Source organism: Eubalaena glacialis, chromosome 5 (genome assembly GCF_028564815.1).
Source record: "Eubalaena glacialis isolate mEubGla1 chromosome 5, mEubGla1.1.hap2.+ XY, whole genome shotgun sequence".
Lineage (NCBI taxonomy): Eukaryota > Metazoa > Chordata > Mammalia > Artiodactyla > Balaenidae > Eubalaena > Eubalaena glacialis.
Genome location: NC_083720.1, coordinates 126,903,090 through 127,047,268, shown reverse-complemented (window position 1 = coordinate 127,047,268; position 144,179 = coordinate 126,903,090). Strand labels below are relative to the sequence as shown.

The following is a 144,179-nucleotide window of genomic DNA, read 5'->3' as shown; positions in this document are numbered from 1 at the left end:
CCTTGGAAAACCTCCACCCTTTGGTTTCTGGAATAACATACTCTTATGATTTTCCTCCAGCTTCACTGGCCATTTATCTTTTCTGTTTCATGCATACTCTCCAGATCTAAACTTTGGAGTCCCTTAGATCTCAATCTTTAACCGTGCTCACTTCCTAGATTTTTGTATATATGTATATGTGTGTGTGTGTGTGTGTGTGTGTATACATATACATATTGTATATATACACACATACTGTTTATATATATACATATACATACATATATGTATATATATAGTTCTACTCCCCAAATTTATGTAAATAACCAAGATCTCTCTCCCGAACTCCGTATTCATATATCAACTGCCTACTAGACAGATCCACGTGAATGTCTAATGTATAATACATGTCCAAAGCAGAACTTCCTTTTAAGCTGCCCTTCCCACTGCTTGCCCCATTTCAGTAAAGAGCACTTCATGTTTCCAGTTCCTCAGACCAAAAACCTTGGAGTCATCCTTAAGTCCTCTCGTGTTTCTGATTTCTCAGCCAATGCATGAGCAAATCTTACCGGATCTATCTTCAAAATATAGCCACTTCTCCCTACCTCAACTGCGACCACCCTGCTCTGAGCCCTCATGGTGTTTTATCTGGATAATTGCCATCGCATCTTAACTGGTCTTCTTTCACCCCACAGACAGTCTATTCTCAACCCAGAAACCAGAGTGATCCTTTCAAAACTGTAGACAAGTTCATGCAGCTACTCAAAACCTTCCAATGCCTTTCATGCCACTCAGAGTAAAAGCCTCATTCCTTACAATGTCCTATGAGGTCCTGTCTACATCCTGCAACCTCTCCGTCCTCATCTATAACCACTCTCCTTCTTTCTCTCCTCCAGCCATACTGGCTTCTTTAATATCTACCAAACAGAACATGCACTTGCTTCTCCCTCTGCCTAGAAACCTCTTCCACTAGTTATTGCCATGTTTCACTTCCTTCAGCTGTTTGCTCATTTACCTAACTGATAAGGAATTTCGGAACTACCCTTTTAAAATAGCTCTTTTTTCCTTCCTTTCACTTCCTTCATTATATGTACTCCATAGAATGTATCACTATATGTGCATGTGTGTGTGTGTACTTGTAAATATACAATACATATACATAAAATTTACTATATATATTATCTATCTCTGCACTCTGGAATGTAAACCATGTGAATAGTTTGTACATCTTGTTCATATTCCCATAATCTACAACAGTGCCTAGCAGTAGCTGAGTCCCCCAAATCATTAGTTGAACAATATAATGTACACATTCATATTTTTAACAGACACATATCCTTCACCATTTAAAAGACTGTCTCTGTCACAGATGTAGAAAACAAACTTATGGTTACCAGGGGATGGGGGGGAGGGATAAACTGGGAGATTGGGATTGACATATACACACTACTATATATAAAATAGATAACTAATGAGAACCTGCTGTATAGCACAGGGAACTCTACTCAGTACTCTGTAATGGCCTGTATGGGAAAAGAATCTAAAAAAAAGAAGAGTGGATGTATATGTATAACTGATTCACTTTGCTGTATACCTGAAATTAACACAACATTGTAAATCACCTATACTCCAATAAAAAATTTTTTTAAAAAGACCGATTCTGCTTTACTTTGGCATTTCAATACAGCCTCCTCCTGCATTTTGATTCTTTACACTTAGATTTAAGAAGGAAAAACTCTTTTATTATTTTCTAGAGTTGGCGGTTTAATGAATGTCCTCTGTGTAGTTGATTCATTTTAAAGCCATGTATTTCCTTGCCTAATTATTGACAGGGACAGGAAGTGGAATTAATGGCCAATCTTTCAGGATTCCCCTGAGGCATGATTGCATGAGGCAATAGAGGTTTTTCCTTACTAGGACACATTTTCATGTTCTAGTGTATATTTAGACACTGAACCCCTTTTAAACTAATGGGAGGTCTGTGGGCCAAACATTTATAGGAAACGAAAGGAAATGGCATGGTAAAAGCAAGCTGTGAAAAAAGGTCTTCTAGCTTGCTGTTACCTAATCTGTCACATGAAAGGCTTATTTTAACATTTCTATTAGATAAGATGAACAGAAAAATACCACGCACAGTATTCTTTCCATATTTTTGCTCTTCTTTCTACGAATGCTGCCTCTTCATTTGAGTCATGTATTGGGGTAAGAAAAAAAGTGTGGAATATGATTTTCTCAACTAAATCAGAAATGCCATCCTACACTTAATGACTAATTGCAAAAGAACCAAAAAAAATTTTTTTTAATTGTTAACACAATTTTGGTAAAGCTTAGAGGTGTAAATTTGTCAGTAAATAACTAAGCATGTTCTTCAAATTTTCGATGAAAAATAGCATTTGGTCACATTGGTTGTAATTTGATTTGGTTTATTGTTTCGCTTTGCTTTTTTAGGAGACCTAGAGATTTATTCTAATATTGAGCATTCTCTTAACTTCCAAATATACTTAGTGGATCTAATCCATATCCCTGCCATAGCCACAATGTTTTTCTTCTCTGTTCTTCTCTGCCACCTTCTTACCTGCATAGCAGATTATCAAAGGGAGTAAAACTTCTTTACTTCTTTCTCCAGCCATTGCTAACCAGTACTCTGCTGCAAGCTCCCGTCACTGCTCCAAGATAATAATCCCAAGCATATCCCGTACCTTTCCAATCTATTTCAGCCTCAAAAACAATTTCACTTAAGTAACTGTGATTCACTTTCAGAGGATAAAAAAATCCCATCCAGTCTAAGTTAGGACGTCAATCTGACTTTCATTCCAAAGCTTCACCCCTTCCCACGGTTCAGACTTGACCATTGGATGAGGTAACTGTAATCACAAAATGATCTTTCTCTGTTTCCTCCTTCCTTCCTGCATCTGCACTATCTTCCACTGCAGGTTCTCCCTGGGTGAAGGTAGTAGATAGGGAAGATTATGAAAATAAGAATGTCTTATATAACAGGTGTAATATAATTAGCCATAGTAATGCCCTCATGGGGCACATTTGTGCTCTCTTTGGGGACCCCACTAAAGGACCTCCAGCACGTAAATTTTCACCATATGAGTGACACATGTCCAGCTGACTTGTTGTAACTGCCCTCAGTTCCTGCCCTCTTTGCTGTACCTCTTGGCCTCTTTCCCTGGGATTCCATCTCCCCAGAACACTTCTTTCTTGGATAAGGGCTCAGTGAGACAGCAGGAATCCTTCCATGGCAGGCACATGGACCATGGGAGATTAGTTCATCTTTAACCCATCAAATCGTAGGATACCATTTATTAGGCCTTTCTCTCCTTTTTTTTTTTTTTCTTTTCTTTTCTCTGTTTGTTCTATTATTGCAAGTTGTTCCAGCCAGCTTCATGGCTTAAGAATTCTCCAGGCTGGAAGCAGGCAGAAAGCAAACACCATTTTCTTAGTTTATGTATGTCTCTGCTCTAGGGAACCTGTCAAGGTCTCTAAAGAATTTTCCTGCCAGATTCCAGTCTGGTGGGAACATTAGGAAAGCTTAAAATTTTCTACAGCTACATAAGCATTCAGCCAGGAAGTAAGATTCTAGTCTCTTCTACTTCCTGGCATCTCCAGTCTCTAAGACTTATTCAATTGGCTTGAGATAAGTGCCAGAGTCCCATTCCCCACTTCCTTGGGAGGGGAGAGAAAATGCCATAGTACTCAACTCCGTGACACACCTATTTTTACTACTTTCTCTCCAATCACTCTTCAAAGTTCCTATTCTTTTATGCAAGATAGAAATTAATCGTGTATTAATAGTCTCTAGAGAGGTTCTGCTATCTTTCAGTAATTTAGTTATGGATGTTGTAAAGCATCTCTCTTTAACCTGTGAATATACTTACCTTTCTCAGGTTTATGTCCTCAGTTGAAATTCTAAGACACCAGAAAAAAATCCTAGTTAACATCCTGTGTCACCTATCTCGCTGTTGCAGAATCTGTCATTCTGTCTTAAAGTCAAAATCATTGTGTAGTAGGCTGAATAATGGCTCCCAAAGGTGTCCAAATCCTAACCCTAGAACCTGTGAATATGTTGCCTTAAAAGGCAAAGAGAACTTTGCAGGTGTGATTAAATTGAGGATCTTGACTGGAAAAATTATCCTGCATTATCCGAGTAAGCCCTAAACATAATCACAAATGTCTTTATAACAGGGAAGCAGAGGGAGATTTGACTTCAGAAGTAGGAGATGTTATGGTAGATGCCAGAGTTGGAGTGATGCAAGAAAGGGTCAGGAACCAAGAAATACAGGCGACCTCCAGAACCTAAAATATGCAAGGAAACAGATTTTCCCCTAGAGCCGCCAGAAGGAATCAGTCTTGCCTACACCTTGACTTTAGGCCAGTGAAACTGGTTTCAGACTTCTGGCTTCTGGAACTATAAGAGAATACGATGTTGCTGTTTTAAGCCACCAAGTTGTGTTAAGTTGTCACAGCAACCGTAGTATATGAGTACACGTTATCTCTCTTAGGATGTACTTCACTATAAGTTATTAAAATCTCAGACTCAAATGGACTGAAACAATAAGAAAATATCATTTCACATATCAAATCTAGAGTTAGGGCAGATTTGAGGCTTCGGCTTCTTCCCATTTCTCTGTGTTATGCCCACTCTGTGTGAAGTTTTATTCCTGAGCCTGCTTGTGTAAGGCTCCCAAGACAGCTGCCAGTAACAATGAGACAATATACTATCTCATTCGTTGAGAAAAAAAAAAAACAACTATCACTCAGTCATAGTCTGTAAATCCTTCCTTTTAACATGAATTGGCCAGATTAGAGCATGTACTCACTCCTGGGCTCATAACTACTCAGGAAAGCTATTCTCTAATTAACTTGAGCAAGTGTTCTTGAACCAATCACAAGCAAGGGGTGAGATTAGCATAATTGGCATTAACTAATCAGAATCTACCCCTGAAGCTGGGGGGTAGGATGAATACCTGGGCAAAACTGGCATTAAGAAGAGGGCAAAAGGTAAGGATATAATTTATCATACAACTGGAACACTGTGGGGAAGGAAAGGGTGTGACATCAGAATTCGACTAAGACAACAGATGCATACTAGTACTGTCCCACTCACCCTGGGACTTAGGGTTACCCTATGGGCAGCGGGCCAATAGTGTCATCTATAAGCATTTTGATTAGGGCTGATTAGGGCACTCTTTTGGCTTAAGATCAAATCCCGAGAATAGATTACAAAAATGAGGAAACACTTGGTCTGGCAAGGTTAGATGACTTACTAAAGTCTTATAACTGGAAAGTGACAAAACCAAGTACATAAGTAAATTTTCTTAATACAATTCAGTGTTCTTTCCACACACCACTTCACGTAATGTAGGGTCAAATACAGAAGCCACCCTTACCTGTAATAGTCATCTATAGCCGCCATAACAAATTTATGGCTTAAACAACAGAAATGTATTGTCTCACAGTTCTGGAGGCTGGAAGTCTGAAATCAAGGTGTTGGTAGAGTTGATTCCTTCTGAGGCCTGTGAGGGAAGGTCCTATTCCATGCTTTGCTCCTTTGTTTGTGGATGACCATCTTTTCCCTATGTCTCTTCACATCATCTTCCCTCTCTGTGTGTCTCTGTGTCCAAATTTCTTCTTTTATAAGGACATCAGTCATGTTGGATTAGGGCCCACCCTAATGACGTCCATTTGCCTTTATTACCTCTGTAAAAATCCCACCTCCAAATAAAGTCATATTCTGATGTACTAGGGGTTAGGACTACAACATATAAATTTGGGAAGGGAACACAATTCAATTTAAAACACGCCCCTAAGGGAAGTTCACAGGGGAAGGGGCTTTTTATCAAGGTAAGTATTATGTGTACATAAAGACATACATATATAGAGACAGAGACAGAGACAGAGAGAGCATGTATAAGCACACGTGGGTATGTGTAAAATCAGCCCCTTATTTTTATCTTGAAATATCATATTCATATTTTTATAATAAAACGTTTCCTTTGAAGAAATGAATAAGCATATACCAGAATCTTGAATAAGCATAAAAATAATAAGTGGTGGTTCCACTACAGTAATGTAGACATTAGGATGCATTTCTGCCAGTGTGAATCAATCAATTAAGTTAGAACTGAGATCAAAAGATACCGTATTATATTACTTTATTTTTCTCTCTTTTTCCTCACTATAGTTTAATTATATAAAGTAGAATTCCAAGAAGATGACTGCCAGGAAAGTTTTATTATCAACCTTTCTTGATGTCCTTTTGTTAAATAGCTTCTAACATGAAATCCTTATTCATTATCTAGATTCTATTTTAAAGATTGATTTTGAAAAAGGTTTCACATTCTTATAACTTTCCGTCTTTGGTAATTTCATGTGCATTTGACATTTTATTAAAAAGAAATCATTCCGTTTCTTGATGATTCACTGAGTTCCTCAGATCAAACATTCCTTTGTAAGGATCTGTTTATTATATGAACACATGGCCCCATATAACCATACACACCCAAATACATGCAAAAAATTAATAAATAAAAATAGTCTCCCTGGCCATCCTCTCTCAGTATACTCCCTCTGGGCCTATGGGCAAGTCTGGCAAAAGACAAAACACTAATGTAGAGCTCACACCACTCCTCTTCTGTGCTCCTACTTGCTTTTCTCCCATTTTCTCCACCCACTTCACCCACCCATTCTGACTTCCCACCAGAAAGATGCTATATCTTCTTTTTGCACCTCTCTATGCTCAGCTAAATGCAGTACTCAGCACTCCAAAATCATATGATATAGATTCCTAGCATTACCAACATTTGAATTGCGAGCTCTTAAAGAATAATAAAATCTGAACCCAAAGTTATTAGACCTCCAAAAGTAGCACTCAGGCAATGTGACAAAAACATTGCAGGGCCCGTAAATTACTGGCATAGAGCTCTCTGCCTTCTCATCTACCCATAAAGCTGACTCTTCCTATTGTACCTAGAGGAATAGTAGAACAAAACACCATATCCAATACCCAATTTCCCCAGAGAATGAAGGGAAAATAGGACTATTACCTTCTTCTCCATTCTCTCAAATGCAATAATCCCTGCCACCCACAGTCTTACCTGTACATATCAAAAAGTCTACTTCCATGACCCTTTTTAAGGATGCAGGATTTAGATCAACATCCTTAAAAATGTACATACAATGCACAACCATCAAAAGAGCAGAGATACATTTATGCTTTTCAACATAGAATGGAAAACCAAGCCTGGAAAAAGTACCCATGATGACAATTTGTGAAAAATTCTGGCAGCTCCATTAGCTTTTGCTGAGAATTGCAAAACTGAATCAAGATAGATTGCAAGGGCAAAAGAAAATTTAAATGTCAAGCCAGGAAGGGTTGGTCTGACAACTTTTAACATAAAATTTGTGGGAGAATTTGCCTCAGCAGACCATAACAACCAGCAAAGCTTCCTGAATAATTAAAGCAGGATATTAAAGTGAGCATTGCCTACTTGACTTGCTTTTTAACGTGAATGAATCTAGTTTGTTTTGGAAGCAGGAGCCTCCCAGAATGTTTATATCCTGCATTAGAAGTATATACTGAATTCATTTTTCACTGCTCTTTCCTTCATTCTGTATTTTACAGAAAATTTTGAGGTTAAAAACCAGTTTCATCATTCTCAATGGTGAAAAACTGAAAGCATTTCCTCTAAGATCAGGAAAAAGACAAGGATGTCCACTCTTGCCACTATTATTCAACACAGTTTTGGAAGTCCTAGCCACGGCAATCAGAGAAGAAAAAGAAATAAAAGGAATCCAAATTGGAAAAGAAGGAGTAAAACTGTCACTGTTTGCAGATGACATGATACTATACATAGAGAATCCTAAAGATGCCACCAGAAAACTACTAGAGCTAATGAGTGACTCTGGTAAAGTTGCAGGACACAAAATTAATGCACAAAAATCTCTTGCATTCCTATACACTAACAATGAAAGATCAGAAAGAGAAATTAAGGAAACAATCCCATTCACCATTGCAACAAAAAGAATAAAATACCTAGGAATAAACCTACCTAAGGAGGTAAATGACCTGTACTCGGAAAACAATAAGACACTGATGAAAGAAATCAAAGATGACACAAACAGATGGAGAGATATACCATGTTCTTGGATTGGAAGAATCAATATTGTGAAAATGACTATACTACCCAAAGCAACCTACAGATTCAGTGCAATCCCTATCAAATTACCAGTGGCATTTTTTACAGAACTAGAACAAAAAATCTTAAAATTGTATGGAGACACAAAAGACCCCGAATAGCCAAAGCAGTCTTGAGGGAAAAAAACCGAGCTGGAGGAATCAGACTTCCTGACTTCAGACTATACTACAAAGCTACAGTAATCAAGACAATATGGTCCTGACACAAAAACAGAAACATAGATCAATGGAACAAGATAGAAAGCCCAGAGATAAACCCACGCACCTATGGTCAACTCATCTATGACAAAGGAGGTAAAGATATACAATGGAGAAAAGTCAGTCTCTTCAAAAAGTGGTGCTGGGAAAACTGGACAGCTACATGTAAAAGAATGAAATTAAAACACTCCCTAACACCATACACAAAAATAAACTCAAAATGGATTAGAAACCTAAATGTAAGACTGGATACTGTAAAACTCTGAGAGGAAAACATAGGAAGAACACTCTTTGACATAAATCACAGCAAGATCTTTTTTGACCCACCTCCTAGAGTAATGGAAATAAAAACAAAAATAAACAAATGGGACCTAATGGAACAAAACCTTTTGCAAAACAAAGGAAACTACAAACAAATGAAAAGACAACCGTCAGAATGGGAGAAAATATTTGCAAATGAATCAATGGACAAAGGATTAATCTCCCAAATATATAAACAACTCATGCAGCTCAATATTAAAAAAAGAAAATAATCCAATCATAAAATGGGCAAAAGACCTAAATAGACATCTCTCCAAAGAAGACATACAGATGGCCAAGAGGCACATGAAAAGCTGCTCAACATCACTAATTATTAGAGAAATGCAAATCAAAGCTACAATGAGGTATCACCTCACACCAGTTAGAATGGGCATCATCAGAAAATCTACAAACAACAAATGCTGGAGAGGGTGTGGAGAAAAGGGAACCCTCTTGCACTGTTGGTGGGAATGTAAATTGATACAGCCACCATGGAGAACAGTATGGAGGTTCCTTAAAAAACTAAAAATAGAATTACCATATGACCCAGCAATCCCACTACTGGGCATATACCCAGAGAAAACCATAATTCAAAAAGACACATGCACCCCAATGTTCGCTGCAGCACTATTTACAATAGCCAGGTCATGGAAGCAACCTAAATGCCCATTGACAGACAAATGGATAAGGAAGATGTGGTACATATATACAATGGAATATTACTCAGCTATAAAAAGGAACGAAATTGGGTCATTTGTAGAGACGTGGATGGACCTAGAGACTGTCCTACAGAGTGAAGTAAGTCAGAAAGAGAAAAACAAATATTGTATATTATCGCATATATGTGGAACCTAGAAAAATGGTACAGATGAACTGGTTTGCAAGGCAGAAATAGAGACATAGATGTAGACAACAAACATATGGACACCAAGGGGGAAAAGTGGTGGCGGCGGTGGTGGTGGGATGAATTGGGAGATTGGGATTGACATATATGCACTAATATGTATAAAACAGATAGTTAATAAGAACCTGCTGTACAAAAAATTAATTTAATAAAAATCAGAAATTCAGAAAAAAAAAACAAATAGAAGCCACAAGGGAAGCCTTCAGAACATTAAAAAAAAAAAAAAAAGCCAGTTTCATTCTACTTACCACTGTTGCGGAATTAAATACAACTATAGTTGCTAAAGAACTACCAAAGTACCAGAAAGATGTTCTAAGACAGAACCAAGGAAATGGGCTCTTTCTTCATTTCAAAAACCGGGCTTTTTCAAGGGGTCTGGGAATCCAAACTCCTCAAGAATTCCTGTAGAGTGAATATAGATGTTTCCCATCTACATACTACTACTATTTTACAAATATTTGTAGCAGTTTTGTTAACACACATCCTGGTCACCACCTCCCATACCCCAGTTTTGAAAGTTTTTACCTCTTGGCTCATTTTCTCTTATCATTATTTTCTACCCACATCTATCAGTGGTTCTCAACTTTAACTCAAACCAAATCTCATGAGAAACATTTAGAAAGCACAAATATATAAGTCCCACTTCCAGAAATTCTGGTTTAATTGGTCTGAGATGGAACCTAGACTTTATATTTTTTAAAGCTCTCCAGGTGATTTTAATGTGCACTCAGACTTGAGAATTGCTGAGGTAGACAGTTCTGTCCACACTGGACTCCCCATTCCTAATCTGCCCTCCTCCTGATATGATATCCTCCACCTCACTTCAACCACCAACACTAATGGTTACACAAAAGATCTTACCAATATATTCAATCCTCCATAATGCCAATTTTAAGCATGCCACTTCTTCTTCTATTTCTTTTTTCAAATGTTCTCTGAGCCCACTTTGACCTTCACTCCACTGACCACCTTTAAACTAAAATTCACCTACTCATATCCTCACTTCCCTTCATTCCCACCTTGAATTTCATGGTCCGTCATTATAATCACTCTTCTGCATAAGCCATAACTCTTTTGTCCCTTTCTTGTTTATGCCTGAGAATACCCTAGTACTGGATAAATGCAATCTCCCACATTACCCTGTACCTGGTGTGTTAGACAAAAACACAACCATAATGACTGGTCTCACTTCAAATTCTTGACTACTAACCACAATTGAGTCCCTAGACCTTTGTAGCAATCTAACCATATTTCCCTTCCTAACACACTCTTCTATTCTCCAAGATGACTGTTTTATACTTTCTACTCTCTGCAAACTTGCAACACCATTTTCATTTTCTTCACTCTCAGGTAATGACCTTGCTTCTTATTTTATTAAAAAGTTAGAAACCAACAGAAAAAGAACTTCCACAAGCTTCTATCACAAAATCCTCATACACCCGTACCTTACCTACATATATTACAATGATAATACAGCATCAAAACCATAATAATGCTCAAGATAAGTCTACACAGATTTTTGAGGAAAGTTTAGGAAGAAAACAGGGCAATCAAGTAAAGGAAAAGACAGTCTCTATAATAGAAATAAACAAGGATGTATATACCACATTCATTGACTTAACAAATATTTACTGATCAGCTCTCATGTGCCAATCAATAGTCGATGTTCTGCTACAACAATAAACACAACAAAGCCTTTTAACACCCCAGATGTTCTCTTATCTTAGAGCTTTTGCACTTTCTTTATGGAAAAGTCTCCCCAGGTATACGAATGGCTAATTCCTCACCTCCTTCAAACCTTGGCTCAAATGTCACTTTCTCAATAAAGCCTACCCTTTCCACACTATTGCAAATTTCAACCTTATTTCCCACACACTCATATTCACACTCCCATATCCCTTATCCTACTTTATTTTTTTCTGTAACACATTTGCTATTTAATATATTCTATAATTTATGTATTTATTATGTATGTATATATATTTTTCAATACTCTGTGCCAGAACGTGAGCAATATGAGTGTAAGTACTCTTATTTGCTTTGTTTACTGGTATATCCTAAGCGCCTACAATAATCCTTGAACAGAGAAAGGAGGATCTCAATATTTGTTGAATCCTTTTCTCTCATTCTCTCAATTTCCTGTCTAGAGATCCTATTAGATATATGTTTGGTCTTCTTGAAATAGCTGCCACATTGCTCAACCTCTGCTTCATATTTCCTGTCTCTTTAACCCTTTGTTTTGCCTCTCACTAATTTCCTCATATCTATTTTCCAATTTACTAATTCACTCTTCAGCTGTGTCTGTTTAACCTCTCCATTGTATTTTTAATAGCTCTTTTTCCTTTTCATTTTTGGAAGTTCAATTTTGTTCCTTATAAACATACTTTTTATTCACAATGCTCTCCTTTGTTACAATTTTGATTCATTTTTACATCTCCTTAAACATACATATTTCATCATAAACAAACTTATTTCATAGTGTCTACTAATAATTCTTGTATCTATAATAAGTCCTTAGGCATCTAATCCTACTGTTTGTGTGTCTATTAACACTAACCATAAGTAGATTTCCCCTGTGTCTTTTGGATTTTGGACTGTGAGGGGTTCTATCTGTGACAATCTTGTGCAGCCTGAATTTAGGGTGGACCCATCCAAAAGAGTTTGTATTTCCTTCTGCCAGCCACTCTTGGACTAGCTGAGCATCTTTTTAATGTTACACTTTTCAGCTTGGTGACTTCAATACCATGCAGTTAGTGTAAATTCAAACTTCACACACATGGCCAAAACATGATTACAAATTTTTTTCCACAAAAGAACTAAGAAACATATAAGCTTCCTCATTGTCTCCTATCTTTACAAGTAGATTTTTTTCTTGTTCATACTTTTACCAGGGATTCAGCCTTGGAGAGGTCTCAGGTCCTACTCTGTGTTGTTAAAGTCAAAGCTCCAGTTACCTACCTCATACAACCATTAAATCCAAGCCTTCTAATCACTTTGGCACCACAATATTAACTCTATGTTAGTTCATTCTTTGTTTTGGCCATACAGTTGTCACTAAATTTCCTATAAATTCAGCTATGAAACATTCAAAAGGATGTTTGTTACATCTTAATCATAATTTCTAATTGTTTGTTGTATGCAGGTTTTCAAGTTATACATAAAAATAAAATTGAAAATAAAATTAATGATGATATATGTATGATTGCACATTATAAGTATCTTCCTTGCAATCTTCTCCAATATTCTTTCATTTCCATTTTCTAAATATAATATTGTTTGTGCTGTTTGTGTGGTTTATGTAAGTTCATGTTAGTTAAATGTGTGATCATTTTTAGTTTTCACTGTAATTCAAGAAAAGAAAATAACCCACTTTTCAATTCTAATTCAACCTAGTGAAATGAATGATGTGCATAAAGGCACTTTCCTAAGAATATTTACATATTATTAACACAAATTCTCATAACTCTGTGAGATGAGTACTGTTACTAACCTCCATTGTATATTTTTTTAATTTTTGAGTTTTATTTTATTTATTTTTTTATATAGCAGGTTCTTATTAGTTATCTGTTTTATACATATTAGTGTATATATGTTAATCCCAATCTCCCAATTCATCCCACCACCACCGCCGCCGCCACCATTTTCCCCCCTTGGTGTCCATACATTTGTTCTCTACATCTGTGTCTCTATTTCTGCCCTGCAAACCGGTTCATCTGTACCATTTTTCTAGGTTCCACATATATGCGTTAATATACGATATCTGTTTTTCTCTTTCTGACTTACTTCACTCTGTAGGGCAGTCTCTAGGTCCATCCACGTCTCTACAAATGACCCAATTTCGTTCCTTTTTATAGCTGAGTAATATTCCATTGTATATATGTACCACATCTTCCTTATCCATTTGTCTGTCAATGGGCATTTAGGTTGCTTCCATGACCTGGCTATTGTAAATAGTGCTGCAGCGAACATTGGGGTGCATGTGTCTTTTTGAATTATGGTTTTCTCTGGGTATATGCCCAGTAGTGGGATTGCTGGGTCATATGGTAATTCTATTTTTAGTTTTTTAAGGAACCTCCATACTGTTCTCCATGGTGGCTGTATCAATTTACATTCCCACCAACAGTGCAAGAGGGTTCCCTTTTCTCCACACCCTCTCCAGCATTTGTTGTTTGTAGATTTTCTGATGATGCCCATTCTAACTGGTGTGAGGTGATACCTCATTGTAGCTTTGATTTGCATTTCTCTAATAATTAGTGATGTTGAGCAGAGTTTCATGTGCTTCTTGGCCGTCTATATGTCTTCTTGGGATAAACGTCTATTTAGGTCTTTTGCTCATTTTTTGATTGGGTTTTTTTTTTTTTTTTAATATTGAGCTGCATGAGTTGTTTATATATTTGGGAGATTAATCCTTTGTCCATTGATTCATTTGCAAATATTTTCTCCCATTCTGACGGTTGTCTTTTCGTTTGTTTATAGTTTCCCTTGTTTTGCAAAAGCTTTTAAGTTTCATTGGGTCCCGTTTGTTTATTTTTGTTTTTATTTCCATTACTCTAGGAGGTGGGTCAAAAAAGATCTTGCTGTGATTTATGTCAAAGAGTGTTCGTCCTATGTTTTCCTCTCAGAGTTTTATAGTGTCCAGTCTTACATTTAGGTTTCTAATCCATTTTGAGTTTATTTTTGTGTATGGTGTTAGGGAGTGTTCTAATTTCATTCTTTTACATGTAGCTGTCCAGTTTTCCCAGCACCACTTTTTGAAGAGACTGACTTTTCTCCATTGTATATCTTTACCTCCTTTGTCATAGATGAGTTGACCATAGGTGCGTGGGTTTATCTCTGGGCTTTCTATCTTGTTCCATTGATCTATGTTTCTGTTTTTGTGTCAGGACCATATTGTCTTGATTACTGTAGCTTTGTAGTATAGTCTGAAGTCAGGAAGTCTGATTCCTCCAGCTCGGTTTTTTTCCCTCAAGACTGCTTTGGCTATTCGGGGTCTTTTGTGTCTCCATACAATTTTAAGATTTTTTGTTCTAGTTCTGTAAAAAATGCCACTGGTAATTTGATAGGGATTGCACTGAATCTGTAGGTTGCTTTGGGTAGTATAGTCATTTTCACAATATTGATTCTTCCAATCCAAGAACATGGTATATCTCTCCATCTGTTTGTGTCATCTTTGATTTCTTTCATCAGTGTCTTATTGTTTTCCGAGTACAGGTCATTTACCTCCTTAGGTAGGTTTATTCCTAGGTATTTTATTCTTTTTGTTGCAATGGTGAATGGGATTGTTTCCTTAATTTCTCTTTCTGATCTTTCATTGTTAGTGTATAGGAATGCAAGAGATTTTTGTGCATTAATTTTGTGTCCTGCAACTTTACCAGAGTCACTCATTAGCTCTAGTAGTTTTCTGGTGGCATCTTTAGGATTCTCTATGTATAGTATCATGTCATCTGCAAACAGTGACAGTTTTACTCCTTCTTTTCCAATTTGGATTCCTTTTATTTCTTTTTCTTCTCTGATTGCCGTGGCTAGGACTTCCAAAACTGTGTTGAATAATAGTGGCAAGAGTGGACATCCTTGTCTTTTTCCTGATCTTAGAGGAAATGCTTTCAGTTTTTCACCATTGAGAATGATGTTTGCTGTGAGTTTGTCATATATGACCTTTATTATGTTGAGGTAGGTTCCCTCTATGCCCACTTTCTGGAGAGTTTTTTTATCATTAATGGGTGTTGAATTTTGTCAGATGCTTTTTCTTCATCTATTGAGATGATCATATGGTTTTTATTCTTCAATTTATTAATATGGTGTATCACATTGATTGATTTCTGTATATTGAAAAATCCTTGCATCCCTGGGATAAATCCCACTTGATCATGGTGTATCATCCTTTTAATGTGTTGTTGGATTCTGTTTGCTAGTATTTTGTTGAGGATTTTTGCATCTATATTAATCAGTGATATTGCTCTGTAATTTTCTTTTTTTATAGTATCTTTGTCTGTTTTTGGTATTAGGGTGATGGTGGCCTCAGAGAATGAGTTTGGGAGTATTCCTTCCTCTGCAATTTTTTGGAACAGTATGAGAAGGATGGGTATTAGCTCTTCTCTAAATGTTTGACAGAATTCACCTGTGAAGCCATCTAGTCCTGGACTTTTGTTTGTTGGAAGATTTTTAATTACATTTTCAGTTTCATTACTTGTAATTGGTCTGTTCATATTTTCTATTTCTTCCTTGTTCAATCTTGGAAGGTTATACCTTTCTAAGAATGTGTCCATTTCTTCCAGGTTGTCCATTTTATTGGCATAGAGTTGCTTGTAGTAGTCTCTTAGGATGCTTTGTATTTCTGTGGTGTCTGTTGTAACTTCTCCTTTTTCATTTCTAATTTTATTGATATGAGTTCTCTCCCTCTTTTTTCTTGATGAGTCTGGCAAAAAGTTTATCAATTTTGTTTATCTTCTCAAAGAACCAGCTTTTAGTTTTATTGATCTTTGTAATTGTTTTCTTTGTTTCTATTTCATTTATTTCTGCTCTGATCTTTATGATTTCTTTCCTTCTATTAACATTGGGTATTATTTGTTCTTCTTTCTCTAGTTCCTTTAGGTGAAAGCTTAGATTGTTTATTTGAGATTTTTCCTTTTTCTTGACATAGGCTTGTATTGCTGTAAAATTCCCTCTTAGAAGTGTTTTTGCTGCATCCCACAGGTTTTGGATCATCGTGTTTTTGTTGTAATTTGTCTCTAGATATTTTTTGATTTCCTCTTTGATTTCTTCAGTGATCTCGTGGTTATTTAGTAACGTATTGTTTAGCCTCCATGTGTTTGTGTTTTTTATGTTTTTTTCCCTGTAATTCATTTCTAATCTCATAGCGTTGTGGTCAGAAAAGATGCTTGATATGATTTCAATTTTCTTAAATTTACCGCGGCTTGATTCGTGACCCAAAATGTGATCAATCCTGGAGAATGTTCTGTGTGTACTTGAGAAGAAAGTGTAGTCTGTTGTTTTTGAATGGAATGTCCTATAAATATCAATTAAATCTATCTGGTCTATTGTGTCATGTAAAGCTTGTGTTTCCTTATTTATTTTCATTTTGGATGATCTGTTCATTGGTGTAAGTGAGGTATTAAAATCCCCCACTATTATTGTTTTACTGTCGATTTCCTCTTTTATAGCTGTTAGCAGTTGCCTTATGTATTGAGGTGCTCCTATGTTGGGTGCATATATATTTATAATTGTTATATCTTTTTCTCAGATTGATCCCTTGATCAGTATGTAGTGTCCTTCCTTGTCTCTTGTAACATTCTTTATTTTAAAATCTATTTTATCTGATAAGAGTGTTGCTACTCCAGCTTTCTTTTGTCTGTAAAGCTTTTGATTTCTCCATCGAATCTGAATGCGATCCTTGCCAGGTACAGTAATCTTGGTTGTAGGTTCTTCCCTTTCATCACTTTAAATATATCATGCCACTCCCTTCTGGCTTGTAGAGTTTCTGCTGAGAAATCAGCTGTTAACTTTATGGGAGTTCCCTTGTATGTTATTTGTCGTTTTTCCCTTGCTGCTTTCAATAATTTTTCTTTGTCTTTAATTTTTGTCAATTTTATTACTATGTGTCTTGGCATGTTTCTCCTTGGATTTATCCTACCTGGGACTCTCTGTGCTTCCTGGACTTGGCTGGGTCTTTCCTTTCCCATGTTAGGGAAGTTTTTGACTATAATCTCTGCAAATATTTTCTCAGGTCCTTTCTCTCTTCTCCTTCTGGGACCCCTATAGTGCGAATGTTGTTTCATTTAATGTTGTCCCAGAGGTCTCTTGGGCTGTCTTCATTTCTTTTCATTCTTTTTTCTTTATTCTGTTTCACAGCAGTGAATTCTACCATTCTGTCTTCCAGGTCACTTATCCGTTCTTCTGCCTCAGTTATTCTGCTACTTATTCCTTCTAGTGTATTTTCATTTCAGTTATTGTATTGTTCATCTATGTTTGTTTGTTCTTTAATTCTTCTAGGTGTTTGTTCTTTAATTCTTCTTGGTCTTTGTTAAACATTTCTTACATCTTCTCAATCTTTGCCTCCATGTTTTTCCATAGTCCTGAATCATCTTCACTATCATTATTCTGAATTCTTTTTCTGGAAGGTTGCCTATCTCCGCTTCATTTAGTTGTTTTTCTGGGCTTTTATCTTGTTCCTTCATCTAGGACAAAGTCCTCTGCCTTTTCATTTTGTCTATCTTTCTGTGAATGTCGTTTTCCTTCCACAAGCTGCAGAATTGTAGTTCTTCTTGCTTCTGCTGTCTGCCCTCTGCTGGATGAGGCTATCTAAGAGGCTTGTGCAAGCTTCCTGATTGGAGAGACTGGTGGTGGGTAGAGCTGAGTGTTGCTCTGCTGGGCAGAGCTCAGTAAAACTTTAATCCACTTGTCTGCTGATGGGTGGGGCTGTGTTCCCTCCCTGTTGGTTGTTTGGCCTGAGGCGACCCAGCACTGGATCCTACCCGGCTTTTTGGTGGGGCTAATGGTGGACTCTGGGAGGGCTCACACCATGGAGTACTTCCCAGAACTTCTGCTGCCAGTGTCCTTGTCCCCATGGTGAGCCACAGCCACCCCTCACCTCTGCAGCAGACCCTCCAACACTAGCAGGTAGCTCTGGTTCAGTTTCCTACGGGGTCATTGCTCCTTCCCCTGGGTCCCGATGCACACAGTACTTTGTGTGTGCCCTCCAAGAGTGGAGTCTCTGTTTCCCCCAGTCCTGTCGAAGTCCTGCAATCAAATCCCACTAGCCTTCAAAGTCTGCTTCTCTAGGATTTCCTCTTCCCATTGCCGGACCCCCAGGTTGGGAAGCCTGACGTGGGGTTCAGAACCTTCACTCCAGTGGGTGGACTTCTGTGGTATAAGTGTTCTCCAGTTTGTGAGTCACCCACCGAGCAGTTATGGGATTTGATTTTATAGTGATTGCGCCCCTCCTACCATCTCATTGTAGCTTCTCCTTTGTCTTTGGATGTGGGGTATCTTTTTTGGTGAGTTCCAGTGTCTTCCTGTAGATGATTGTTCAGCAGTTAGTTGTGATTCCGGTGCTCTTGAAAGAGGGAGTGAGCACATGTCCTTCTACTCTGCCATCTTGAACCTAACCTCCATTTTAAACACAAGGAAACTGGCACACAAAAATGATTAGATGATCTGCTCAAGGTTACACAGTAAGGGTTTTAGCTGAGAATTTTACCTAATAATTCTGATTTCAGATACTGACTTAAGAACAACGATTCAATTTTGCAAATTAAGTAACTAAAAAAAATCATAGGTCTTGATGAGTTAAGTAAGAAAAAAGTTCATTGGGATTTCAGAGGAGGAAGCGATCACTTTAAGTTAGAGGAGAGAACCAGGGACAGAAAATCTTAATATGATAGCACTTATAAAACAACTTAACAGAATATCTCAGATTCATTGAATCATTGACATCAGATACAGGAAATTGTTATAATGTCAAGCATGTCATATTATGCACTATATAGACTAAGTTTCCTGTGTAGTGTCAGCTCTAAACAAATATTTGTTAATGAATGTATTTGTCTCTCTATTTGTCTCTTCTTGGTATTTCTTCTTAGTCATTGGCACTAACTTTGCACATGGTAGGTGTTTAATAATCTTTTGAAATCAATTCAATCGAAACAAACTGAACAACAGTTTCTTTTCCTTGAGAACATACTGCTTGGGCACTAAGGTGAGAGCAATCCATTGAATAGAAACTGAGTTTCTAGGGACACTCATGGGAATGCAACCAAGGGCTTAAAGTTCTTAATTGCCATGAACAATCGAAAACATGGATAATTGTGTTCTGTGTTTGTTGATTTTGTGGCTGTCAACATTATATTTTGGAACAAACACACAATGCTATTCTAGTTGCCTATTAGTAATAGGAGCTCAAATTCAAAATAACATGTGCTTTTTTTTATTGTTCCTGGCAATTAAAAATTTCAAGCTCTTAAACATCAGTATTACATGATAGACTTATACAAAACTTATTTCGATGTTAGTTTTGGGCTTCAGAACTTTCTCCAGGGAAAATACTGTGATTACCCTATGAAAGTCTCAGCATCTATTTCTGAACGTCAGGATCCCTTCTCACAACATGGTTTATTTCAATATTGGTAAAAATTTTCAATTTAGTATTCTTCAGAACTCTGGAGGTTAAAATAGGCTACGTCCCTCAAAATGTCTCCTTCTTATTTTAGAGAAGATAATCGGGCTTTAACCTTTATTTAAAATTTTCATTGCTAAAATTTAAACTACTCATCCCAATGATATTAGCCAACATTTATTGCGGGTGCTGTTTTAATCCTTTCAACAACCTTATGACGCAGATATCAACACTATTACTATCATTATTCCCATATTATAGGTAAGGAAATTGAGAAACAGGGAAGTTATCTAATGTGTCCAAGTTTATACAACCAGTAATTGGTGAGCCTGCAGATAAACCCAGCTGGTTTAGCTCCAGAGATACCACACTTAATGTCTATGTGCAGCCCAGCATCAACTGTTGGAGTATGATTGTGCCCTCCCTTATCCATTTTTTACCTTCTGCAGTTTCAGTTACCTGCTATCAACTTTGGTCCGAAAATATTAAATGGAAAATTCCAGAAATAAACAATTCATAAGTATTAGATTGCACGCCATTCTGAGTAGTGTAATGAAATCTTGCACCATCTAGCTCCTTCCTGCTCAGATCATGAATCATCCCTCTGTCCAGCATATCCCATAGGTTAGTCATTTAGCAGCCATCTCAGTTATCAGATCATCTGTTGTGGTACCACAGTGCTTTTGATCAAGTCACCCTTATTTTATTTGATAGTGGCACCAAAGACCCAGAGTAGTGATGTGGGCAATTCGGATATGCCAAAGAGAAACCACAAAGTGCTTTTTTTAACTGAAAATGTGAAAGTTCTCAACCTAATAAGGAAAGGAAAAAACATTGTATGCTGAGGTTGCTAAGCTCTATGGTAAGAACAAATCTTTAGTCCATGAAATTGTGAAGAAGAAAAAAGAAATTCATGCTAATCTTGCTGTCGTACCTCAAACTGCAAAAGTTAAAGCCACGGTGCGATGAGTGCTTGGTTAAAATGGAAAAGGCATTACATTTGTGCAATAAGATATTTGAGAGAGAGAGAGACCCCACTCATATAACTTTTATTAGAGTATATTGTTATCATTGTTCTATTTTGTTACTGATTTTGTTGTTAATTTCTTATATCATAAGTATGTATGTATAGGAAAAAACATAATTTATATAGGATTCAGTACTATCCGTGGTGTCAGGCATCCCCTGCGGATCTTGGAATATATCCCCCATAGATAAGGGGGGCACTACTGTAACGTGTGCCAGAGGCCAATTGGTACCTGCACCTTTGGTATTTTAAAAGATGAGATGAAAGTAGCTGTGGAACGCCTCTTTTAGAAATGCCACCTGCCACTTTACTCAAGCATCTAGAAAAACATTGTCATCTATTTTATGGAGATGCTAAATCTGGCTGAGCAGTTGCTGTCTTCAATTCCAAGTAAGCCTCCGAAGATGACTTTGAGTTGGAGAGTCGGATCCCAAATGAAAAGGGGATATTGCAGCCTGTGCTGAGTGAGCAGGACGGCCACTGGGATACATAAACTGAAGAGCTGAGATCATAATGTCTGCCTTTGCTGTGGGTTCATCAGACCTACCTTGCTTACAAATGCATAGAAAATCCTAAACTGAAGGAGTAGCAATGCACGTGCCTAAGAAGAGTCGTTTTTCTCTCCCCCTTCTAATTGCTCTTGCAAACCTATCATCCTAAATATTAAGACCTTCTGTACTTCACTTTTATTTGTTTATTTATGTATGTATTTATTTCTTGCTGCCTCTATTCCTAAAAATCTTCTTAGTGGTGTTCTCTTTCAGAGAGCTCAAGGGATCTTCTTTCCCTCCTTCGATGGATATTTTTGGAGAATAGTCAAAAAATAGTTTAGTACCATCACTGAGGACAAGCTGTGCATTCTCATCCATATTCTGAGAAACATTAGGGTTGGTATGGGAAATTCCAGTGTGCAAGCCATAGCAATTAATTTTAAATATTTCTGTTAAAGAAAAAAACCATGAAGGAAGCTTTTTGAAAGATAGTTAAAGAATAGCAAAGAAAATTTTTTCCAGAATATTTACCTCAAACAGACATCTTCAGGAGGATGCAGTAGGAAGGAAAAAATCAGAACCAGCAACTAGAAATACAAAACTTTGTAGTACTAAAGAAAACCTCAAGACACAGTTCATATCAACTGAAGCAGGAACTTTGACACAATCACTACCTGGGCTGCAAATTTCACTTTTCTCCATCTTCATGGGAGATCAGGTTGATAATGAAGTCAAAAGCAGTCTTCTCTGTAATTAAAAGTGATTTCAATGTATCAAATTTAACCTAATGCTATTACTCTGGTCAGGAATTATCTAGCTATTTGGGAGGAATATGAAGGAGTACATAAAATATTGTGGGTTGGTGTTTGCCTGCCTACATAATCAGGATCTAGTACTTTAAGTTTCTTATTCAAATCACTAGAGATGTGTTGATATAGTCTGATAAATGTTGAAGTAAATACAATCTAAATCCACGCATATCAGCATCTACCTTGGCCAGAAACACATCCAGGGCTTTTCTGGATTTGGCCAGCCATGGAAAGCAATGAAATGCTGCCATAATTTTCAAAGGCAGGTGACTTTCCTTTCTTCTTAAAAAATGAAACATCTTAGAAAATGGAATTGAAGAAAGTTTTTTACTTTAAAGTGCATTTATCCAAGAGTCTGTAAGGTATATAAAGGATATGATAAAAGTATTAAGATTTTGCCTGCGTGAAGATCAGCAAGTTCTTCAGATTTGTGGTTACCAAGGGGAGGAGAGGTGGGGGAGGGATGGAGTAGGAGTTTGGAGTTAGAAGATGCAAACTATTATATATAGGATGTATAAACAACAAGGTCCTACTGTATAGGACAGGGAACTATATTCAATACCCTGTGATAAACCATAACGGAAAAGAATATTTTTTAAAAGTATATATATATATATATATATATATATATATATATATATACTTATATAAAGTTATATATATATATATATATATATAACTTTACTGTACAGCAGAAATTAACACAACACTGTAAATCAACTATACTTCAATAAAAAATAAAATAAAAGATAAAAACAAAGAATAGCAAGTTCCTCAATTTTTATACATCATGCTTCTGAGTATGGTGTTTCTTACTGCAAAACAACTTTCATCAGTATTGTCTGGATCATGAGGTCCTGAAAATAGTTTATAGACCAAGGTGATAGCAGTTAAGGTGTTGAGAAACAATGAATTTTGAATTTATTTTAAAGGCAGAGCCACAGGAGTTCCTGACAGAGCAGATATGAGATATAAAGATAAGAAAGAATTCAAGGGCAACTACAAGATTTTTGTCCTAAGGACCTGGAATTATGGAGTTGACATCAACTGAGATAGGAAAAACCAGAAATGGGACAGGTTTGGATGGGAAGAGCAGGACTTCAGTTTTTAATATGTTGACTTTGAAATACTTATTAGATTTTGAAGTGAAGATGTAGTGGAGGCAGCTGAATATACAAGTCTGGAATTTGAGAAGTCTAGGCGTGGAGATAAAAGTATGAAAATTGTCAGCAAACAAGTGATATTTAAAGCCTTAAGAGTCAATGAGGTTGTCAAGGAAGTGAGTACAGATGCTGAAAAGAAAAGGACAAAGAACTCTCAGGGACATTCTAATATTACATGCTCAGGGAAAACAGGAACACCCAGCAAGGGAGACTGAGAAGAGGTAGTCCATGAGACAGAGGGAAATCATGAGGGTGTAATGTCTTGAAAAACAGGTGGAAAATGGGCATTAAGGAGAAGTAAATCATTCATGAGTCAAAGCTGCTCTTAGGTCACGTTAAGAACTGAGAACTCGTGGGAGGGAGACTCAAGAGGGAGGGGATATGGGGATATATGTATACGTATAACTGATTCACTTTGTTATTCAGCAGCAACTAACACAACAATGTAAAGCAATTATACTCCAAAAAAGATGTTAAAAAATAACAACTGAGAACTCTCTATTGCACTTTGCAGTGTGAAGTTATTGATGACCTTGATGATACTAAATTCAAAAAACAGGAGAAAAACCTTAACAATTAAAACACTGTATAATTGGATTTGGTAAGTGTGGTAGGCAGAATAATGATTTCCCCCTCACTACCCTTCCCCCAAAGATCTCCTGTCCTAATCCCTGGAATCTGTGAATATGTTCTGTAACATGGCAAATGGGAATTAAAGTGGCAGATGGGAATTAAATTTGCAAATGGAATTAAGGTTACAAATCAGCTGACCTTAAAATAGGGAGGTTATCATGGACTATTCAGTGGGCCCAGTGTAACCACAAGGGTCCTCAAAAGTGGGAAGAGAGGCAGAAGAGGAGATCAGAGTGATGCAATGGGCTCGACCCACCCTTGATAGCTTTGAAGACGGAGGAAGAAGGCCATGAGTCAAAAAATGCCGGTGGCTTCCAGCAGCTGGAAAAGGCAAAAACAAATGGATTCCCTCTTAGAGCCCTTGAAAAAAGAATACAGCCCTGCCAACACCTTGATTTTAGCCCAGTCAAGGCTCTTGTCAGACTTCTGACCTATAGAATGGTAAAATAATAAACTTGTGTTGTGTTAAGCCACTAAGTTTGTGGTAATTTTTTGTAGTAGCTCTAGAAAACTAATACAATAAGAAAGCTGTTCATTGTACCTTCTCTTAGCTTTCAGGCTTTAAGGCCTCATGGCTGTCACAGTTAAACTATAAAGGTGTTTGTGGTTTAGTGTGGATGATGCTAATTTTTCACAATCAACCTAAAAATAAGTTACAAATTTCCAAGCAACTGATGCATAATGACGATAAAAAGCCCCGTGTGAAGACAATTACTGCCAGGCCTCTCAAAGTCCTAACCGAATTAGAAATGTTAATTCAAAGTAGAGATTTGAGAGACAGAGAGAGCAGTTAATAATAGTTTTCTCATGTTCTTGGGGCATCTGAAATCTTACAGAATTGTGTCTAACAACAAAAGAAGTTTGGACCAGCGACATACTTCATTGGAATAAAAGCAAAACACATCACAATGCGAGAAAGGGAAAATGAGCAAATAATGGCAGAAGTCTTGAAATAACCAAACTGTATAATGTGAAGGAGGAACAGAGAATCCTTGAAACAGAAGGCAATTCAGGCACAAGGCAAGCATAAAATTCTATGTAAGTACTTGCATGAGATTATAGTCTCCTTTGGATTTTCCCTGTATCAGAGAATCATATCATCATCCACCAGTGGCCCAAATCATCAACTCTGGCATCAGCTTTATCTTCTCCCTCTTCTCTTATAGTATCGGATCCATCATCAACTCCGGTCACCCTAACTCCCTCATCTCTCTCTATTCTCTCAGGTGTTCATCTGGATTGGACCACCTCCATCTCTTACCTAGTTTACTCCAAAGCTTCCTGACTTCTTTCCTGGCCCCTAGGCTTTCCCTTCCCAGGTCATTCTTCAGACTTCTTCTGAAGTGATCTTCTTAAAGCACAAATAGAACCACATATTCCCTAGTTAAATCCTCCAGGGGCTTCTGGAGACTTTGTCATGAAGTTCAAACTCCTTAGCATAGATTATAGAGGAATTCTAATAATGTCCTCTTTTTTTTTCTCCTTCCTCCAACCTGCTACCTTTTTCCTGAATTATAACAAATTCCATATCGTTGCTGGGATCCACCACAATTTTTCTAGCCACCGATCCTTGCACAGACAGTTTTCTCTGCTCGGACTACACTTCTACACCCTCTAACTTCCCCTAATGGCCTTCACCTGGCTAATCTTATGCATGCTTCAGATCTCAGCGAACAATAGCAGTTTTTCCAGACAGCCTTCCTAGATCTTAGAAATCAAGTTGAATGACACTCCTATGGGCTCCCCAAACATCCTATAACCATACATCATATTGTAATTGCATTTTTGTTCTCCTGTCTCCACACTAAAATGTTAACTCCTTGAATGAAAGGACTTTATTCTAATCAAAGTTAACTATTGCACCAAGCAAAATGCCTGACATACAGTTGGTTTTTGACAAATGTTTTTCAAATGAGAAGTAAAAAATATATAACATATATTTGGAAAGAAAAAAGTACAGAATTCACTCTAATTGTTTCCATCTCTGACTAAATGCTGATATTGTTTGCTAGAATGAGGTAACCAAAATTTAGCCTAAGAAGCCAGCACTGTTAGAAATTTTGTAGTTATTTATCCTCAGCCAAATGTCAAATAAGTGTACAGCACTTAACGCTACCTTATTCAAATGGGCCTCAGCAATATTAACCAATAATCATAAGATTTCCTGCTGTTTCCTCAGTAAACAATGCTAAATGCTAGTCATATCACTAAGAGGACTTCACAATTTCTTCCCTCTTCCCAGTTCTGCTGAGGGTTTAACTCACCAGATGCTCTGCCCTCACCAGCCGGGCTTTCTACAATAAATTTCCTCTCTCCGGTCCTACCATTCCCCTAGGCTTAATCGAACTCATGATCAGACACAAGATGTTGACTATATATCTAACAGGTTTGGCTTCTAAATTCTTCTGTAGTCACAGATAATATGTCTTGTCTTTTACCATCTTGACTGTATTAACCAATAGGAATAACTTGATCTGGCTTCTAGTTAAATGTCCTTTGTAAAGTCACAAAACTAGTTTTTTTCATTTCTGTAGCTACAAGTTTTCATGACATTGGGATATTTGGAAGTTTAATAATTTGACTGTAGAAAACATTTGCAGATGAACAGGATACTGAAAAAATGTGACTATTCCCTGAATGCAATCTTTCCCTCCCATTACCAGTACAGGTAAAGCAAAGCAGTGGAAATTTTGCAGTTCTGCAGTGTAAACATTCTTAGATATTAGACAACATTGTGAAGGACCAAAGTGGTGATCAATCTCAGTAAGTACTGTTTAGAATGGCTTTTGTTTCACCAGCTCCGAAAAACAGAATGTGCCCTCTGTATGACTTTACATTTTAGCATCAAGAAACTAAGTGCTTATTGCTACTGGAAGTTAATAATTATTCTCCAATCATATATTGCGCATTGTGTGTTCTCATTCTTTTTTATGTGGTTTTTAATCATAGAAACAGGGGAAGTTTGCAGTTCCTGCTGTCTGGAGCAAAACTACATCATATTCAGTAGTTTGCAACCTAATAACAAAAAATTAAGCAGAACAAAATCAAGTTTATAAAAGAAATCTACCAATATTTTAAACAAGCAGTCATGTAATAAAGGACTCATTGAATTATAGTTTCTCTGTTCTTTGTAAGGAACTAGTCAACTTTTCTGCAAAATAGGTGAGAATGAATTTCTCTGTGACTCAACACACATTTTAATCATCCTTGTATCACAGCTGACAGCTCTTTTCTGAAAAATTTCGTTCTGAGCAAGTTAATCAAAATTCCACTTCCAGATTTATGATATTTGGTATTGTGTCATTAAGTTTTATTTTTAGTAAGGCAGAAATTTTCACATGTAGAAGACGCTTGAAAATTACCCTTTGAGTTCTCTTTTCTACCACTAAGTCATATTAAGGCTTTGCTAAGCAGAGTCACTGCTGGAGCAAATCATTAATTGAAAGGTAAAACCTTAGGATGCCTACCTCTGACTCCAGGATATTTGATATTGCTTTGATTCTAAATAATTATCTCAACACAGAAAAAAAAAGCACAGTAATAACTATCACTTGACAACTACCGTGTCGTGTCTATGTTTCCATGGAGATAGAGTTATTTGATTCTCTCGCCTAATAATCATCATTTTAAAATCTAACCTGAGCATCTATGTCTTTGGATCAATCAGTTTTATGCATTTATATTTATTGTAATTACTGTTACGTTTGGATTTATTCCTGACAGACTATTTTACACCCATATTTACCATATTTTCTTTTTTCCACCTTCTCCTTTCCTATATCCCATTGAATGAATGAACTATCCTTTTTCTGGTTTATTTCTATACTTCCGGTGGTTACCACTAATTTTTTTGATAGCACATATGTTTACTTTCTCTTATCACTTTTAAACCTATCCATCCATAGCTAAATTTTTCCCTTTTAAAATGTCAAGAGCTAGCTCACAGGGCAGATTTGTGTGAATTAGAGAAAGGCAACCCTCCCTGAGGAAAAAAATCATTTTAAGTTAGCCTGGGGATTTTTCCAGAGCCCTGGAGGGCAAGCAGCCCTGCCTCCTTATATGCACACATGTACTTCTCTTGGCAGCTCAAGTGACCCATTCAACTCAGATCTCACCTCCATCCCACCTATTAGCTAGTAAGACAATGATGTGAGGGCCAGAACTCTGGCCCTAATTATCTCTCTGAGATGTCTCTGTAATGTAAATGACGCCTCTGGTGTGATGCCATTAAAGCAGCACAGACCTGAAGCTCCCTATGCTGTAGGGTTGCCTGAACAAGGCAAAAGCTTCAGCATACACTTACCACCTCTGGCCTCTCCACAACAGTGCGGTCATCATATAAAATGCTTTAGGTCTGGATTGCTTGGCATATATTTTAGCTTGTTTTCATCCTTCATTGTTTAAACAGTGAACCTTACCAAGTAAGTTACTCATGCTAACTTCCCTTATCTCAGAGTATCTTAGATTTATTTCTCTTCTTGCTTGAGTACTTTGTCCTAGAGCAGGAGTTGGCAAACTTTTCTGTAAAGGACCAGATAGCAAATATCTTAAGTTTGTAGACCATACGTTCTGTCGTAACTACTCAGCTCTGCCATCATGGCAGGAAAGAAGCCATAGATTATACACAAACGAATGAGTGGCACTGTGCTCTAATAAAACGTATTTACGAAAACATGTGATGGGCCAGTTTTGACCCATAGCCCATAGTTTTCTGACTCTTGTCCTAGAGTATGTTCAGAAAGGCTCATTGTGTGGTAAATATTCTGAAGCACTGTGTATGTCATGATTCTTTCTGTGCATTTAAATAATCCAGCTGGGAAAAATTCTAGATTCAAATGTCTTTTTATTCAACACTCTAAAAATAGTATTCCATTATCCAACATTGCTGTTGCACAATCTGATAACAATGAAATCCTTGTTAGATGGAGAGGATCTGCTTTTAATCTCTGGAAGCTATTAGAATTTTTCTCTTAGACTTAGATTTTCTTACATTTCACCATCATATGCATGGGTATAAGTTATCATTTTTCTATTCTGTTTCTCACTGCATAAAATCTGTCAAATCATTGCATGAATATCTTTCCTTCGTTTAAGGAAAACTTATTCATTGTTTTTAAATTATTTCCTTCTATTCACTGTTTGTCTTGCCATCTGAAACACCTCTCAGCAAATATCGATGCTACTTCTATTTTCCTTAATTCTTAATTTTTCGTCATGTGGTCCTTCTCTTTATCCCTTTCTGATGCCTTTGGAGTAAGGTCTTGGACCTCATCTTCCAGCTCTCTCATTTATCTCCCATTGTATCCATTTAGCTTCTCAATCCCTCTATTGAGTCCTTGATTTAAGCTATCATATTTTTCATACTAAGCCTTTCCAGTTGAATTTTATACATGACTGTTTTCTCCTTCATATGTCCAATTTCCTATCTGCATTTTAGGGGAATTACTCTACCTATGTGTAACATAAAATCTGATTAAGCAGGGCTTAAACAAATTAAGCTGTTTACTTTTCACAAATAGCAAGAGGTTTGGAAGTAAATGGTTGCTAGAAGTTCAAAGTGTTAGGGTCAAGATCTCTTCTTCCCACTGGCTTTCCCTCATGGTGGCTAGATGGTGAATGCCTCCAGACATCTTCCAGCTGCAGGTAGCTGGAAGAAGGGAGGGCAGGGAGAAGGAAGAAGAAGCAATACCTTTATCAGGCAAAGACTTTCCCAGAATTCCTCAGCGGACTTCTTCTATCTGATTAGCTACCACTCTGTTGCATATCCAACTCAAGCTGAAAGGCCATCTTGATGTTAGGTTTTTGGCTTCCCAGACTCTAATAGTAGAGGAAGGTAAGACAAAAGCTAGTCAGAAAGGATACTGAGTGAGCCTACAATGTACAGTATCTGCCACAATCCTTATTTCTCTGAGATTTTGTTTGCTTATTTTAAATTCTTTGTTTGGTCCGTGTATCTGTTCATCTGGTGTAGTTTTTGAATTTGTGGTATTTTTTAATGATGTTTTCAAACTTAAAATGTCTTAGAAAGACATCCCTTAGAAGAAAGAGGTGTTAGAGACCTCATCTAGCAATGGATGCCTCAGAGGAAAGGTGTGAGTCCAGGGCCTTTATTTAATGGGAAGGAAGAAGATACCCTCACGGTGTTGTTCTGGACTGTACTTCTGTCCTGACACCATTCCTTTGTATTTGCAGTCCCCCACAGTTAAAGGGATCTGCACCTACTGTTCATCTCTCTCTACCCCAGCTAGGCGTGGTGTTACCCAACTACCTATTGCTAATGCTGGCCTGGCAGCTGGAAAGCAAGCTAAAGACAGGTCACATAGTGACAATTCTCTGGAATTGTTGAAAACCAGCAACCTTGCAACCAGGGAGAGGGCTAGAGAGAGGGGGGATAGGATAGGGCAAATTAGAAATCCACAAAGCTCACTGTTCTTACCAAGTTTCATTATTCAAGTTTCAAGAATAAATGCCCTTCAAATTGTGCCAAGCCTTTAGTTAATTTTCAGAGTTCTGAAACAGTTGACTTTGATCATTCTTTTCCAGTGTTCTTGTCACTTTTTATAAGGAACGGGGTTTTGGCAATTCTTATTCCATATTTCTGGGAGTGCTTCTCACCCAGTACATCATTTTCAGAATTTCCTTATATAAAAATACATGTAGATGTTACAGGTGTAGAAATAATATATGATAAACCTGTTTTTCTTCATGTCAAATATTATTAGCTTCATGAATTGAAAATAGTAAGACAAAATATAGTAACATCTATATTCAACAGTAGGCATAAAAGGAAAGAAAACAAGAAAAACTACATGAATAAATACATCAGTCTAGAGTGCAATTGCCACCTTTGACTTTTGTTTTCTTAAAACCTTTCACTTTGGTTTTACTGGTGTAAAAAATTAATAATAAGAAACCTCAATTAAACAGAGTCAGGAGACTAGAAGTGTAGCTCTCACGCCCTACAATGATAGCAGAGCCCAAGAGGAAGAAGAAAGACTCCTTCCTGGCAAGGACTCAGCCACTGAGAAGCCATAGATGCTGTTTTCTATAGCCCTCCCAACTTCCCTTTCCTCTCTATAAAAGAGCTCTCCTTCCCTTGCCCTGCAGGGAATTGCATGTGGCTCACCATGGTTACAGACCCCAAATGCAATTCTCTGCTGATACCAAGTAAACCCATTTTTGCTAGAGAAATAAATGGCAGTCTATTTGGTTTAGGTCAACACTAGTATACAAGTGATTTTAGAATTATTCGGGTTTCATTCAAGATGATTACAGCTTTGAGGCAAAAACAAATTTCATATTAGATTCTGAATACTTAATATGATAAATATGAAATGTATTTTCTAAAATCTCTACTTTCATCCTAAAAAGTATGGAGTTTTTTAAAATATTAGTATTACTCTGAAGCCCAAAAAAGCAGGTACTTTATTAATATTTCTTATACTTTTCTGAGTCAGAGTTTTATTAAATTGGTAAAATATTTTATACACTTAAAAGTGAGCAGTCTAAAATACAGAAAAATCAGATAAATTTGCATTTTTAATACATGAAACAGAAAAACTAAGAACAAAGCAAGAACTAACAGGCAATAATATTTTTAAAAAATAAGATTGACCGGTAAGTTAATCAGAAAGAGAAATTTCATTATAGGGAAAGAGGAAAGGCATCAACTTTAACTAGAAAGAACAGAAAAAGTTAAATTATTAAATTCAGGTAACTATACTGGCCAGCCATAATTTGGAGTGGGAGAGAAACACTGTGAGGAGAAAACCTGTAGAACTGTGAAATTGTTTCTGTTCTTGTCTTCTTTTAACACTGAGAGTGAGAAAAAAAAGGAACACAAAGGGAATCTGACCAAGTACAGCTAAGACTGCATTGTACAGACTCCATTGCTTAACAATAGGAAATCCCCAACCTTACAGCATTATAATGAGAAAATCCACAAGAAAATGTAGTTAGCAATAAATAGGTGCTAAGTATTATTATACGGTCTAGTGAGCTCTCCCTTAGTGAAAAATCTGGGGAGGCAGTGGAGAGATTTGTGCCCCAGGCATAGAATGACAAAACAAAAGAATGTGATTCGTCTGTAAGGTGATCACGTATCCTGGTTTACTAGAAAGGGTTTAAAACTGTTGTCTTGACTTAATTATTAATAGTTCCTCTTTTCACTTTCAGATATGTCCCAGTTTGGACAATAAATCATACGGACCATATATGCAGTCACTCTACTTACATGTGACAACTTGAGCCTGTCACCTAGAGAGGGAGCTTTTTGACCCCCTTGGCTTCTCTCGCTGATTGCCCTCAGAATCAGTGTGGCTGATAAGTCATATCAATTCCCATCCTCAGCGTCACAACTGGTCTGATCAAGTTTGCTTGGAAGGAATTCCCAGATGCTCAGGGAGCCCAGCCTTGCTTTGAACAGGGGTTCAGAACAATCGGGAAGCTCACAGCTGGACTTTGCTCTCTCTTCCCAGCCTCTCCCATCACCCTGAGGAAAGGGAACAGGAGGGAGGGGAGTTGACTGGAAGTCAATCAACGAATTCTCTACAAACGCAATGCTTCACGTTTTTAACCTTCTGGAAGGTATTATAAATGTGGACACATTTTGTTCTAAACAGAATAGTTTTTTTTTAAACATCTTTATTGGAGTATAATTGCTTTACAATGGTGTGTTAGTTTCTGCTTTATAACAAAGTGAATCAGCTATACATATACATATATCCCCATATCTCCTCCCTCTTGCGTCTCCCTCTCACCCTCTCTATCCCACCCCTCTAGGTGGTCACAAAGCGCCCAGCTGATCTCTCTGTGCTATGCAGCTGCTTCCCACTAGCTATCTATTTTACATTTGGTAGTGTATATATGTCCATGCCACTCTGTCACTTCGTCCCAGCTTACCCTTCCCCCTCCCCGTGTCCTCAAGTCCATTCTCTACAACTGCGTCTTTATTCCTGTCCTGCCCCTAGGTTCTTCAGAACCTTTTTTTTTGTTTGTTTTTAGATTCCATATATATGTGTTAGCATACTGTTCTCAGGTTTCAGTATACATGTGGATTAAATGCTAATTAAATGATTTCTTCTTTCTGTCTATTTAGCTCTCCCAGGAACCCATAAAATCCTTTCTTTCTCTCCTTGACCTACTGTTAAAAACCTGTCCACACACTCTCTCATAAGAACTTAGATATAAGTATTTAATTTTCAATAAGTCACTTGAAGTCGTACATAATTACCCCAAAATTGTTTTACTATCTCATCCCCATTGGCCCTCCTAGAGGCTTCTGTCAAAGTTACTTCGATCTACTTTATCTTCCTCCTTCGGTGCTTGTTAAAGGGCAGCAAACAACACATGGCTCATCGCAGTACAGAATAACTCTGCCGCACACCCAGTAATGAGGACCATCAATTGATGGGTCAACAAAATAGAGCCTGGTATTTGAAATGTAACAAGCACCTAGAAAGATGGAAACCTGGAGGACTCAGGAATCCTATGGGCACAAGCACGTTTTCTTAGAACACATACCACAATATTATCAATTTTAACTACCAAATAATAAATATTATTATATATTATAATAATAATTGTCCAAATTTACAGTCATTCTACTTACAACATGTGATAACTTGAGCGAGACATGTAGTTATAGTTTTATAGATAAGTCATTGCAGTTACTCAGCAGTGTAACTGCACACCAGTAGGTACGATTTTTTGAGTAGAAGGAATGTCACTCTAACTCCTCCTTCAAAAGAAAGACTTCAGGGAAATGATCAACCAAAAGATCTGAGACCAACTGGTTTTTAAACCTTTGAATGCATTCTAACCAATATGGAAGAGAAGCTACCAAAGAAATTCAAAGCTCCCTTGAAGAGAAAAGGCAGGGAATAAATAAAGACAAAAATTTAATGAATGAATGAACAAAGAAATGTTCATTCTAATTTTAGTGAAAGGGAAAGAAGTTTTTTTCTTAATTTTTAGCACACTAGTATTACGAAGATCAATATTTTTGTCATTATTTACAACATGTAAAATCTGTCATCTTCAAGTTCTTTGGATTAGATTATCTTCTTTCCAAAATGGTTTTAAAGGAGCAAATAAATGAATGCAGTGAATTGACACAATCTATTCTGGGCCTGGGATTCTATCTGTTTTTCATAAAAAGCAATTTAATTTTCACAAGGTGAGTATGCACAGCTCTTAGTAACACTGGATGCAGTGCCTGCCCAGCAGGGTGCATCTCCTACAGGAGTAAAACCTAAGCATCAGAAGTTAAGATTTTAATAAATATCTGGTCCAATCTACTATTAAAGCCAAAAAAAAAAAAAAAAAAGATAACACAAATTTTGGAAAAGTCTAGGAGGCTTAAATTATCTAATCAATCAAGGTTTTTTCCTACATATCTCTTTTATTTTTTTTTTTAAATAAATTTATTTATTTATTTTTGGCTGTGTTGGGTCTTCATTGCTGCACACGGGCTTTCTCTAGTTACAGCGAGCGGGGGCTACTCTTCGTTGCGGTGCGCGGGCTTCTCATTGTGGTGGCTTCTCCTGTTGCGGAGCACGGGCTTTAGGCGCACGGGCTTAGTAGTTGTAGCTCACAGGTTCTAGAGTGCAGGCTCAGTAGTTGTGGCGCAGGGGCTTAGTTGCTCCACGGCATGTGGGATCTTCCCAGACCAGGGCTCAAACCCGTGTCCCTTGCATTGGCAGGCAGATTCTTAACCACTGCGCCACCAGGGAAGTCCCTTACATATCTCTTTCATTTTCAAGTGTTTCTTTTCTAGAATTCCTTAGCGAAAGATAGGTCAAAACCTAAATTCAGAATAGAATTTTCTCCACTGAAAGGCAAAGCTAAAAAAGGGTTTTAAATGGGAATTCCCTGGCGGTCCAGTGGTTAGGACTGTAAGCTTCTAATGCTGGGGGCTCAGGTTCGATCCTTGGCCAGGGGACTAAGATCCTGCAAACCGCGCGGCAAGGCCAAGAAAATAAAATAATTAATTAATTAAATTTAATTTAGATTGTGGTAATGGTTGCAAAACTTTTTTTAAAAAAGGGGGGTGTGATTTTAAACTAAGGGAAGGTATTTGACCTCATTTCAACGAATGTCTATAGTACACTTATCATGCCTAAGACTCCAGGCAAGCCATCATGAAAGGTAAAAATAAGTACAATATATGCACCTGTCTTCTAGAAACCCTTGTCTGAGAGGAACAGAGTCATGTATAAAAACTCCATTGCATACATAAAATATTGACAAAATATTATGAGTATAATAAAGAAAGAAATAAAAGATTGTTGGAAGTGGTAGTAGTCAAAGTGAAGTTTAAAGGATAAGCCAGATTTCATCAATCAAATGTGCCCCTGACAATTCAATTAAAACACAGGTCTGGCACACACGGGTCACCAAAAATAAGACTAAGACATGTTGGTATTTTCCAGCATAAGATTCTATAGGCAGGATTTTTTTCCTAACACCTAGGCCAATACTATCCATAGATATGAACTTAAGAAGTTACTTAGATAATAATCATTTTATTCATTTTGATCAAATAACCCCACTTCCTATTTTATACTTTCAATCGGTAGGTAAGAGCAAATGGAAAGTATTTTAAAGTGTGAGTCCTAAGGATGAAGTAATCTGGTACAATGTTTAAACCAATAGGATTTGGACTTAAAACAGAGTTCAAATCCTTTCTATAACACCAGCTATTTGATCTTGGAAAGATGACTTAGTACATTTTATGTCCCAATTTCCCCGCCTACTAAAAAAGTAAGATGATATCTGTGTCATAGCCTTGTTGTAAATAAAAAAGTAATAATAATCCAATATTCTCATCCCTACTTTACAATTAAGGAATTGTTACATTTCTCCAAACAACATGTTTTATTACAATTTTTACCGAGCTACCTGTTTGTGTTCATATACTGATTGTATCTGCTATTTACTTTCCAGTTTGTTGTTTCCTAATGCCATGGACAAAGGCCAAATATATATGAGAAATATATGTTGGTCAGCTCAATGCCCAAATATGTATTTCTTGGAGATCACAACACAGTACCTTATCCGTTAACTCTGAGAATAAGTAATGTGGGAATTGAAGAGAGTTATATATGTGGGTATAAGTTAACTTCAGAAAGGTTTAATGGAGAAGAAACTGTGCTGCAGAAAAAGAATTTGGTCTTGATTAGGGCAGAAATGGAAGTCAGGATGGAGAAGAGGTGGACCCACGAACAGCACTTCAATCTTACCTCCCAAAGTACCAGCAGGACTTTTCCAAGTTCCAGAGAAACTTACAGCAAGGTCTTTTATCCTCTTCCAGTCTATCTCTGGGCTATGCCTTAGCAGAAAGGAAAAAGTTACACAGAGGCTTCAGGAATCTAGTCCTGTTTTAACTACTTATCATTTGTATGACCTTGAACAAATCCCCCTGTGCCTCAGTGTTCTCCTCTGTGATACTGGGATAGCAAGACCAAGGCTGCCTGTCATACAGGATCAAATGAGTCAATGAACATAAAACCCCTTGGAAGTGTGGGAAGAGCAACACACGTCAGTTATTATTGCCATCCCCACTGTCTCTCTTGTTATTTGCAAAAGCAGAGGGAACTGAAGCCTAGATATCTTCTATTATCTTCGAAGCCGTAGAGCTATGTGTGCAAGATAAGCTTTCTTTTACTGACGACATAGATTTGGGCTTGCATGGTGGACACAGAGCACCAGCTTACCAGCTGTGGTTATGCAGTTCACTTATACAGTCAGATAGCCTTTAGGGGCAATTTGAAAAGCTTCCTGGATGAACACGTATCTCTTCACTGATTGGCTGTACCACCTGTTTCCATGGCAATTCTGGAGCCATTCCACACTCACCCACCTTCCATTCCCATTCACTGTAACACCCCTTTAACAGCAAGGGACAGAAAGTTTAATAAAGTAGAAGCATTTTAATAAATGGAGGTATAATTTAAATGGAAACTTTTGGCATTTTTTGAGTCTCCAGAATTTTCTATATGTTGCAGTAAACTCATAGTTCTTCCCTCTAAGGGTAATGGAGGAAGGCAGACACTTTTTATAAAATTCCTTATGAGAATATTGAGAAAACATTGCCCCATACATCCTCTGCCATATTTTATGAATAGAGATCACTAGCCAACATTCAGTTCACCTTGTTCTCCCAAAAGAGAAATGGATGTTCTGAGTTCTCGTTTGCCACACACACATCTTCATGTCCATTTCACACTCTTCCTTCTACACATCTTAGCGTCAACCAAGATGTGTCTTGAAGGGAGGGGAGTCTAGAAGTCGGGCAAGGATCACAGCCACACCAAGACTGGTATGTCAGGGTTCTGGGCAAGCTCATAGCAATCCTATGAGGTAGTAGTATTTTTCCCATTTTTCCATTTGACATTACTGAGGCTCAGAATATTTGGTTAACTGACAGTGTTGTACGGTATGAGCTAGGATCCAAACACACACAAGTGTGTCTTGACCACACAGACTTGACCACATCCTTGGTGGCTGTACTCTCAGTACTGTGTGATCATCACAATTTTGAAGGCTGCTAAATGACCCTGGTTCTTAGTTTGGGATCCCCCAGAAATCAGAACCTGAGACAAAGGCTTGGGAGCAGGTAGTTTATTTAGGAACTGATCCCAGGAAGCAGGAGCGGAAGTGGAGAGAGTAAGACGGGTGAGAGGAAAAACCACTCTAAGTTGTTTTTCGAGGTCACAGATGGATTCGTCCAGAAAGGAGTCTCGATTCTACCTGGGCCTCTGAGAAGCATATGGAATGCCTTCTAGAATTATCCAGCTGACAATGGGAGACTGGAGCGTTTATGCACTACTCTCCCTCCCCCACCCTCATTGGCCGAGAGTTGCCCCTGGGCAGCTAACTCTCTCACAATTCCTGGCTGCTCGTGTGCACAACATAAGAAGCTCCTAGAGTGTCAGAGAAGACCCTGCGGTAACGCACAGAAAGACCCATAACCGGCCTCCAGGTGGAGGTTGGCGGTGTTGAGTTGAGACTGAACTTCTGGAGATCTGCCACCACAGCTGCTGCTAAAATCAGAGCTGCACCTAGAGACTGTGGGGCAGACACCAGGGGTGTCAGCTGCACCCGAATTATAGGATATTTTACAACTTGCTGAAATAACTACTGGTTTAGCCTTGTGACTCGCACACTCACATCTGACATGAACATGACCTTAATTATAGTTATAGAGCTGCACTGTCACAGTACACACAGCTGAGTCAGCAGTAGCTTCTCTGGAGCGGTGATCATGTGTCAAGTGTGGGCTCTGTGTTCCAGGATCCACGCCTAGTTTTATCACTAGAAAGTCTGCATGCACAAGTCACTTAAACTCAATGTGTTTCAGTTTTCTCATCCATAAAATGGACATAACAAAATCCACCTCATAGTTTGATGTAACGTTACATGAAATAATACATGTAAAGCACTTTGAAGAGTGCCTGGATAAAGCAGGTGCTCAAAGGGGTGGATAGAATTTTATGAATAATTTGCAATTACCAACATTTCCATCTCCTCTCATAGCAGGAGGTTAGTGCATTAAAAGCACTCATGGTTATAATATGCTAACCAAAAGCTTAAAACAAAATAACTACAAGTCCAAAAACCAAACACCATGGTGACAGGAAATTTCACGACTCCAAACCCAACATTTTCTTAGCACTTTGTCTCAGACTAATGAAAAGTGTTTGGTGACATTCCTTTCGCACACAAACTAGAGCTAAAAGGAAAGATTTTGGGCTTCCCTGGTGGCCCAGTGGTTGAGAATCTGCCTGCCAATGCAGGGGACACGGGTTCAAGCCCTGGTCTGGGAGGATCCCACATGCCGCGGAGCAACTAGGCCCGTGAGCCACAATTACTGAGTCTGCGCGCCTGGAACCTGTGCTCCGCAACAAGAGAGGCCGCGATAGTGAGAGGCCCGTGCACCGCGAAGAGTGGCCCCCACTCGCCGCAACTGGAGAAAGCCCTCGCACAGAAACGAAGACCCAACACAGCCAAAAATAAAAAATAAATTTAAAAAATTTAAAAAAAAAACTAAGGTCAGAGTAAGATCTGTGAATCTCACTGAATATAAATCAAAAAAAAAAGGAAAGATTTCAAAGGCTCATATTTCCACATGGTAAAAATCCTTTACTCTGGTGGAATAACAGCTGGTTAGAGAGGGGGAAAAAAACAGCCCGTACAGGAGCTGAGTAGCTTCTGGTCTCCACGGTAGCAGTGTATCATACTCTGATCCTTTTAATCACCTAATTCCCTTAGGATGAAGAAAGGAGCAAGGAGACAAAAGCGTTAAGACAAAAAAAAAAAGTCGCAATTTGTGGAATGGATGATGATAAGTCAGCAAACATGGCCAGGAGGTGATTCTAACCACCTACAGTTATGTGACATTGCCTTAGAATTATTTTTTCACTGAGGGTGATAGGTTACTATTGATCAAGCAGAGGTTAGTTGAAATTACTCATTCCCCCCCACTTTGTATGCCACAGCACGTATGAAAGATGGTACCCTGGGGATGGGGGGCAGTTTGCAGACAAGCCACAATTCATAGCAGGATGACTGGTCTCCACAGGAGTGAAACTCACGATACTTTTCTTCTTACTGTAAGCCTTCGTTTGATTTCTAGGAAAGATGCTGAACAACTTTTGAATGATCAGAACAGCATCTCAAAGCCACACTCATGGAGGTCTGCCTCAGGACCCCTGCGGGCATTGTTACAGCACAGATTCCCAGGGCCGATCATCAGAGATTCTACCAGAGTGAGCCTGGAGTAGAGTCAAGGAAGCTGAATTGAACAAGCAGCCTCAGGGGGTCCTTATGCACCCTACACTTGGAAACCACTCATGTAGATCTTGGGAGTTACTCAAAAATCTAACTTTAGCTAACTTTCCTTCCCTCTGCTGTTTGTGTTGGCATTCAAAAGATCATTTATAAATGTGACAGATTCTACTTTTCTATAGATGACCTACAGAGATAATCCATTTTTGAGACAAAAAAACCCCCAACAACATAGGGAAGCATTCAAAACCACTGAAGTGAAAGAGAACAAAAATCTACTTTGGAAAAAATAGCCATAAATTCACAATGAAAAGCGTAAACTTTGGCTTCACTAATTTTATTTAATTCTTTATATCACCACACCAATTATAGTAATGCCCATCTAATTAGCATACAAAATATCTTTTTCTTTTTATAAGACAGAATTCTTATGTTAAAATACAGAAACCTAGTGCTGTAAATCACTAACTTATTTCAGACCTTCTGAAAAATTATACAAGTTACATTCAGATGCCCATCCAATTGTATTCATATATTCAGAAAATCAAACGTTTACCAAGTACCTTTTAAATGCAAGGCAGTGTTCAATGTGCTGGAGTTAAAGGAAGTCAAAAACCCCTGCCATCATAGAGCTTACATTCTAGGAAGAAAGACAATAAAAGTTAAGTAAAATAGCTGCCATGTCAGATGGTGAAAAGTGCTACCAAAAAATATAAAGCCAGGAATGAGATGGTTGCAGGTTTTAATAACTGGGATGAAAAACCTTAAAAAAGAAGATAACAATTGAGTAAAAATCGGAACATGATGAGGGAGCAAGTCTTACAAATACTGGGGGGAAACGTTCAAGGCAGAAGAAATAGCAAGGGCAAAAGCCCTGAGGCAGAAGCATACTTGGCCTCTCAGTAACATCCCCAAGGCCAGCGTGGCTGGAAGGGAGTGAATGAGGGAAGAGTAGTAGAAGATGAGGTGAAACATAATATCATTCAAGCAGAAGAGGCATATATCATGACCTTTGACTTTTATTCCAAATGAGATGGGAAGAAGCTACAGGAAGATTTTGCACAGAGAAATTACATGAGCTGACTTAGGTTTAAAAGGATCATTCTGGCATCTGATTTGAGGATAGACTGTAGGAGAGACAATGACAGAAAAAAGGAAACCAGGTAGAAGGTATTCCGGGGGTGAAATGATGCTGGATAAGACTAGAATGGCAGTTGTGGTGGTAAAAGAAATGGTAAGATTCTGGAAAAATTTCAAGGCAGAGCCAAAAGGATTTATGGAAGAATCAGATGTGGGCTTAAGAAAGAGAAGGGTCATGGTTTTTCATCTGAGAAACTGAAAAAATGGAGCTGCCTTTTACTGGATGTGGAAGACTGGGAGAAGCAGGTGTTGGGACATGGTAATATTAAATCATCTGTTAGACATCCAGGTGGCAATGTCAAGTAGACAGTTGGATCAATGAATCTGAAGTTCAGAAGAGATACATGGGCTGGAGGTATAAATGTGTGAATCTCCAATCTGGATGATATACCCTACGTAGTAAGTGTAAATAGAAAAGGGAAGTTCAGTGTCAAAATACTGCTGCACTTCAACATCTAAAGATCAGAACTGAATAGGAACCACCAAAGGGACAGAGAAGGAGTGACCAGTGAGGTAGTAGGAGTGTCCTTGAAGCCAAGTGATGAACACATTTCAAAAAGGTAGGAATGACCAGCAATGTCAAATGCTTAAGGGTCAGTAACATGAGGACGGAATTGACCATCAGTATTCACAACAGGGACATGAATGCTAACCTTCACTAGAGCAGTTATATGTACTTGTGGGGTTAAAATCCTGATTTTATTGAATTTGGGAGAGAATAGGAGAAGAGGAGTTGGAGAGAACCAATACAAAAAATTCATTTCAAGGTCTTACCTCATGTGAGGTCATGAAAAGTGACCTTTTCCTTTTCTTTCTTCCTTTCTCTTTTAGAATATGAGACTTTAAAGAATATTTGCAGTCTGAGAGAAGATTCAAGTAGAAAGGGTCAACTTGATTACAAAGGAGAGGAGGGAAGAATTGCTGAGCAATGTCCTTGAATAGAGGAGAAGGGATGAGATCTAGCAGGCGAGTAAGTGGAGGCATTGGAATCTTTTTCTTTGGTAACAAATTGTTCATCAATAACATTAGGAGAGAAAGCAGACGTATATAGCTGTGTAGAAGTGGTTGCAGCAGCTTATGGGAGTCCTCGCTGTTTGATTTTTTTCTCAATGAAACGGGAAATAAGCTCATCCGTAAGAAGGGGGATGGTGAACGGGTTTTGGAGGTTTGAGCAGACAGAGAAGGCTGAGAACCTGGCTGTGGTCCTGGAGCCTGGGAAGGGAATGGACTTGGGAAATATGATATGGCTGCCAGCAACATAAGGGGTCATTTTGATTAAAGTAAAGGGAGACTAGTCAGCCACTGTGGCCTGAATATCTAAAGAATATGTAAGTTTAAGTGTCCAATCAAAACAAAAAAAATCCAATCTGAACTAGCCATCATAAAAAGCTTTCCAATTCACTTAAGAAATTTCTCCTTTTAATCTTGACCAAAATCAGTTTTAGTGTTTCTCACTCTTCCTCAGCAGTGCTGAGTCATGACTATTACCCCTGCCTGCTAGATGTGAATTTCGGAGGGTTTGTTGCTGAATCTATCAGTCTTTCACTTTATAAGACAGTGAGGAATATTTTTTAAATACCTCACTCGATCCAACCTCCATCCTTTATTCTATGGTATAAAAATCTCTATGATGTGATTTAGACTAACATACTTTCTAAGTTTATTCCTACCAATACTATGCTAAATGCAAATCAAAAGAAATCACTCTCAATCTTGAGCTTTTGAAGTCTTAGATAGTTATACCAAAGGATGATGTAAAATTTCCCAAAGCTGAATTAATTTTAGTTCAAAACCATATGGCATATTACATATAATTTACTAATGGCAAAAGAAATCAAACTCAGATTAACCAAGAAAGGATTTTACAGCTCAAAAAGTCAGGATATTCTATATGAATCACAGGAATTCCTATAGTCAGCCCTGCTTCTGAATTCTTCACAAATCATGAGTTTCCATTCATTGCTTCTAATTAACACTCTGCTTCACATCTTGCTGAGTTTCCCATTCATCCATTGGTTGCTGGGCAGTGACTCTTGAAACATAAAATTGGCAAGAGAGGGAATAATATCAATGCCCACCTTACAGGACTTCAATATATATTTTTTTCATTTTAAGATATCTTACAAGTTTATATTCAAGTGAATATGCTTGTTTGTGGCATATTTTGATCACATGTGTAGTCATTTGATAATGGGTATTTATTGTCCGAGCCCTAATTATAGCGCATCCTTATGGAAAAAGGGAATTCGCCTTGCCACTCTGTTAATATGATGCCGTTTCAGGGACTGCCTGTGCCTCTTTTGTTGATCCTTTAGTTGACTGGCTAATTGATTAAAAGACTGGCCTATGTCTATGGTGATGTGCTATAACAAGAAATAAATATTTCCAAGCATATACTAGTTCTTAATAAATATTACTTCATATTTGCATTTTTTAAATCTCTTCAAGATCCATTCACCAATTAACATATCATCGAGTTTATATTTCTCCTCTATTGTGGGTGCTCTGTGTCGCTTTGACTTTAACTTTCCACTCATAAACCTTTCTTTCTGATGATCCATTCAAACAGAAAGTAGCTTAGATGCTGGATAGAGTATGCTCTAGAGTCGGATTATCCAAGCTTCAGTCCTGACTCCAGCACTTGGTACCTGTGTGATCCTAGGAAATTGACTCAAAGTCTATGAGCCTTATTTGTTACATGGAATAATAATAATGCACACATCATAATGTCATGGTGTGGATTAAACACACTAATTCATGTAACATGCTTAGCACTGTATGCCTAACAAATAGGAAGAATTCAATAAGTTTTATATGTTTTTATATATTTATAAATGTACTTTATACATGCACATATAATATATAATACAATTATATATATGTGTATATATATATATTATATATATATATATATATATAGAAGTTACTTTATCCAGACTGCATAGGTATATGGGAAGTATTTAGAATGGGTTGATTCCAATTCTTCCATTTACAAGTTGTTTAAGCTCTTTGAGACTCAGTTTTTCAGTTGTTAAAATGGGATAATTCTTACCTCAGGTAATTCATAAAGGCCTCCTAATATAGTCCCTCACACTTCATAGGTATTCATGGTAAAAGGTGGTACTAATTACTATCTATATTCGTTGGCTAGATCTGCCATAACAAAATACCACAGACTAGTTTGGTTTCTTCTGAGGTCTCTGTGCTTGGCTTGCTGATGGACATCTTCTCACTGTGTCCTCACATAGTCTTTCTTCTGTGCACACACCATCCTGGGGACTCTCTGTGTGTCCTAATCTCTTTTTATAAGAACACCAGTGAGATTGGACTAGGGTCCACCTTAATGGCCTCATTTTAACTTAATTACTTCTTTTAAGGCTCTATCTCCAAATACAGTCTCATTCATACACATACGTGTATGTGTGTGTGTGTGTGTGTGTATATATATATATTTGAATCTCTTTGCTGTACACCTGAAACTAACACAATATTGTAAATAAACTATATCTCAATAAAAAAAAAGAATCAGAATACTGTGAAGTGAGAAAAATTTTTAACAGATATAAGAGGAAAAAAATTTTATCGGAATTGATAACATTAACTTGCCAAAACCAACTTTGGCACACACCACAGCTTGCCTACTCAACAGTCATTTGCTCACCTTTGTGCCAATAAAACTAAATTGTGCCCATCCTCTTCAAGAAACCATGGCCACAGGGGAAGCTGAACTCTCCAGACCCTCGGGGTGAATCATGATTGGCTTAAAGCCAAACACAGTTATTTCACTCCCTTTTGCAGTGACTGGCCTAGGTGTAGACCAAAGAACCTGAAGGTGAGTCTACAAACAGCTGTGGAAAAAGGAATACATACAGGAAAGCAGTCATTTCTTTCAAATACTGTTATATGAGGATATGATTCTTGGAGCTCCTGCAGCCATCTTGTTCTCCAGAGTAAATTCCTTTCCTTTCTCCCCTCTGAGACTGTGCACAAAATAAGAGAACAAAGCTTCTGAAATCAGAGACTAATTGTTCTTAATACAGAAATTAATGTAAAAGAATTGCTGAAAGACAAACCACCTAGATCATTTTGACACTCAGCTACAAGAAGATCAAGAGCAAACTACTGGGGAAAATATATGATTCCAGACCAGGATTCTTGAAGAATTGATAAAGGAAATGTTCATATTAGTGAGAAAGGTAAGAAATTGTTCTTAATTCCTTTTAAAAGCATTATCTTTGAAAATTATTCTTCTATTTAATGCTATTTGTATAATAAGATGAATATACTGAATTGGAAAAATTATCTGTTTACACAAAGAGAATTCAAACAGTAAGTCACTATGATCTCTTGCAAAACCAGCAGAGACAGGATAGCCCTACTGTTGTCGACAGCACCTTGCCATCATTTGGCACCATTTTATTTGAGAATTAAAACTCCAGTTTAAAAATATTATGAAAAGATAGTAATTATTAGACTAGTATTCCCCTTTAGTCTGAACCAGTCACATTGGGGTATTTTTAAAATATGAATTAATCTAAATTTTACACGGCTAGAAAAGTCAACATTTTTCACTGCTCACTCCCTTTCATTTTCAAATTCACCATGACTATGTGTCTATGTAAGTGAGAGGTGGGACAGCTATACGTTCTCATGATATGTGGAAGACATGCACTACAAGAATCTTAGCATCCAATTGGGAAACTCTAGGCCCCATGGGAACAGAGATTGGGTCTGTCCTGCTTACCTCTGTGTCCTCATTGCCTTGAGAATGCAATAAATATTTGCTAATGGATGAACGAATGGGATGAATGAATGGGAACTAAAAAGAAATCAGAGCTACCATTAAATACTAGTTCCCTCTATCCCTCACCCCACACCCAATTATTGTACTTAACTATTTATTAATCTTCACTGTACAACCTGATTTTTGCCTACTCCAAAAAGATTCTGTCAATCATGACCATTAAATCCCAATTCAATACCTAGATTTATATTTACAATCACTTTTACCAGTGTTTCAAAATGTTTCATGTGTTTCTTGAAATAACTTTACATGCCCTACCTGTCTATCTGTGATCTGGCATCATTTTACAATAGGCCATTTTAACTACATTCAATAAATAAGACTATGGTTCTTCACAACTTCTAAGAAAGATGAATTTATCCATCATGCTGTTTTCAAGGAGCTGGGAACAAAAGATGTGACAAAACAGGTCACAAAAAAAAATTGATCACGTTGACAGTGCTTGTAACAAGGTAATCACACAAACCAAAGTGGCAAGATGATCACAGGCCTTTGGCAACAGGACTGATTATCTTAAAGAGCAATTTAGCAAGACAGAACAGTTCATCTTGTTCAGTGAATGGAAACTGTCGGAGTTTACAAGCCATCATTTTTATAGCATCTGTAGCCTAGCATACAGAAAAAAAAAATCATGAAGTTTCAATCCAGGTGATAATTTATGTCTGGTAAACACATTATGAAGTAAGCACTTAATTTTAATTTGAATAAGTTAACACTCCCCTCCTGGACCCATACTATCCCTGTTCCCTTTTGAAGGAATGTGGTAAAGAGTGAGGGCAGGGAATAGTGGGGAAGTAAGAGAAAGGCTCTTGGTCACCAACTGATAAACTACTCCCACTTTTGGCACTGATTCTAAAAAGCTCTTAGAGTCAGATTGTCTCTTGGAGCAAAGGAATTTAACTAAAATATGGAAGATTATTCTACACCTTGGAGGAAAACAAGTATTTCTTGGCTAGGTTATAGACTTAGAGGCAACTGGAATGCCCATTCTCTGCAGTAGCCTGGATTAATGACTTCTGCCCTTGCAAATCTTCATGGAAGCCCATCTGGGCCAGTAGAAAGAACAGGCAGAATCAGCAGTAATGAAGCACGAAACAGTTAAACCTTCTACATGGCAATTCAGTGTTCTTAATGTAATTGCACCCAATGATCTCATCTGCAACTTTCTTAAAAAAACACCCGCTGGCATTTCAGAGCAAGATTAGAAATACAAATTAGCACGGAGAAAAGAAGAGAGTCAGTATGGCATGTGAGACAGCAGTGCAAATTCTGAAATGAGACCCATTTGAGTACAAAACCCAGGCTCCGCATTTTTGCTGTGTATACTGGGGAAGCTACTTACCTTCTCCAAGCCTCAGTGTTCCTTGTATGTTAGCGGAGATAAGCGTTCCTATTTCACAGCATTGATTTAAAGATCACATGAGATTATGTATGTAAAGCATTCCCAGAGTGCCTGCAGTTGGTAAGCACTCAAGAAATAGTACTTATGATTATGCTACTACCAATAATGACCTATATTCCCATCTCACAAAGAAGCACTGTCAACATTTTAGCATGTAGTCTTTCATTTAGTTTTCTATGTGTAAGCTCCCCATATTTTTTATTCAGTAATGGAGATCATATATGCTTAATGTCTGCAGCTTGCTTTTTTAAAACAATCTTTCCATGTCAATAAAGTTTCACAATACAGTTTCCAGTGGCTTCATAATAATCTCTTTTGTATATCTGCAATCATTTATTTCACTGATCCCCTTAATGCTAAGCATTTAGTATGCACCCAAATTTTTGCCATGATAAACAATCCCATGATTGTTGCTCATAAATACCTCAATATAATCCTCACTGGGTTAAATTCCTAGAAGTGAAATCACTGGGTCGAACAAAGTGTACGTGTACTGTTTCAGATCTTTGGACACATTTTGACAAATTCTCTCCCAGAAAAGCCTCTCACTGAGAATACATGAAATTCACTTTTTCTGAAACTGTCCACAACACTGTGTATTGTAATTTTACTTTCAAAGAGAAAAAGCACTGCCAATATCGTAGCAATGAGAAAGTGGTTCATTGCTGTCACTAAAAAACAAAAGCTCTTTAAATATTAATTGAAATCTCCTAATTACTATTTTCCAATTGAAGTTTATTCTAGAGGAGGAATCGACAAACTATGGCCCACAGACCAAATCTAACCCACAATCTATTTTTGTACATCCCACAAGCTAAGACCTGTTTTTACAGATGAGCATTTGCAATTGATTTGATGACAGGAAATGCTACCTTGAACTCCAATTAAGCAAAATGTTACTGAAAAAAATTCAATTCTTCTCATTAGCCAACCTGTATTACAAAACCTTGTATGTACTCAATAATCCTTATCATTAGATTTTGAATTTTGTAAAAAAAAAAAAGATATTTTGTGGATATTTGTTTTCTCTCATGTTATATAAGTATGTAATAGTCTCCATTTTGTATCTTGGCCCACAAAGTGCAAAATATTTACTCTCTGGCTGTTTACAGAAAAATTTGTCAACCCCTCGTCTAGAGTGTTCATTAAAAATACAAAAGTTTAAATATATTTTTAAGTATTTCACCTAATATACTAGAGTGACAAATTTAACAAGGGCATTTGTTTATTCTGCATGTCAGTACTTTCCAAACCTGCAGTTCTCAGGTGTCCCAGAGACGATCTCAGGAGGAAAATGAGGGCAAGAGAAGCCAAGTCCCCATATTTGAACCATTTCTATTGCCTATTCTTTCACATCTGGGTCCCAAATAACATTTCATGTAAAAATTAATCTCACTATTTAAAAAAAGAGTCTGAAAGCTGCTTCCAAATACGGAACAGGACTTCGCTTAAGCCACAGGCTACTTCTGTATATTCTCATCTAGGGCCTGTTGACAGGAGACAGTTCCCAGCAGACCCAGCCCACCTGCTTTCAGATCAAACTGCTCCACTTCTTAAGAGGTTATGTTTCTGATTGATGAAAATAACTAATGATCAATGCAAATAAATCTAAATTAGTGCTAGTCACATTTTCTCCTTTCAGGAGGAAACTAATCTTGATTCATGCAAACTATTTCACCCTTAAAACTGTTAAGCAACTATTCCCACAGCAAGGGAGGCAAGATAGAATGTACAAGGAGCGAATAAGCACAGAACAGAAAATGTAAGCCTAACTTTCTTTCAGTTTTCTGAGCCATTTATTTAGGCTGTGAGAATAAACTTACATTGATGCTGTTCCTTCTCTCTGTGGCAAAATGTAACGCAAAGGTTAGGAGCGAAAAAATAAACACAGGAATAAGGACTGGGTTGTTTTTCCATTAACTGTGACTTTCTTGATGATTGTGCATTTCCAGAAGGTTTAACATAATTGCCTCTTCTCCCTTCCTGAAGCTCTTTTAGATACATCCTGACACATTCCCACACGCATAGCTCTTCTACCCTCTGGGTTCAGTTTGGCAGAGAAATTCTTTCAACTAAGCAAGAAAGAAAATAGTCTGTTCTTTACTGGGTTCACGCTATTGAAAGTCAACAACAAAATCACATATCAGTTCCATAACAGGAACTCTGGGTACTAGAATTTAAATTTCCTTAATCAGTTTATATCAAATATCTTCATTCTGGAATCAGGTAAATGAAGACAATGAGAAGATAATCAATAAAACTGTCAAAAGAGTAACATGATAATGGCAATAATAACTAATGTGTGGGTGCTTACTGTATAGCAGGCCATGAACAGGTCATGAGAACCAGATTCGATTGACTTTCAATAATAATAACACTCACTTGTTATAACCATGCCCTGTTCTAACTCCACTGTGTGTATTAACTGCTTCAAGGTAATGGCACCAATGAGGTAGGTGCCATTATTATCACCATTTTACAGATGCGGTTTAGCAGCTCGCCATGCTTATGGAGCTAGTCACGGTGGACCTGGCTTTGAGCCTGGGCCTCTTAATCCCAGAGCCATCCACAAGGGTGCTCATCCATGACATTCTTTTGCCTCTCAAACCTGCCTGATGATGGAAGGTGAGATTATAGTAAGATAAGCTCTAGTCTTAGCTGTCACTGAAATACTGAAAAGAACAGCTAAAAAAAAAAAACGAAATAGAAACTGCTGAGAATGAAATAGGAGGTAACTACTACAAAGGGTGCATTTGACCTCTGTCTATTATCTTCAAAAGCTTCTAGAATAAAAACCAGAAAGCTGAGCTCGATATCAGTCTCAGTATATTGGACCAGTAGATGAAGAGGGCAAGAGTCCTCAGATCTGGCCTACATGGAAGGGATGACCACAAGAAGGGCAACAGCTAAGGACCTAGCAGTTCCTCCCAAATGCTGATGCAACCACAGCACTGTCAATAGGCACCGGGATAAGTGGCAGATGTTATAAGAATCACAAAAAAATGAATGAAAGTAGTCACCATTTCCAAAAGTGTATTCTAAGTGATCCTAATAAGAATTATCCAAATATGGGGGAAAAAAACAAGGCTATGTGGTTTGATAATATGGGGAGACGCTGGGTAGTGTTATAAATCAGCAAAACCAGGCTGCCTTATCAGGTGCACTGCAATGTGATCCATAAACAGTACTGTTGAAACTAGAGGTTCTCTTAACTAGCTGAGCTGGGAAGGGGAGATTAACTGTAGACAATGTGTGTACGTATAATTTCTGCTGTATATGGAGAGTGGTACCCTCACGTTCATCAGAAATTCAAAGAATTCCAGGATCCAAAAAAGTTTAAGAACCAACTGTACTTTACACAGTAAAAATAATCTTTGCAAAGGTGATATTAACACTGAATCCCAGGAGGGCGGAAATCAAGATGGCGGAGTAGGAGGACACTGGCCTCACCTCCCCTCACAAACATGAAAAACTACAACTTGCATATATAGCAACTCCCACTAAAATCAACTTGGGGACTACCAAGGCGGTAAAGAAAGATCCATATGGAGTCAGACAGTCATGGAGGCGAAGCAATCTGGCCAAGACCCACACCCCTACCAGGGGACCCAGAAGAGACGGGGGATACCATAGGCTTGGGCATCCTCCCTGGGGAGCAAGGGGTTCGAGCCACTTGTTAGGCATCCCAGCCCTGGGGTCTGACACTGGGAAAACGAGTGCCCTCAGCCGGTTTGAAACCCAGTGGGGCTTACTAGAGAGCTGTAAGTACCCAAGACCCGGCTCTTAAAGCATGCACACGTAGACTTGCTTCCTCCCAATCACAACATGGAAGCAGAAGATAAAAGACTACCTGGGGCTCTGCTGGCTTGTCAGGACTGCCACAGTGTGCCCCGCCCCCAGCCCACACAGGGCTCCTGCTCCAGCCCCTGTAGCACCGGCACTGCACCCCACGGAGGCAGGGGCCGCCATTGCCAAAGACACTGCGCACGCTTGCAGAGAACAGAGCCGGCTCAGACCCCAGCCCTGCCTCTGATCGCAGTAGAGGCAGCCATCGTCAGCGTGCACGTCACCGCGCACGATGGGGAGGAGCGAAATTAGCTCCAGGGCGGAGTCGACCATCGCAGGTGAGTGCCTCCCCGTGCACATTTGGGAGGAAGTGAAGACAACCCCTCTGACTCCAACCCCGCTTCTAACTAAGGCACGCACACTGCGGGGAAAGTGAAACCTGCGCAGAAGTGCAGCCCCAAAACCTCAGGCCCTGGCAATGGCCCCAAACCAAGGCAGAGACTGCCGTCCCACCCAGGAGAAACCCAACTCCCTCAGTGCTCCTAGGCCAGCCCCTCAGGCCCCGATCTCTTCCCCAGTAGGGCTGAGACAACCACTGAGCATGGGAGAAGCCCTGGCTTACACCTGGCTCTGGCCTCAGCCCCTCCAGTTCCAGCCGTGACTTCCACCAAGGCGGTAGCTGCCAGCACACCCCAGGGGAAGACACAGCCCATGCGCACTTCACATCCAGCTCGCCCACCACAGTCGCTGGGCGCACACAGACTGCATAGGGACACTCCCACGCAAGGACACAGCGTCAAGACTGGGATAGGTAACTGTTTCAGGTGATTTCATAGAGACGGAGAAAGTTAAACAAAATGAGAAGACGCAGGAATATGTTTCAAACTTTAATGAGTGTAAAGTGCTTATTATTATTATTATTATTATTATTGTAACATTGAATCATATTTCCTCTATCAGAGGCAGTATAGGAAAGGAAAAAAATCTGTAGCATTTTGAGTAATGTGCATCCGAAAACCACCACAAACTACAAAGGAATAGGAAATTATCAAAGAAGAATTAAAACCAAAGCAAAGTTCTCTGTCAGGCAAGGTCAACATGACAATTAAGTCATTTCATGAATCCATCTGAATCCAGGCAGGAATTCCACTGATCTTAAATACCTATTACAAAACACCAACGTTTTAAGTGAAAATAACATTTAAGTATTTATCTTCTAAAATAATATTAGTAATATTCCTGCTACACGTATATACTTTCAAAGGAAGCAAATCTAGGGTAATAGCTAAACCTTAAAAACACCCTCAGTTAAAATTCTTTGTAAACAATAATAAGCTCTATGGTCTTGTTACCATGAAATAGAAACTATTTGTTATCTCTAGGTGATATTTGGAAAATGAAGAAGCTGATAAAATAATACAAGTTGAGTGTTTACCACTTACCAGACATATTTCATGCATAGTCACTTTTAACCCTGCAAGACAGAAATTATTATCCCTGTTTTGCAGATAAGGAAACTGAAGTTCAGAGAGCTATAACCAAGCTCACATAGCAAGCAGATATCAGAGGTAAGATTAAAAGTCCGATCTCTCTGATTCCAAAATCCTTTCCCCTTCAACACATCTGTTCCTTCTATGATTTTTTAAAAGCTAAATAATTAAAATTAATAAACTAAAAAACAACTGTAGAGAAATATTTTTAGTGATATAAGATCAAATCTAAAAACTTAAGTACCTAAAATAAGCTCACAGTAAATTTTTAATAAGGAAATATTTCTATCGTTATCCCAGAAAGTTATTTTTATAATTACGTCCATAGGAGAAACTTCAAAAGGAAAATTACTTTTAACAGAAGTACCACTTAGTAAGTGGCAGTATAAGTGGTAAATGAAAGAAATAATATAACATAATTTAAAATAGAAGCACTTAACGGCTAGTATTTATTGATTGATTGGCAATAGACCAGCACTGAAAAAAATACAAGTGTTATATTTAATAAAATGTTCTCTGCTCAATATTACCTATTTTTATACAGATCTTGAAATAGCAATGGCAAGTTCTGTATTTTAAAACCAGGTTGAAGGATGATCTAGTTTCTTTGCACCCTCTGAGTCCTTCTTAAGAAAGTTTTTTACCTCCACTAGTTCTGTGAGGGTAGCTCACAAATCATTTATCTCAGTTGGATAAACAAACCATTCAAGGAAGACACTTCCCATTCTTTATTTGTCAGCAGAGAAATACCACCTTCAAAAATACCTTTCCCTGAATATCCATCCACCACCATTTCTCCAATGAATGAGTAAATGAGATTCCATACCAGCATCCCAGGTTGGAAACTCCAGAGTGTTGTCAGGAGATCATTCAAGCCCATGACTCACAATGCAAATGGAAGCAGGACAGCCAGTTGGGATTTCCACCTGGCAATTAAGAGCTAGATAGCTTATGTGAGTATAATGAACTATCCTCTTCCCCCAAGTCCATAACCCATTCCCCAGTGGAGGTGTGAGTTAGTTTAACAGCTTTAAGACACAGGGAAGCCCCATGAAGATGAGGGAATCCCAGAAATCTTAACCCCATCAGCAGAAGGCAGGGGGATGCAGCACCTGCACAGGGACAGCTCCGTGGGCAGTGGGGCTGTTCAAGGACAGGAAGTTCCACAGGGCCAGCTTTCACACCCACTGCCCACCTCCAAGTCCAGGAAATCCCACCCTCTTTGATTTCCCAGGCCTCCTGGTGTTAAGCATCTTCCTTTTCTCTCTTCCTCTTGGAGATGATTCCAACCTCTCAACCTCACCGAAGCTTCTCCCCACCAAAGCAGAGATTGGAAATGGCAATGTTTCTTTGGTTCCAGATTCCAGTCCCAAAAGCCAACTCCAAAAAGTGAGGAGCCAGAGCATCGACCAGAAACTGCTTCTTCTTCTTCTACCCTGCAACCATCAGGCAATCCCTGAAGCACCATTAAGTAAAGACTGTAAACCTATGAAAACTAACAGACCGGTCTGTCTATTTGGCTTTTCTCGTAAAATTTAGCTATTTAAATGTCATGACAGGGGTCATGGCTGGCTGGGCTCCTATGGGTGACAAGAGTTGGATGACACACTTCCTTCTGGTTTTCACAGAAGTAGGAAATCTTGGGAGAAAAAAAATGAGTTAGCCTTCTTTTCCTCTTGACTTTTTGTGTGTGTGTGTGTGGTAAGAACCGTGAACATGAGATCTACCCTCTCAACAAATTTTTAAGTGTACAGTATTGTTAACTCTAGGTACAATGTTGTACGGCAGTTCTCTTGAACTTATTCCTCTTGCTTAACTGAAACTTTATGCCCATTGATAAATAATCCCTATTTCCCCTGCCCCCTAGCCCCTGGCAACCACCACTCCACTCTTTGATTCTACAATTTTGACTATTTTAGATGCCTCTAGATAAGATACTTTTAGATAAATGGAATCATGCAGAAACAAAAGACACCAAGTGTTGGCAAGCATGTGGAGAAATTGGGGCCTTTGTACACTGTTGTTGGGAATGCAAAATGGTGCAGCCATTTTGGAAAGCAGTATGGAACTTCTTCAAAAAATTAAAAATATTGGGATCGACATATATACACTAATATGTATAAAATAGATAACTAATAAGAACCGGTTGTATAAAAAAAAATTAAAAATAGAACTACTGTGATCTAGCAATCCCACTTCTAGGTATTTATCAAAAAGAATTGAAATCAAGATCTTGAAGAGATATTAGCACTGCCATTTTCATAGCAGCATTATTCACAATAGCCAAGATATAAGAACAACGTAAATGTCCATTGATGGGTGACTGGTTAAAGAAAATGCACCATATGCATACAATGAAATATTATTCAGCCTTGAAAAATGAAGGAAATTCTGCAATCTGTGACAACATGGATGAACCTGGAGGACACTATGCTCAGTGAAATCATCCTGTCGCAGAAGACAAGTGCTACACGATTCCTCTTGAGTTTAGACATATAGAGAGGCATCTGGGGACTAATGGAGGAGGGTGGCTGGCAGGCAGAGTTGGACATCAGAATTTGGATTACAAAAGGGAACACGCAGGAGGGCTGAATCAGTTCGTTTGTTTTAATTGTTAGTAGCCGAAAGCAACTCAAAAGGGTTTTCATGACTAGGAAAAGTGATTGTTACACATGTCAGGAAGTCCCAAGGAAATGGGACTCCAAGGAGGAGGTCTGTTAATGCAGCTGCTAAGGATGTCATCCTAGACCATAGTTCCATATTCTATCCTGCATCCTCAGCACATCACCTGTGTCCTCATGTTATTACCTCTCAAGGTAACTGTTTTCATTTGCTGGGGCTGCCATAACAAAGTACCACCCACTAGGGGGCTTAAACAACACAAATGTATGGTCTCACAGTTCTTAAGGCTAGAAGTCCAAGATCAAGGTGTGCATAGCGTTAGTTCTTTCTAAGGGCTGTGAGGGAAAATCTGTTTCACGTATCTTTCCTAGCTTCTGGTGGTTTGATGGCAATCGTTAGCATTCCTTGGCTTGTAGAAGCATCACCCCAATCTCTGCCTTCATATTCTCTTGGCATTCTTCCTGTGGGTGGACCTGTGCCCAAATTTCCCCTTTTCATAAGAACACTAGTCAGAGTGGATTGGGGACACACTCTTCTCCCGTATGACCTCATTTTAACTAATTACACCTGCAATGACCCTATTTTTAAATAAGATCACATTCTGAGGTACTGAGGATTAGGACTCCAACATATCTTTTTTTGTGGGGACACGATTCAACTTGTAACAGTAGTAAAACAGCTGCTCCAGATATCACATCTACACACAATGTCTCAAAGAAATAAAGGGTATCTCTTCTTTTTAAGAAACTTCCCAACACACACTGTCTTGTCTCAGGGATCAGAAACTGTGTCATATGCCTAAACAGTCACTGGTGAAGTGGTTGGAATTGCTGGGATTTGGAGGTGGGATGCTCCAGAGAATACAATGACCACTTTGACTGATAGCCAAAGGGAAGTAACATCACAAGATATTAAGAATGTCAGTTATTATGTTCTCCTAAATTTTTCTGTCCTCTAAGTTGTGAACTTTTCTCCTTTTTTTCTAATTGCATTTATTAGGCTTTTTTTAGAATAAATGTTCACTGAAGAAAATTGAGAAAGTATTTTTTTAAAAAAGTTTTTAATGATTCATATCTCACCAGCTGAGATTTCTTCTTCTAAAACACTGATATATATATGCATGTTTATTGAAGAAAATTGAGAAAATGTTAATATTTTACCAAGAACCAATTTAAAATAGCTCATAATCCCACAAACAGAGATACCCCCTACTAATGCATTAGAAAATATCTTTCGCATCTGTATATACTATACATACATCCATATAGAAAAAAAAATTGGGATTACAGAGGGCATACTGCTGAGTAGCCTGCTTTTTTTCAGTTAATATTAAATTGTTTACATTGCCTTTCTCAGTGTATTAGAAGTAATCGTATTATCTAGAAACACCCCACCTCCAGTATATTTACACTCTACAGTGGTGTAAATGATACCAAAATATATGCACTTGGGATCAAGGGAAATCCATTAAATAGATACAGTGTAAATGACAGCAGTGTATTGATATCAAAAGTATCATTCTGGTGATCCCAAAAGCATCATTTAGTATCATTAATTGCAAAAGTGTTCCATCTCAAGTTAAGTCACGGAGGGAAGTTCTTGATTCTAGTGATGGGAAGGGAAAGAAGGTCTAGTAAAAAGGAATTAGACTTATTCACTAAAACCAAAGTCAAATAGTCAAACACAACCTCCTCTGTGAAGAACTGCCTGACTGATTCCCACTCCAACCTAAAGAGAATTCTCCCACCTGTGCTCAACTGCTATTTGCCGCAGGTCTATCTGTCTGATTGCTGGTGTCCTCTATCGTAACACCTATGAGTTGCGGTATCATTGGTTTTTATGTGACTATTCCCTCACGATCCTCCTGAGAGCAAACATGAGCTGATTCATCTTTGTATCCTCTGGGCCTCAAATGTATGTTTTATTGAACAAATGAACGAATTCTTTCATTCACAGAACAAGCTCAGAAAATTTTTTCTCATTCCCTGCAATGGTCTACCTTATTTTTAAAAAACAGTTAAAGTTTGAACGGTTAACTTTTAAAGTTTTACTTGGAAAAAAGTGAAATGTAATTATTCCAACACTAACCTGGATATTATGCTTAAGTATTAGTGATGCATGTGCCTAAAAAAGCCAGGTGTCTATAAAAATCAAGTAATAACTTGACAACCAGGTGATCGTTGCTAAGAAACTGCATTTTTCTGTGAACACATGGTGTATGAAGTATGGCCTAGATTCATATCCTACATAAAACATCTTCCTCGGAGTTATCTAAAGAGTCTGATTTTGCATGGCTTGTCAAGGCATATAAGTGACTCTTTCTGCTGTCCTGCTCCTGCTATTAAAAATCATGATTCTATACATAGAATATTATTTCATCACCATGACCTGTTCTGGACTCCAGGTTGTTTAGATTACAGACTAAGGCCCTCTTCAGCTCCAAACATCTCAGTGGCATCAAATGTTACCCTCTCCTTTGGTCACCACTGAGGAACAACCACGGCTTCTGACGGGCTAGCAGTGCTAAACACAAAAATTAAAATATCTACAATGTTTGTGTATTACAAAGTGAAATAATAATGAACTGGAGGTTATCTGCAAGTTTTGAAGGACTTTTGTTCACCACTAGAAGAACATAATGGAGATTTTGCTATACTCTGCCCCAAATAGGAAGTTGACTCCAAATCTTGATGGCAGGGGGGATGTTGTCCAAAAAGTACTTAGGGACTGTGCTAAATTTAAGTGCTAGAAACTGTGTTTAAAATAAATATCTCAATATTTAACTGCTGTATTAGTTAGAAAGTTTTGTAAAGCACAAGGAACTACATTCAATCTCCTGTTATAAACCATAATGGAAAAGAGTATGAAGAAGAATCTATATCAATAACTGAATCATTTTGCTGTACACCAGAAACTAACACAACATTGTAAATCAAGTATGCTTCAATAAAAAAAGAAAGTTTTCATTTCGAGTAACACAAACTCAAATTATCTAAAGCCAAAAGAAAAAAAGACTTAATATTGAAATAACTTGGATAACTCACAACATGGAAGGAACTGCAGGAAAAATAGAAACATACTGAGGATGTCAGAGACTACAACCATGGACAACTTAATGATAACTCTCTCTCTCTACCCCAGTCTCTACCCTGTCATCTTCTCTCTGAGCTTCAGTCTCATTTTCCCAGGTTTCTCCTCATGCCAAGAACACTGGAACAACATCCAAAGGCAAGAGCTCTGGCTGTTCCCCTCCAATGTGGGAAGTTCTGTGGAAAGATTATGATTGACCTAGCCTGTGTGACTTCCTAGCTCATGCGGGGCATGGGGCGGGGGGGGGGGGGGGGGGCAGTGGTTGGAAGGCCCTCTGGAACCACTGAGGATGGAGCAGCCAGATTCTGTGAGGAAGAATGAAGCCATTACAAGAAAGACAGAGTCAACGTGAGCAGGAAAATCAACAGAAGTCCCTTACTCCAAACATGTTGGTAATTTAATATCACTTCCACCAGTTTTGTCACTGCAAAGGTATAGGGCAACTCAACCCTTAGTTTATAAATATTGTCTCTAATATTCACTATTCTAAAATGTTTTGAACATTTTTCACCCCAAAACACCAAGGAATCGCTATGATAGCACAGGTGATTGTTCTCCCATGTGTCCTTCTATAAAATGCTTACGTAAAATTCTGAGGTTTCGTTTTTGCAAATTAAAAGACTTTTTATTGAAAGACAAAAAACAAAGGTGGAGAAAGGAGAAAAATGTATATGACGTACCTTCCCAACAATTTCTAAGATTTCCAAAATCAGTGTTTCTAAGTTCATTAACAATCCCACATTTAATTATAAGGATAAGAACAAATAGAATGACTCCCAAAGGAAAAATGTTATTCAGAGGTGTCTGCTGCAAACAGGAGGAGCCTCCCCTCAGCTCTATGGTTATAAGCTGGGTCCCTGCTTTTATCACTCAGATATGCCTCATAATAATTCAGAGTACATTTTAAGAGAAGGAATATGTTACATCTACATGGGAAAAAATCTCATAAGTCACAAACTGTTTATTCAGTAAGCATTTATAGAAATATATTCACTCTTCCCCACCTAGAATCTATGTCTTTGTTTTAAAAGAAGTGATATTTAAGGAGCTGTTGCCTCATAAATAGTTGGAATCTTTTATCAATTTTAAAGATATGTATCTGCCGGAAGTATAAATCTACTTCATAGCTAGTCTCTCAAAAATTCTAGATATGTTTCTTTGAGTAGTTACTCATACAAATTAATCTAACCTAATTCCATCCAGTTAACCTAAGAGCATTTAATGCATATTTTCCAATCATCTTTAGTTCTTACAAATTTCCAGTTTGCTCTCAAATCATACTAACTCTACTTCCATTTACCCACTTTAGTGTCTTACTCTCTCCCCCAAATTCACAATAAGACATCTACTGCTGATCAGTCAGTCACAACAAAAACAAATGGCCCACTCAAACTAGGCTAAGGTGAGACAGGTCCATTTACTTACAAATGATCTAATTATAAAACATTCAAGTGGGACTTGGGGAAACCCCAGCATGAAACTAGGGCAAACTGCAGCAGAACGGTTACTACCCCTGGGTCAAAGGGACAGAGAGAGCGTGATTGCCAGAAGCAAAGGAAAGGAGCCATAGGCTGGTGTTGGTCCAGCAACTATTGGTTAGATGAGCTAGGTATAGAAATTGAGTAAGCATTTATAATTTTCACTAGCAATTCAATAAAATAATTGTATGTCTGATGTTTCCAATAATAAAAATGGTTTTGATTATGTCTTTATTTTAAATTTTATTTCATTTTTCTAGTAATTCCTTTGCATTCTATTTACAAAAGTACCAACCTGTGGCAAATTGGAAATAAGAAAGTGGTCTTTCACTACAGAGAGTAGAAGATCTGGATCTCCAGAACCAAAGATAGTTCTGGAGAAGGCTTTCTGGAGAGGAGCTGCCCTTCAGTTGAGCAACAGACAGCCCAAGGGAACCCAGTGGAAAGATAGTCAAGGAAATGGATGCCCTATCCTCACACTCCTCTCTCCCTCCAATCTCCTGTTGAGCTCCCCATTGCCTAAACCCTTTGAGGTCCACATAGGTCAGTCCTCTGGGACAAAGAGCAGGATACAGAAGGGCGGAGAGTGAATCTCTTTTCTGTGCAATTGAAAAGTTTATGGCCCAAACGTAGCAAATGCACAAAGTCCCATCATCACAGAGAATGCCATTTTGGTCACACTCCCTGTGCCACTTATCAACGTATTGCCTCTCAGCTCCAGATTCACCCTTCAATACATCCTCCGCCCTAACAGACAGAATTCCCTTAGCATCTCTCCTGTACAGTGAGCAACACATCGAACTTTCTCACCAGAGAGCCCTGGGGGATACAGCACGAGGAAGGGGCTCTCCTTTTGTTGGCAGGTGCTGCATGGGGTCAGCGGTGAGAGTGGGAGGACTTTGGTCACACTCTGCCCCAACCACACACCCAGAGCATGTGGTCCTTCTGCAAGCGCTCAGCCCCAGCTGTGCCTGGTATTAAACTAGAACCAATTTCACAGGTTTGTTGTGAGTACTGATTTTAAAAGTGCATGTGTAATCTGTATATCGACCTGCAGTTCTCTCAGGGTGAACCAGAAACAACTTTGATTTTATTCCCCACCTGCTTGGGGGATGGGACCGGGTAGCCCTTCTACCCCTGAATGAAACTTGATCTGGAACAATGACTGTTCTGACACAAAACTCTGGAGGAATATAAAGTCCTACAATCACTTTAATATAGTCTCAGATCATAAAATATACACAGTACTCTATATAAAATAGATAACCAATAAAGACCTACTGTACAGCACAGGAAACTATACTCAATAGCTTGTAATAACCTATAATGGAGGAGAATGTATGTGTGTATATATACACTGAACCACTTTGCTGTACACCTGAAACTAACACAACATTGTAAATCAATTATAGTTCAATAAAAAAATTTTTTTAAATTAAAAAATATATATAGTCTCAGGTCGATTATTGAAAGTATCCAGTCCAATATACCAATCAGTACTTCAATCTTTATTCAAAGATAAGACTTTTAGGAAGGAATCCTTTTCTTTCATCTCTCTTACTCCCCCTGTTTGCTAACGTGGCATCTGGCCCCACGAAGGTTAAGTGCTTTGATGGAGGAGGGGAAAGGAGGCACAGAAAAGTTCTTATTTGATGGGTACAGTCAAAACATGACTCCGTACCGTCTGGTTTGACTTAAAGCTGTCTGAATACTTAAAGCTAACCCTTTTTCTTATTGGCACTTTTAGGATTCTTCAGAGGGGCTCCTCCCCAGTGATGAATCCTAATTCTCCAGTTGTCCCACGAAATTCAGTCCTTGGCTTTTCCAGAAGTCCACTCAGTACCGACCTTCTCTGTCCTCAACATGGCACCCTTCTTACACACAATTTTAAATTGTTCCAGACCAGATCTCTCATCCCCCATTAGATCATACTAGGCCAAGGGGATATTCATGTGTCCTTTGTCCCAACAAACTCTAGAGCTGAAGTTCAAGCTGAATGCACCAACAACTCTCTCACCTGAGAGAGTGGCCTCCAAAGCCACCTGCCAGCCTCCTCTCAGTCTCTCTGTTTCCAGGAAGGGATTCAGACACCAGTCCACTGCGTCCATAACTGCGGTGGCCCCTACTGGGCTGTCTGCAGGGCCTTCTGGTGGAGTTGCCACAAAATCCAGAAGGAGACAGGTTTTGTAAACTTCCTCAGCTTTGTGAGGGAGGGAAATAGTTCTGATTTGAATTCTTCCTATGAGACCTGCCCCTGTAATTCAAAATATTTCACCTTTATTTTTCTCTCCCATGACCGCTGATCAAACATCCCTTTGGTGACCACAAGCATGGTCATAAATTATCCACGTGTTGCCCTATTGGGGTTTTCCCACAGATAGGTGTACACAGTTGTTGGGCTCCCATACACAACCACTGCAACAGGAATTAAAGCATTATATAAAGTTTAAAACATGCAAGCCCTACCCATGAAAAATAATTCTTTGGTAATCTTGCTGTATATATCCAAACTAAGCAATGTAAGATTTGGTGCCATCAGTAGCTCATTTAATTATCTACAAAAACCAGATAACATTTCTGATCCAACTTAGCTTATGCTACATAGCTGTAATGACCCATAACGAGAGAGGGAAAAAACAAATGATTTTTTAAATTTATTTTTGCCAATTTCTACTGACAGTACTTAGTTGTACATTTCTGGGTTTGAGCCCCATAATCAGAAGAGTTTCAAATAGAAAGATGAATGTCCATAGAAAAAGAGAGGTTTCTTTTTTGTTTTGGGGTTTCTGGTTTTCTGTTTGTTTGTTTCCTTAGAAGGTAGACCGTCCTGTGAAAAACACAGGATGTCTTCAAGGTAAATAAATAATACCCACAACAGGCTGAGACAGAGAAACTAGAAAGTACAGGTGTGTATGAACAATACTGTTTTTAGGGTAAGATTGGTCAGGTGGCCCTGTATAATTAAAATGGTCAAAGTGTCAAGGAATTAATCTGAAGTCATGAGAATCCTTAAAAGAAGGAGTTCCCTGAGCTGGCTGTGTCAGAACCACCTAGAATGATAAGTTCCCCAAGTGAACCAGATGCAAGCCTGTCTTTACCTGGCACAGTCACTCTACTACCCAATATCCGTTCTTTGCTTCTTCTTAGAAACAGAACCCTGACTTTATTGGTGGTAGTATAACCAGTTAAAAGCACCATTTCCCAGCTTCCCCTGCAAGTTGGTGTGGCCTGCGACTAAATCTGATACGTGACTATAAGTGGAGATTGTTGTATATTACTTCTGAGAAAGCTCCTTAAAGGGGGATGAAGAGCTAGGTGTGAATTTTTTGCCTTTCTACCCCTTCCTCCTTCCTGCTATGTGGAATTTAGGTGGGATCTCTCTAGCAAACATTTTAGCATATAAAGTAATCTTAAAGTCAGAAGCCAAAGATTACAAGTCAAAGGAGCCGGGATTCCCAATGACCAGGGACCCGCAATGCCAGCCCTGCACTGCTTCTTCCACACTCCTTTTATAGGAAGGAAAGTAAACCTAACATGTTTACGCGCCTGTTATTCTATGCTAGCGAATCCTAAATGCAATGATGCTGGCATTTTCTTGGCCTTACCAGATTCCAACAGACGATTTTCCTTTTCACACAACTATAAGGTCCTCAAAAATGTCTCAGAATTAATGGAACAGGAATTTGGAGTTTTCAGTTTATCCCGCTGCCTTAGCTTACCTGAAATTTTACTAGTAAAGTCCCTGATTGGGAGCCTCCAGTATAAGGAGTTAAATGACCATGAGAGAAGGCTCTGTGAACACTCAGCACAGAAAGGAAGTTAAGGGCAATGCAATCTTACACAGGTATTTCAACCCACAGTTGGGGGAAGGCAGAGTGTCAGTGAGAAAGCAGATGTAGCAACATCAGTGCTAGGGAATTTATTTATCACAGAGTTAGAACCTCTTGTATTGTCAACCTCTTGTACTGTGATGGACCTTAAATAAAACAGAGGGAGTCTGGAAATCACGGTAGCCTACTGCTAAGAACCAAAGTGAAGACAATGCCAATCAGAGCATGGAGGACAGATTGGTAGTTAATGTTCCCCTGGCACAGACCATCAATAATTAGTTCTGTTAATACACCTACACTAATTACCTGGTAAATCAGAGTGTTCTTTGCAATTAATTCATTTTTCAAAAATTTAAGCTCCTAGGTAAAGAAACCCTCTTAGATGTTGGGTTGGTAGGTTGGAAATACTAAACATCTAGAGGTCATTATGAAATGCTATTCAGGGGCTATTATACAACTGGACTCTCACGTTGGCACCGCTAAGCAACTGCTATAGAAGTGAACCTCGCAGGGTCAGACTTGCAAACTGAAGTAACACAGATTATCCTGACAGAGCAAACCAGTGTGACATCCATACATCTACACACAATAACTTACACTGGTAAGGGAAAGAAAATAATATTCTCATAAAAAGGAATTGGTATTAAATACTAAGTTCAAACATGAAAGTAGTTCTGGAAACTTTGGGTGAATTTGTATTAGATATTTTCTAAGGAAAATGAAATAATAAATCTACATAGGGTAGATTGAACCCATTTGCACTCTTCACTCTCCTCCTGCGTTAGAATTGCATGTCTATTTGCCACTTGACTCTGCAGCACCTCTTACTACACTGGCCCAACCTAGATGACCCACAGCCTGAAGTGGAGTGACCCAGCAGAGCCCAGGCTGGATCTGCTCATCAGACCCGTGAGCATGACAGTAACCTGTCGCTGTGAGCCTGGGGTCTTCAGATTCTTCGGGTTGGTTGTTACTCCACATGAGTATGGTAATAGAGGTCTCCTATGGTCTGAATGTTTATGTCCCCCCAAAACTCATATGTTGAAATCCTAACCCCCAAAAGATGATGATATTAGGAGGTAAGGGCATTGGGAAATACTTAGATCAAAAGGGTGGCGCCCTCATGAATGGGATTAGTGCTCTTATAAAAGAGGCTCCAGAGAGATCCCTTGCCCTTCCACCACCTGAGGACACAGCAAGAAGGCGCCATCTACAAACCAGACAACAAATCTGCCTGTGCCTTGAGCTTAGACTTCCAGCCTCCAGAACTGTAAGAAATATATTTCGGTTGTTTATAACCTATTCAGTCTGTGGTATTTTGCTATAGCCCCCTAAACAGACTAAGACAGGGCCTGATTCAGTACTCAAAAAATGCCAAATTAGTAATCATGTTATAAAGTTCAATAATGCAAAAATAAAAGTATACACGCCCATATAACGCATTGAAATCATTTTTGGTTTGCCATACTAGCATCTTTAAAGCCTGAAATTATAGAATATTCAACTGGTATACTGAATGTCTCAGGATAAGGTATGTTGACTGATAGGTTTACTTTTTGTTATCTAGGATAATTTAAATTTAAGCATGGCTTCCCATATCCTACCTTCTACCTGGAACCATAGCCTCTAATAAGTAGCAATTTTCTGTTTTGCTTTTTGGGTCTTCATACCCTATTGCCTCTGTTCTCCTCAGAGTTGAGGAAAATGGCCAAAAGATCAGTACATGGACCGAGTAACATGAAGCACCCAAACAGTCCACATAGACGCTGATCTACACCAAATGAGAGTTTGTTAAACTATCTTGTTTTAATACCATGTTGTAAATAGCTTCTTAACCCAGACATACAATCTGTGCTTTAAAGAGGTAAAGATTATTTCTTAAGATTGAATGTAAACAGGTGAAATGATAAAAATAGATTCTCTGTTTACTGATTTTAATGAACAATGATTAATCTTTACAGTATTTATTTGCTGAATATCTTTGAAATAAACATAGCTATTTCTCTCCCTCATAATACCAAGTACATGGAAGTCACACAAAAAATACATATTAAAATGAATAATGAATGACACAATACATGGATTCAAAGGTGTTTACTGTTTGGTCAAACAATATTCTTTAATTGTCAGTCATAGAGTGAAATGTACATTAACATACATGTTAAACATTCATCCCATCTGCATTATTGCTATGTGACATCATTTTATGGTCTGTAGAAAAATATAATTCCTGAGATCATTGTTGGCTTCTTTCAATCATTTTCCTCACTGACAAATCATCTTTCCTTAAACGACTTGGGAGTGTGAATTGGGGTTAGGATGTTCATTATAGACCAACTTTTTGTATCTGCTAAATGAATAAACAGACTCTATCTTTTATAAAGGGTAGAAAAATAACCATGGTGTGTGGAATTATTTTGCAAGGTATACAATATAGGAAAAATGTAGGCTGAACACAAAAGAAGTATTTTCTGAATGTCTCTCAATCACCCATAAGGAACATATATTTCCTAGCCAATCAGTCTTTGGCATACAGCCGTCCAGCTGTTATTTTGCATTTACTTAAAATATCCTCTGCTAAATAGTTGTGTTCATCTTTAAAAGTAAATTGCTTAAAATTACATTCAATTTCTTTCTATAAACCAACATTTTCTTCACCTTCACAAGCAAACACATTAGATACTGAAACATTGTTGTCACCAGCTTTACATACTATTCTGCCATTTGCCATGGTACAACCACAACATAAGTCATAAGAAAGCAATTCTGGCTTTTTACGGAATCTGGTGGAGTTTACACTGAGTCTGGACTTAGTAGGGCTAACAAAACTTTACTGATTTCATAATTCATATTATTTCAGGATGGTTTTCAAAACAATCCTAGAAGTACCTAACTGAAATATAAAACAAAATAAAAGCTATGAGCAATCTTTCTCTCCTGGGTTCACTAAGGCCTTGGAATCATTTGTATCTGTGTACTTGCTTGTGAAAGCACTAAAACAAATTAATTCAAAGAAAACCACTCTGAAACTACTTGAACATTTGATACAACCACAGAGGTTCAAAGGCTTATATGGCCTAGTCTGTATTTTTCTCCAAGTCCTGGTGTCAAAATGATTATAGAATGAGTTGTTTCTTGCTCTGTGATGATTTTTAGTGTGCATGAAACATGAAAGAAGTGAGTATTTAACAAATATCTCATGTATCAGGCTTCTCAGGCTGGAACTGAAAAGCTTTTTGAAGGATTTTTAACAACAAGTAATGGCCTATTTCACAGATCAGAAAACCAACAGTCAGTTTTCTTGACCTACAGCTGAAAACAAAATTATCTTTTAACTAAATAGGAGCTGTTTTATTTATTAAATGCCTTCATTAACAACACCATCTTTCACTTCCTGTTACTCCAATTCAATTTCTCCTGCATACATAGTAATGAGCAGAATGGCTGTGAATCCAGTTAACATCCCAGCATTCTGAATCATGAAGAAGGTGAAATCGGTTTTTCTTCCAGTTACCTTTTCTCTCAGCATATCATTCATCTCTGGAAACTAGAGGAAAGATATATTGTTAGATAACTGTTGCCATCTTGTGGGAGAACATAAAACTGTCACTTACAGATTCCTGTGGAGGTGGGAGGGGACGAGCATTTCTCTGAGTTGTTTAAATGTTTTAGTATAAAGAGCGTAACAGTGATATCCAGCCCTACTAGACATCAACAAGAAGAAAAGTACGAAAATAGTGTTCCCGAAGTGAGTCAATACAGTGGGATGGGATTTACCTCATTTTATGTCTCTCTCTCTCTCTCTCTCCCCCCCAGCTCTCTTCTTTGCTCTCTCTGCTCCATCCACACCATTCTTTTAGGACCGCAAATGCATCCAGCCTCTTTCCATCCTCAAAATCTTCACACCCACCAAAACCTCTATCTGAACTCTTTTCCCTCAAAATTTTCAATGAGCTAAATCTTTGAGGTTTCAGCTTAAATCATACTTTCCTCGGAAGGCTTCTCTTAGGCCCTCCTAATTTAGGTTCCCTTATTATCATCTTTCATCATATATATTGTTTTTCCTTTCATTTCACAGTTTTTTATTTGTAATTATGTAATCACGTGTGTAATTTTGTTTGTTTGTTGAATTTCAGGTTCCCCTTTTTGTAGACAGAAGCCCCAGGAACACGGGGACTGTGCCTTTTTGCTCCCTCCAGGGTCCACAATTTCCAAGCCTGATACAAAAATATCAATCAATAGTAGCTGATTAAATACATTTTTAGAAATCACTATATATTTAATTCCTGTTCTCTTCAATTTGTTTCCTTTTGCTTGTTCTGTCCCTCGCAAAATCATAAGGTTTTTAAATAAACTGTGCTCTGTTCTTGAAATGAAGACTATAACAAATCTTATTGCAGTGAAAGCAATTAAAACCCCAAGTTCTGTACTTAAAAGCTATCCTTTCTCAGCATATAACTTCTACTGAAAAGGCTTCATGAGGAGATCTGTCAATGCCATCGTTCCAAAACATATTTCAAAGTGATTTGCTATACATACAGTGGTGCATTGTACCAAAGCATCCAAGCGGTCCCCAGAATCCACTGTCAATCCACCTGCCTGATTTCAGAAAACTTACTGGGATAAAATGGACGAAATTTATGAAACCGTTCTGAAAGAAGCAAGTGTGCTCTCTGAAAAAAGCAAGTAAGTATATACAGCATCATTTATTAGTATTATTTCTTTAAATTGAATAACTCTAATAGATTCTGTTCTTACATTACAGAAAGAAGAAGTGATGACCTAGCATAAAATATGCTATGAGGCATTAATTCTGTGAAGAAAAACATAAATGCAGTGATGGTTCTAAGAGATGAAATCCTTGCACTTATAAGGGCCTGCACAGAACAATGAACAGAGCTAGACAGTTATCATTTGGAACTAAGAATGCAGATGAAGGAAATTAAATTATTAAATTATGTATGTAATACATCCTCAGTTCCAAATGCAAAAGAAACATTCCTTGAGTTGCATCCACTTAGCACATTTTCATTTTCTAGAAAGCTGTCCATGATTTATTTGAAAATGCACAGGACCATTGGTATTCTCTCTCTTACACACACAAAGACATAAAGACAGTCACAGCATAGACATAAACATAGATACAAATATATACCGTCCCAAGTAAATACCGTTCAATTTTAATTTACCAGTTTTAGTTTAACTCAAAAGGCTCTCACTGTTCAGAACTTTGAAATAACAAAATGCTATTTACTTTAACAAGTTATTCCCTTCTGAATGTGACATCCTCACAAAAGAAGAGAGAAAAGTCCTATGGAGACATACTATAGAATACAAGCTTTACCCACAAGGCAAAACACCTGGGAAGATATCTCTCCTTCAGCAAAAATAAGTCATTTCATCCTCTGTCAGTGAGATCCTAGATCAAACAATCAATGAGAATCACTTTCAAATCACTATTAGTACAAACTACTGAAAAAGAGTTATCTGTTGGACCGGGAATATTTTAAACTACAACAGAAAGGCCTTCCACACTGTGGAAAGCAAAAGGTCACCCTTAGTCAATTCATAACCCAGATGTGTCATTCCAAATTTAAATTAAAACAAGATAAAAATCTTAAAATTTCTTACCATATCCGCCAGAGAAATATAGAGGAACATGCCTCCAGCAAGGGCAAATATAATATTTGGAGCAAAATTATTGCCCACCAAGATGCCAAAAGCTAGCCCAACATAGCAGGAACATGCAGAAAGGAAATTGAATAACAAGGCTTGTCGAGTACTCATTCCTGCATTGAGTAGGATCACAAAGTCACCTAAAAGAAGAAGAACATATCAAGCGAGTAGGGTTACTTTCTTATTTTGGGATGAAATAAAAGAAAATCATCATTGTCTAAAAAAGGGCTCCGTCTTTTTGAGGCATCAGCAGGATTTTTAAGAGTGTGTCACCTGAAACGTCTCCCTCCCCTGAAACCAAGAAGCACCGGACTTGGAGAACAAGAGCAGAGTCCCTTACCTAACTCATGCGGGAACTCCTCACACAGGATGGCGATCGAAGTGCTGAGTCCCTGCAGAAGAGACAAGGTGCAGGAGGCCCCGATGGCCAGGCCATCGATGAAATTGTGGAGGGCATCACTGAGCGTTATCATCCAGGCAATGGTCCCTATTTCTGAGAGCTTCGGCCCCTTCAAACAGGTACATGAGCTTGACTCTTTGTTTCCATCCTGTAAAATAACAGAAAATCAGTCAACAGGATACCACCAATATTTCTTGAAAGTCTAAACGATACACAGAAGTGGATGTGTTACGTGTAGAGAGAGACAAATGTTTCCACCAGAAAAGTCTTTCATAGTAGATAGGAACCCCTAATCATATAAAACAGAGAAAAAAAACTTATGGGAGGGAGAAAGGAAAGGAAGAGATTGACAGGCCTTGAACAAACCACTTAAAAAACATTTCGCTTTGGTTTCACCTTCAAACAATCCTTTCGACTTGTATGAACAAATTCTTACTACTGCCTTCCTAAAGTGTAACTGATATTAACCAAGAATTTGATTTATTCACATTCTTTAAAGTAAAAGAAGTTTGTCAAAGACCAAATTTAAAGTCTCTTCCATGTTACACTTTAAATGTGAGATCCACATTTAAAGCATGATGATATCAAGGCACATTTATTTTAATCTATCTTATGCCACTGTGTGACTGTGGGCAAGGAATCTGGGCCTCAGTTTCTTCAATTGTGAAGTGAAGAGAGTGTACTCAATGGCTCATTTATTTTTCAATGACTTATTAAGTTTCCACGGTATTCAGGTAGTGTGCTGCGTGTTTAGGCTGTAACAACGTGGTCCCTACAAGCTCTAAATTTCAATGGTTCTCTTAACAAATTCCATGAAGTGTGATTGGAACAGGCTTGCTTTTACACAGCACTTCTTTCCACTTTGAAACAATAATAAAAATAGAAAACCCTACAACAGACCCTTTGCAAGAATTTAAATTTCCATCAAATTTACAAAATTGTATAAAATCAAATGACAAATGCCAACTGAAGCATTTTCCAGAAACTGTGGAAAAAGATAATAAAAGGCAAATTCATTTTTAAGCAGGGAAGCAATTTGCAATTAACTGGAGAACATTTTATTCCTAATTCTCCTTCCTGCAACTCTACCTCAACAGCTAATCAACATATTTATTGAACACCTGCAATTGTACAGCAGCGTGCTGGATGCTATGCGAAGTGCACAGAAGTGGAAAATACAGCTTCTATCTTCAAGAAGCGTATTTACCTTGGAGAAACAAGATGTAAAGTATACGACTGACTCTTTTAAAAATGTGCAACATATATCAGCGGAAAAGGGGCTTCCTTCAGAGCAATCATCTGCACGGTTGTGTGTGTACTCTGACGTCACTTCATTGCTCAAAACACTTTGGGGACCTCCTTTCAGAATTGAATGTAGATCCTGCCACACATCTTTTCACCGTTTCATTAGTGGCAAATCTTCAGCTTTGAGGGATGTTTTTTGTTCGTAGACACAGCCAAAAGTCATTTGGAGCCAATAAATTCTTAAATTAATATGAAAGGAGGGAGGATTAGTTGCTAGCTGTTAGTAGTGGTAGAAACAGTAATAGCAAAGGCATATGGTGTTTATTATGTGCCAGGCACTGTACTAAGTGATTTAGATATTTAATTCCTTTAGAACCATTCTATGAGTTAAGTACTGCTATTATCCATCATTTTATGGTTGCGGACACTAAAGCACAGAAAGGCTGGTGAACTTACTAGGGATACAAAAGAAAGAAGTGTGCTTTTTCTAGTAACTGTTCTACTGCTCCAAACTTATGGTGAGGGGTAGGGAACACCTCTTGTGTGTGGTAAAGTCTGAAGGCAATTTGCAAGGAGAATACCCCCTTCTCTCAAAAACACCTGAAGCAACGTTGGAATAAGTATTTAATCTCCTTTTACTTTAAAAGGCAATTCTCATCAGCATAAAAAGAATTCCATCTGGTTTTAAAATGTGGTCTTTTTACTGTATAGTATTAAAACATAAACTGAGGCAAATTAAAAAATTTAAGATCTTATTTGAGCAAGAATGGATTCCAATCTGGCAGTGTCAAACCAGAAGTGGTTAGGAGCATTCCATGGACAGGCGCAGGGAGACACTTTCACCAAGAAAAGACGGAAGCAAAGCAAGGAAACTATTGACTAGCTACACCTTAAAGCCTAGATGGCTGTTTGTGATGGACTGTCCTTAGGTTTTGCTTTTGTAACACTGAGGCATTTACAGGCTTAGATTTTGGATTGTTTATATATGACATTAGAGCCACCTCAGCCTAATTGCCTCCTTGTTTAATTAACTTAATAATTGATATATCTTAAATGCACAACATAATAAACAACAGTGACTTAGTTCATGTCAAATGGGTAGCTTGGATAAGACATGCTCCGGATCAGGAAGCAATCACTGCCAAAAGAGAAACAAAGGCAGTCATGAGAAAAACCCACAGAGGAAGTGACCTTGGCTTTGCAAAAACCTACTGCCAAGATACATTTAATAAGACCAGTTGTTTTCCTCTTCCAACTTGGTTTACCTAATCACATATTTATAATTTCCTTATTTACTTGTGATGATTTAGGGGAAAGATTATAAGACCAAGTCTTGACTACCTGATATTTTGTACAGAGTCTGTATACAAACTCCTTTAATTCTGAAAAAGAAATTAAATTAATATATCAGGCATGGTTCTCTTACCTTTGAGTACAGATATTATTCACTCTATTTATTATGCTTCCTTTTAGCCTTATAATCTTAGGTCTCAAATGACACTGTTGGGTAGGTTAACAGTTATACATTTTTAATAGTCTTAGAACAAATGAAAGAAGGCAAACATTCACAAACAGTTCTTTTTTAATTCACCTGGAACGAAGTCACTGAGCAGAGAGACAATTAAGTCAAGTCCCTTTAGTTAAATTAGGGAGTATTCTTCTCTTTCCCTTTATTTTTTATTTTTCTTTGTTGTTGTTGCTTGATTGCTTTCTCCCTTGTTTGACTTGTACACTAAATGTGAGGCTCCTTCTAATCTCAGCCATGATAAGGCAACTCCATCTAGTGAAAAGACCATCACTAGATGGTCCAGGAGAACCAAGTTCTCGCTCGGCTCTGACAAGAATTACTGTGTAATCATCAGCAAGGCTCTTAACATTGCTCACCTTAATAATTAATGAAAATGAAAGTCAAAGCAAAGTGCAGACTAATCAGAATAGGGGGACAAAGAATAGCATGGAACAAAGTTATGAGAGGAGAGGGGACACTGAGTAGAATCCCAACAGAAGTATGGAGGGGAAGAAGCAGAAAGTAAAAGAAAAAAAAGTACTAAGAAATCGAAATGAAGAAAGCAAGTATGCTTATTGCAGAACAGTCTAAGTTTAAGCAAGGAGGAAGAAGACCAAAAAGGAACACAAGGAGAGGAGGAGTGGTATGAGTTGGGAGGAAAAGGAAGAGAAATCAAAACAGGAAGATAAGAAGGATGAGGAAAAGGAGAAGGTGAAGAAGAACAAGAAGGGGGGCAAGAAGGAGGAGGAAGATGAGGAAAGAAAAAGAAAGAACTTAGCGATCCTGCATAGGACACAGATCATATAAATATGGCTTACACCTGCAGTGAAATACTATGCAGAGTAGTGGAGATGATGAATATTTTATTTTTCCACATGTAAAGATGTCCAAAACATAGCATTGAGGTTTATATATATATATATAAAACAACATGTCTAGTGGGCACCTTTTTGTAAAAATTATTATTATAATTTCATGATGGTCTAAGCGCAAACATACTTGGAAAGATATATACAAAAATGCTAATCATGGTTCTCCCTAGGAGATAATACTGTGGATAATCCTTGGGTTTTTTCTTTTATCTTTTATGGGTGTCCTGGATTTTTTTTTTTTTTTGCACTTATTATATATTATTTCAATACTCAGAAAACAAAACATTAAAGCCATGGGGTGAGAACCTCAAGAGAGGGAAAAGTGAACCTGTGATGACTCAGGAGTTATCATCATCAAACAAGGTAAAGCTGGAGAAGCAAGCTGCCTGGCAGGTTTGGTCTGCATTAAAAAGAGGGTGTATCGTCCCACTAAGTGAGACTTTTTTTGTTAAGTTAATGGCATGAGCACTGTCAGACCTCACTATGCATTGGAGGAGGCAAGGTGAGTCATGATTAATAAAAATTTTTTTGTGGCTTATTGTCTATACGTTTTATTGATAAGAAGGTAAAAGCGAGCAACCACTGCAGGTGAAAGTTAAATTTCAAATTCTACATCCCATGCTGAAAGAATTTTGCAGAGCAAGACCTCTGGTAAAAAAAAAAAAAAAGTCAAAAAGGAAAGTAGAAACACTTCAAAAAACATAACAAAGATGGCAAAAGGAAGTATAAATAAACAAACAAAAGCTGAAAACTGTATGCAAAGGAACATAAAATCTATGCCCATAAAAGAGAAGTTAATGTAATATAAATAAAAACAATAAAATATTATTTTAAGAAGCTGCAAATAAAGAGAGGTGAGAGTTAAAGAAAGGGGCACTGAATGCAAGCTAGCTTAATGATTAACGGGTATGGGCTTTGGCACAAAATGGGTGTGAGATTAAGTAATGGCTCTGCTACTTAACAGCTCTGTGCCATTTGGAAAGTTACTTGGGTCCTAGCTAACATAAGACAAGAAAAGGAAATAAAAGGTATACACACACAGGGAAGAAATAAATAAAACTGTTTTTGTTGGCATATGTCTATGTAGAAAATGCAAAAGAATCAAAAAAAAAAAGCTCCTAGAATATAATAAGCAAGTATAGCAAGGTTGCAGGGCACAGGTTAATATATAATAGTTGCTTTCCAATATACCAGCAATGAACAAGTGGAATCTGAAATTAAAATCATAATACCATTTACATCAGCACCCCCTAAAAGTGAAATACTTAGGTATAAATCTAACAAAATATGTGGAAGATCTATATGAGGAAAAGCACAAAACTATAATGAAAGAAACCAAAGAAAAACTATTCTGTTCATGCATTAGAGGACTCAACATAGAATTGTCAAGATGTCAGTCCTTCCCAATTTGATCTATAGATTCAGTACAATCCCAGTCAAAATCCCAGCAAGTTATTTTGTGGATATTTTGTGATTCTAAAGTTTATATGAAAACGCAAAATACCTAGAATAGCTAACACAACACTGAAGGAAAGAAACGAATTTGGAGAACTGACACTATCTGACTTCCAGACTTACTGTAAACCTACAGTAATCAAGATGGTGTGGTACTGATGAAAGAGTAGACAAACAGATCAATGGAACAGAATAGAGAGCCCAGAAGTAGACTCATATAAATATGGTCAACTTATCTTTGACAAAGAAGCAAAAGCAATACAATGGAGAAAGACAGTCTTTTCAACAAATAGTACTGGAAGAAGTGGACATCCACATGAAAAAAAAAAAAAAAGAACCTAGACACAGGCTTGACACCCTTCACAAAAATGAACTCAAAATGGATCATAGACCTAAATGCAAATGCAAAACTCTAAAACTCCTAGAAGATAACACAGGAGAAAACCTAGATGACCCTGATTATGGCCATGACTCTCTTCCCAGGTTCTAGTAACTGCTCCTTCTTCGCCATCCTTTGGGCCCAGGGGTGGTAACAACTTTACCATTACTGGTCCCTGGTTCATGCACTACTCTTATAACCCATTCACACCTTATAAATAAATCTTCCTCAAATTATTCTGAGTAGTCCATCTGTTTCCCGTTGGGATCCTGATAGAATCACTAGTACTGGAAGTGGCCATAAAAAACAGACCCCCCAAAATGGAATTTAATTGGGTTTTTCATATATTCAAAGTTCGGGGAAATGGGACATTGGTTACCCATAGGTGGGCTTCAATTTTCAATGAAGGCCAGAACATGAAGGGACTCTGCAAGCTCTAGGCTATATTGCAAGCTTTCCTGCCAGTTGGTTCTTAGGACCCAGCAGAGCCAGTGGAATTGGAATAATCTGTGGCAGACAGAGGTGCTGAAAGGAGCCTTCTGGCAATCCCTGATCAGAGAATCACAGTGCAGACCCTTAAGGTGTTAGGTTAAAGCCATGACCTTTTTTGCCATTAACTATTCTTTATCTCAAAAGCAGTTCCTTGCTTGTTCCTAGGTCCTTCTAGAGACTTACCTTGTGCCCATGGAACATCTAGTGGCCCTGAGATCATTCCCAGCAAGCCATAAAATCAGCTGTTCACACCAGCATTCCATCATTAAATTGTATATACAAGTACAAGCCCACACCAGTCTTGAAGACACAGATTGCAATGGCAGTTGATTCAGACTCTCATAATCTAAACCTAATACTTCATCTCTTTTCCCTTAACAACAATAAGGCTACATGGGGCATTTCCTATAGCCAGTTAACTGTGAATAGTGAGTGTCCCAGCACCAACCAGCTATACAATCTTACTCACAATGAACTTAAAATAAAACAATAAAGATAAATCCTCCAAGGGGGCAGAACTTTTGAGTGTTGTGTTGAACTTCGTGAGGAAGTAATGGCCTGAGATATACATCTACACTAACTCATGGGTGGGTGCTAAAAGAGTTGGCCAGGTGATCAGAGACTTTCAAAAAACAAAACTGGAAACTGGTGGCAGAGATCTGGAAAAAATATATAGATGGACCTCTTGTAAAAGGCACAGAATATGAAGACAATTCTATTCCATTAAATCTCATAAGAGGCTATCACTGAGGATGGTCTCAGTAATAAAGTGAGCAAGAAGACCTGACTATAAATGTCACTTGGTATCTTTCATTGGCCATCCCAATGTTTGCTTAATTTATCCCCAGGCTCCCTCCTTGAGGGGCAACTTAGGCTGGTTATGTCCCTAATTAAAGATCACCGCTCCACTGAACAGTGGCTTTCTGTACAAGATTAGTTCCCTCCCAGTTCTAGTAGCTTCTTCCTTCCCCTTTCCCTTTGGACAGAAGATTGCTAACAGCGCCACCATTTCAAGCCCCAGGTTTACTGCACTCTCCCCTGTGGTTCACCCACAACTTGCCCAGAGTTTTGTAAACCGCCCTTTTTCTATTTTTTATTTATCCTTACTTGAAAGTGCCATCTCTTTCTGGAGAGGACACGACTGATTCAAAGTCAAATTCCACATACAACATTCACAGACTCTTTATATACTGTTATATATATTTCAACAGAAAAACTTACGAAAAGGATTAAATAGACACAAAGATATGAAGAGTTAAAGGCACTATACAAATATAAAATTTCGATGGGCTTTGCTTTTATGGCTATATTTTCAAGAGATTTCAATGGACTTTATAGCTGATGGTTCCTTTGTCCTTCCTCTAGCCCTGAAGAGTCAGTCTCAGCTCATTATAACCAAAATCAAACTTCATATGAGAAAAGAGAAATTAATTTTATCTTTACTGCATATAACCAAATATAATTCAAATGCACTTAGTCTCTAGTCATTTGGTTTCAAGACAAAACTCATAACTATTTTCAAAACTCTCTTTGCCAATGAAAATAACAATTAACGAGAAAATAATAATTTCCCGAAAGCTTGAAAATTGTTTCCTTTCCCTCCATCCCTTCTGTGAGATGTGATTGAAGTTATTTAGCTCTTTAGGAGTTGAAATAATTCTTTCATTTGCAGTTGGGACCATATCATTTTACTGTCCTGATAAAAATAACTTAGGAGAAATCTGAGGGGTTTTCAAGAAATTATGCTACTATTTTGCCAATGGGACTTAGAGTATATACTAATTAAGTATTTACAGTTACCCTAATGGACTACTTACGCCTCTCTAAAAGGATGCCTACTGTTACTACAGATGGAGGAGGGCATTAATGCTCTGATACATTCGAGAAGCAGGATACCATTTCTTAGAAAAAGCTTGCATGATGTACTCCCCAGCCCACGCAACTCTCATGGTTACTGAGAAGGCTTAAAGGAAGTCAGAGCACCAGGAAATTGGTTACATTTTCATTTAAGTTGGAGAAATTTGTTGCGGGGCTCCTGAAAAATGGGGTTCCCCAAAGGCAGGGATATCTACATTGCTCAGCATCAAGTCTTCCAGAATAATTCAGAGGAGGAAACAGGAGTAGGGTGGGATGTGGTAGAGGAACCGGCCCCATGCGGCAGCTGCCTGTGTTGTAATTACCATTTGATATGAATTATGTGAAAAAAACTGAAATAAAGAAGAGCCCACCCAGTGTACTACAAGTGATTGACTATCGAGCCCTGCAAAAGATGAGGGCAGGCTGTCTGATTGGCAGAGATCTAGAAATGCAAGCCTCTCAGAGCAAGAAGTTTGGGAAAGCGATGAGAGGCAAGGGATGACAGGTGACAACAGGGACAAGAGCAAGTGCCAACCGCAGTCACCGCGACAGAAGAGGCGATGAGGACCACAGGAGGGGCACTAAGAAACAGGCAGTCTGCCAGTAGAGAAGAAAGTGAGCAACAGAGGGTTAGAAATAACCCTGTTCTCTGAGGAGGCAACTGGCCCCCGGTCTATATTTCAACAGTTTAGAAAAACAGAGCATCTCTACTATGTATGTGGAGAGGGAGGGTTGAGAACTACACAGGGGATAAGGGTACCAGGACCTCATTCCCTCTTAAAGATGCAAATGGATACGCTGAAGATTTGCTCACCAGTTTAAGAAAAGAAATTTGTATTGAGGTAGAGTTGATTTACAATGTTGTGTTAATTTCTGCTGTAGGGCAAAGTGATTCAGTTATACATATATATACATTCTTTTTTTATATTCAAGAAAAGAAATTTGATAGTGAGGAATTGAGCATGAAAGACACAGGGTGTACTCAGGGAGCTCAGAACAGTAAAATGATAATAGTAGTAGCACAAGTCATTAGTAGTAAAGTCATTTAATCTTCACAATAACCCCATGAGGTTATGAGTTCCATTTTATAGATGAGGAAATTGAGTTATAAAGAGGTTAATTAAGTAACTTGCCCAAAGTCACATCTCTAGAAAGGCGCAGAGACAGGATTTAAACTTCTATGCCAAACAAGCTACGCCTGTGATCTCCAGAAAATATAGGGTTTTATTTTCTCTTATTCACTCCTGTTCATCCAGTATCTAGCACTGCAGGCACCCTGAACGTTTGTTGTCTGAATAAATGAAGGTCAAGTAATAGTAAAAGTACATTTTCTCTCATGACAGGTTCACAAATCATTGTCACATGAAGCATCTATTCCAGTCTTTCCAAAGAACAAACATAAGGGCAGTGACACAAGATGGGTAAAGAGTGCATAGAAAAATGTTCATTAATCAATTCCAAATTGGTTCATCTACATTAAAAAAAACACTCTGAAAGTGCAGAAGTGTTTTTCTTGTTCTTTGCTTGTTTTGTCACCAATTCTTTAATGTCGTGGAGCCACATCAAAAGCTCCTTGTGGACAAGGATTTTTTTGTTTTTCATTTCAGCCCAAAGTTTAATATTAGTAGGTGTTCAGTAAATTTTTCTTTTAAATAAATCAAGGGGAGGGGGGTCTTGTTTTGCTGAACTGGATGGAGTAATGGAATGCCAAATCACATCCCAGTCAGCAGACAACAGTGCCTCCACATCCGTCCCGGTGACCTCCAAAGGGCAGAAGACCTTTACCAGCAGCCACCGTGCATCTAACTCGAGGATGCTTACACGTTTTTCAGAAGATGGTTGGAGGAAGGGGGCAAAAAATCATAGTAGCAACAAAGGCGACTAACACTGTTGAGTGCTTACCATTTGCAAGGTACTCTGCTAAATGCCGTGAGCTGAGCACCTCTAACATCCAATCGCAGATGCAGTAATGCAGGTACTAGAGGTAAGGGCTGGACCCAAACCACACAGCTAGAGATGGAAAAGCCATTGAACCCAGATGATTTGACTCCTAAGCCCATGCAATAAAAGGCAGAGAAGACTGCTCAAAAGGACTGAGTTTTTCCAGATAAGAAATTCTGCGTTCAGTAATTTATTCCCATGATAATGGGTTATTTTATTGCTGTTGCCAGTCTCCATCATGGAAGGTACCAGTAAACCAAGTACCTCTGGTTTTGAGTAGAATACACTAAGCTGATGTTTTGGGTTTTGCTAACACTTCAGACACACTTAAAATAATACCTCCAATCACTGAGGGAATAAAACACCATCTCGGGCTTTCAAATCTACTCCATATAATCTGTTGTTTACAGACTGCAGTATGGATAGGAAATATACAGTTGTTTTTTGACTGTCCCTTCCTGAGTCTGTTACATTTAATTTAATAAAATGTAATTTTAGAACCAGAGGCTTATTTGAGATTATCGATACTTATTTAAACGTTAAAACACAGTAACACTTACTTTGAAGGAGTTCCATCTAAAATTTTCTCCAATGTCATTTCATGCCAGCATCCCTTGTGCCTTCGCTACTCTGATCTTCTTTCGATTCCTAAAACCCACCAAACTCTTTCCCACCCTGGAGACTTTGTGCTGGCTGTTTCCACAGCCATGACCGTCTTCTCCCTGATCTTTGCATAGAGAGCTGCTTCCTACAGTTCAGATTTTAGCTTAAATATGTCCCTGACCACCCAAACTAGCTGCAAAGATATCATCACATCACCACATTTCAATTCCCTGCACAGCATCTGTAACCCTATAATGTTGGGCTATGTACCCACTGGAACAAAAACAGTGCCAGAGATCAGACACATGTTCTGTCTAATTTGCCACAATATCTCCAGCGGGTGGAACAGAGACTGGCTTTAGGCATGTGATCACAGGATACACGACAAGTGAATGAATGACAGAATGAAAAACTAAATACCATACTCCTGCCCATTAATACAGTTTTACTGATTTGACCTACAGACCAGGATGTCATTCAGAATGTGAAATGTTACCACAAAAGAAGGCTCGGTTTAAGATTGCCTTTATTGTTTTAATACATAAGTTGCATGACTGAAATTTTGGTCCAAGTCAGAAAAACTACAAAGAATCCAGAGAAATTTTCTGCAAAATGATGCCCTCCCAGTAAAGGATCTTTGCAATTTTACTTTCCAAATGTAAAACAATCTCTAGATTTGTTTGTTTTGCAGCCTAGAAAACTATTGATGATCCCTCACTTCAGTTTTTCTGATATGTATTTTATAACCTAGTAATAAAAGTAGATAAACTAGAAAGCATCAAACCAGAGACCTGCACGGTTTACTGAAACTTCAAAGGTGATCTTTATTGGTGCTTTCTCAGCCATTGCATTTTTTTCTTTAATCTGCCTTCACTGAGTTGCTATAAAGGTTTAATAAAGTCATGCTCATTAAGCAATCTGATAATCCTCAGTAGAAGAAGATTCAATAAAGTTTGTTCTTTTTTTTACTTTTAATGCTCTGATACCTGATATCAGAAATAAGAAGCAAAAAGAACCACTTTAAAAAGAAATGGGGGCTCACACATTGAGGTTTCTCCTTTTGACTGATACGAACTCAAACTTACAATAGATCTGAATAAATTGGGCCACTGATCAACAAAGTTGATCAAAGGTACTAGAGGTAAGGGCTGAGCAAAGTTAAAGACAGGAGAAAGTCACCACTTAATTAACAAAAAGGAAGAGTCATTAACTTAATTGCACCGAGATCCTCAAAAAGGGACTGAAATCCCCTATCTAAAAAGCAAGCACACGGTAAAATCAAATTCCACCACCCAATCAATGATCTGACTGTAACCTGATGGTACATTTATTAAGAGTGAACACCTAATTTGGTCTTTAAACACCTTCAATTATTTTTTATTCACTAAGATAATCAGTGAAGTATTTCTAGTTATAAAAGTGCTTTGTGTGATCTGGACATTTGCCTCAGACATAAAACTGAATAGATAGGAATATATAGGCAGATAAACATCTGTGCGTGTGTGTGTGTGTGTGTGTGTGTGTGTGTGTGTGTGTGTGTGTGTGTGTGTGCGCGCGCGTGACAATCTGCTAATGCTCTACTACAGAGTGTAGTAGTGTTAAACCCAAAAAACACCTTGGCAAGACCACACTTCATTTGCAAGATACTTTAGCTTTGTGATCTTTCTAATTTAGGATTCTTATTTTTGAAATATATAGAATAAATATAGTATGGAATACTAGAATATAGAATAAATTCTACCTCCCCAATAGCCTCTCCTTGGGACATGAATTTTACTTATTACAATAAAACATCTCATGCTTTGGCAAATTTTCCATCATGCAATCCACTGAGTAAAAATTACTCACCGGGTCTTGATCCAGTATTCCCAAACTGCAAGATGCAGCATGTAAAAAATATAGCACCACATAAATATTTTCAAATGAGCAAACAGCAAAAAATTTTTTAAAAAGAGACCAATTTTGGCAAGCCCAGTGTTTATGACATGGACATCTTTTATAATTCAACCTTTAAAAAAGCCTGAAAAAGCTGATGTTAAAGACACACCAGCAATAGAATATATATTTACATTTTTCTATTGCTTATGCTAGTTTGCATAATAAAATTAAGCAACTCTTTCTGATGCCCAGAATAATTTACTTGAACCTCGTAATTTTTTTTCCTCATTTTTCAAAAGAAAAATGTATTGGCATTCATCCTCAATTTTTTTTATCAATCAGCATGCACAACAAAGCAACACAGCGATTCTTCATTATACTAATGGGGGAAAAATTAACTTGACATCAAGCCTAATTGAGTAAAACTTCACTAATTCTAAATAGGTATAAGTCCTGCTTGATTTGTGAAAAGAATTTAGTATAGAACATGTTTAGATAAATACACTTTTATAGCTTTCCAGAATTCACACTCACAAATAGCTTCCACAGCAAGCACGGGGTGTGGTAGAGGGCCTTCAGAAAACCTGCCACGTTGTATGGATAAGATTAATGTAGCATCTCAATTACAAATAACAACTTGGTGTTTCTTGAGATAACTTGAAAACTTTAAGTGCATCTTCCTAACAAATTATTTCAAAAGCAATTTTTATAGAGGATGCCAAAGTACTCTACAGCCCAGTCTATAAGCAAAATGTAACAAATCATACGTTATTAGCTATGACAGGTTAGCAGAGTCAAATTTAATGAGGTTTCATTCTGCAGGCAATCCTCAAGTTGCATTGCAAAAGTTCATTTGTAAGTTCATGGTTAGAAATCAGAACTGATTAGAGCAATGTTCCCATTAGGAAGGTCGTGTCATGCCTATATACGGAAGGAACATGGGGTTGGAACTCAAGACCCCAGGAGGGGATCTCATCGTAACTTTGCCATTTATTATCTGTGTGAACCTGTGTGAGTTATTTAACTTAACTGAGTCTTAATTAAATCTGTAAATAGACTTAATACCTATTTTCCAGGACTTTTGTAGGAATTAAACATAGTATCTGTAAGGCACCTACTACAGTGCTCTCTACTCCCACCCCTGGGCATTTATTTTGTTTTATCAAGTATCTCTCTACCTCAGAGACGATTAGCTGGGAGGTTGTAAGGGTGTTTCAGTTGTAGGGGTGTACATACTTTAAATTGTATGTAATAATTGGTGGGTCTGTATATTCTTCTGTTGCAAAAGTTCATGCATTTCATCAAACAGCTTCCTAAGGGGGATTCTTAAGACCTGCTCTACAGGGGTACTTGCTTAAATTTTTAAAAATTAGAAATGGCCAAATGCTTACAAATAATAATTGGAAGTATCCTCTGCACCTAGGTTACCATTTCATCCTATCTTATTTACTTAGCAACCTCACACCTATCCTTCACGATTGGTACAAGCATCATCTTCTCAGGAAAGCATCTGGGACCACTTCATCTGCATCACTTCCCACCCCAACATGTGCCACATCTTTCTCAGCACAGCAACTTGTGTATAAACCTACTAAAGTACTCATCACACCACGCTATAACTATTTTTACATGGATATACGTACCTTTAAGGAATTCCAAGTACATGGTAGATTCTTAATAAGTGGATAGAATTTTTTCCCACAAAAAATGTATTTATATTTGGTTTTCATTAAAAGTAGTCAAAAACACTAATTCAAAAAGATAAATGTACCACAATGTTCATACCAGCACTATTTACAATAGCCAAGACATGGAAGCAACCTAAATGTCTATCGACAGATGAATGGATAAAGAATATGTGAGATAGATGATAGATAGATAGATAGATACATACATACATACATACACATGATGGACTATTACTCAGCCATAAAAAATAATGAAATTTTGCCATTTGCAGCAACATGGAAGGATTTGGAAGGCATTATGCTAAGTGAAATAAGTCAGACAGAGAAAGACAAATGCTGTATGAGATCACTTATATGTGAAATCTAAAAAATACAACAAACTAGTGAAAATAACAAAAAAGAAGCAGACTCACAAATACAGAGAACAAACTAGCGGTTACCAGTGGGGAGAGGGAACGGGTGGAGGGGCAATATAATAGGGGTAAGAGACCAAAAAAAGGGTTATTATGGGATTATATGAAGACATCTGTGTGAAACTTTTGAAAATTATAAAGCACTATAGAATTTAAAGAACCTTTCATTCAACAAAAAAATTGTTTTTAAAAAGTAGTCATTTTAACTGATGAGAAACATGCATATCAGAAAGCAACTTGGCTTTGGTAAAAGAACTTCGAGTTTGACAGATCTAATTTCAAATAAATCCTAACCTCTCTGAAATTCAGTTTCCTCATCTGTGAAATGGAGATAATCACACCTACCAATCGAGGTTGTACATGAATAACATTTGTCTAGTACTGAGTATATTCCCTGCACAAGATCTATACCACCAACATCACACCACTAACTACCACCATCACAATTGTTGCTGTTAATTATTCAGGAGTGACAGGTAACAGAAATCTAACATGCTTATTGATGGATTGCTCTACCTGACACTGACTGTGGCTCACAGACCAGAGAAAAGAAAATCTGTGCAGGGACAGCTTTCAGGAGGCGGAGCGCAAAACGATATTTCTGGAACTTCGTACACAGGAGCAGGCTACTTTCATATGTGACTCCCTGGTTCCCAGAACCCTCCAAAGGTTGCAGGCATGCTGTTCTCAGGGTCTGAAACAGTGTGGGAGTCTACCCAGGTGGAGTATCACCGTCTCTGCCTTGCACCCATGCAGAGTATTGCTTGAGTTTGTGAGTCCAGGATGTAAAGGTCAACATCTCCACCCCTGAAAGTAAGGACACAGGCTCAGGGTTGAGAAATCTGCCTTTCTGCCCAGCAATCTGTTATCATCTCTAATCACCTCTTAACTACATTAACAGAGAACCTATTCCAAGTTTTTCCTCTCTTCGCCAACCCCATGCTCCTTACTGCTACTTCCCACCTGCCTGAGATGGAGGCATCTGACACACACCCTCCCCTCCGCCCACAAACACATTCTCCACCTTCCACTAGATCTTAGAATAAAAACCCTTCTCCTTTTGAAGATCAGCAGTTCCACTCGTGTTCTAATTCCCTTTTAGTTTCTTCTCTAAGAATTTGCTGCATCAGAACTTCTGGTCACGACTTCCATTGTTCTCTGCTTCCCACCCTCTCGCTGTCCACTCCAGCCTCTCCTCTCTGTCTGCAATCTCCTTTAGATTAACGAATTCCTGAATCCGGATCCTCCCCTGAACTGCTGTTCTCCCTCATTCTTCTTCCCTTCAGTGACAGACTCCTTGAAATAATTCACTTCTCTAGTCTTTTTCTGCATCTATTTATTAAATCCGGCATTTCCTCTCCTTATAGCCTACTACAGCAGAGTAATCCCTAAAAAGTAGCTATATCTGACTTCAGAAGCATTGAAAATTTATAAATTCTTTACTAAGAACTTTTTGAAAACACCGAGGAAAGACTTATTCAGTACACACAGCACGATTCTAAATACCCTTCAGACCTCTCCTCCTGGCCATAGTTTCAGCTGTCAGGGCAGGACCTCCAATCTCTACTTTCTTGAAAATTCTTCAAATTTTTCTCTCCCCCCGCCCCCCCCCCCCACACAGCAGTTCTCCATCTTCAGATAAACTTATTATTATGGAAGCTGATTGAGTATTCTCAATTATTGCTCTGCGCTGGGGCAATGCAAACAAAGACATATTATCAAGGAGAGTCTGCAGTATACTGAAGGTCTATGAGGTTTCTTCTATTTACTGCTGGAAACATAGCACCACTCCATCCCACCCCAGCCCCTGGCCATTTTCGTCTACATTCCTCGCCAATGGTCCTGAGGACAGCATTGCCTACTGCATGGGACTTTGTGCACCAAAGTGTCTTCTAATGAACTTTGACGTTGAGAAGTTTGGGTCTAAAGGGAAAGCAAATCAACCTCAAAATTCAACTGCCTTCCTATCCTTTATTCAAACTTGCTATTTGGTTTTATTCTCTGCAAACTTCCATGAAAACCCTGTTCTCAACTCTTCTGGAAACCTTCATTAATATAACTCTTGACTATAAATTGCTCCTGCACTGAAGTAATCCATCTATTTTTGAACCTTCAAAATGTACCCCACCATATTTTCACAGAAAACCCATTCATAAAATGCTTTCCTCCTTCCAGTTGACTTGTGCTTATAAACCTGACATATGAGCCCACAACTTTGTACCAAGCTCCCTACTCGAAATCAAGAGCTGCCCAATCAATATTCTGCCATTGAAATAGAGAACGTTGTGGCTTTGAGGCCACACACAAGGTTGGCTGTTGTTGCTCTCACTTAATCCCCATAACTTCTCAGGAAGATGGTCATGTTTGGTAATATGGACGTGGTAGTAATAAGATTTAATATTTACTTCATAGCTGTACTTTTTCATTACTTTTAAAATATTTCATTTCGTTTGTAATAATCCTGATTGGTAGAGACTTTGCCAATTTAAAGATGAAAAGAAATCGTTTTAGAAAAGTAAAGTAACCTGATTAGTGGTAAAGTATAGTTGATTTACAATGATGTGTTAGTTTCAGGTGTACAGCAAAGTGATTCAGATATATGTGTGTGTAAACATATATGTATATTCTTTTTCAAAGTCATTTCCATTATAGGTTATTACAAGATATTGAATATAGTTCCCTATGCTATACAGTAGGTCCTTGTTGCTTATCTATTTTACATATAGTAGTTTGTGCCTGTTAATCCCAAACTCCCAATTTATCCCTCCCCCTTCCCTCCCCTTTAGCAACCATAAGTTTGTTTTCTATGTTTCTGAGTCTATTTCTGTTTTGTAAATAAGTTCATTTGTATCATTTTTTAGATTCCACATATAAGTGATATATGATATTTGTCGTTCTCGGTCTGACTTACCTCACTTAGTGTGATAATCTCTAGGTCCATCCATGTTGCTGCAAATGGCATTATTTTGGCTCAAGTTCTTTTGACAAAACAAAGTTGCTCTAACTTTCATGTAACTAATCAATTAACACCTACTGAATAATACTGTAGTTCAGAAATGACACAATTTTGCCAGAAAATATTCTTATTTATTCATTTAGTCTTTCACTCTGCTTTAAGAGTCCTCAATTCTAAAAGTAAAAAAAAAATTCTTCTCAGAAAGAGAGAACCATTGCAGATTCTTAACAGATATACATTTTTCCTCCTGGATTTCTAAAATTTTTAAATAACAAACATTTTTTTAAGTTTTTAATTAAAATTTATAAAATGAAAAAATTAAAGTAAAAAATTTAAGGGGGCTTCCTTGGTGGCGCAGTGGTTGAGAATCTACCTGCCAATGCAGGGGACACGGGTTCGAGCCCTGGTCTGGGAAGATCCCACATGCCGTGGAGCAACTAGGCCCGTGAGCCACAACTACTGAGCCTGCCCGTCTGGAGCCTGTGCTCCGCAACAAGAGAGGCCGCGATAGTGAGAGGCCCGTGCACCGCGATGAAGAGTGGCCCCTGCTTGCCGCACCTAGAAAGAAAAGCCCTCGCACAGAAACGAAGACCCAACACAGCCAAAAATAAATAAATAAATAAATAAATTTAAAATTAAAAAAAAATTAACTAAGTATAGATTATCCATACTTTATAGTACAGAAAAAAAAAATTCCAATAAAATTCAACATTGAGAAAAACTCTTAGTAAATTCTGAATATGAGAGAACTTTCTTGATCTAATTAATGGTATCTATTGAAAAAAACAAACAAACTAAAGCCAGCAACCTACTGAACTTAGAAGTGTACCCATCAAAGTCAGAAACAAGACGAAACACCAGCTATCACTACTTCTACTCAGCATTACCCTGTGAATCCTTGCCATTGTAATAAGAAAAAAAGAGTTATAACAATTGTAAAAGAAGAAAAAATTTGCTTCTTTGCTCATTGACATCTACGCAGAAAATCCCAAAGAGTAAATAAATAAAATACAAAGAATTGCAGGAGAGTTCAGCAATACTGCAGGTTTAAAATCAATATACTGAATTCAATGTACTCCTATATAATAACTAATTAGAAAATGGAATTGGAAACAATACCATGTATAATACTTGCAGAGCTACAAAGTAATTAGGAATAAATCTAACAGAACACTCTAAAGACATTTTTATAGAAAATTACAAAACAAAGAAAATCTGAAATCTCATAAAGATGTTAGCTGTCCCTCAACTGATCTCTAGGTTCAAGGCAATGTCAATAAAAATCCCCAAAATATTGATAGGGAAGAACAAAGATAACTTTCAGTGAAAACAGCAAGGTGAAGAGCCTTGTCCTGGGGCATTCTATGTTCACTACAAATTATAATAATTAAGGTACTGGTAATAAGGCAGAAATTTTTTAATAGACAAATGAAAGACAATAAAAAGTCTAGATATAAACACATTGTTATATAGAAACTTGACATATGGCAGAGATAAGATGATCTATTCAATAAAAGAAGCTAGGTTAACTGCTTATCTATACAGAAAGCAAAAAGTGTCTCTTTTTTTATATACAAAAACAAATTCCATGTGGAATATTAAACCTTTTGGAAAAAAGTACAGAAGAATATCTTCTTTACTTTGGCAAAGGGAAGCTATCTTAAACAAAATACAGAAAGTAGAAAGCTTGAATAAAAGTATTGATATGTTTGACTACATTAAAATTAAAACTTTTAAAAAATAAAATATAAACAAAGTGAAAAGAGAAGTCGAGACTTTGAGAATATATTTGTAATCCATTTAATCAATGAAGATTAGCATCCAGAATATATACAAAACTCCTACAAATGACAAAGAGTATCCTTGACTAAACTTTAGTCAGGATCCTCTGAGCCCTGTTCTCAACTAGAACTCATTCATGGGCTTCTTTGCCCCTCCTTCCAGAGTCCAGTTGTAGCAAGAGTCCTGCTAAGTCAATTTAGTAAGAATCCCCATATTCTTGATATCTGATCATCTTGGCCTGCCTTTAGCAAGAATGCTGTCAAGTTGGTCTAACAAGGATCCCTCTTACTCTTGATGTCTCCTCTTAGTAATTCTCTGTCCACTGACACCCTCACTCTGCTTGTTAGCCATAAATCCTCAGCTGTCTTTGCTATATTCTGAGTTGAGCCCCATCTCTCTACTCTATTGTAATAGAGTTGACCCCTATCTCTATAATCTTGAATAAAGTCTTCCTTGCCATTTTAACAAGACTCAGAATAAATTTTCTTTCACTAAATAAATAAATTTTCTTTCAGATCAATAAGAAAAAAGATAAGCAACTCAACTAAAAATGTGCGACATAGATGAACAGGAAACACAAAACTAAAATGGCCAATAAGCATATGAAGAGATGCTCAACTTCACTAGTAATCAGAAACATACAAAGGTTAATCACAGAAAGATACCGTTCCAAATTCATTAAATAAGCAATAGATTTTTTGAAGTCTAAAATTTCCAACAATTGCTAAAGATGTGGAGAAAATGTGAATTGTGCTGCTGCTGAGAGTGTAAATAAGCATAACAGTTTAGAGAGCAATTTGTTGTTCTTCAATAAAATTACACATGTGAGTACTGTATGACCCATTTCTTACAAGTCTAGCTATGTACCCCAACCTTTCTCACAGAGTTCCCGTGAGACAATTAAGCCCTAGTGCCTTAAGGCATCCATAGTATATAATAAATTATTTTCTTTTCTGTGCACTTTTCCATACATATGTTTTGCCTCCATAAAAATGTTTTCATTTAGAGAAAAAGTAACCATCTTTCCTCCTCCCCTCCTTCTTCCAGAGTTCTCTTTCCAACTGCTTCATTTCTGTTAATCACACTATAATTATTTCTGAAACACAGGCTCATGCACTCATTTTCAGTCTTTCCATCCCAGAAGACCAACTCTTGCCAAGACAGGCCAATACTATCTGGAACTCTTATCAAATATGTCTTTCTTTTTTTCCCACCAACATCAAACAGATCTTCTGTTTTCTCTCTTATGCTGCATTTTGTAAATCAAGTTGGAAACTAAGCAGTTTTTGGCATCTTATCCTGATAACTCACAAAAGGTTTCCATCCACTATGAGTAGTACTCTTTTTGAGTGAATTTTTAATGATTCTTTGGCAAACAATATGTGGGACAGAAATCAGACAGGATTTCTGCGGCAGTTTCTAGTGAGGTTGAGAAGACTTCTCTGGGAATGTCTCATTTTTGAATGCCTTTTCTTTCTTTCCTTTTTTTTACTTTAAGATATTCATTATTTAACAGAAATTAAATTGTGTGTGTGGTCTATTTACAAAGGCAAAAGAAAACCCTAAAACTCTATAAGTTATACCCAGAACTCAAAATTTCATAACATTTTAATTATGTCTGCATACAAATGGATTAAAATTATAAACTCTACAAAAAAGTATTAACCGTACAAATGTTTATGAGTAACTAAAATATTCCCTTTTCATTTGGATATCATAGCAGTCCCTGACTGAGACCCTTAAGCAGCTGTTTGTCCTTCAAATAGATTAAATAGTATGGATTTGGGTACATTTCAAAGCACTTTCACATACTGTGCATTACCTTATTCGATTCTCCCAGCTGACCTAAGAGTCGGTAGTACAAACTACTTCTTTATGAATTTTCTGTGTCAATGGTGATGCTACCAGCCTCCCTGTGTGAAAACAGGCATGTCTTAGCTGGCCAAATGACTGGCTAATTTAAGGAACAACAGATAACCCTAAATCCCTCCTCACACTTGGTATCAACTAAAATGTTTCTGCCAAATTTACGTATTTGGGACATGGTCTTATCTGGAAGAGCAAACGTGGTACTTAATGGATAGTTCCCCTTTCTGGCAAGTTGCTCTGGTTGACATTCCAAACCTCTCCACTTTAGTTCTGATTTCATTTAGATTGCAGGTACTATCTCTAGTCATGTGACTTGATTCACTGGTGCTCTATCTCATCTTTCAAGTTACCATTTTTACATTTTGTATCACTAAATTTTTCACCTTTAGAATTTATCTGTATAAAATGTCCATATCCAGATTTAAAAAGTTAACAGCACTAACTACAACTCTTAATTCAATTGTAAAAGATTTTATGCAGCCCAATTATTTCAATAACACGACAATCAAATATCTTCCCTGAATAATTAAGGTGCCATTATTTTCATGTCCTTTCAAATGAACTGAATGTGTCAGAGTGTGACAGATACAACTGGATGGATGAGTGTGTAGCTGAACAACTCAGATAGAGAATCTGCAACGCAAAAACTGATAATATCATTCAAGTGGCAAGTTACGCTGGACTTCAAAGTTTTATTCCAGGGTGAGTAAATGTTTTAAGTTCTCTTAGTCTATCTGACAGAAGTCAAGGGCAAGCTTGCAGGCATTTGCATTCAGAAAGTTGTCTTTACTACCAAATAGTCTTCAAGTTTTAAAAATCAAACTTTAATTTCTAGGAAAGGCACTCAAATGTTTTAAAGGGTAAAAAATAAAGATGAGAAAGCATGGAATTCTATATGTTTTTATCCTTTCATTGTGGTACTCTATCCCACTGAAAAAAATACAGATCAATTCAAAAGCCTTTATGGCTTAGTATAAGAAGCCCTCTTCTAAATGGTGATCTGTAAATAATTATGCACATAGATTTAAAAGTGAATTCCACAGGAATGAAAAGTGAAGCGATAGGATTTGATGAGATCACTATGATTAAAAATGAAGGAAAGCGAAGAAAAAAATTTGGTGAACGGAAGAGGGAGGGAAATATATATTTATTGCGTACATATAATGTCAGACACATTGTTACATAGTTGGCCTATAGTAAATAATTTTCACAAAAACTTATTAATTTAAGGATTTTTGCTCCTCATTTTACAGATGAGTGAACAAAGACTCAGACATGTTAACTAATGTTCCCTAAATCACGCAACATATTTTATTGCCGAGACGTTAACACTGGCCCCATGTGACTCCCAAACCCTTGCTTCCTCCTCCCAGTTGTCCTGCAAAGAAAAGGAGATTCTGAGAAAGCACCAAGAAAACGGTAGCTAAAATGGCAGGAGAAAAATAGTATCATGTCACAGAAACTATCTAATGAGTAATTCCAAGTGGGAGGAAGTAAGTTCCAGTGAAAAATCTGCCTTTATATTCCTAGCATTTAGCCAATAATAGGTACTCAAATGTGTGCTAAACTACAGGAATGCTTCAGACAGGATGAGAATGAGTGTTAAGAATACAGCCTGCTGCCTAGAAAAATCACTTGTATCATTCCAGAGAGAAACTTCAGAGAATAGGTAGTGAATTTTTAAATTACAACAATTAAACATTTGAGGAGATGATGAATAAGAGGAGGCAGCACGTGAAGACTAGTCAGCAAATGGAAATAATAGGCAGTGCAGTCAGGGTAATGGTTAACCATCCCAGGAACCAGGAAGCCTGGGCTTAAATCCTAACTCGGTACCCATGTGACCTTGGCTAAGTTACTCAACTTCTCTGTATATCAGTTTCACATCCTTAAGATGAAGATAATTACTGTACTCACTTCATACAGTTGTTACTCCGAGCAGTAAATGAGTTAATATATGTAAAGCACTTAAGACAATGTCTGACACATATTCTTATTTCAGTATTAGCTGATGTTTCAAGAAATTGGACAGTGTAGAGAAGGTTTGAGAAATCTTAGGGAGAAGCAGAGTCAGGAAAAAAGAAGAGTTTAAGGAAGAACAGACTTTCAGTGTTTGTAGACATGGGGAGAAGGAAAGATTCAGGAAAGATAAATGAAACAGGAAGAGGCCATGGGAAAGATGAGCACATGTGGAGGAACTGGCCTTAAAAAAAGAGAAAGGATACAAGTTCTGACACAAAAGAGAAGGTAGAGAGCAGACGCACAGAGCACTTTTCAGGAAGCAACGGATGGGGTGAGACAGCAAAGTTCACAGAGATTCCAAATCATCTTCGCAGTCTCCTCATTAAAGGAAGAAAAGGTCGTAGTGAGAATTTTGTGGAGTAATGAAAATTTTTTTGGAACAGTTATTCTTGAAAATGTGAAAAGGTGTTCACTAAAAATGAATAAAAGTGGACTTAGTAAAGCGTGGGCTAAACTCAGAGCAGATTCAAGTACAAACTTTTAAGACTTTCAAACCCCCCAGACTGCAGCCTGATAAAATAGTCTGTGGGGTGCAAGGAAGCATCGAGATGGATCCAGTGAGAAAACAAAGGCCACCAACAACCAAGGTGTACTCAGAATTCCTCCTCATGATTGTGTAGGGGCAGTGTTTGCCTCTAATTCAACCAGCTTTTTTGTAAGCATCTGTCAATCAAGACCAATGAAAACCACTTCTTATATAATTTATTACATGTATCATTTTCAATTTTAACTAATTGTTAGTATAACCCCGTAAAAGGAAGTAACTGATTTCTATTTTTAAATCGTGTGATATTCAAAAACTACCAAATGTAAAGCAGATAGCTAGTGGGAAGCAGCTGCATAGCACAGGGAGATCAGCTCGGTGCTTTGCGATGACCTAGAGGGGTGGGATAGGGAGGGTGGGAGGGAGACGCAAGAGGGAGGGGATATGGGGATATATGTATGCAAATGGCTGACTCACTTCATTGTACAACAGAAACTAACACAGTATTGTGAAGCAATTATACTCCAATAAAGATGTATTAAAAAAAAAAACTATATGATTTAAAGTAGTAAATAGGTCTTTGGTGAAATATGGCACACTAGACATACATATTTTTCTCTAGTCCCTCCTGAGACTTCCTAAAATTAAAGACTAAAAATGACATAAGTCACAAGGACAGAAAGAATGGAAGATGAGAGCGCTGAGGTATTTATTTTGGAGGATGAAAAGAGGAGGATGAGTTCTGACTCCACAGAGGAAAAAAGTCAAAAGAAACAAAGTGATGCAGGGCCCAGAACGTCAGAAAAGTTTAGAGAATGGAGGCGCCAACTGCCTCTGAAGAGAAAGAGTGGAACTAAAAAAAGGAAATCAGTTGTAAATTTATTTAGGGAGCAATAAAAACCCCAGATTATTGCTCCCAAACCAATTCAGCAAGGCAGCCACTCCAAATGATGACTAGAGATTTACCCACTGGGGAAACTGAACCAGAAGAGGCCTTTGATTCAAGGACACAAAGCGAACTGAAGGCTAGAGTGAAATACAGTACTGAAGACAAGGGTATCAAGTCAGATATTCACAGTGCTTCAACCCCTTCCTCTCCCACCCTCCTTCCCAATATGGGCAGCCAGGAATGGACACCATCCTTCCCACCTCTGGGCAAGAATGGAGAAAAACCCATCACGCAAGAGAAAAGAGCGGTAGTCAAGCCCCACACATATACACAGAGCTTCTGATTTGGTTTCTTTGGACTTAAAAAAAGGATGCTTTCCACTTTTGTGTATAATATTTCGGTATATTATACAATACTTCAGTTATGCTATGGAAGGGCAGAAAGTTTGTTCCGTCCCACTGATGAATTCTCAGTACTTAGAATAATGCCAAGTACATATTAGGTACTCAATAAATACTTGAATGAATGAAGTGTTTTTAAAATCCCTTGGACTCTCATGGATACCCCAAGCACCTCAAAAATGTTATCTTTATATTTGTAGAGTATCACTTCCTTTCAGTTATTGACAAAGTAATAACATCACCACACTTTGCAGTTGAATTCCACTTCATTGCACCTCGATTTTAAACATAAAATTCACAATAGTCAGTTACTAAAAATGGCTGATATTAATTGTTCTTCTATTAGGAAGAATAAGTGGCTCATATCACTTCATATTTAATAGCATTCATTCTTAAATGAAAGCACACAGGAGGTTTCATTTAGAAAAAGATACTGATTTTGTACTACTGGAGGAATGAGCTAGATGTGCCCTCTAGTGGCCTTGAAGAGCTAACACTCCCGGAAGTACCTGACATTCCTGAGGAATCAACGTCTATTAAACACAGTCTTTCTGAAGCTGTAGACTCAGGGGGGAAAGACCCACCTGGCTGCAGAGTTACTGCAACGACTTCTCCCTGTGTTTGCGTAGTAGTCAGAGAGGGAAAGGAACAGAGCAAGTGTCACAGGGTGAGATGTGAAACATTACTTAGAGGCAATAACGGGATAACTGGAGAAATGGAATCCCTCATAACTGCTTCCTTATTATGCCTCTATCACTGCTACCTTTCCCCCAGAACATGAATGCTCCTACATGCCCACAGCAACGCGCACACACGTGCCACACGGGCCGCGGTGCAAACATTTACTGAGACTGGAACAAGGGTACTAAGGAAGTTTCACACCATTTGTCTAAATATTTAAAAGTTATAATCAAGCTAACAAACTGTTAAATAAAATATCTTCTATCCTCATACTGTGATAAATTCGCTTCCATGGCAATAAAATTTTTAAAAATACATGTAAAACTATAGTTTTTATATGAGTGAATATAGACAAAATACCAAAGGCAACTAAACTTAAACATTATTGCATTTCTGAGTATTCGGTGATGAACCAAAATTGTCTGGATGAATACTGATAAAGACATCCCTAAGTCACGCATTTTAATTATTCTATAACATTTCTTTTGTTCTTCCCATATTCCAGAAAAACCAAGAATCATGTTGTTATAATCCAGATTGTCATATAATTTGTGTTCTTTTGATAGCAATGTCAAATTAAACTACTTTTCTTAACTCACTCTTAGATGGTTTCTTATTATCTTCAATTTGTAAAAACTTCACTGTGTCAAAACAGTAAAAACAGGAATCGTCAACAAAATTCTCAGGGCAATGCTTGGGCTTCGAAACAAACCATGAATTTTACACGCCATGTTCAATCATTGTAATGGGGTCACCCAGGTTAAATATATTCTCATCATATAAAATACTAGAAAATATTCTAATTTTATTATTAAAATCAGTATCACTCATATTTCTCTACCTATTGTCTCTTAAAGCAGTATCTGGACCCTGATAGCATTTCTTAAATGTCTCTTCTTTCCTTTGTTTCTAATGCGATGTGAAGAGAAAACTGAAAATAACAGTGTGTTGCTCAATTTGTTTAAATCTCTCTTCACTAGAGATTATACCTACAACCAAAACGGCCGGAAAATAGCCCCCAGAGGAAATTAGCATCAGGACTTTTTATGTGGCTCATGTCAAGGCCTGGTTCATGGTTGTCATCCTGGCACACACCTTCTCTACTTCAGACGGACTTCTCATTCCTAGAAGTAGATTTCAAGACTCCTAGCTTCAGTCTGCTCTCTCACTAGATTGGTAGTTTACCCAGGTTTACAATTCCACAGTTGCCTCTGTTCAGAATATTGAAGGTACTGTGCCACTGGTCTCCAGCATTGATGTCAGGAAATCCAACGCCATTCAGCTTCCAGCTCCCTTGTATGGGACCCATTTGATTCTTCTCAAAGCTTTTGGAACATTATTTTCCCAGATATTTTCATGGCTGGTTCTTCTTTCTCATTATCCAGTTCTCCACTGACCTCTTAAGGGACCGTTCTTGATAGATCAAAGAAGCCTCCACATGTCACTGCCACATCACCATGTTTTATTTTCATCAAAATAGTTAATGCTACCTGATATTTTCTTGTTTTACTCTTTTCTATATTGTCTATTTCTGCTGAATAAACTATAAGCCTCATAAGAATTTGTTTGCTTCTGAATCCCCGGTGCCTACGACAGTGAGCAGGTACTCAAAAAATGTTTATTAAATAAATGAATGAAAGCCTGTATATTAGCACTACTACCAGAAGCAGAGAAAGAAGGGCCGTTTGATTGATATTTCTATGTTATGTAAAACAGGATCATGTCTACGACCCCATCTTTGCCACGGTGTTTGTGTTTACTGCAAACATGTCTTCTGGCCACTGTGAATCAGAAACCAGGAGTCCTAAAACTTTAAAACTAAAGTCAAACTTTTGAGCAGGTCAATTTTACTTGTTCTCAGAAAGCACTGACCATGGGCCAAAATTATCTTCTTCCCTCTACAAAACTTAATATTTATTAAGAGTTAGTGTTATCATCTTGATACTAGCAGAGCAGTGACATGATGAAAGCAATCCAGCAAGGCGTATAAGAGTGCAAGCTTCCGCATCAGATGGCCTTAGTCCTGAGAGAAGCTTCGTCATTAGGAGATGTGTGTCCTTGGGTTTATTTAACCTCTCTAAGCCACAATCTCCTAATTATAAGAGTGCTTGTCTCCTAGGCTATTTTAAGGATCAAATGAGATCATTCATCTAAAGTTCTAGGCATAGTCCTTGAACATTTAATAAAGGTTAGCTGTAATTATTATAGGAAATTATCTATTTGAACATTTACAAATTCTTTGCAAAGTCTTGCCTAAAAGCGTCATTCATTATATTGCATGAAATAATTTCCTCTCTTAGCTTAGTGCTCACATAAAACTGCCTTTTCAATCCCTCCTGAGATTTTCCTTTATCGGGTGGGAAGAAGTAGAGGACCAATCATATTTTCTTTCCAGAAGGAAACTCAGATCATTTGCGTTAATAACCTCTTCCAAATATCTCTTTTCTGCTTTTTTTTTTCTTAGCTGACTTCCTTCTGATTCTATTTTTAATTATCGTCTTTTATATTGTATTTGTAGCTTTGTAGCTTTTGGATCTGTCATTTACGAGCTGAGAGACCCTGGAGAGGTTATTTAGCATCCAAAGCTCCACTTTCTTAATCTGTCAAATGAGATGTGTGTGGACACCAATGACACTAGCATGCCAGTCTCCCTTTTAATAACCACTCTTCTACCGCATCCATATTCCCTTGGGGCTATACAAAGGGCCCAACCCTCTAAGCACTTAGATTAGTCTAGAAGTGGACATCTAATTCAAGCTGGACCATGGAGACACTCGCCAGAAATTTTGGATTTAGGACTTAAAGAGGCAGGCCAATTTCCTTCTAGTAGCCGAAATTATAAAACATAAATCCCAGGAGTTGCTAGTGGCTATGTTTCCCATTTATGAAGAAGCCCATCCACAGTGCAAAAAGAGAATGACTCTAAGATGCAGAGAGGAGAAGGGAGTGGGAGTCCTAATAATTCTTATGGTTCCAGGGTACTTGATCTTCCAATAGCTTGGCTATCCCATTAGAGAGCCATTATCTTTCCAATAAATTCTCATTTTTGCATACATAATTTGGGTTTGATTTCCAAATAATTCTAATACATAGAAAACAATCCCTACTTTTAGTTCTAATAGTTCTAATATGTAGTTCTAACATGTAGAAAAGAATCCCTACTTTTAATAGTTGTTATAAAAAGTAAATGAGGGCTTCCCTGGTGGCGCAGTGGTTGAGAATCTGCCTACCAATGCAGGGGACAGGGGTTCGAGCCCTGGTCTGGGAAGATCCCACATGCCGCGGAGCAACTGGGCCCGTGAGCCACAACTACTGAGCCTGCGCGTCTGGAGCCTGTGCTCCGCAACAAGAGAGGCCGCGATAGTGAAAGGCCTGCGCACCGCGATGAAGAGTGGCCCCCACTTGCTGCAACTAGAGAAAGCCCTCGCACAGAAACGAAGACCCAACACAGCCATAAACAAATAAATAAATAAATAAATAAATAAATAAATAAATAAAAAGTAAATGAGATAAAATAAGTGCTGGCTTATTACCTGGCATATAATACTTGCTCAAGAAATAATACCTATTAACATTATTTAGAAAATGGGAATGAAAATTCTAAATCAATTAATTAATGAACACAATTTTAATAGCTTACAAGTCTTCTTTCAGTTTCAAAATCACTCAAAGGGATTCTTTGGTTTTTGTATATCAAAAGAATTGCAAAGTAAGAGAAATGCTCTAAATTAATTTTGCAACATATCATTGTATAAATCTTAGTAACTCTTACATAGTTAAACAATCTTAGAGAATACTAAAGCCTCCAACCCAGCAACCTACAATTTATTGCTTAACTCGCATATTTGCAGTAAATTGACAGAGGGAAAGTGGAAAAAGAAACAAACTTACATTCGACTTAACCCACACACGCAGGAATAAGTCTGATACAATTAAATGTGCAAAATACTGACTGGCTGCATGCACAGCAGTCTTCACATAGTATGAAGGATGCAGTAAAGAGAATTACAATACCTGTAGAGACACCACACTGACATTATCAAAATGAATGTGTCCATTAGGCTCTGTGACAGCTGGATTTGCATAACATGTCACACCATTGATGGCAGGTAACGTTTTAGGTTGATGAGTTTTTTCTTGAGAAGAACCAAAGTCATCATTTCCAAAATGGGTGTGACCATCCTACAAGAAAAATAAGGGAGGAAAAGATTATAAGAAGAAACAAAGATGGCTCATACAGGCAAGAAAATAGAGAATTTAATGGTTTTTATTTATAAGAGAAAAATTTTATATCTATTCCGTATGTAGTATAATCTTTTTAGATTTATAAAATTTCTCTTCCTTTAAATGTATCTTCATTTATTAGATTCTCCTGTTTTTGTTTTTTTCATGTTAGGGTGCATATACCTTCTTATGTTGATGGATATGAATGGAATACAAATTATGTGCATCTGTTATTGGACATTAAATTGTTAGTATTTACTCCAAATTCTACAATAAAAATCAAGTGTTCCTCTTATACTTATCAATATATTGATCCTTTTCTTTCTCTCCTCACATTCACAAGTCTAATAACTGAACTGTTCACATAATTGTAAGAATAAAATTCCTGCCTTTATTTGCCTATATAAAGTAGCTTTAGTGGGTAAAACATCAAACATCTTAAATAAAGTCCATTTACCTGACCATACGTCTTCAATAATATCTTAAGCGTTCTTTCAAAAAAGAAAAGTATGTAAAATCCACCAAACACAGCAACTGCCTTCTCAACATAGTTGTCAATTTTGGGATTGAATCCAAATGCCTAAGAGAAAAAAAGGCAATTCAGGTAAGACCAAGTAATTTAATTTGATTCAGTAAATAATTTTCACCACAGTCCTAAGTCCATCCTTCACATCCAGGTATTATTGGGAGTTTACCTGCCAAAATCATAAAACAAAAACTCTGAAACCTGAGTAATCAAACTGTAAGAGATAGCACTGAAGTCTTATAACCAGAGGAAGTCCTATTAAATAAAGCCCCCAGAGTACCTTATAGTTTCCTGGCTATAACACCTTCAGCGATACTTGCCTTGAGAAAGTAAACTTTTAGCAGTAAAAAAGCAGCACTGATTCCTACATTTATAAGATAATATTAGACATTAGTAATTAAGACAAATGAGACATTGATTATCCACTTTTTCTAAAAGTAATATATTTGCCCATAATATCCAGAGTCAACTTTTTAAAGCAAATATGGCAGGTCACTTGGATTACTGTTTTCCCAAGAGAGAGCCCCTTGAACTTAGAGGATCTTAGTAAGTCCTAAAGAGATAAATAAATAGAGGACTGAGCCCCAGAATAAAGAAGAAAAGATATAAGATACCAGGCACTCACACACACACATACACACACACTCACAAATGATGAGAATGAAATAATTCATTGTTTAAAGGACACAGGACAAGAGCTGGAGTTTGAAATTATACCGTCAAGATGTTCTAGGCAGACAAGAAATACAAACTTAAAATAAGTAAAATAGCAGGGGAGCATAACATGTGAAAAGCCACAGCTTTATACCATTCCACACATTGTAAATTTCCCCTCTGAACAGCAGTCTAGAATAGAAAATGCCTGGGTTCTTGTTCTACATCTGTCTCTGGGGAGACCATGCCACATCTTCTTTTCAGTGACTTCTCCGGACCTATTTACACAGTGCAAAAATGGCATAAAAATACCTACTCTATACAACTAACACGGTGGTTATGAAAATAAAATAGCAAAGGGGAAATAATTTTGCCACAAAAGAAATAACTATCAGGACTTCCCTGGTGGTGCAGTGGTTAAGAATCCGCCTACCAATGCAGGGGACGCGGGTTTGAGCCCTGGCCCGGGAAGATCCCACATGCTGTGGAGCAACTAAGCCCATGCACCACAACTACTGAGCCTGTACTCTAGAGCCCGTGAGCCACAACTACTGAGCCCACGTGCCACCTAGATCCCATGCTCCGCAACAAGAGAAGTCACCGCAGTGAGAAGCCCGCGCACCCCAATGAAGAGTAGCCCCCGCTTGCTGCAACTAGAGAAAGTCCGTGCACAGCAGCGAAGACCCAACACAGCCAAAAATAAAAAATAAATAAATTTTTTAAAAAAATTTTTTAAAAGAAATAACTATGTAAATTGGGGGTATTATTAAAAAGATAGATTCTCTAGTGTTTACATAATTCTCTGCTCATATCCATAATTCCCTAATTATCACAGAAAGGCAAAAGAACCTCTATAAGTGCTGTTGAAGAAGTTTATTTTCCTAATAGACATTTTAATGTATTATTACATTTTCAATAAAACAGGAAACCTCAAAATCATAAATGTACAATCCTCAGTCCACATACCAAGTCAGTTTGTTTAATTTAATTTGACTCACCACAAATCAGGTGAGTTAATATATATAATACTATATCAAATATATTACATATAATTTTTAAAATCAGAAAATCTGTTTTGTCATCCTAGCTTTGTTACTAGCTGATTATATGGCTGTAATCAAGTCATTTAATCCCCTTGGATTTTAATTTTTTCATCTCTACAATTGAGGCTTTGAAGTATATGTTCTCCTAGGTCCTTTCTAGATATAATAATAATAAAAAAAACTATGACTTTAAGAAGTTACATCCCCACTTTCATATGTAGCTGTGAAAACTAAAAGGAGCTTTAGTTATAATTTTCTAAAACTTATGAGCTGAAGGTGATACTGTATATTTTCTTTTTGTTCAGAGCTTGCCCCTCCATCTTCGTGTGCGCATGAGTGGGGAGATACGGTCCACGTGTATATGTATTTCTCTAGTTGCCCTTTGTGACGCCCTCCTGTTAATGTCTCTTTCTCCTTCCTGTCTCTTTTCCTCTCACTTATTCTCCTCACTCCATCTCTCTTCCTTATATGGCCACATTATAGATTTGAAATAAAACATATGTATCATGTGCTGATAAACTGAATAGCACAGTCTAGTCAATGGCAGATCAATAATACGTTTTACCAAAGGAAAAAATAAGCTGCTGTTTATTTATCGGCCCTCGATTGATTTTTATCCACAGTCAAAAAGAATGAAAAGGTTTGTCAACCATGTTCTAATTTACCCTCTAGTCTTCTTTAGCTGTAGTAAATACATGGAGGAATTTTTTTTTTAACATCTTTATTGGAGAATAATTGCTTTACAATGGTTAGTTTCTGCTTTATAACAAAGTGAATCAGCTATACATATACATATATCCCCATATCTCCTCCCTCTTGCATTTCCTTCCCACCCTCCCTATCCCACCCCTCTAGGTGGTCACAAAGCACCGAACTGATCCATGGAGGAATTCTGTTATATATCTTAGTAAATTTGACACTGCGTGCACTTCAGAAATAAATAAGTAAATAATAAAAAGAGTGTAGAGAAATTAAATTTGCCAAATGTGAGACAGAATAGAGTTGTAAGGCCTTCCGAGGTGTCCCAGAGCTGTCTGAGCACGTCCTGGTGCCTGGCCTCCCAGAATATTAATTTTCTCTCTGACGCTGACTTCCCCTGCAGCTTGGGACAAGCTTTTTCATTTGCTGTGATTCAGCTTTCTCTTATCCAAAACACTATAAACCAGACCATAAAATGCTGCAAGAATTATGGAGGCTTAAAATGTACAAAGTGCTGAAACATTTAAAAGAACCAATTATTCACAGAAACAAACAGCCAACCTCCTTACCTCTGGTATAAGTTGGAAAATTGCATTTGAAAATAGAGTCCCAATAGCCAGCCCCACAAAATAGGTCAAAATCTTAGGGAAATAAGATTTCTTTATCAACGGAGTCAAAACCAGTCCGAGGAGAGATGCCAGATTAATAACTGTCACTGACAGGAAGCCATATCCCCAAACTGTGGATCAGAGGGAAAAGAGTAAAATTAATTAGAGCAAAGGAGCCAAATGACATCTTACTGTACATTAAGTCTGAAACACATTTCATCTTTAAAAGCTTGAAACAGGTATCTTCTTTAAAACAACGAAAACTTCTCACTGAAAATTATATAGAAAATTACTGAGAATATAAATATTAATAGTAACACTGCCTATGCTTTCCTCAGTCCTAAGTCATCATTATGGGATTACAGACTTTTACAGCTTGCAGGGAATTTGAAGAACATCTAGCAGAGTGATCATCCGAAGCCCACAGGCTCCGAGCTACCTAGCTGCATCTGTGGCTCAAAGCCCAGTTTAAAACTAGGCCTTTCAGAGGACTGACAGAGACAGTGTGGGTTTCTGGGAGAAGGTATGGGGTGACGAGGGCAAGGAGATGGGTGGGGTGGTTAGCTTCAAGATGACCATAGTTGCTGACACTGAGCTGGTCATAATCATTTGTCTGCAGGCCCTGTGGACAGCACCTCCTCGGGGAAGACAGCACCTCAGCCCCCTGCCTGGGCCTCCAGGGAGCCCCAGTGCAGTGAGCACTCAAGAAGGGAGCACATGGCAGCAGCAGAGAGTAGATATGTTGCACAACTCACCCTACCGGGCTCGGACGAAGGCAACAATATCCCATAGAGTGGAGACAGTGGTGAAAAGGGACGTGGAGCATTCTTCATGTCTCCATCCTAGGGCCTGGCCCCCTAGTGGTGCTTAATAAATGTTCCTTAAAATGAAATGGACAGATGGCATCCTAAGGTCAATATCTCCCTGGTTATCCTAGAGGGGATGGTTTAAAAACAACATGGGAATGCGAGTGAAACAGACTGTGTGAACCATACAGGGGCAGGTGGCAGTGCAGGCTGAGATACAAGCTGCCCCCAGAACTGTGCGACGTTGGCTTTGCCTGCAGCCCCACTGACTGTGCGCTAAGGACAGTGTGAAAGATTAGAAAGCTGCCTCTGTATTGTCACTTCTTTAAAATGCCCAGGAAACATTTTTAAATGTCGGGGCACTTTCCTCATTGACACTCTCAGTGGCGTACGTAGTAACACCAAATGCTTGGAGAGAGTTTGCCATGTGCCAGGCACCATACTAAGTGACTAACCTGTATTAATTCATTTGAGCTTCACAAAACCCTGCGAAGCAAGTACGACTACTACCTCCTTCATGCAGTTGAGGAAACCAAGGTACGTGGAGTTCAAATCAGCTGCCCGAGTCATGTGAATAGAATGCAAGATTTTGAACCCAGTCTGGCTCCAGGGCCCACATTCATTAGCAATATGCTTCATTACCCCTTAGAGGTAATCTAATTTTTAAAAAGCTCAAGGGACTCAACAAAACTGTGAACATCTTATATTGTGCTTCATGAATACAGGATTGCTCACCATTATTCTAGTGATTCTAACGACAAATAAGCCATCTTAGCAAACATTTATGGAGCCTAGGTTGTAGACCAAACCGTGCTTCCTGCCAACAAGGAACTTGGACCTTTGGCTTGGGGACGCTAGAGGGCACACACATACACAAAGCGAAACAAGGTAGCTTGTGCTGAGTACCACATGAAAAGGACAGATAAGAAACATAACAATGTTGCCACAAGAACCATCGCAGCACCACCGACCATGCCTTTATCTTCTGCAGATACTTTCCTATCAGTTCCAGACTCTTAACCATGCCCCAGAGTCATCTCATCGGACTCACAAAGGTCTACCTCATTCCCATTTCTTCCCTTATCACCTAAAGCAATACTACCCACTCCCCTCAGCATTTCCACTCCGAAGAAGTTCTCAATCCCACCTCTTCCTCCATGGTATAATCTATGTGTAGTTGCCCTTAACACAAACAGCCTTCTATCTCATCACTAGCCTACATGTGTTCATTCATTCAACAAATATTTATAATCTAATTAGGTAGACAAGATATATACAAGTTGGAAACTAAAATCAAAATGCAAAGAACTTTTTGAGTACCAAACAGAGGCAAAGCCACTACGCATATTAAACTCATCAGCTTCCCCTGAGAAATCCTATTTCACTACCCTTGTCCACTGTCTCCATAAATAGCAGAAACATCAGGATCAATTTCAATTTCTCACTCTCCACAGTCAATGCCAAAGACAATTAGTGACCAAACTCTACGAATTTTCCTTGAGGTATCTCACTCCATGTTCTCCATCCCATCACCTCTCGCTCCTCATCTGGTGCATTATGACAGCTTTCTGTCTGGTCTTCCTCCCCCTACTTGACATGGCCACCAATCTTATTATCCTAAAACACAATTCTCATCATCTCGTGCCCCTATTTGCAACTGCCCTTCATCAACGGACTGCCACACAACCTCTCCAATGTTACTTACCCCCTTATCAACATGGCCTTTATGCAGACACAATGTTTTCCAAATATAGAATTACCTTTGCACTGTGGTTCTTTATCTGAAAACACCTTTTCTATCTTCATTGCCTGACAAACTCACACACGGCTCTCCAAGCCAATGCAAAGACCCCCTCCATGAAGCTTTCCTGGATTTTCCAGGCAGCAATCCCTTGCTCATCAAGTTTCCCATAGTTCTTTGAAGGTATTTGGGCCACTGACCATTTCTTGTGTGCTACCATCATTTTATCACTTATATATTCGTCTACATGATACAAATTATAAGATTTTCAAGGACAGGGGCTATGTTTTATTCTTCCTCAGAGCCTAGAAGGTTGCCCAGCAAATAGCACACATATCTTGATGAATGAATGAATGAATGAATGAATGCCATATTTTCAAGGTGCAGCCCAGAACTCTGTCAAAAAAATACCAACTCATTTGCTTGTCCAACATTTCTAACCTTACTTCCTATTATTGTGCACATCAGAACCACTTGGGGAACTGTGGGAGTGGGAACCATCATGCTCCAGGCACACAGCATAGTCTCCCCTTCTTGCATTGTTAGCACATTATTCAGGAAAAAAAGATTCATTCATCCACTCAATCTGAGCACCAAAGAATGAAGTAGTATAAAAATACTCCTTGGACCTCTCCATATACACATAGGACTCCCTCTAATGATCTGTTTCAGAGAAAATCCTTTCTCTCTGCTTCTTAGTGAACTCTGAAGAATTTTAATACATTTGCAAGGAATATTAGTAACAATAGCGAACATTTATTGAATGCCCACAATGTGTTAAGATTCTTCTAAGAACTTCACCTTTTTAAACTCATTTAATTCTCCTATTTCATAGAGTTTTTACAAGAATTGAAATAAAACCAGTTAATTCAGACCCTGTAATATAGTAAGTCTTCAATAAATGCTATTATTTTTTTTTTTAAGTTAGTAAGTAGACATCATGTAAATTTCAGTTCATTTGGCTCACTGTTATACAATGAAAGATCAGCAAACCAGGAGTCAGGAGCCCTGGGCTCTCATCCCCCCTCATGTATGTACCTAGAGGAAGCCATTTAACCTCTCTGGAACATAGACTTATGTCATCAACTGTATTACAGAGTTGGACAGTGTGATTTTCCGGGATACTATTAAGGATAAGATACTATTATTCTTACCTGTTATTTGAACTGAATGGTATTCTGTGATCTTAAAAAAAAAAATGAGGCAACTTTGGACCATTAACTTATTGCTAAAATGTAATTAATCTCCTAGAGAATTTAATTTACCATCAGTTTATTGCACTCATCAATATGAGTTTATAAAGTACCTGAGAGGCAATTTCAAAATCACAAACTGTAAGGTCTCAGGTAAGTGAGATTCTTTTATCTGCCCATTGAAATATCAGAGTTTGGCTTGCCTTTATTTTGGTTTTTCATTTCCTTGAACGAGCTCAAAATTGACTCTATATTAAGTGAACTATTATATAAAGAATCCAGGGCATTTCATTGTTTAAAATATCATTTCTTTGTTAGAAAAGAATAGGCTTACACAGGGGCCAGGGAATAGAGTCAACCTATGAGCATATGTATAAGAAGAGCAAAGACATATTTTTCCTACTCTGTCACAGGCACTGTTCTAGGTACTTGCGTATATTAACTCATTTGATATCCCCAACAATTCTATAAGGAAAGTACAACTATTATCTCCATTTTGCAGATGAGGCACAGAGACATTAAACAAGTCACCCAAGATTACACAGCTGCACAAAAATAAAACAAGATATTACACCAAGTAATGGAAATATGCAGTCAATCATCTTAGACTAGTAATGAATACTCTACTAGTATCCTTAATTCTCCGGATCTTCTCTCATTCCATCCCACCCATTCTAGCCTTATTTCAATTCCTAAGATAATGTGCACCCTAAGAGGCATTTCTCTCTGGGTCCTGCATCTAAATACTTGGTGCTTTCCTGACCTTGTAACTTAGGAGTGTTGATCTTTCCATTTTATGGCTTTGCAGTATTGATCCTAGAATTCTTCCCCTTATTGCTTCCCACTTCCCTGTTCCTACTTCCTGGTTCCCGAGAGGGTAACCCAGGAATTGGGGTTAAAACAGTTTTGAATATCAGTAATTAACCTGCACAGAGTAGAGGATTTGCTTTCTCTGAAGCCTCACCTCCTGTCCCCAGAATTATGTACATGTCAGATATATTTCATGTAACAGATATATATATATAGTACCTGTGTGCCAGATAATATTCTAAATGCTCTACAAACATTAAGTTATTTAATCCTTATAGCAACCCTATGAGAAAGGAACTATTTTAGATGAGAAAATTAAGGCAGAAAGACAAAGTCAAGTGCCCAACATAGCTGGAAAGTTATAGAGCTGGGATTTGAGCCTAGGTTGGCTGACTTCAGAATCTATGCTTTTACTACACTATATTATTAGTAAATGTTAGTACAGAAAGCATTTGCTGAATTTAGTTTTGAATATAAAGTACAAACTATATTAAATAAACTTGTAGAAATATAAACATATTCCCATTTAGTACATCCTCTAGAAAAAATATTTGTTTGAACAATGAGCTCTGAAATTATTGTTACTCACAAAATCGCTAATTATATTGATAAACTATGGTTGGTAATTTCTATTCTTTGTATATGTAAATATAGAATACAAAAGAGAACATGGGTTCTGAAGCTGAGACAGCTTGGGTTTGAACCTGGCTCTACCACGTACAAGCTGTATAAATCTTGAGCAAATGACTTTGAACTCTCTGCACCTCAGTTTCCTTGGCTGTAAAATGGGAATAGTTGTTCCTTCATCATATAGTTGTGCAAAGATTAATTGAGTTAACATAGGAATGAACTTGGAAAAGTATCGGTTATAGTAAGGACTACATAAAAGTTGGCTGTTATCATTATTTTTGTCTTTGTTGTTATCCCTTTTATTCATATACAGTGAGATTAAAATGCTCATATATGCACAAAGGAATCCAAAAGTTAGTATCGGCTTGGCCAAAAAGTTCGTTCAGGTTTTTCATGTTACGGAAAGACCCAAACAAACTTTTTGGCCAGCCCAATAAAATAGGCACTCCTTTTGTTGAGGCTTCCCTTTTCTTCTTCATCTTTCCTCTCTTTACATTCTCCATCTATATTCACGTTAGATGTGCTCACTCAGACCAGTGGCTCCAAACACCATCTCTGAGATGACAAATCTCCAGCCTCGACTATTCTCTGAAATCCAAATATGTGTGTGCCACTGCCTACTGGACATCTCCCCTTGTGGGTCTACATCAGTGTCTCGGACTAGCCACGTCAAAAATTGTACTCTTGGTCCTCACCACTCGCTTCCTCCACAACAAAGTGCTCCTCCCCAGTCTTGCCCATCCCAGGATACGGTACAACCATCTATGCAGTTTCTCTGGCTTAAACTTGGATTCATCTTTCCCTCCCACACATCCAGTGCAGAGGCGAACCACATTAGCACAGTCTCCAAAATCCATCCTGAATCTGACCAGATCTCCTCACTTCTCCACTCCCACCTTAGACCAAGCCCCCATCAAGCTGAGCACCAACCCTGGCCAATAGCCCCCTGACCCATCTCCTTGCTTCTACTCTTGCCCCTTAACAATTTATTCTTCAAACTGCAGGTACAATAATCTTTTACAAATCCAAATAAAATCACATCACTCCCCTGTTTAGAACCCTACAGTGTCTTCATACCACATTCAGAATAAAATTCAATCAGTTTACAACACCCTACAAGCCCTCGCTATCTGGCGCCTGGCTACCATCTCCTACTCTCCTTCCCGCTCTCTGTGCTCCAGACACACACGCTTTCTCGCTGTCCCTTACACACGTCAAGCTCACCCCCAAGCTTATGCTGCAGTTCCCTGGACCAAGAATGCTGTCCCCCAGAGAAGATCTAGCCATGGCCCTCTCCCTCTCCTCAGTCAGGACTCTGTTCAAATGTAATCTCATCAGAGAGGCCTCCCTTGACCCATCTAAAATCACACTCACCCACCATATCCTATCCTTTACCTCCTTTATTTTCTTCATAGCATTTATCACTCTGAAATGATATAATTTATTTGCTTGTTTGTATAAATGTTTCCTATTTCTTTTCTTCGCTACATTGTAAGCCCTAAGAGGGCAGGGAATTTTCCTTCTTGTTCACTACTGAATGCTTAATACACAGAAAATAAAGGAACCAAAAAAATGAGAATTAAAATACTCATGTGGGGCAGGTAACAATTTGGGAATACCAAGAAATTGCCCCTCAGCAACTGGTTTATCTCATTGGTGAAAGAACTCTTCTACCTGTTTAATTAAGTATGTGGACTGTACAGTAAGAATACACTTACTTTCTTATATTTAAAAATTTCTTTACAATATCTATGGCAACACCACTATAGGCACTTAAAAGAGTCACTGGCATTTCTTTTATTTATGAAAATTAAAGCAGTAATAACTCAGTACCTTAAGATTTAATCTAGAACCACACTAGTTCCCTTATCTCTTTACTGACAATGACAGATAAATTGACAGGTTCTAAAATTATATGATAAGTACAACGTAATGGAAATTGATCAATTATGACCCAAATAGTGAATGTGCCATCCAATATATACAACATAAAACATGTATTGCTTAAAATCAAGAACTGAATTTTATAAAATTTTCCATTGGTACCAAGTAAAATTTTGACTCCATAAATAAAAGAGCATAACTTCTGAAGCTTAAATGAGTTCTAATTATGCTTATTCTAAAGACTTCCAGAATATAAGTATTTTTTACCAAGGGATTCTATGTAGATTAATTAAGAGCAATAAAGCAGAAAAAGAAGCATCTTAATTTCATTTTAGACTAGCTCACAGAGTTTTCAAACAAATGGGAGAAAAAGCTTGCAACATACCCTCTGAATGACTTGGTTTTGTTTTCTGTTTGGGCCGAGCCTCACAAGGGTGAAAGTTCAATTGCTGTAAGACTGCTGGACAGATGACAGAGAAGTCTGAGCTGGTGATCTGTGTAGCATTTGAAAAGCCATGAAGGGAAAAGATCTCTTCCGCAGATAAACACTGAAATAGAAGAAACAAAGTAACCATATATGTGTCAACATAGTAAAAGGCTGCAAGCAAAGATAGTGTAAAGAGGCACGGACTATTTCCTCTAGACACACAACACTACCTCTTTTTTTTTTTTTAATTTATTTATTTTTGTCTGCGTTGGGTCTTTGTTGCTGCGCACAGGCTTTCTCTAGTTGCGGTGAGCGGGGGCTACTCTTCGTTGCGGTGTGCAGGCTTCTCACTATGGTGGCTTCTCCTGTTGCGGAGCATGGGCTGGAGGCGTGTGGGCTCAGTAGTTGTGGCATGCGGGCTTCAGTAGTTGTGGCTCACAGGCTCTAGAGCACAGGCTCAATAGTTGTGGCGCACAGGCTTAGTTGCTCCGCAGCATGTGGGACCTTCCCAGACCAGGGCTGGAACCCACGTCCCCTGCATTGGCAGGCGGATTCTTAACCACTGCACCAACAGGGAAGCCCAACACTACCTCTTCTACAAAAAGTCACTATAAAAATGTATCAACAGATGAATGGGTAAAGAAGATGTGGCACATATATACAATGGAATATTACTCAGCCATAAAAAGAAACGAAACTGAGTTATTTGTAGTGAGGTGGATGGACCTAGAGTCTGTCATACAGAGTGAAGTAAGTCAGGAAGAGAAAAATAAATACAGTATGCTAACACATATATATAGAATCTAAAAAAAAAAAAAAATGGTTCTGAAGAACCTAGCGGCAGGACAGGAATAAAGATGCAGATGCAGAGAATGGACTTGAGGACACGGGGAGGGGGAAGGGTAAGCTGGGACGAAGTGACAGAGTGGCATGGACATATATACACTACCAAATGTAAAATAGATAGTTAGTGGGAAGCAGCTGCATAGCACAGGGAGATCAGCTCCGCGCTCTGTGACCACCTAGAAGGGTGGGATAGGGAGGGTCGGAGGGAGACGCAAGAGGGAGGAGATATGGGGATGTATGTATATGTATAGCTGATTCACTTTGCTATAAATCAGAAACTAACACACCATTGTAAAGCAATTATACTCCAATAAAAATGTTAAAAAATATATATTATCAGCGGACCAACAGCAAACCACACAAAGAGCTTTAAAACAATTGTATATCCTCAATCTCCCATCTCTGTTTTTCCTCAGTTTGAATAGGCATTTTGTGGATGCTATTGGAGTAGCTCTGTATAGCGTTTCTTGTAAACAAACACACCTGGTTCCCTTACAATTTCATGGTTAAGAAATTCATCCATCCTGGACTGCAATAATAATCTCAATACGTAAAAGTTGTTTTAAAATATCTCTTTAGAACAAATTGTTGCTTGCTAAAATATCTATTAATCTCAATGTTGGCAGGTAGCTTTTCTATATTACAATATTTCTATATTATAATGGTGCTAGGCTATTTAGAAGTTCATTTAACTGTTAATAAGGAATAGAATCTGCATTAGAAAAAGTTCTCTGCAGAAATAACTTTTTAAAAGTATCGTTTTACTCTTGGGCATATTTTAACTGTAAACTTTCTTCTATATACTTGCATTATTAAGAAGACTATAAAAGAAATTAAATGTGTTGCTATTGCTAATAAATGTTATAAGAATTATAGAGTATGAAAAATACCCATTCACTCAAAGAAAAAAGTCTATCTTTAATAACTGCAAAGAATGTTTCTTTGCGTACTTCAGCCAATATTTAAACCCCACTAAGACCTTAGCTTTGTACTCTGGACTGGATTGTGTCCTCCGCAAATGTATATATTGAAGTCCTAACCCCCAATGTGATGATATTTGGTTATGGGGCCTTTGGAAGGTAATTAGGGTCAGATAAAGTCATGAGGGTGAGGTCCTGCTCCAACTGGATTAGTGGCTTCATAAGAAGAGACACTTTGTCTTAAGCAGCCATCTGCAATCCAAGAAGAGAGCTCTTATCAGACACCAACCCTTCTGGCACCTTGATCTTGGACTTGCAGTCTCCAGTCTGTGAGAAAATAAATTTCTCTTGTTTGAGCCACCCAGGCTACAGTATTTTGTTACGGCAGCCCAAGGTCACTGATACACTATGAACCGTACCAAGAACTCAAAAGTTGTTGTTAACTGTTTCATCATAAAGTGCTGTAATTCCCCTCACAACAGAAACAATCAAATTAAAAATGTAAGATTTGGTAAAAGGAGATCACTACTGATTATGAAGGAAAGATGAAAAAACATCAAATACATCAAATTGTATGGAGTTGTCAAAAGGTAAGACTTCAATTGCCTTAAAGAAAATGCACATGTACACATCTTTTTTGTAATGTCTAAGAATGTGCCTAAAACTGTTCTTTACTGAACCTAAACTCTCCTTTGGGTTCGTGACAATGATAGCTGTGTGCCATCCCTAGAAGAGGAGACAACACTCAACGCTCAGTTAACAGTCTTCCCTAAGACCAAGAATAAGGGATAATGAACCAATGGAGGGAGAAAACAGCTCGACAGCCAACGGGGGGAGAGAAAGTGGGTATAGTTTATTCATTACTATGAAGACACCCAGGAGCATAAATGCTAGGCTCAAAAATTACAGAGTCCGGGGAATTCCCTGGCGGTCCAGTGGTTAGGACTCCATGCTTTCACTGCCGAGGGCCCAGGTTCAATCTCTGGTTGGGGAACTAAGATTCCCGCAAGCTGTGCAGTGTGGCCAAAAAAAAAAAAAATTACAGAGTCCATGTGGCTCAACTGCCTCACTGCATGATTCCAGGAATAAATAGGTGTAGAAGTGAAAATACAAAGCAGCACTGTTTCCCTGCAAGGAAGTTCCTCCAACTCCAAAATAGGAGGAAAAGGGATGCTGCCCATAGATAATTTGCAAAAGTCTTCTCAGAATGAACAATCTAAGACTTCCTAAAACTTGATGACTGTTAAGCAGTTCCTTTTAGACTCTAATTGTGACCCATTAGTGGATCAGAAAATCCACTTACAACATCACAGAGAGCATTTTGTAAGTAAGTAAAAAACAATATAATAGGAACCACAGAGTGTATCACACATAACAGGGGTAAGTATTGCTTAGTCAAACTTTTGCTTCAGTTACACTTTATACATACCATGCACACGTATACTGGACCACAATATAAAGTTCATTTTTTACTATAAATGGCAGTCAAGAGTTTTAAAGTCACTGTCCTTAAGGATGCCCAGACTGCCCATTGTACATCATTAAAGACACTGTCCTACATACAGTTAGGGAAAAAAAAAAACCAATGCAATCAACGAATATATATTCAATATTGAAAGATAGCTGAGAGTCTTGATGATCTGTTCAGAGAGAACAAAAAGGTAGAGAGATGACAAAACTCTAGGCCTTGCTTTATGATTTTAGAATGAGGATGGACTACTAACTGTGTGACAAAACTGAACTAATGACAGGCCTGCCTTATTTAAATTAGCTATCTACCTTCAGAAAACAAACAGTGGTTGCCAGAAAGGGGGTTGGGGGGGCGTGAATTAGGTGTAGGGGATTCAGAGGTACAAACCTTCAGTTATGAAATAAATTAGCATGGGGTTGTAATATACAACATAAGGGACATTGTTAATAATATTGTAATAACTTTGTGTGGGGACAGATGGTTACTACCTATCACGCTGATCATTTTATAATGTCTACAAATGTCAAATCACTACCTAGGACACCTAAAACTAACATAATATTGTACGTCAACTACATTTTAATTTAAAAAATAAACAAAAATAAAGGAGCGAAGTTATGAGTGAAAATTAATGAATGAGTTTCATTAAATAGCTATCTACCAGCAAGTGGAATGCAAATAGTTTTATACTGCACCCTATTTGGCTTTAAACAATATTGATTTTTATTATGCTTTGATTTAACAGAGTTGAACCTGACGCAAAGAAAGCAGTTGTCTAAGAAAGGTCAGTGCTTCCCAGAGCAGAGACAAACAGGATGAGCGCCCAGGGCCTGAACGGTGAGGGTAGCAACAAAACCAGCAGAACCATTGAGGAAGTTCAAACATCCTCTCAAACATACCCCTTCCGCTCCAAAACAAACAATGAATGAACTATGAAACTGGTGTGACCCACAGGGGCTCCTCAGAAAACAGCTCAGGGTGATTTAACCTGAAGAGTATCTGCCTCCGTGTGTTTTCACTGGCTCCTTCACGTCTCCGTACTGGCTTTTCTTCTTTCCATCCGTTTGTTCTTACAAAACTGCTGTTCTCAAGAGCAACCCCCTGATGTTTGCTGTGGCCCTGTGAGCTTTGTGCTGGGAGAGGCAAACTCCAGCCAGCAAACGCGCTAATGCACAGTGGGTTGACTTCTTCCTAAAGACATTTGCTAAATGTTGCGTTCATCTCCTATTTGCTAGTCTCTTACACATTAAGAGGATCTTGAATGGGTCTCATACGCACAAAGTACCAAAGTAAAGTAGTGGTAGAGGTAAGGGGATGTAGATGCATCTCATTAATGAGGCCTCAAATTATATTCAAAATCATTTTATCAGATACTGCCATACATTTCTTCTTCTACTTCCCCTACTCTACCTTCCACCAGTGCTGACTACTCAGAATTTTTTTTTGCTTCTCTTCCAGACATTTCTTTGTGGAGGTGCTGGAGGCCAGTGCAAAGAGAGGACGGGGGAAGGTTGAATGATTAGGGCAAATTCCTCCCTCAACATTTTATACAGTGGAAATCTGCTTATAATAAATGCCAAGGAGTTAGGCAAGATTTGAGATTACACAGTGTAGATAATTACACAGGCTCTCTTACTTGACTAAACTTTAGTCAGATTCTTCTAAGTCCTCTAGCCTTCGGCCTTGCGTCCATCCTTGTAGGGCTGGCACTGCCCAGTATTAGCAAGAATCCTGCCAAGTCTGTTTAGAGAGAATCCCCTAGCCTTAATATTTGATATTATCTTAATATCCTCAATATCTGGTCAAATTCTTCATTCCTCACCCTGATATCTGATTACCCTGGCTTCAGCAGGAATCCTGTTAGGTCTATTTAACCAAAATCCCTCCCTACCCCTGATGTCTCCTCTTAGTAATTTCCCATCCACTGACCCCCACTCTGTTCCTTGGCTATAAATCCCCACTTGTCCATGATGTATTCAGAACTGAGCCCAGTTCTATAGTGAGGTCCCTTTTCCCCTATTGCAATAGTTCTTGAATAAAATCTGTTTTTATTACCTTACTGTCAGACTCTGGTTTTCTTTAACAATACCAAGTATAATAACCATGTAATTATACTACACATCACATAAATTCTTTCCTTCATTCAACAAGTATTTACTGCATCATAAAATTCTGTGTATGACATTCATGGAAGAAGTGGAAGGTGGAGGGTGCCAACAAAGAAAGAAATAGTACAAAGATAAATAAGTCGTCATACCGTCCATCAAGAAACCAAAATAATTTCAGCAGAAAGAAATCAGATACACCAGTATCTATAAAACCAGAGAGAAAGTGATAAAGTAATTATAAAGAACTATGAGAGTTCATATAAAGCAGAAATAATATGCAGAGGAAATAGTCAAAGACAACTTTGAGGTTAGAATTCCGGGAAAGTAGAAAGAGGATATTGCTACTGGTGTGATTAGAGAACCTAGGAAAAGAAAGGCATTTCGGAGGATGGTGGCAAGTTTCATTTCAGACATTTAAAGTTGCAGTGCTGCCTGTGGGACACCGGATGGAAATGATGAGTGAGCTTTCTCTGAGAAAGCTAGAGGCCAGAGATAAGGATGTAGCTGTCTTCTGTAAGGAGATAACAGTTAAGTGGGAGTGGAGAAGATCATCAGGAGAGAGAGTATAGAAAGAGGAGAAAAACTTTGGGAATACACATATAATTTGTGCAAAAGCAGGAAAGGGAGCCAGAAAATAAGACAGAGCGAGATAAGCCCAAAACATAAGAAATAATTAAGGCCAGTGAACGCTTATCATTTTTGCCTGCCTGAGACTCCTTCCCCATCATCCAGTAACAGACCACCTCCCTGCGATGGGAGCCTCCCTCTATGTGATTTAGTTGGGGCTGACCAGGGAACATAGGACCCACACTTGTCCACTCTCTGGTGGAGCTACTGAAGAAATCTTCTTCCACTAGGATTGCCAGAAGTCTATGGGCTCCTTAGGCCACTTTTCCACCATGTGAAAGAAGGTGAGCTAATAAGCAGAGAAAGGCAGGAATCCAACACCATCACTCATCCCCTGGATACATCTGTGCCTAAAGCTGCTTTTGCCCCTTGAATCTTCAGTTACCTGAGCCAATGAATTTCCTTTTTGACTTAAGCTAATTTCACTTAAGTTTCTTTTACTTACAAATGAAAGAGTCCTAATTGATACATAAGGTAATTATTTTAAAGACATTTTTAAAGCTAGCAAAGGAATGTTACATCCAGAACCTGTGTGAAAACAAAAAGGTAAGCTTCTCTACCCTTCTTCCTTTTCCCAACACATGGGCTGTCTTCTCTACTTGGCTGTCTAGTCAAATGGCATCCACTAAATAATACAAAGCAATAAGACCATCTGATCCTGTACCCATTAAGCCTAGGCCTTCACACTATGCCACAAATGAAATATCACCCCACTCAAAGGTCACCCCAGAGATGGTTTCAGATTCTGTTTTGCACGGACTGTGGTTCTGTGGAAGCTGAGCAGCTCACATTCCTAATCAGGCCGCTGCTACAGGTATGGCTGAGCTCTCAAGGCAGGGAGAGAGAGCCCTCCTGATGCATTTAGACTCAGTGACGATCAAAACTAGAATGAAATATCAAGTCCTGTCAGTTTTTCTAGGTTGTCAAGTAATTGAGCCACACAAACTTTTTTAAACCCAGTATTCTTGCATTTCAAGCAGAGAAGCCAACATGTTGCTTCATCCTTCTAAGCTGCCATCATATAACCATACAACTACGAGGCCAGGAACTGGTCTCAGATTGTTAAGAGTGTATTAGGAAGAGGAAAAGATGAAGATCCAAAATCATTATGTAATGGGAAAGAAACTTCTGGAATCCTTGCGCTCATATCCACCTCAGTATTTACTAATGCTAATACTAACAATATAATAGTGTATGCTGGCACACAGCAGGGCTTAGTAAATACTTGTTGAATGAACAAATTAGTAAATGAATGAATGAACCCCTCACTTGTCTTCACAGTAATTTTTAAAACCAGTTGCAAAACCTGTTTAAGTTCATAGTAGTAACCTAAACAAAATGATATAAAAGCAAAAAAAGTATAAAAGCAAAAGAAGATGAAGTATACACAAGAATGTTTCAAATATGGCAAGAGAACAATTTAAATATTTAAAGCTTAAAAGGGTGGTTTGAGTTTAACAACTGGGAGGCCATTTCTGACCCTGAAGCCAGGGAACAGTCCCATTAACTTTCCCCTTCAGGGGTGACTGCACAACGTCAAGGAATTGGTGATTTAAATGCTCCACACTGGCAGCAGGAGCGGCAAAGTGGCAGTGACCATGGGCATCACTTCCAGTTTGTTACTGACACAACAATGGAGCTACCCAACCACAGTTACAAGGAACTCGCATACCACTTCCAAACAGCCTGGCTCTTGCACAACATATATATGTGCTCAATCACCCTCTACCAACTTCCTCTTGAACTTTTTCCCAATTAATTTCCTCTTTAAAGTTTACTCATGATTACTTCACCATGATAAAAGAGTTTTCTAAGGTTTGAGCAAACAACATTCCAGAAAGATGATCTTCTAAGGTGTAAAAGGTGGCTAATCAAGTGATCCCAGCTCTGTTTCCCCCAGATTTGTTCTTCCATTTTTCCCGCAGATTTCCTTACAGTTCTTACTGAAGCCACTATGGTGCTGATGCAGTCCCTCCCACAATGTACACAGGCGTGCACACACACACGTGCTTACACACATTCTCAAAGCTCTTCCTTAAGAGCAGACAAAAAGAGCCTTTCCTGGATATATTATTTAAAGGAGAAAGAGGCTTTATTTTATGATACATTGATAAGGGAAAAAACAGATTATTACAAAACAGTATGTATAGAATGATACCACTGCTCTAAATAAGGTTAAATAAAATCTGGAGATACGGTGCAAGAGGGCTCCCTTTTCTCCACACCCTCTCCAGCATTTATTGTTTGTAGATTTTTTGATGATGGCCATTCTGATCGGTGTGAGGTGATACCTCATTGTAGTTTTGATTTGCATTTCTCTAATGATTAGTGATGTTGAGCATCCTTTCATGTGTTTGTTGGCAATCTGTATGTCTTCTTTGGAGAAATGTCTATTTAGGTCTTCTGCCCATTTTTGGATTGGGTTGTTTGTTTTTTTCATATTGAGCTGCATGAGCTTCTTGTAAATTTTAGAGATTAATCCTTTGTCAGTTGCTTCATTTGCAAATATTTTCTTCATTGCAGCTCTATTTACAATAGCCAGGACATGGAAGCAACTTAAGTGTCCATCAACAGATGAATGGATAAAGAAGATGTGGCACATATACACAATGGAATATTACTCAGCCATAAAAAGAAACGAAATTGAGTTATTTGTAGTGAGGTGGATGGACCTAGAGTCTGTCATACGGAGTGAAGTAAGTCAGAAAGAGAAAAACATATACAGTATGCTAACACATATATATGGAATCTAAAAAAAAAAAAAAAAAAATGGTTCTAAAGAACTTAGGGGCAGGACAGGAATAAAGATGTAGACGTAGAGAATGGGCTTGAGGACACGGGGAGGGGGAAGGGTAAGCTGGGACGAAGTGAGAGAGTGGCATGGACATATACACACTACCAAATGTAAAATAGATAGCTAGTGGGAAGCAGCCACATAGCACAGGGAGATCAGCTCGGTGCTTTGTGTCCACCTAGAGGGGTGGGATAGGGAGGGTAGGAGGGAGACGCAAGAGGGAGGAGATATGGGGTATATGTATATGTATAACTGATTCACTTTGTTATACAGCAGAAACTAACACACCATTGTAAAGCAATTATACTTAATAAAGATGTTAAAAAAAAAATCTGGAGATAACATGCTTCAATTTACCTCTGGTGGTGAAATTATGGACGATTTTTTTGTTTTTTCTTTTCTGCTTCTCTATATTTGCCAAAGTTTTAGACAACATGCATGTATTCCTATTTTAATTAGGAATATAAAGTTAAATCATGAGGGTTTTCCAATCTTTTTACAGGTTCCTCCAAACACAATTAAGAAAGGCTGGAATTTTTTTTAATTCTTACTAAAGAAAAAGAAATTTTAAAAGCTGTGATACACGCTTTAAAAGAGGTTTACAAAATTTTCTGATGACCACAGCTACTGACAAGGTTCTCAGCCCTGCCCCCCTCTATGTGCAGTTTCCAAGGCTCTCTCACCCCCAGAAGCCTGGTGTGGTGTCAGAGCACAAATAATCTGGATTTTTGACTTCATGATCCTGACCTGGCTCCAGGGGCTGGGGCCACCCTGCTTTCCATCACCAGCAAGATAGTCCCCTAGGCCTCCTCCCATTTGCTGCCAAGACCAAAAGGTCTTTTGGCCTTGCTTCTCGCCAAGGGCTCCCCACTAAGTCCCCTGGGAGATAAAGTGTGGAAGGCTTGCTTGCCCCTTCTCCAACTCAAGGCTGGGGCAGATGCCACAAGAAGTGAGCTCATCCTCAAAGTCATCTAACCTCTGCATACGTGAAATGACCTTGTCCATCACAGACCCAATCATATCACAACCATTTAGCACAGTGGTTCTCAAAGTGCAGTCCAGGGACCCCCCCCCCACCTCCGCCGCCCAGAGGTTACCAAGACCCTGCCAGTGAAAATGCAAGGTCAAAATGATTTTCATAATAATGCTAAAACTGCATTTTCCTTTTCACTCTCATTCTTTCATGAGTGAACAATGGATATTCCAGAGGCTAAATAACATGTCACAACAGATTGAATACAGAAGCACATATGAGAATTCAACTATCTTCTACTAAGCCAGACATTAGAGATTTGCAAAAATGTAAGACAATGCCATTCTTCTCACTAATTTTTTTGTCATGGTAAATACAGTTATTTTTCATTTAAAAAACAATGTTAACATGGTATGGCCTTATTACTGTTATTTTTTATATGTTAAATAAATATTTTAAATTTTTCTTAACATTAATTTCTATAATGGTAGATATCAGTAGATATAAACCACGTGTACTTTAGTATATTGGGGTCCTCAATAATTTTTAAGAGTACAAAAGGGTCCTGAGACCAACAGGTTTGGCCTAGAGCATAAGAATGACAGATGGGCCCTTACATTTAACTGACAAGTTGGGAACTTCTAACTAACCTTACCCAATACATGTCTCATCTTGTTTATCCTTACTCACCCCGCACACAAGACTATTTCTAGTGAAATATTGCCGTTGTCACTCTTCTGCTCAAACTGGCCCCCAACACACACACCAAAAAAACACTTTCCTTCTGCCAAGAGTCTGAAGACCTAACACTGAAGAATTATCTGTCCCCAACCTTCCTTCCTCCTTTTGTCCTCCACCAAAAGCATCCTTAAACTCTCTGTTTTAACCAAGCAGTTCTAATGCCTTGTATTTTACCTTCACTGTGACTTTGCATGCCCCATGAGCCCTATCAAGAATTCTGAGATACCTCCTCTCAAAGTATCCAACTTTTATCTGTCTTATATTTGGTCCCCACTGCCTCTACTTAATATTGCTATGCTCTCCAGACTCCCCTACCCATAGGATTTACATGTTTAGCACTTACTGTGTGCTTCCTCGTATTACCATCTGCTCGTGAAAATGGATATCTCTTTAATAAGATCATGAACATCTAGAGAGAAAGGATGTATTATTTCTTTTTTTTTTTTTTTTTTTTTTTTTAAACATCTTTATTGAAGTATAATTGCTTTACAATGGTGTGCTAGCTTCTGCTTTACAACAAAGTGAATCAGTTACACATATACATATGTTGCCATATCTCTTCCCTCTTGCATCTCCCTCCCTCCCACCCTCCCTATCCCACCCCTCTAGGTGGTCACAAAGCACCGAGCTGATCTCCCTGTGCTATGCGGCTGCTTCCCACTAGTTATCTATTTTACATTTGGTAGTGTATATATGTCCATGACACTCTCTCACCCTGTCACATCTCACCCCTCCCCCTCCCCATATCCTCAAGTCCATTCTCTAGTAGGTCTGTGTCTTTATTCCCATCTTGCCACTAGGTTCTTCATGACCTCTTTTTTTTTTTTTTTTTTTTTTTTTCCCTTAGATTCCATATATATGTGTTAGCATACTGTATTTCTTTTTCTCTTTCTGACTTACTTCACTCTGTATGACAGACTCTAACTCCATCCACCTCATTACAAACACCTCCATTTCATTTCTTTTTATGGCTGAGTAATATTCCATTGTATATATGTGCCACATCTTCTTTATCCATTCATCCGATGATGGACACCTAGGTTGCTTCCATGTCCTGGCTATTGTAAACAGAGCTGCAATGAATATTTTGGTACATGACTCTTTCTGAATTATGGTTTTCTCAGGGAATATGCCCAGTAGTGGGATTGCTGGGTCATATGGTAGTTCTATTTTTAGTTTTTTAAGGAACCTCCATACTGTTCTCCATAGTGGCTGTACCAATCTACATTCCCACCAACAGTGCAAGAGTGTTCCCTTTTCTCCACACCCTCTCCAGCATTTATTGTTTCTAGATTTTTTGATGATGGCCATTCTGACCGGTGTGAGATGATACCTCATTGTAGTTTTGATTTGCATTTCTCTAATGATTAATGATGTTGAGCATTCTTTCATGTGTCTGTTGGCAATCTGTGTCTCTTCTTTGGAGAAATGTCTATTTAGGTCTTCTGCCCATTTTTGGATTGGGTTGTTTGTTTTTTTGCTATTGAGCTGCATGAGCTGCTTGTAAATCTTGGAGATTAATCCTTTGTCCGTTGCTTCATTTGCAAATATTTTCTCCCATTCTGAGGGTTGTCTTTTGGTCTTGTTTATGGTTTCCTTTGCTGTGCAAAAGCTTTTAAGTTTCATTAGGTCCCATTTGTTTATTTGTGTTTTTATTTCCATTTCTCTAGGACCTGGGTCAAAAAGGATCTTGCTGTGACTTATGTCATACAGTGTTCTGCCTATGTTTTCCTCTAAGAGTTTGATAGTGTCTGGCCTTACACTTAGGTCTTTAATCCATTTTGAGTTTATTTTTGTGTATGGTGTTAGGGAGTGTTCTAATTTCATACTTTTACATGTACCTGTCCAATTTTCCCAGCACCACTTATTGAAGAGGCTGTCTTTTCTCCACTGTATATGCTTGCCTCCTTTATCAAAGATAAGGTGACCATATGTGCGTGGGCTTATCTCTGGGCTTTCTATCCTGTTCCATTGATCTATATTTCTGTTTTTGTGCCAGTACCAAACTGTCTTGATTACTGTAGCTTTGTAATATAGTCTGAAGTCAGGGAGCCTGATTCCTCCAGCTCCATTTTTCGTTCTCAAGATTGCTTTGGCTATTCGGGGTCTTTTGTGTTTCCATACAAATTGTGAAATTTTTTGTTCTAGTTCTGTGAAAAATGCCAGTGGTAGTTTGATAGGGATTGCATTGAATCTGTAGATTGCTTTGGGTAGCAGAGTCATTTTCACAATGTTGATTCTTCCAATCCAAGAACATGGTATATCTCTCCATCTATTTGTATCATCTTTAATTTCTTTCATCAGTGTCCTATAATTTTCTGCATACAGGTCTTTTGTCTCCTTAGGTAGGTTTATTCCTAGGTATTTTATTCTTTTTGTTGCAATGGTAAACGGGAGTGTTTTCTTAATTTCACTTTCAGATTTTTCATCATTAGTATACAGGAATGCAAGAGATTTCTGTGCATTAATTTTGTATCCTGCTACTTTACCAAATTCATTGATTAGCTCTAGTAGTTTTCTGGTAGCATCTTTTGGATTCTCTATGTATAGTATCATGTCATCTGCAAACAGTGACAGCTTTACTTCTTCTTTTCCGATTTGGATTCCTTTTATTTCTTTTTCGTCTCTGATTGCTGTGGCTAACACTTCCAAAACTATGTTGAATAATAGTGGTGAGAGTGGGCAACCTTGTCTTGTTCCTGATCTTAGTGGAAATGGTTTCAGTTTTTCACCATTGAGGACAATGTTGGCTGTGGGTTTGTCATATACGGCCTTTATTATGTTGAGGAAAGTTCCCTCTATGCCTACTTTCTGCAGGACTTTTATCATAAATGGGTGTTGAATTTTGTCGAAAGCTTTCTCTGCATCTATTGAGATGATCATATGGTTTTTCTCCTTCAATTTGTTAATATGATGTATCACGTTGATTGATTTGCGTATATTGAAGAATCCTTGCATTCCTGGAATAAACCCTACTTGATCATGGTGTATGATCCTTTTAATGTGCTGTTGGATTCTGTTTGCTAGTATTTTGTTGAGGATTTTTGCATCTATGTTCATCAGTGATATTGGCCTGTAGTTTTCTTTCTTTGTGACATCTTTGCCTGGTTTTGGTATCAGGGTGATGGTGGCCTCGTAGAATGAGTTGGGGAGTGTTCCTCCCTCTGCAATATTTTGGAAGAGTTTGAGAAGGATAGGTGTTAGCTCTTCTCTAAATGTTTGATAGAATTCGCCTGTGAAGCCATCTGGTCCTGGGCTTTTGTGTGTTGGAAAATTTTTAATCACAGTTTCAATTTCAGTGCTTGTGATTGGTCTGTTCATATTTTCTATTTCTTCCTGGTTCAGTCTCGGCAGGTTGTGCATTTCTAAGAATCTGTCCATTTCTTCCAGGTTGTCCATTTTATTAGCATAGAGTTGCTTGTAGTAATCTCTTATGATCGTTTGTATTTCTGCAGTGTCAGTGGTTACTTCTCCTTTTTCATTTCTAATTCTATTAATTTGAGTCTTCTCCTTTTTTCTCTTGATGAGTCTGGCTAATGGTTTATCAATTTTGTTTATCTTCTCAAAGAACCAGCTTTTAGTTTCATTGATTTTTGCTATTGTTTCCTTCATTTCTTTTTCATTTATTTCTGATCTGATCTTTATGATTTCTTTCCTTCTGCTAGCTTTGGGGTTTTTTTGTTCTTCTTTCTCTAATTGCTTTAGGTGCAAGGTTAGGTTGTTTATTCGAGATGTTTCCTGTTTCTTGATGTAGGCTTGTATTGCTATAAACTTCCCTCTTAGAACTGCTTTTGCTGCATCCCATAGGTTTTGGATCGTCGTGTCTCCATTGTCATTTGTTTCTAGGTATTTTTTGATTTCCCCTTTGATTTCTTCAGTGATCACTTCGTTATTAAGTAGTGTATTGTGTAGCCTCCATGTGTTTGTATTTTTTACAGATCTTTTCCTGTAATTGATATCTAGTCTCATAGCGTTGTGGTCGGAAAAGATACTTGATACGATTTCAATTTTTTTAAATTTACCAAGGCTTGATTTGTGACCCAAGATATGATCTATCCTGGAGAATGTTCCATGAGCACTTGAGAAAAATGTGTATTCTGTTGTTTTTGGGTGGAATGTCCTATAAATATCAATTAAGTCCATCTTGTTTAATGTATCATTTAAAGCTTGTGTTTCCTTATTTATTTTCATTTTGGATGATCTGTCCATTGGTGAAAGTGGGGTGTTAAAGTCCCCTACTATGATTGTGTTACTGTCGATTTCCCCTTTTATGGCTGTTAGTATTTGCCTTATGTATTGAGGTGCTCCTATGTTGGGTGCATAAATATTTACAATTGTTATACCTTCCTCTTGGATCGATCCCTTGATCATTATATAGTGTCCGTCTTTGTCTCTTGTAATTGTCTTTATTTTAAAGTCTATTTTGTCTGATATGAGAATTGCTACTCCAGCTTTCTTTTGGTTTCCATTTGCATGGAATATCTTTTTCCATCCCCTCACTTTCAGTCTGTATGTGTCTCTAGGTCTGAAGTGGGTCTCTTGTAGACAGCATATATATGGGTCTTGTTTTTGTATCCATTCAGCCAGTCTGTGTCTTTTGGTGGGAGCATTTAATCCATTTACATTTAAGGTAATTATCGATATGTATGTTCCTATTCCCATTTTCTTAAATGTTTTGGGTTTGTTATTGTAGGTGTTTTCCTTCTCTTGTGTTTCTTGCCTAGAGAAGTTCCTTTAGCATTTGTTGTAAAGCTGGTTTGGTGGTGCTGAACTCTCTCAGCTTTTGCTTGTCTGTAAAGGTTTTAATTTCTCCATCAAATCTGAATGAGATCCTTGCTGGGTAGAGTAATCTTGGTTGTAGGTTTTTCTCCTTCATCACTTTAAGTATATCCTGCCACTCCCTTCTGGCTTGCAGCGTTTCTGCTGAAAGATCAGCTGTTAACCTTATGGGGATGCCCTTGTGTGTTATCTGTTGTTTTTCCCTTGCTGCTTTTAATATGTTTTCTTTATATTTAATTTTTGATAGTTTGATTAATATGTGTCTTGGTGTGTTTCTCCTTGGATTTATCCTGTATGGGACTCTCTGTGCTTCCAGGACTTGATTAACTATTTCCTTTCCCATATTAGGGAAGTTTTCAACTATAATCTCTTCAAATATTTTCTCAGTCCCTTTCTTTTTCTCTTCTTCTTCTGGGACCCCTATAATTCGAATGTTGGTGCGTTTAATGTTGTCCCAGAGGTCTCTGAGACTGTCCTCAGTTCTTTTCATTCTTTTTTCTTTATTCTGGTCTGCAGTAGTTATTTCCACCATTTTATCTTCCAGGTCACTTATCCGTTCTTCTGCCTCAGTTATTCTGCTATTGATCCCATCTAGAGTATTTTTAATTTCATTTATTGTGCTTGTCATCGTTTATTGGTTCCTCTTTAGTTCTTCTACGTCCTTGTTAAATGTTTCTTGCATTTTGTCTATTCTATTTCCAAGACTTTGGATCATCCTTACTGTCATTATTCTGAATTCTTTTTCAGGTAGACTACCTATTTCCTCTTCATTTGTTAGGTCTGGTGTGTTTTGACCCTGCTCCTTCATCTGCTGTGTGTTTTTCTGTCTTCTCATTTTGCTTAACTTACTGTGTTTGGGGTCTCCTTTTCGCAGGCTGCAAGTTCATAGTTCCCGTTGTTTTTGGTGTCTGTCCCCAGTGGCTAAGGTTGGTTCAGTGGGTTGTGTAGGCTTCCTGGTGGAGGGGAATAGTGCCTGTGTTCTGGTGGATGAGGCTGGATCTTGTCTTTCTGGTGGGCAGGTCCACGTCTGGTGGTGTGTTTCGGGGTGTCTGTGGCCTTATTATGATTTTAGGCAGCCTCTCTGCTAATGGATGGGGCTGTGTTCCTGTCTTGCTAGTTGTTTGGCATAGGGTGTCCAGCACAGTAGCTTGCTGGTCGTTGAGTGAAGCTGGGTCTTGGTGTTGAGATGGAGATCTCTGGGAGATTTTCACCATTTGGTATTATGTGGAGCTGGGAGGTCTCTTGTGGACCAGTGTCCTGAAGTTGGCTCTCCCACCTCAGAGGCACAGCCCTGATGCCTGGCTGGAGCACCAAGAGCCTTTCATCCACACGGCTCAGAATAAAAGGGAGAAAAAATGGAAAGTAAGAAAAAAAGAGGATAAAATAAAATAAAATAAAGCAATTATAATAAAAAATAAGAAAAAAAATTATTAAGAGTAAATTTATTAAGAAAAAAAAATTTTTTTTTAATTTTTAAAAATAGATTTATTAATTTTTTATACTAAAAATAAGAAAAAAATTATTTAGAAAAAATTTATTAAGAAAAAAAAATTTTTTAATTTTTTAAAATAAAAAATATGAAAAAACTTATTAAAAAATTTTTTTTTAAAATAGAAAATAAGGAAAAAATTATTAAGAAAACATTTATTAGGGGAAAAAAAATTTTTAAGCCAAAAAAAAAAAAAAAAAAAAAAACAAAACAAAAAAAAACGGACGGACCTAACCCTAGGACTAACGGTGAGAGCAAAGCTATACAGACAAAATCTCACCCAGAAGCATACACATCTACACTCACAAAAAAAAGGAAAAGGGGAAAAGTTAATATATCCTGCTCCCAAAGTCCACCTCCTAAATTTGGGATGATTCGTTGTCTATTCAGGTATTCAACAGATGCAGGCACATCAAGTTGTTTGTGGAGCTTTAATCCGCTGCTTCTGAGGCTGCTGGGAGAGATTTCCCTTTCTCTTCTTTGTTCGTACAGCTCCCGGGCTTCAGCTTTGGATTTGGACCCGCCTCTGCATGTAGGTCCCCTGAGGGCGTCTGTTCCCCGCCCAGACAGAACGGGGTTAAAGGAGCAGCTGATTCGGGGGCTCTGGCTCAGTCAGGCCGGATGGAGGGAGCGGTACGGAGGAGGCGGGGCGAGCCTGCGGCGGCAGAAGCCCGGCGTGACGTTGCAGCAGCCTGAGGCACGCCGTGCGCTCTCCCGGGGAAGTTGTCCCCGGATTACGGGAGCCTGGCCGTGGCGGGCTGCACAGGCTCCCGGGAGGGGCGGTGTGGAGAATGACCTGTGCTCGCCCACAGGCTGTTTGGTGGCGGCAGCAGCAGCCTTAGCGTCTCATGCCCGTCTCTGGGGTCCGCGCTGATAGCCGCGGCTCGCGCCCGTCTCTGGAGTTCGTCTAAGTGGCGCTCTGAATCCCCCCTCCCCGCACGCCGCGAAACAAAGAGGCAAGAAAAAGTCTCCTGCCTCTTCGGCAGCTGCAGACTTTTTCTCGTGCAGCCTCCCGGCTAGTTGTGGTGCGCTAGACCCTTCAGGCTGTGTTCACGCAGCCAACCCCAGTCCTCTCCCTGGGATCCGACCGAAGCCCGCGCCTCAGCTCCCAGCCCCCGCCCGCCCCGGCGGGTGAGCAGACAAGCCTCTCGGGCTGGTGAGTGCTGCTCGGCGCCGAGCCTCTGTGTGGGAATCTCTCCGTTTTTCCCTCTGCGTCCCTGTTGCTGTGGGATCCGCGCTGATAGCCGTGGCTCGCGCCCGTCTCTGGAGCTCGTTTAGGCGGCGCTCTGAATCCCCTCTCCTTGCGCGCCGCGAAACAAAGAGGCAAGAAAAATTCTCTTGCCTCTTTGGCAGCCGCAGTCTTTTTCCCGGACTCCCTCCCGGCTAGCACCGAAGCCCGAGCCCCAGCTCCCAGGCCCCGCCCGCCCCGGCGGCTGAGCAGACAAGCCTCTCGGGCTGGTGAGTGCTGGTCGGCACCGCTCCTCTGTGCGGGAATCTCCGCTTTGCCCTCCGCACCAATGTGGCTGCGCTCTCCTCCGTGGCTCCGAAGCTTCCCCCCTCTGCTACCCGCAGTCTCTGCCCACGAAGGGGCTTCCTAGTGTGTGGAAACCTTTCCTCCTTCACAGCTCCCTCCCACTGGTGCAGGTCCCGTCCCTATTCTTTTGTCTCTGTTATTTCTTTTTTCTTTTGCCCTACCCAAGTACGTGGGGATTTTCTTGCCTTTTGGGAGGTCTGACGTCTTCTGCCAGCGTTCAGTGGGTGTTCTGTAGGAGCAGTTCCACGTGTAGATGTATTTCTCATGTATCTGTGGGGAGGAAGGTGATCTCCGCGTCTTACTCTTCCGCCATCTTGCCCCTCCCTCCGTGGATGTATTATTTCATATCTTCCTCAACTCCTAGCAAAGCTTCAGACATGTAAGTCACTCAACTTATAACAATCACTAACGTGATAGATTAAGGAAAGGGCAGGGAATGAAAGAAGATTAGAAACTAGCATATAGTGTCTGAATATAATTCTGAGAAATACAAATTGATAACCTGAGACTTATTTACTAGGAACTCTGAAGAATCAAATTTTCTAGTCACAAGTTGCCTTGCTCATTCTATAAAACTTACCCGGCATCAACTCAGTAGAGCCCTGATACTACAAATAAACTAATACTGACACCAATGTTTCCAAGTTGCCATAAAAATTACAGCTATGGGCTATGGAGAAAATCTGAGTCTAAATTATGACCAAAGAACTCTAAAAATTTCAGAAATTAGAAGGAATAAAAACTTAATTATTTCCTTCTACTGATATGACACACAGGTTCAATTTTAACATACTATTTCTTTTCTACTATTTTTTTATTAGTGTGTCTGCATCAAATAAATGGATTGCTGGCTTACTTTGAACTAAATGAGACATCTAGGTTGACTGATATAATTTTAAAAGTTATATTGGTGTAAAATTTATTGTGAAAGTTTGAAGTTATTCATTCATTTAACAAATATTTCCTGAATACCTACTATATGCTAGACACTATGCTAGTACAGGAATAAAGAAGGTGACTGAGATAAACCCAGTCCCTAACCTCACAATAGATATCACAGACTAGTACAGGGTTCAGATTTTTTAAAAAAGTAATTATAGTATGGCCCGGTAAGTGCTAGGGTAGGATCCATGAATGTTGAAGAAGACAGAATAACTAATCTACCCTAATGTAATGGGATTGTCCAAGGATTCCTGGAGAAAACAACATCTAAGATGAGATGTGAAGAAAAAAGGAGAAATAAAGTTGGAGAAATATGGGGGGTAAGGGTAGGCACTGCAGGGTCTTAAATACCAGGCAAGAAGTTTAGATTTTATTCTAACAGTAATTAGAAGCCATTTGAAGATGGTGAAATGATCAGATTCTCGTACTTGGGATATAAATCTGGCAGCAATGTGAAAGATAGGACATGGGGCAGCATGGAATGCCGTGGGCAGCATTACGCCAGGCACAAACAGAATGCAAGATCTGTATCTAATTAAATCTCACAACAGTCCCATAAAGTAGATAAAATTATCCCCCCTACACTAAAGAGAACACTGGAATTTAGAGATATTAAGTAAGCAGTAATTTAAGCTATTGTGACACGACTTATGCGCGTTTGACATGGGAAGTAGAGAGAGAGAGGACTCAAGAATAACATCCAGTTTTTCAGCTTAGTCAGCGGAGTGGATGTTGACACTGACCACTGAGACTGACAAGACAGGATTACAGTAAGTCCTCTACATACGAACCTTCAAGTTGCGAACTTTCAAAGATGTGAAAGTGCATTCGCATGTCCAATCACATAAGTTAGTTCACGTGTCTGGCGTACATTGTCATGTGTGTGCATCCTCTACAAGTGGTTGTGCTTTTGTGTACTTTACTGTACAGTACTGTATAGAGTACAGTAGTACAGTATCCTTATTTCAAGCCCAGGATGTCCAGAAGCAAGCATAAAAGCAGCAGTGATGTAGCCGGTACTGCTAAGAAGCGCCAAGCGATGACGATGGAAACAAAAGTGAAAATAATTGAGAGAGTGGAGCGAGGCTAAAAGATGGTAGATGTTGCTCATTCTAATAACACTGAACTCCCTGCTGTGCAACAAGAGGAGCTTACTAATGAAGACCTGACGGAATTGGAGGCCCCGAGAAAGGACAAAGAGAGATGAGAGGAAGAAGAAGTAACTGAAGAACCAAAGAGATTCACAACGCGGGAAATGGCAAGGGCATTTTCTTTATTTGAGGAGGCACTGTTAGTTTTTAAGGCACAGGACCCAAACTTAGAACGGTGCACGAAGGTTGCAGCAGCTGTTCAAAATGCAATCCAGTGCTACCATGTCATCAATGATGAGAAAAAAAGAGCTACTATCCAGACATCACTGGATCGCTTTTTCAAGAGGGTAGATAGAATTGAATCCAGCAAGGAACCAGAACCTGTGGCCTCAGTGGCAGGCGTGAGTGAAATTGCAGCTTGCCTTGCATCTCCTATTGCTGACGGTCCTTCAGCTCTACCATCTCCCACCTCCTCTCCCTCCTCCAGTCAGTAACTCTTCTTGCCTGTTCACTCGATGCCAGCCCCTGATGCCAGCTGTTGTACTGTACTACCGTATTTTTCAAGGTACTGTAAGATTAAAAATGTTTTCTTTATTTTTTGTGTTTGTTGGTTTTTTTATGTATTATTTGTATGAAAAGTATTATAAACCTATTACAGTACCGTACTATATAGCCGATTGTGTTACTTGGGTACCTAGGCTAACATTGTTGGACTTACGAACAAATTGGATTTACAAACGTGCTCCTGGAACAGTACTCATTCGTATGTAGGGGACTTACTGTACCAGAAGGTGTTGATGGAGAAAGGATGGAGTTGATGAGTTCCATTTGGGACAGGTTTAGACCTGCTGAGTTGGGGAGGGGAGAGACTTAGACATCAATCGGCAACCAGGATGTGCATGGCTGAACCTCAGGAGAGAAATGTGAACCAAGCCAACCTAAGCAGAAAGCACCCACAGACAGGTGATAACTGCAGCCAGAGGAGCGACTGAGGTTGCACAGACAGAGTGTGCAAAATCAAAAGGAAGAGTGCTTAGGATAGAACCCCAAGGAACACCGATATTTAAAGGATGAGCAAAAGACACTGAAATTGAAAAGCAGCAGCCAGAGAGGTAAGAAAACCAAACCAAGGCAGACACAGCTGTGGGCAAGGAGAGGATGTGTTTCAAGTAGGATGTGTTCAACACTGTCAAAATTAAGATAGAGGTAAAGCCTGAGAATCTCTCATTGTATTTAGCAATAAGAAGGTCTGGGTGACGTCCTATAGAGCAATTTGAAGGAAGTATTGGGGACAGAGCCATACCGCAATGTGCTGAGGAGTGTCTGGAAGGTGAGAAAATGGAATAGACTTCATACGTGTCCACCACCCAGTTATATAAAGAAAGTAAGGCACGAAGACCATGGGATATTCAGGGGATTCATAGCACAGGGGCCACGCTAAGGCAGCACCTGCCTAAAACCAGCACAATGGAGAAGAACTGAGGATTCAGTATTGGCACCTCTGTTCTCCCAGTCAAATTTGGGCACTTGGTGACTTCTGCCAAAGACTTCTTTGGGCCTCAGTTTCTGGGGAAACTGCTATGTCCCAATTCTCTCACAACACTGTTTGGAGTATCAAATGTCAATGATCAGGAAATAACATTGCAAGGTTGAAAAACAGCTTGCGAAGGAATTAATAATCTTGTTTTAGAGCTAGACCTGACTATTGCGGAGAGAGCTCCAGCAGGAAGAATAGTAATAATAATTTTTTTTTCTTGTTTTACTGAAACAAAAGAAATCTCAGCAGAAAATACCTTCCTGCTTTAAATGATTGTACTGTCCCCAGTGGCTTCAAGAAACTAGCATCAGTTCTACTTTGACACCGAGGCACTTGGATGACATATGAGGCGCTAAGATTTTCGGAAAATGAACCAGCCCCTCCGTGGGATGATATTCTTCAGTATATGTGGAGCAACAGTGGAGAGAGAGCGTGGGCTTTGAAGTCTAGTCACTCTGGACTGGAATTCTCACTCCGCCACTTCCGAGCTATGACTCTGAGGGAGGTATCCAACCTCGCTGAGACTGGGTTTCCTCATGGGAATACCTAGAGTACTTACCCTGTGAGAGTAAGAGGCTTAATGGGATGGTATATAAGAAGGTACTGAGCACAATGCCTGGCACACGATAAGTACTCCATAAATGTTACCTATCGCTACTATTAGGGTAGGACCTGCTCCCTCTGCTGGAATGAAGGTCCTACCTGAACATTTACTTAAATGGCATTCATCCCAAGATTAGGGACAGAGCCAGTGTCTAGACTTTCTCAAAAGATGTGTAGGTAAAGTAACCAAAGAATGTACATGAATTCTGAGATCCCTGCTCCTAAAGAAAACTGCAGAGCATCATGATTTGATATTCAAACTCAAGTACCTGGTATCATCAGTAGGGTGCATCCCTTAACAGAAGGGTCCATGTGTTTTCTAGCACATGTGTTCAATATTCATTGAAAGCAGGATCTGTTACCCAACTCAGAATCGTCTTACTGATTTTACCTCTCGTTTGAAGTTTGGACTAACTTCTCTTTCCCTGTCCCTGAAGAGACACATCCCTGACTTATCATAGTCAGACCAAAGTGGCGCCTGTTCTCTTACCTGCTTCCCAACTAATAAGGTCAGCTGAAGGTGGAGGACCCTGGATTCTTTTGGCTTGCAAAACCCATACAGAGGTCCTGAGGTAAATCTAAATTTAAAAGCACAATTACATCAATTTCTACAAGTATAATATGGATTTCCAATCATTCACATTTCAGTATTGATGTAAAATTTGGACAAAAATAATAAAACAAAGCCAACTCCTAAATATAGCCTCAGAAGTCCTCTGGGAGGACCTAAGGTTTACATTTTCAGGAGTTTACATTTTTCAGGAGTTTATTACTAGTGTTTGATGAAAGGGAAGAAGAGGCAAATGGTAAAAGCCTTTCTCAAGATGAGAGTCACCACTGAAACTAACACTGAAACCAAAGTCACTGGACTGATGTATTTCTCACCGAACTTTTTATTTCATTAATCCTTGCTGTCTTTTTATAGCCCTGCTTTCCTCTAAGTTGAGTGACCCCAAGGTGCTCAGGCCTCCAGTGAAAGACAATTTTGTTAAGGGTAGTTAAGCTACTGTTAAGCTATATCAACTAATACAGTATTATAATATAATAACTATGCATTGAGCATATAATTTGAGCCAGGCATGATGCTAAGTATTTTACATGCATTGTCTTTTTTGTTATTTATTTTTTTAAGTAATACAGGTAATGGGAAAAAATAGATTATTTGTTTGAGTTACTACATGTAATACACATAGTAGTAAATATAGAAGTGCCTAAGATACAGCGATACTCAGTAATTATTATTATTGCTCTTATATTTTTGTTCACAACCATCCTATGAGTAAGGTTCATTTTCTCAATTCACAGATGTGAAAACTGAGTATTAAAGAGGTTAAGTCATTTGCCTGTGATTCCCAGCTAATAAGTGATTAGAATTTCAGCCCATGTCTGTTTAAACCCCAAGGACAAGTTGTTAACCATTATGTTGTATTCCTACCACAATTAGAGACCCAAGAAGCCCATTGAATATACCGATGACAAGTGTATTATTTTTGAATACGTTCAAAAATAGAACTAAAACAGAACTAAAGCCTTAGAGGCCTTATCAATGCTCACTTGGTTTTTTTATTTCTCTAACTATTTAGTTAAGTATAAAAAAAGTCAAGGTATTAAATATTTGGACTTCAAAGGCATAATACTACTTTTCAGGTTAACACCTTTGATCTAGATTCACAGATTTTTGTTTTTGTTCTCCTTAAGCTTCAGGCCAAGAAAAACAACAGAGGACCTTTGGAAGGAGACAGAAACCAAATTAAACAAGGCTCCATTCTGAAGATTTTCTATGTTCCCACATCTCATCATCACAAAGGTAATTCAGTGATAGTTTCATTTCTTTATAAAATAAACCTCAAGACTCGGCAAACCCATTTGGCTCCTGAAACAGACAACTGGGAATAGTTTGAGAATAAATTAATTAGTTTCAATTACAAACAGGAATCCTACCATCATCTGAAGTTGGAAATGGGAACATTCTCTGAAAACTACAAGTTTCTTAGGTTGTCTAGAGTTTAGTAACGTTCTTTTTTTTTTAATAAATTGCATTGTAAATGATCCTAATATTAACTGTGTGCACTTAGTAATATGGACAGTCCCTTGAGGACATGCCACTCTGAATCCAAGTAACTGGCAAACTCTTGTTACCAATCACATGAGGCTACCCTCGTTATGGGGTTGCTTTTCTTTTCCCTGAGGAATGCCAATCCTTCTCAACTTCAGGCCTGTTTTCCATGCCTGTTTATATTCATATTTTTCTCCCCCGACCCCTACTACCACCAAAAGAAATTTAACATAGAGGATTCAAATGTATATTGATTTTAAAGAAAAAACTCTTAAACTGCAGTCATAGTTGAGAAGCAATGGGTTTTTATGACTGGGAAATGAAGTCCCTGACCATCAACATCTCCCAATGTGGGCATCACCTGGAAACAGAAAGATGGTGTGAACCATGGAAAGCACAGAAGCTGAAAATCTCCCACCCAGCTACTCTACTTTGAATATCTCTAGAGAGAAATAAAGATCTATCTCAATTAAGGGAAAAAGTTTACCACTCCCTCTCCTGGTAACTGTGTGGGAGCTCAAACTCCCATCTAGCAGCAATGAGATTCTAAGAGTTAGTAATTCTGTTAGAGTTAGTACCTCCGTTAGGGTTAGTAATTCTGTTAGAGTTAGTACCTCCGTTAGGGTTAGTAATTCTGTTAGAGTTAGTACCTCCATTAGGGTTAGTAATTCTGTTAGAGTTAGTACCTCTGTTAGGGTTAGTAATTCTGTTAGAGTTAGTACCTCTGTTAGGGTTAGTAATTCTGTTAGAGTTAGTACCTCTGTTAGGGTTAGTAATTCTGTTAAAGTACTCTGCTCACCTACTCTTCCCTCATTGCTTCAACTCATTCCCTAGCACCGATGTACAGTCCTCTTTCTCCAGTGTTGTGCAGTCAGCAATGCAGCTGCTTCACAGGCATGAAAAAGGAGGACTTAACAGGATTAAGAGGAACAAACTATTATGTATAAAATAAGCTACAAGGATGTATTGTACAACACAGGAAATACAGCCAATATTTTATAATAACTATAAATGGAGTATAATCTTTAAAAGTTGTGAATCACTGTATTGTACACCTGTAACTTATATAATATTGCACATCAACTATACGTCAGTTAAAAAAGAAAAAGATAATTAACATGTAAAAAAAAAAAAAAAAAGGATTATCTGCCAGAGAGAAGATGGCACAATTTTTTTTTTTTAAAAAGGAGGACTTACATTCTAAACTGCCTGAAGAGAGAGTGAATTCATTGGCAGAATTCTTCTAGAGTAAAAGTGAGAACAGGACTGAAAAATTTAACACTAGACATGGATGTTTCTCCCCTTATCTGCAGTCTATCCATAGAAGAAAGAAGAAGCTGATTAATATGCCTTTCTCCAGGAAAACTTTTGAAACTCAGAATTAGGAAAACTATTGTTGCCAAAATATTTTCTCCAAGAAAAATTCATTATATAAGAAAGAATGAAAGAAACTTTCATTCTATAAAAGAGAATTCATGTAACCCACAAGAAAATCCATCCTGTGATTAATAGCACAGACACATCTGGCACAAGCAGATGTTCATCCAGTAAGGATTTTAAAAACCAAAACAAACAAGCAAAATCCTCCAAGAGGAGAATTGACTGACTTGTAACTCCTCCACAAGGTGTTTCCCAGAAGGCTCCCACAGAACATGGTTCCCAAAAGTATTTGTTTGGCAATTAATCTCACACAGCCTAGTGATACGTCTCGTAATATTTCTTTCAGTGATTACTTAACTACTGTAGTTTTGCCTTGCATACTTTTCACAAGTTTCCACCTTATTTCTTAATTAGATTATAAGCTCTCTGAGGACAAGGACCTGTCATCATCATTATAGTTTCTGTAGTCTTAATACTGTTCCCTTAACATGACTAAGCAAAGGAGCTACATAAGCGATTGATGATTTGTAACTTCTACCCATAGATCAAAATCTGAGATTAACAGTTGCCCTGGCTAGGGAGAGTATGATTTTCTAAACTATAATTCAAAAAATCCACTATAGGATTTAGGATTGCCTGAGGTTCTACCACTTGCTGTGTGATTTTGGTCAAGTACTTAATCTCTCAGCACCACATATTTCTCATGTGTAAAATTAAGTTAATAATGGTATCTGTATCACAGGATTGTTGTGATTTTGAAAGGCGTTAATACACATAAAGTGGTTAAGAGTTATGTCGCACAGGAAAAAACCAATAAATCCTAGATATAATTATTTATGTTATGTACAAAAGGGTCTATGTGACTCCTAGGGTAGTGGGTAAAGATGCAAGTTTGGGAGTCAGAGATAGAAATAATGAAGGGTATTTTCTCATATGGATCCCAATCATCCCTGGCACGAAAGCAAACTAAGCTCTTGACATCACAGTCAAATGAATTACGAGTGTCTCTCATTTTCCTAAAACCTTTTGGAAACAATGATCACACTGTACACAGTCAACTTAAATGAGAGTGATATAATATATCAAAATAGGTCCATTGTCTTGAAGGAAAAGCCACCAGAGACCTAAGCACAACCTGGCCCTTCGGTCCGGCCCTTCCTGCCAGTTTCTTACCTGAACAAGCAAGTTGGAAGGCATTCCTAGAAGATTTACCCCCCCATTTCTCAGAATATAAAGGAAAAAAACAAAAAAGAGGGAGAGAGATGCTCTTTCTCCCCTCCATCCATGATCAGTGCTTCCCAGAACCTCCCTCATCTAATGCACCGTTACCCCCATCCCAAGAAAAAGTACACTAAGCAACAACAAGCTATGCATACAACATGTATGTAATGACCACACACATACACCCCTTCTGTTTGCTACAGACCGCTAGCCTGGCCATCCACTGAAATAAGCCAAAGGTTACCTCACTGCCTCTCCCTCTGGCATCCTTGGGCCATAAACTAATGAAAGGAAAGATCTAACAATAGCTAAATGACTGCTACAGGCAAAAGACTTGAAGTAGAAAATATCTACCTTTGGGGCTTTTGCCTACTCTTCAGTCACGGCTGCTCTTCCAGAAGAAGGCAGAGCCTTTATGTACCTCCTGACGGCCTCCAGGATCAAGCAATCATTACATCTCCTACAAACCACTGCAGTTTCCTCCTTAGCTCCTGTCTCGACCCACTCCGACACATTCCATACTCTCAAGCAGATGAATTTTCCAAAAACACAAGTCTGATCCCATTCCACTTTTTCTGAAATTCTTTAATCAGACATATCGTTCTATCGTGCATTACAGTTACGTGTGCACATGTGATACGTCTACCTATTAACTGTAAAGTCATGTGAGGGCTCAAATTGCCTTACTCATATTAAACCATCTTCACTCATTCATTCAAAAATATATATAATGAATACATGTTATGTACCAGGCACTACACTAGCCCCTAGAGAGATGAGTCAGATCAGTCCCTTCAATCTGTTCAAAATCGTATGGGTGTGTGTGTTGGGGTCGAGGAGAAGCCATATAAACAGAAATTTATAATATGTATAAAATTATGTCCATATTATAATTGCAATATATAATATGTTATGATTTCATAGGCACCAATTAATATAGGGTCACATAAAAGGGGGCTCCTACTAAACCCCTGAGCAAGCTAAGAAAGGCTTCTCGGAAGAAGTAATGTCTAAACTGATACCTAAAACATAAGCACACGTATATGGCGAACCAGGAACTACTGGCAGTCCATGAAGACTGGAATAGTAGCAAAGGATAAAGCTTGAGAAATATACAGGAAGCAGATCATAAAAAGGCTTAAGCCACATTAAAGTGTTTAAAGTTTAACTTGAAGGCATTTAATTGTTTTAATAAAATGAGCAATATGATTAGATTTGTACTCTTAAGGGACCACTCTAATTAGAGTATAGTAGTTATTTGAAATATTTGTTGAACACATGAATAGCTAAGTGTCGTTAGCATAATAAAAAATTTCAAGAATTCAAAAAGACAGCAAATCAGTGGTGGTTGTGATGCCCCAGAAAGGTTTTATGGAGTTTAGCTGGGTTTTTTAAAATTTAAGATTTTGATAGGGCAGTTCAAGGAAAAGAAGGATATTGCAGTTGGAAACAGGAAGGGTGCAAGGAAGATAATGAGGTAAAAAAGTGGTTGAGTATAAGTATAAGGTGATTTCATAGAAGAATGAATAATTTAATTTAGTGAGTGCTAGGTCTGGGCAGGCAGGTTAACGTCTCAGGGTCAACCCTGCGGTGCAGAGCCTTAAATGCCAGGCTTCAGATTTAGACTTCACCAGCCAAGAGACAGTTCATGGAGGAGATCTGAAAGAAGAGAGGCATACTCCAAGTATTGCTTTAGGAAGACTGAAGGTGAATTGAAAGGGATTTCAAAACAAGGTTCAGGCAACCTGTGAAAGAAAAAAAGAAGATGCGCTGCAGGATAACGTATCAAATGAAAAAATAAAGTTAGGAGAGAGAAGCAAAAGTCTAAGGTTGAGTGATGGTGGGAAACAAAGGTTGCCTCACATGCCAACCTGCCACACCCACACCCACATCTCCATCACCCCCACTAAGCCTCCTCAGGAGACTGAGTTATTTAAATGGAGGCATTTCCTGCAGCTTGGTGTGATAATTTAGAGGTGAGGTGTTCTGAAGGAGAAATGAAGAGAAAAGACCACTTGGAGAATGAGAAAGGAACATCTGAACAAACAAAAAGTGGCACTGAGCCCATTCTTAAATCCCCTAAATTAATCACCCAGGGTATTCACTCAGCTGGGGCTTCCCTTTGTATTTTAGAAACTCCCTGAGATAGAGCAGACTTACACTCAGTCATGGGCCCCAGCGACCCATTTAGATAAAAGAGCTCCCTCCTCTCACTTGTCTGGGTCGCTTCTTCTACCTGTTCTTTGTACCCTCGGAAACCATAAGAAGCAAAACAGTAAACTCAATTATTCTATTGTTTCCAGCTTGAACTCAGGTCACTTTGATCTCCCAAAGCAACAAGTTCTTTTAATAGTACTTAAGGACACTGAAAAAATATTAGAAGACCTTCCAAAATTGTCTAAATTTTTAGTACAGTAGTCCTATTACATGGGAAAAGCTGACCTAAGCCCTCATCCAAAGGAACAACGTCATCTGTAAACAGATCTCATAGAAGATTCAATAAATCCCTGGTCCAAAGAAATAAATTCTATCTTTTCAACCTTCTTCAAAGTCAGAAAATCAAGCTTTTCACATATATTGTTATTCTACTTTGCTGCAGGTAAGGAAACTAAAATTGCATTCTTTAAGGTATGGAGATATTAACAGCCCTAAATTTTGCTCCAAACTGGATGATTTCCTGCTGGAGCAGATATAAATGTCAGCACATTAACAGATTCTTCTGGAATGGCATTTCATTCGACATCATTTAACTGATGATTGTTGTTTTCATTAGGACTTTTTAGAACATCCAACAGATGTTCGCTAGGTCTGATTAAGTGATAAATTTTCCATGGCTTCCCTTTATTTCCAAAGTGACTATGGGCTTCTTCGCATCTCTTTTTGATGCCCACCGAGGCCATAATGAGGGTAGTTAAATATGCAAACATAAGAATGAGAAACAAGGTGTCAACATACTTATAATTTACCTATTGAGGTGTCCTACTTACTCATAAACTGGGAATCATACTGCTAATAAACTTAAGCAATTTTCCTAAATTATTTAGATATATTTTCCAGTGTCTTTGCCAAGGCGTGGCTCAGCAGTCTTTTGTCCCTTTATAATTCATCAACACCTCCAGACATTGCAAGATAAGGAGACAATTTAAGTCAAAACAATGTGTGGGCTACAGATACGCAGCTGCAAGTCAAGTCCCCAAGCTTCTTTCCAAGCATATGACCGCCCCTACTCCTACCTAGAAATGCTTTAGTCAGGTCAGCTGTTTCCCCCACTTGAAGAGACTGCAACTAGACAGAAAATACTTAGGAAGTTGTTTGCTTTATTTTCTAAAATATCAGTATAACATGGGGTCATTTCAGTTTTTCCAATGTATCATTTCTTAGACATTGAACCAACTGTAATGCCATGCCAGAACTGGATCTATAGATAGTTTACTAAAGAACATGCGTAAGAGGACCACAAAACCCTTCTAGATCAAAGGGAGGTTTCTTTGATCCCTCATGGCATCAGAACCTTATACTTCTTGAATACTGCATGTTTTAAATGAGGTAAGATATTTCTAACAAAAAGAATGTCAAACTATAATGTTATTAGCAAGGAATTTATCTGATTAAAGTTTCCCTAACTGTAATCTACGGTCAAATACATCGGGAAATGCTAGAATTCCAAGAGTGGAGTATAGTATGCAGCATTTCCCAAGCATCTTGGACCACAAAAACTTTTTGTAACACAAACTAACATCACGCAGAAGTGACAAACAATACGGAAAATACTGAACACTGCCATTCATCATCAGTTGTCACTGGAACCAGAGCAGAAGGGAAAAAAAATCAAAGCACTGAGTAAACAGAGTTTTTAAAAGTAGAGAGAAGTTTGGGGGAGGATGCCAAAAGCACACTTCGCTTACTTCACAATTTTAAGAAATAATCATAGAATATTGATGACGGAAAAAACGAAGAATCTATAATATCATCCTTTTTGAAGTTTACTAGCAGGTATGGTCTTAATTGCTCCTAGGTAACTCATGGTGACCCTTAAATTTTAGGAATTACCAAATGCCTGTATAATACTGTGAATATGTCCTAAGATAGGTTTGTTTGTTTGTTTGTTTTTGAATGAATGAATGAACATTCGAATCAAACCCTTGACCTGACAGATGACTAAAAACTGTGGCTTTAAACCCAGTTCGACCCACCGACTGGATGCTTGATCTTGGTCTCAGGGCCCCCCTCGGCCTCCCTATCTCTATACAGTAGGCCCTTCGGCCCTAAATGCCTCAGGTAACGTACACCGGAAAGACAGAACTACATTACGTCTCGATAGCAGTCGTCACCCACCGAGCTACTGTTAACGAGGGTGGCCTGTGAGCCACTCTCTCTGCCGGGAAGACTTCAGTACGCCATTCCTGTCTAAAACGCATCTCCTAAGATGCTTCTCGCTCTCAACTACTTCATAAACTTTTGCATAAAATCTTATAACCACCAGCGTCTGAGGACTCAGTTCATCGGGCATAAAACTGCAATTTCTGGCTCCCTGGTCACCGCCAGCCCTTTAACCCCGGCCAGAAAGCCAGGTCTAGTGAAAAGCAGGACCCGCCTCACCCTGGAGAAACGTAACGAAATCCTTTCTCCGGCACTTTTCCCCATTAAACAGCGTTCCTGGGCAAATGGACGTCTCCGGACACGCCGGCGGGGAAGGGCGGCCGGGCCCGCGCCCTACCTGGTTGAAGTGCAGCTGCCCGGGCTCGGGGTCGCCCTCCAGAGGGGCGGCTCCCAGCTGCTCCAACAAGCGCCCGAGCTGCGCCGCCGACAGGCTCAGGTTCGCGCCGAACACGCTCAGCACATCCTCGCTGAAGGCGAGCGCGGGCCCCGCCGCCTCCCCTCCGAGGCCGGCGGCCGCCAGGAGCAAGAGCCCAGCCACCGCCCGGCCCGGGGCCATCCTGGCCGGGGCTGCCCCTCGCGGGCCCGAAACGGACTGGAGCGCACAGGGAAGCGCCGGGCGCACCCGCGTCGGTGCCCAAGGGCGCGGGTCAGGCGTCGGCGCCGGTCCGAGTCAGCGGTGGCGCGGGGCGCCCCTGGTCCTCCGCCGCCTTCGAAAGAGCAGCAGCCCGCGACCTGCCGGGCATTGAAGTGGCGCTGCCGCCGGGGGTGGGGAGCGATAGACAGAGCGGGCCCCCGGGCCTCCTGGAGAGCCTGAGATAAAGAGGACAAAGGGGGACAGAGATAAAGGCCACCCGGCTACCGCCGGCCGGCCCCGGGAGCACTGCGAGGCCGGAGCCCTCGAACGCCCGGCGCCCTCGAACGCCCGGCCGGGCATGGGGCCAACTGCCCCGGAGCCAGGTTTGCAAACGTCCCAGGATTAGCGTGCAGTGTGATGACACATGCTCCTTCCGGATAGAAAGCCCTACACCGCGCCACTTCTTAGGAAGAACTAAAAGCACATGGGCTGAAGAACCCCACCTCCTCTTCTTTCTTTCTGCTTAATTCCCTCACAGCAAACTGAGAAGGGGTGAGACGTGCAGCCCCCAGGAAGCTGCAGGAAATGGCCCCTCCAGTGTCCTGGGGTTTCCCTCCGGTGTCCTGGGGTTTGAGCGTCTAAACGGGACCCTCCCTCTCCCAGATCTCTTCTCTGCAATGGCAAGCTAGTAGGTTAGCTAGCCTGCTAAGCTCTCACCTCGTCTGTTTCTCCGTCTGTCTGTTTATGTCCACGTGAGTCAGTCCCTCTCTCTCTCTCTCTCTCTCTCAACACTATCCCAGGCAAGTCCACTGTGAAACTCCGAGATCCTGCCCTGCGCTCTTTACTTATAACTGGAGGAGAGGGCCCTGTCCCCGCCTCCCTGCAGCACGTGGTGACACATTCCCCAGCCTGAACTCCCGCGCGCGTCCACGCCGGGGCGCACAGCCGCTGGCCCTCCCTCCTGGCCGGCGTGGCGCACTCCCACCCTCGGCAGAGCCGGCTCCCCGCCGGCCCCCCTGGCGGTTACCTGAACGCCACCTCCTGGTCCGTATTCCTAGCCTCCTTTCTGTTCTCCGCGGTCTCTTTGTTAGCTTGTTGAAACCAACTTCCTGAAATAGAGTCTGGAACCCTTTGCATTGTCTAAGAGATTAGCAGGAATTGGTTTTTTGTCTTACTTAACATCAGGAGAAAAAGGAAACCAAATCTGTAGCGGTGGTGGCGACCTCTCTGAGCCGGCACTGCTCAAGCCGGCCCTTCCTGACGCCGCAAGGGATATCCGCAGATCAGAATGAATGTTTGTTTGTTCAGATGAGGGTTCAAGAAAAGCTGACTTAGGTGTGAGGTCAACAAGCTTGTGCAAAGTGAATGCGGTGTTTGAGGGCAAAGGTTGTGTCTAGTGGCTACAACTGTCCAGAAATAAAGTGAAACCACGAATCACTGTTACATGGCTAAGGACAGTAAGAGGAACTCAAAGCGTTGTTCTTGTCTGTCATGGGGGAGAGTGCAGAGCCTCCTAAAATAGCACATTTTAAAAGGGACACTTAATGCATGTGTTCTTACTGTAAAGTATCAAGGAAAACTGATATAAGTCAGAGCACTTGAAGGGGCATTGTCTTCTTGTTTTTGCACTGAATCAAGTCTAACTCCAGCAACTACAGCCTTCTCCTACACCCAGACTTCTTATCTCAGGAGGTGGAAGTAGGGGGTGGTCAGAAGGAAAAATAACTGGGCACCTCTATGTAAACCATTAACCTACATGTGCTGTATATGATCTCCACCCAAGGCACGGATTCACAGTGGTCCCAAGAGCCACTTTTAGGAGCTATTCTCATCCAGTAGTGGGAAGCTTCCAGTTGGCATAGAAAGAGGACCCAGCTTCAGACCTCCGTCCCCATGGATGGGAAACTGGGGGTATCTGTTGTTAACCCTGAAGTTTTTTTGTTTTGTTTTTATACGTCTGAATAAAAATGCCAACGTTTTGCAGCTAAAAAAAAAAAAAAAAAAAAAAGAGGCACTTAGTCCAGACAAAGGGCAGGGGAAAGAATCTCATTTCCCATGAGGAACTTAGATGATGGAAGAAAGAGACAGGGAGAGAAAATTCCAGAAGGATGAACATCCAGGGGGCCATA

General features: G+C 38.7%; 1 protein-coding gene and 1 non-coding gene across 2 annotated transcripts; one reads left to right on the top strand and one right to left on the bottom strand.

The window, feature by feature from the left end:
* Positions 1 to 44,504: 44,504 nt before the first annotated feature.
* On the top strand, positions 44,505 to 44,597 carry LOC133092813 (small nucleolar RNA SNORA5). The gene has a single exon (XR_009701168.1). It is a non-coding gene; the product is annotated as a small nucleolar RNA SNORA5 (small nucleolar RNA).
* A 20,725-nt stretch (positions 44,598 to 65,322) lies between these two features.
* SLC39A8 (solute carrier family 39 member 8) lies at positions 65,323 to 142,858 on the bottom strand. The gene is made up of 9 exons (XM_061191669.1): positions 142,768 to 142,858; positions 141,814 to 142,286; positions 109,943 to 110,105; positions 102,455 to 102,624; positions 99,421 to 99,543; positions 98,754 to 98,921; positions 69,266 to 69,473; positions 68,881 to 69,065; positions 65,323 to 66,796 (listed from the first exon to the last, which is right to left on the bottom strand). The coding sequence occupies exons 2-9, from the start codon at positions 142,030 to 142,032 to the stop codon at positions 66,647 to 66,649; spliced, it is 1,386 nt and encodes a 461-aa protein (XP_061047652.1). The 5' UTR covers positions 142,033 to 142,286; positions 142,768 to 142,858; the 3' UTR covers positions 65,323 to 66,646.
* Positions 142,859 to 144,179: the final 1,321 nt, after the last annotated feature.

Bases quoted from the DNA above. Each gene is read 5' to 3' on its own strand.
- SLC39A8 (XM_061191669.1), bottom strand. From the start codon at position 142,032: ATGGCCCCGGGCCGGGCGGTGGCTGGGCTCTTGCTCCTGGCGGCCGCC. The intron at 110,106-141,813 runs GTAGGGCGCGGG...CTTCTATTTCAG, and splicing joins GGCAGCTGCACTTCAACCAG to TGTTTATCTGCGGAAGAGAT. The intron at 99,544-102,454 runs GTAAGGAGGTTG...TTTTTCTCTTAG, and splicing joins TTTTCCAACTTATACCAGAG to GCATTTGGATTCAATCCCAA.